Source organism: Urocitellus parryii, chromosome 7 (genome assembly GCF_045843805.1).
Source record: "Urocitellus parryii isolate mUroPar1 chromosome 7, mUroPar1.hap1, whole genome shotgun sequence".
NCBI lineage: Eukaryota > Metazoa > Chordata > Mammalia > Rodentia > Sciuridae > Urocitellus > Urocitellus parryii.
Genome location: NC_135537.1, coordinates 117,733,540 through 117,874,535, shown reverse-complemented (window position 1 = coordinate 117,874,535; position 140,996 = coordinate 117,733,540). Strand labels below are relative to the sequence as shown.

Sequence of the window (140,996 nt, the reverse complement as noted above, 5' to 3'; positions counted from 1 at the left end):
ATTCTGTAAATTCTCTCTTCATATTCCTAATTGCTTCCTTTGCTGTGCTGAAGCTTTTAATTTGATGCCTTCCCATTTATTAACTCTTAGCATTCTTTCCTGAGCTTTTGGGGTCCTGTTGAGAAAGTTGTTGCCCATGCCTGCATGTTGGAGTATTGACCGTATGTTTTCTTCTCGGAGTTGCATAGTTTGTGTTCTAATTCCTAAGTCTTTGATACAGGAATGGGCTCATAGTCTCAAAAAGCTCTTTGTCAGGGAGGAGTATTTTTCTTTTAATCAGTCAGGGACCCTCTTGAAAAGTGGCACCCCTTAAGAATAAGGGAATATTCTTGAAGGGTATGAGAAACATGCTTACCTGCCCAAACCCCAAAAATGAGTGTGGAGACATGAGGTACTGTAGGAGCAAGGCTTTTAATGATGGTCTTGCGAGATGGGCTGTCTGAGTGAGCAGGCCTCTCAGAGCTGTTGCAATCAGCATTTTATCCCCTAGTGTAAAAGACTCCTCAGTGGTTCCTCAATGGCTGAGTGCCGAGGGGTGCACAGTCTTCCTGAATGTTGCCTAGGTTTTACAGTCCCCTACGGAGTTATTTAAAGACATGTACCTTTAGTTGTCTCCACCTCCCTTTGTTCTTGTGTGGCAGGAAGGCCTTTTTGGAGTAGGTGCATCTTGGCATGTACTGCAGTTTATCTCTGTTGGTTAAGCTGACCTATCAACTCCTGCCTGTGAAGGGGCTGTGAATTTATCACACTAAGGTGTTGACTGCTGGTAATCACTCTGTTCTATTTCCCCTTTGGCTGGTCCCCTCCCCCCATCCCCAGTAGTACTACATGTAAAGCTACATTTTGTATTTTGAAAATGAACCACCAGACTTTTTCTCACAAAGAAGAGGAGATAGATAGGGACCACTATAGGGTCAAAGGGCAAATGCACCTCTGGGCCTTAACTCAGCTTGTTAGCTATTAAAAGCATGGCATGTGCTTTTCCCTGCTGGCCCACCTTAATTTGTGGCTTGTTAAATATTAAGAACATGTGTAGCCGATGTGTCACACGCCTGTAATCCAAGCAGTTTGGGAGGCTAAGACAGAGGATCATGAGTTCAAAGCCATGTCCCTGAGTTCAATTCCCATACCCAGAAAACTAAAACAAAGAAAAACTTATGTGCTTTTCCCATCCTCCTCACTGAATAAGAATAGTCATTGTTCAGGTAGTCAGGGTAATGTACCTCAATTAAGTATTTTTCAAATGTAAAGCTCCTTGAGCTTAACTAACTCCTTTGTCCTGGAGTGGAGGGAAAATGGAAGTGTGGGTAGACCAGAATGGACCTTACAGGAAAGTTCAAACTCTAAGGCCAAAGGATGCAGCAATCAGAGGATCAGGGACCAAGCCAAGAGACTTAATACTTTTCCAGTGCCTGTTTAGCATGAATTTTGATCAGTGCCTCTACCTGGAAGCTATGTAAGCCCTTACTCTAGTTCATTTAAGTGAAAAAACTTGCTACAAGTTCCTCTCTCACCTTGTTCTGCCTCTTCTCACGTAAATAAATCCTACTCTGTTCCTTCTTGCCTTCTCTTATTTTCTGTGGATTTCATTCTTCAAATTTGTGAGACAAGAACCCAGAAAAATATTGGTAAATGAGAGAATCTGGTTTCATTTGGAACTCTGGTTTCATCACTGACTCACTCTGTTTTATCTGCCTCAGAAAGCCAGGTGCATCAATAAAACTAGGATACCCTTCCATGACTCTCCCAGGACAAACAACCTAAAGGATAAAAGTGTTGAGGAGTCACCAAAACAGCAAATTCCTGGGGCTCTTCCACTTCCCACCTATGTGATCTCTAAGCAGCTACAGTAACTCTTCCTCTTCCCAAGGCAGAGATGTTTATAGAGGATGTGTCAGCAGTATGAGAATGTAACATTTGACCTCGGGATGACCTGCAAACTCTCCCTCCTTGAAGGTTAAAGTGCTGGCCCAGGAAGAGAAAAACACCTGTGAAAGTGCACCTAAAGCCTGTAACCTTCCTGAATCCAGCCCACCCTCCCACTCTTTTGCATCAATAAACTAGCTTTCTCCTTTGTCCTGGCACCTGCTTGGAACTCCCTATTATTGTGATGTCTCCTTTCTCAAGGAGAAGCCCTGTTTGAAGCCTTGCTTATATATTCATGTCCCTGACTTGTTTTCCTTTCTACTACCACCAAGTCAAAGTTTGTGTGTGGTGTCATTCTGAGGCAAGTATGAAAGCAGCAGTGAGGTGAGCCAAGACAAGGTGTAGAATATTCCCTGTATGTGAGGTAAAAATTAAAGTACAGTCTCCTGTCAACCCAGAAAATGTTCTTTACAAATGTGGAAAAGACAGAAAATAGTTCTGTTATTGGATAAGCACTAGACAGACTGGATTTACAAAGACAAATGAAATCCCACCATCGGTAGCCGAGCAGATATAGCCCATTATGTACATAGTCTCAAGATTAATGAGATTTATCCTCTTATAAGAACCCTTTAGAGCACCATTTGCTATATGTGCTTTCATAATTCATCCTAAATTCACCTGCTAATTGATTGAGTTAGTCATCTGTGCTATTTAAATGCCTTTATATGAAAGAAAAAGAAAACTTCTTGTGTTTCTGTGATAGGCAGGTAGTTAAGGCATCCAGACTAAATTGCCAGGGTGATTGTCTTCTTTGATGTTTACATTTGAAAAGGTGAGGTTCCAGTCATTCAGAAAAACAGCCCTGGGTTTTACTGCTGGCCAGAGCTAGCTTATTTAGCTTTCAAAGGTTTGCATATATTTAAAAGGAATGAAGGATGGATTTAAAATACTAGGTTTCACTGGGCCATGGGGCCTTACACCATGTAATCCCAGCAACTCTGGAGGTGGCAGCCAGCTTGAGTAATTTAGTGAAACCCTGTCTCAAACAAACAAACAAACAAAAAACTGGAAAAACGGGGTGGGGCACATGAGGGTATAAGATCTCTTTCCCTTTTGGCAACAGGGAAAATCAAATTTTAAAAAATTTACTGAGACTTACAGTGCAGTAAAATGTTAGACTGAAGGAATGTCTAAAATGTTGTACCATACAGGGGTTATCCTAGAAATAAATGGTTTGTGAGTACCATATAGTTGTTTGTGGTGTTAGAAATAACTGGGTACTGCAGGAAATCAAACACCGCTTGAAAGTGTGTGGGCAAGGCAAACTTGACTCCTGACAGAGGGCTTGTTGTCCAACCTGGCTAGCCAATACACCTGGGCTGATAGTGCAGATCATCCGCCCCTTTTTATCCCTGATGCAACCCTGCCCTTTGCCCTGAAAGGAGGAGCTCCAGGTGACAGTCTGCACAATTAGCTAATTTAAAAATTAGGGCAGGTGAAGGGAAGAGCTGGAATTAAAATGGCAACAAAACTGGATCTAATTAAGGCTAAATATTATATTCTGAAAATGAACCACTGAACTTTATTTCTCACAGTGGTTAAGATGCCCTCAAATGGTTAATTCTAGTCCACAATTTCTTGTACATTGACTTTTTTTTTTTTAAATAAAGAGAAATATTACCAGTAGTTTTACTTAAGTTTGACGATTTTCAACCAAAATTCTATGCCTGGTTATTAACCTGTCCAGGGCCTGACTTGTCATTAATGTCATCCATGTTAATAATGTCATTTCTAATTCCCACTTACTTATACCCATTTGAGACTTGTCTTTGTTAGGTAATATTGCCTTTTGTGGGGAGGGGTACTGGGGATTTAATCCAGGGGTACTTTACTACTGAGCCATATCCCCAGCTCTTTTTTATTTTTTATTTCTGAGACAGAGTTTCAGTAAGTTGCTGTGGGCCTTGCTAAGTTGCTCAGGCCGGCCTCAAACTTAATATCCTTCTGTCTCAGCCTCCCGAGTCTCTGGGATTATAGGTGTGTATCACTACAGATCACACTATTACCATTTTAAAATTTTTAAAAATTTTTAAATTTGTTTTAGTTATACATGACAGTAGAATGCATTTATATACTTTGATAGATCATACATAGACAGGATATAATTTCTTACTTTTCTGAGTTTACATGTTGTAGAATCAATCACATTGGTCATACAGTCATATATATACATACAAATGTCTGGTTCATTCTACTATGCTTCCTGTCACCTCATCCCCTCCCCTCCCCTCCTTTCACATCCCTCTACTTAATCTAAGGTAAATCTGTTTTTTCCCTAGTGCTCCCTGTTACTGTGAATTAGCATCTGCATATTAGAGAAAACATTTAGCTTTTTATTGTTTTGGGATTGGCTTATTTTGCTTAGCATGATATTTTCCAGCTCCATCCTTTTACCAGCAAATGCCATAATTTCATTTTTCTTTAAAGCTGAGTGATATTCCATTGAATATGTAGACCACATTTTCTTTATCCATTCATTCATTAAAGGACACCTAGGTTGGTTTCATAATTTAGCTATTATGAATTGAGCTGCTATAAATATTGATGGTGCTGCATTACTGTAGTATACTGATTTTAAGTCCTTTGGGTATAAGCTGAGGAATGGGATAGCTGGGTCAAATGGTGGTTCCATTCCAAGTTTTCTGAGGAATTTCCATACTGCTTTCCATAGTGGTTGTACCAATTTGCAGTCCCACCAGCAATGTACGAGTGTACCTTTTTCCCCACATCCTCACTAATATTTGTTGTTGCCTGTATTCTTGATGATTGCCATTCTGATTGGCGTGAGATGAAATCTTAGTCTAGTTTTTGACTTGCACTTTTCTAATTGTTAGAGATGTTGAACACTTTTTCATATATTTGTTGATCAATTGTATTTCTTCTTCTGAAAAGTGTCTGTTCAGTTCCTTAGCTCTTTGTTGATTGGATTTTTTATTTTTTTGGTGTTAAGTTTTTTGAGTTCTTTATATATCCTAAAGATTAATGCTTTATCAGAGGTGCACATGGTAAAGATTTTCTCCTAATCTGTAGGCTGTCTCCTCATATTATTGTTTCCTTTGCTGAGAAGAAGCTTTTTAATTTGAATCCATCCTATTGATCCTGATTTTACTTCATGCACTTTAGGGGTCTTGTTAAGGAAGTCAGATCCTAGGCTGACATGGAGATGATTTGGGCCTACTTTTTCTTCTATTAGGTGCAGGGTCTCTGATTTAATGCCTAAGTCTTTGATTCACTTTGAGTTAATTTTTGTGCAAGGTGAGAGATAGGGATTTAATTTCGTTTTGCTATATATGGATTTTCAGTTTTGCCAGCACTATTAGGCTATTTTTTCTCCAGTGAATGTTTTTGTCACCTTTGTCTAGTATGAGATAATTGTATCTGTGTGGGTTTGCCTCTGTGTCTTCTATTCTGTGCCATTGGTTTACAGGTCTATTTTGATGCCAGTACCATGACATTTTTGTTACTGTGTAGCTCTGTAGTATAGTTTTAAGTTTTGGTATTGTGATGCGTTCTGCTTCACTTTTCTTGCTAAGGATTTCTTTGGCTATTTTGGGTCTCTTATTTTTCCAAATAAATTTTATGTTTGCTTTTTCTGTTTCTATGAAGAATGTCATTGGGATTTTAATACGAATTGCATTAAATCTGTTTTAATGCAGATTAATGTTTAATGTTTAATGTTTTTGGTTGTATGGCCATTTTGACAATATTAATTCTGCCTATCCAGGAGCATGGGAGATCTTTCTATCTTCTGAGGTTTCCTTTAATTTCTTTCTTTAGTGTTCTGTAGTTTTCATTGTAGAGGTCTTTACCTCTTTTGTTAAATAGATTTCCAGATATATATATATATATATTGAGGCTATTGTGAATGGGGTAGTTTCCCTAATTTCTCTTTCTTTGGCTTCATCACTGATATATAGGAATGTGTTTGATTTTATATCCTGCTGCTTTGCTGAATTCATTTATTAGTTCTAGAAGTTTTCTGGTGGAAATTATTGGATCTTCTAGGTATAGAATCATGTCATTAGCAAATAGTGATAGTTTGAGTTCTTCTTTACCTATTTGTATCCCTTTATTTTCTTTCTTCTATCTTATTGCTCTGGCTAGAGTTGGAAGAATGATGTTGAATAGAAGTGGTGAAGGAGGACATCCTTGTCTTCTTCCAGTTTTTAGAGTAAATGCCTTCAGTTTTTCTCCATTTAGAATGATGCTGGCCTTGGGTTTAGCTATATGTTGGTTTTATGATGTTGAGGTATATTCCTACTATTCCTAGTTTTTCTGGTGTTTTGAACATGAAGGGATGCTGTATTTTGTCAAATGCTTTTTCTGCATCTATTGAGATAATCATATGATTCTTGTTTTTAAGTCTATTAATATGATGAATTGCATTTATTGATTTTTCTATGTTGAACCAACCTTGTATCCCTGGGATGAACCCCACTTGATTGTGGTGCACTATCTTTTAAAATATGTTTTTGTATGTGATCTGCAAGAATTTTATTGAGAATTTTTGCACTATGTTCATCAGGGATTGCCAATGTCTTGGCTTGGCACTGAATCACGAGCCACTCACAGCTTTGTAGATTCAAACAGCAATTCTTTATTCCCAAACTCATACCGGCCTCTACACAAAACACGTTCTGGGGAAATCCAAAATCTGCCCACCCCATTCACCTCCTCCACGAGGCTTTTATCCAATCCCATTTTAATCTCATGAGAACTCAACGGGAACAAGCAGCAGGAACACCCTAATCCCAGCAGCAATAATCTTCAACCTCCAACTTCCCTAAAACCCACATTGTCTTAAACCGGGAACACCCTAAACCCAAGGACCGGGATACTTCCTCAAACCTGCAGGATACACCTTAAACCTGGATCCACCCTCGATCACCTTGAGCAGGGTCATCTTTCTCAAACACACATGCAAGGTCACAGCGAAATTTAAAAGCAAGTCCATTTAACATGGGGTACGCTGGCAAGGAATTTTCGATGCGTCATTCCTGCTTGGCAATGGCCCTCAGCAAGGGATATTGGTCTGAAGTTTTCTTTCTATGATATGTCTTTGTCTAGTTTTGGTAACAGAGTGATAATAGCCTCATAGAATGAGTTTGGAAGGGTTCCTACCTTTTCTATTTCATGGAATACTTTGAGGAGTATTGGTGTTAATTCATCTTTAAAACATCTTATAGAATTCTGCTGAGAATCCATGTGGTCCTGGGCTTTTCTTGGTTGGTTGGCTTTTGATGGCATTTTCTATTTCATTACTTGAAATTGATCTGTATAAATCATGTATTATGACCTCCTCATTCAGTTTGGATAGGTCATATGTGTCTAGAAATTTGTCAATGTCTTCAATATTTTCTATTTTATTGGAGTATAAATTTTCAAAATAGTTTTCTAATTATCTTCTGAGTTTCTGTGATATTTCCTTTTTCATCTCATATTTAGTAATTTGCGTTTTCTCTCTTTTTCTCTTCATTGCATGGCTAGGCTTTTATCCTTTTTTTTTAACTTTTTCAAAGAATCAACTTTTTGTTTTGTCAATTTTTTTCAATTGTTTCTTTTGTTTCAATTCAATTGATTTCAGCTCTGATTTTAATTACTTTCTATCTTTCTACTGCTTTTGGTGTTGATTTGTTCTTTTTCTAGGGGCTTGAGATATAGTATTAGGTCATTTATTTGTTGATTTCATATTCTTTTAATGAATGCGCTCAATGCAATACACTTTCCTCTTAATATTGCCTTGCCTTCATAGTGTCCCAGAAATTTTGATATGTTGTATCAGCATTCTCATTTATCTCTTAAGAATTTTTTGATTTCTTCTACTATCCATTCATCATTCAGTAGTGTATTATTTAATCTCCATTTGTTGGAGTAGCTTGTATATTTTATTGTTGATTTCTAATCTCATTCCATTGTGATCTGATAGAATGCAGGGTATTATCTTTTTTTTTTTGTATTTACTAAGAGTTGCTTTGTGGCATAAGATATGGTCTGTTTTAGAGAAGGAGCCATGTGCTGCTGAGAAGAGAGTATATTTGCTCACTGATGGATGAAATATTCTTTCTATATATCTGTTAAATCTAAATTATTGATTGTATTATTTAGTTCTATAGTTTATTTAGTTTTTGTTTGGAAGATTTGCCCAATAGTGAGAGAGGTGTGTTAAAATCACCCAATATTATTGTGTTGTGGTCTATTTAATTCTTAAAATTGAGAAGGGTTTGTTTGATGTACATAGATGCTCCATTGTTTGGGGCATAAATATTTGCAGTTTTGTCTTGATGATATATATTTCCCTTAAGACGCATGAAATGTCTTTATTTGTCTCTTCTGATTAACTTTGGTTTGAATTCTACTTTATTTGAAATGAGGATGGAAACCCTTGCTTGTTTATGTAATCCACCTTCAGCCTGTGATGTCTTTGCCCATGAGATGAGTCTCTTGAAGACAGCATATTGTTGGGTCTTGCTTTTTAATCCAATCTGCCAGTCTATGTCTTTTGATTGATGAGTTTAGGCCATTAACATTCAAGGTTATTATTGAGATGTGATTTGTATTCTCTGTCATTTTGATTTATTTCTGGTTTTTAATTTAACTTAGTTTCTCCTTTGTTTGAATATTCCTTTAGAGTAGTTCCTCCCTTTGCTGGTTTATACTTTTTTCCCCCACTTCATCCTCATGGAATATTTTATTGAGAATGCTCTGTACTGAAGGCTTTCTAGTTGTGAATTCTTTTAATTTTTGTTTATCATGGAATGTTTTAATTTCATCTTCAAGTCTGAAACTTTATTTTGATGGATATAAAATTTTTGGTTGGCATCCATTTTCTTTCAGAGCTTGAAATATATTATTCCAGGACCTCTTAGCTTTGAGAGTCTGGGCTGAGAAATTAGTTGAGGTCTGAATTGGTTTCTCCCTGAACGTAATTTGATTTTTTTCTTTCATGGACTTTAAGATTTTTTTCTTTATTCTCTGTGTTAGTCATTCTTATTATGATGTGTCTTGGTGTGGGTCTGCTGTATTTTTGTACATTTGGGGTCAAATAAGCCTCTTATATTTGATTTTCCATTCCTTTCTTTAGGTTTGAGGAATTTTCTGATATTATATCATTGAAAAGATTGTGCATTCCTTTGATTTCTATCTCTGTTCCTTTATCTATTCTGATAACTCTTAAATTTGGTCTTTTTATGTTATCCCATAATTCTTGGATGTTGTGTTCATGGTTTCTTACCATCTTCTCTGCATGATTAACTGTATTTTCAAGATTATATATTTTGTCTTCGTTGCCTGAGGTTCTGTATTCCAAGTGGTCTAGTCTGTTGGTGATGCTTTCTATTGAATTTATTTGCATTTTGAGGATTTCTACTTGTGTTTTTCCACAATCTCTCTTTATTGAAATGATCTTTCACTTCCTGTATTTTTTTTTTATTTTACTCCTTATACTCTCTTTTTACTTCACAGATCAATTTAATTAAGTACAATTCTTAGACATTTCTTCAGCTGTGTTATCAGTGGATTCTGTTGTTGAACCATCTTGGTTTGTTTGGGGTGCTTTATTCCCTTGGTGTTTCATGTTGTTCCTGTGTTTTCCCTTCTAACACTATGGATCTAAAGCAACACAAATTCTACCCTGCAGACCTATAGTGTTCCTGAAGGTTTCCAGCACTTTGCCTTTAATGGTAAGACCAATATCAACAGCCCACTGTACACAATATATAGCCTCAAACCTAATAACTCCCACTAAGGTGTCTACTGCTTTTTTGCATTAGACCAAAATGATGAATTCAGTAACAATCCACAGTATAAACAGAAAATTTGCTAAAACAGTTTCAAATGGTGGACAAGAGAACAGAAGTAGTATAGTTGATGTTCGCTAGGGAGGAAGAGAGAAGCTAAAAGCAAAAATTCACAGGAACACTGGAAGAGGAGCTGACAAAGATTGGCTGTTGGTTGGAGAAAAGGTGGAAAGAAAATCCAAGAATTTAGGTGAGGGCTGGGGATGTGGCTCAAGCGGTAACGTACTCACCTGGCATGCGTGGGGCGCTGGGTTCGATCCTCAGCACCACCTAAATTAAAAAATAAAGATGTTGTGTCCACCGAAAACTGAAAAATAAATATTAAAAAAAAATTCTCTCTCTCTCTCTTTTAAAAAAAAAAAGAATATAGGTGAGAGGAAGAATATAAACAAAGAGAAAAAATTAAAGCTATAAGAATACAACAAAAATGCAAAACACCATTCATATATCATCGTTCTCCAGATACTAATGCATAAAAAACAGATGGTGCTGGGAAAACTGAAAATCCATATGCAACAAAATGAAATTAAACCCCTATCTCCATGCACACTCAACTCAAAGTGTATCAAGGATCTAGGAATTAAACCAGAGACACTGAGCCTATTAGGGGAAAAAGTAGACCTAAATTTTCATCATGTCAGATTAGGCCCCAATATCCTTTATAAGACTCCTATAGCGCAAGAGTTAAAATCAAAAATTAATAAATGTCATGGATTCAAACTAAAAAGTTTCTTCTCAGCAAAAGAATCAATCAGTGAGGTGAATAGAGAGCCTACATTTTGGGAGCAAATTTTTACCACATGCACATAAAGAACTCTTAACACCAACCAAACCAAAACAAAACAAAAAACCAAAAACAACCCAATCAATAAAAGGGCCAAGGAACTGAACATCTCAGAAGGTGATATATAATCAATCAATCAAATATATGAAAAAATATTCATCATCTCTAGCAATCAGAGAAATGAAAATCAAACTAAGATTTCATCTTACTCCAGTCAGAATGGCAGCTATTAGCATGTGTGAGGCATTAGGTTCGATCCTCAGCACCACATAAAAATAAACAAATAAAATAAAGGTATGCTGTCCATTTGCAACTACAAAAATTTTTTTTAAAAAGAATACAAATCTGTATACGGGGTAAAAATGGGAGTTCATAACCCACTTGAATCAAAGTGTGAAATATGATATATCAAGAACTATGTAATGTTTTGAACAACCAACAATAAAAAAAAAGAAAAAGAAAAAAAAAGAATATAAACAACAATAAATGTTGGTGAAGATGTGGGGGAAAAGTACACTCATACACTGCTGGTGAGAATGCAAATTGGTGCAGCCAATACGGAAAGCAGTATGGAAAATCCTTGGAAAACTGGGAATGGAACCACCATTTAACCAAGCTATTCCATTCCTTGGTCTATAACCAAAGGGCAGCATACTACAGGGACACAACCACATCAATATAGCAGCACGATTCACAATGGCTAAACTGTGGAACCAACCTAGATGCCCTTCAGTTAATGAATGGATAAAGAAAATGTGGCATATATACACACAGTGAAATACTATTCAGCATGAAAAGAGAATAAAATCATGGCATTTTCAGGTAAATGGATGGAGTTGGAGAAGATAATATTAAGTGAAGTTAGCCAATTCCCAAAAAAACAAAAGTCGAACGTTTTCTCTGATATAAGGAGGCTGATTTATAATGGAATTGGGGAGGGGAGCATGGGAAGATGAGACAAACTCTAGATAGAGCAAAGGGGAGGGAGGGAAAGGGAGGAAGCATGGGGAATGAGATGGACATCATCACCCAAAGTATACAAATGGTGTGATTCTACTTTGTCTACAACCAGAGATATGAAAAATTGTGCTCTATATGTGTAATATGAATTGCAATGCATTCTACTGTCATGTAACAAGTTAGAATAAAAAACAAAACCCTGTTCCAAATATGGTAGAGATGTTAGTGAAAAGAAAAATAAATCTCAATGGTTAGTCGAACTGTCTCTGTCAGCATTCAAAAGTTTCTCAGCCCATCTCACAGTATCACCAGGCCCAGATCAGCCCTCCCAGACTCAGTCACTATCCCACTGATCTAGGCTTCAGATACCTCAGGCTCAGCCACACTGCAGTTCCAGGATCTTAACACTGCTCCTACTTGCAGAGAGACCACCAGGGATATGCTCATGCAAACGAGTGACCTGAGAAGCAGCAGCAAGACAGGGCCACCAGCACTCCCAGCAGAAGACCCAGGCACTGCCAAAACCACAGGCACCCTCACACTGGACCTGCAGGTCCCGGCCAGACACAGGTGGTTGTGGTGGTAAACCTGCAGGCATCTTGGCTCCCAGGCTCTGGTCAGTGCCCCAAGATGGCTACAGCCACATGCAACCAAGCCTGGATTCTCCCCTGCAGCAGATCTCTAGGTGGTGGTAGCAGTGGCTAGGGGTGGTGGCAGCAGGCTACAGGTCAGCAGTAGCTATAGTGAAACAGTGTCAGTGGTGGCTGCAACTGACACTGTGAGGGCAGTGTCACCCAGGTGGGGGTGGGGGAGACAGCAGCGGTGCTGGCGACAGCTGAATCAGGCAGCAGTGACTGCTGTTACTGTGGTGGCAGCAGCACCCAAAAAAGAAGACCTCCAGGTGACCTCTGGGTAGTAGCAGTGGTATCAGAGACAGCAGTGTCTGCGGCAGGGTGTGTGCACACTATTACCATTTTATTGCAGAAATGAATTTAATATATTCTGGAATGCTATAAATCTGGGGGTGAAAAGTGAGATTGAGCTGAGCACGGTAGCACACACCTGTAACCCCAGCAGCTCAGGAGGCTGATACAGGAGGGTCGAGTTCAAAGCCAGCCTTAGCAACTCAGTGAGATTCTGTCTCTAAATAAAATGCAAAAATAGGACTGGGGATGTGGCTCAGTGGTTGAGTTCCCTGAGTTTAATCCCCGATATAAAAAAAAAGAGAGAGAGAGAGAGATTGAATGGCACAAAAATTGATTAGAAGCATCTTGCTACCAGCCAAGGTGGGTAGTACACAAATTTCTCTGGATTTCCTCCAATGCCCTGAAGTTCACGGTAAACCTGAGTCTTGGCCACTAAGTGGAATGATAGGTCTGCTGATGGCAGCTAGATTTATTGAACAGCTTGTCAGTGGTTGGAACTTGCTTCTGTACTTAACTCTGTTTTATTAAGTAAGGTTGTGTTTGTACTGGGAACACTGAGTTTTACAGGGTAATATAAATTTTCCCCACTTATGTGAGCAGTACTCAGCAGTTGTTAAATTGGATACTATATAAGGAAACTACTTTTGCTTAAAAATTCTCTGTTAATATGACATCATATCCAGATTGTTTTAAAATGTTAGCTAAACTGAATCAAGGAAATTATTGAGTTCCTGTTGAACAACTAGCTTGTTTATTTATTTATTTATTTATTTATTTATTTATTTATTTTGTTTTAGTTGTAGATGGACACAATACCTTTATTTGTTTATTTTTTTTATATGATGCTGAGGATCGAACCCAGTGCCTCACTCATGTTAGGTAAGCGCTTTACCACTGAGCCACAACCCCAGCCCCAACTAGCTTGTTTATAGTCATTCATTGCATAGAAGCATTTTTTTGTGTATGTGTGATTAGAACTGACTTTAGGGATTTGTTAATTGCCTAGACAGTATTAGAATCCATCCTGTTCAAGGAGCCTGCTAAGGAATTATTGTTTTTACATGATCCCATATTTGATGCACTTAAGAGTTAAGAATGTGGACTTGTGTTCACATCTTATTCTGCCATTTGCTAGCTCTGGGAATTTAGGTACTTTTCTTGATATCTGTTATACTTCATAGAATTGCTTTGTGGCTGAAATGAGATCATGGGTATGAAATACAACATGGCCCAGTGTCTGGCATATTGCAGACACTAAAACATGTTAGTAATTAATTGTTATTAAGGTTTTTTTCTTCCCACAATAGTCAGGTATGATAACAAGCCAAAAATTGTTTTTAGAATGACTTAGATATCTGTGTAATATCTCACACAGTTAAAGTTGTCAGTATATTAGAAAAAGCCACACAATAGGCAAAAAGAGTATTTTTTGGATGTTGTACTGGGGATTAAACCCAGGGGCACTCTTTTGCTGAGTTACATCCCCAGCTCCTACCCGCCTCCCCCCTCAAAAAAAGCCCCTTGTTTTGGAGACAGGCTCTTGCTAAGTTGCCCTTGCTGGCCTTGAATTTGTAATCCTCCTGCCCACATTGCCAGCATTATAGGTATACTTTATGTGTTTCTGTTTTGAGGAATTGTCATATGTTTGAAGGAAATCATGGACTGTGAGAATGGATCTTGTAGCATTCTATAATATATAAAAGCATTGAGAGGAGTACAGTCTCTCTTCCTGTTGGGGACTTTTCTTGCTAGGTCTTTAGAGGGGATGAGTTTTTTTCTGAAATCTTAACCCAGAGATTTATAAACTATGACATTTGAGTAGTAATTCTCATATACCTATGTGTATACCTCCACTGTGTCCAATTGTGCTGGCTGCTGACTCTGAGATAGTAATGAGGTCCTCAAATACCAGTTGCTGAGAACTAGGAGATGAGAGGCAATGAGGGAGTCTCAGGTGGTAAAGGTGTTCATTTTGATCCCTTCACATGTGTATTTCACCTATTCATCATTCATTCAACAAACACTTATTCAGCATTCACCTTGTACCTAGCACAGGTAACAGATAAATCAAACAACTTTTCTTAAGCCTCTAGAGACAGACCACATGTGAATAAAGAGTTTGAGGAGCTCTGGCAGGCAGCACCAAACAATTATGAGTTTTCTCTTGATCTCAATTTATATCTTCAGTTGAGAAGCACTCATATGAAGCTGACATGTAGCAGCAGAGGATGCTTCTAGCAGCTGTAGGATAAGTAACTCATTGGACCCTACTCAGTACATAATGTGTTCCTGGTGTATCAGGACTGCTGTCGGTCTCTCCTTTGATAACTGCCTTGTGACGGAGAGCATGAGGATTATTGCACTATTTTTCTTTTTTTTTTTTTAAAGAGAGAGTGAGAGAGGAGAGACAGAGAGAGAGAAATTTTAATATTTATTTTTTAGTTCTCGGCGGACACAACATCTTTGTTGGTATGTGGTGCTGAGGATCGAACCCGGGCCGCACGCATGCCAGGCGAGCGCGCTACCGCTGAGCCACATCTCCAGCCCCTATTGCACTATTTTATAGGTGAGGAAACTGGGATCCAAAGTGAATGATTTCCATTGTCATGCAGAGGAAGTAAATGGTGACAGTATTTTGACTTAATATCCATTGCTCTTTCATGTAGGAACTATCCTGATTTACATTTCATTTGTAGTACTGAACTGCCTTGGTTTAAAGAATCCAGATTTATGAAAAACCAGGTTTGCTAATTCACCCAGGTTTAAATGGTGAATATTTGCATTGCAGAAGGATTTTCCTGTGAAGAGTTTATCTTGAGGATCACAGATGGGCCTCATGGGTAGTTGGATCTCCTAAAATATTTCTGTAATTTTGTATTTTATACTAGCATTTTAGCAGAGACCTAGCAATAACCAGATTTTCAAAGGAACTTACACTGAGAAGAGGTGAAGAACCCGACTATCCTAGTAGAATTTTAAAAAGTTAGTATATAAATGTATTTAATTTTTTTTAAAAAATGTTTTATTTTAAAAGTTTTTTTTAATAGTCGTAGATGGACTGTATGCCTTTATTTTTTATTTATTTATTTTTTAAAATATTGTGCTATGGATGGAACCCAGTGCCTCACACATGCTAGGCAAGCGCTCTGCCACTGAGCCATAGCCTCTGCCCTATTCATTTATTTTTGCAGTGGCAGGAATTGAACCGAGGGCTTTGTGCATGTGAGACAACTTACTCTACCATTGAGTTATACCCCCAGCCCTGAATTTCTCACATGATAACTCCTAAAGATTTGTTAAAAAACAAAACCTTTATGTCCTACATTTTTTGCTTTGTTATATGTGGTAGAATGTTATGCTATATAGAAGCATTTCAGTAACAAGAAGGGGAATGAAAAAGGTAACTTCATTATCCATTTGGTGGATATGAGAGGTAAAGAAATTTAAACTAGTTAATTTGGGTATCCATTAGTGCTGGGCACAGTAAGGATGATTAGTTTATCAAAACTTTTTGTTCCTTCTCTTCATCATTTCTCATATTACCTATCACCCCTCTAAATAGCTAACCCATAAATTGAAGTGATAATCGCTATCATTTATCTACAACATATAGAAGGTGTCTTGACATACATGTACTCATTTTATCTTCTCTGAAATCCTCTACAAAGACAAATCTTAGACATATTTTGCAAATGAACAAACTGGCTAAACCTTATGTTAACTTGTCCAAAGCCACTCACCTAGTGCCTTTTTTTGACTGATTATTGATGTTTGAACCAAAGACAGTTTACTATACCAACCATTTGATATTATCATTCTCTCCCCTAATGTATTTATAGAAAATGGCAGGTAGCATCTTGATTTTAGGCAGAAAGCAAGCGAGACTCAAAGAAATATTTAGTGGAAAAAACACTGAATTGTAAGAAACAAAATTGGTGCCTTGTTTAAAAAAATAATTGATACATCCCAGTTACACAGAATGATGGGTTTCATTGTGACATATTTGCACATTTGTAAAAACAAATTGAGCTGGACACATTGGCTCGTATGTACTCCCAGCTACTTAGGAGTTGGAGGGAGGAGGATCGCAAGTTCAAGACCTGCTTGGGAACTTAGCAAGACCCTGTCTCAAAATAAAAAGGGCTGTGATGTAGCTCAGTGGTAGAGAGCTCCTGGGTTCAATCTCCAGTACCATAATAAGCAAAGCCACAGTATAATCAGTCTCTCTGCCCAGTCCTGTCCCCACTTCCCTTATTCCTTCCCCGCAGTCCCTTTCCCCTTCCTGCAATCCCTTTCCTCGTCCCCACTGGTCACCCTTCTACTTTCATGGTATCCCTTTTTTGCCCTGTTAGATGCCACATAGGAGGAACAATATACAGTACTTTTCTGAGTTTGGCTTATTTTGCTGAATGTTTTGATCTCTAATTTAATCTGTTTTCCCCAAAATGACATAAATTCTATATATCTGGATGTTGTGTATATGTACCATATATTTTTTTATTCATCCATCTGTTGATGGCCACTTAATCTGATTCTATAACTTGGCTGTTGTAAAATGCTGCAGTAAACATGGATATGCATGTATCTCTTAAGTATGCTGACTTTAATTCTTTTGGATAAATACCAAGGAGTGCTATGGCTGGATCATATGGTAGTTCTATTTTTAGCTTTCTGAGGCTCCTCTATACTGATTTCCATTGTGGTTTTACTAGTTTACATTCCCACCAAGAATGCCTAAGAGATCCTTTCCCTTCCATACTCTTGCCAGCATTTATTGTTAATTGTATGATTTTTTAAAAAAAAAGTTTCACATATTTATTACCGAATCAACCAAAATCAGTTACTACATCATCTTAGCTAAAGACAAATCACATTCCCAGTCAAGTATTTTCAGTTGTCCAGATAGTGACATTTTCAGCTTGATGAGACCAGATGATCATAATCTTGATATAACATAAATAGGTGTTCCATTTCATGTGTAACTTCAAGACTCAGCTTGGTTTTCTTCCAATGGCTCCACTAGGAGTTGTGTCCGGTTTCATTATCAGCTTTTATTCAAATCCATCAGGGAATGGGATGATTTTGCTTTTGTTTCTTGGTCAGGAATCACTTGATCCTGAAAGTCTTGTGAGGAGGCATGAGGAAGGCCTGAATCAAGTGCACGCATTGCAATGGCCAAGAAAAAGCAAAGAGCTTTTATTTATATTCTTGATGGTTGTCATTCTAGCTGGAGTAAGATGGGATCTCAGTGTAGAGATCTGCATCTGCCTGATGGCTGAAGATGTTGACCATTTTTCCTTATACTTTTTATCCATTTGTACTTCTTTTTAGACTTGTCTGTTTAGTTCATTTGCCCTTTTATTATTTTTTATAATGTTGAATTTTTTAGCTGTTTATATATATTCTGGGTGTCAGTGCTCTGTTAGGAGATGTTTTTGCCAGCTTTTATGCTGCTATGACCAAAAGACCTGACAAAAACAATTTAGTGGAAGAAAATTTTATTTGACGCTCACAGTTTCGAAGATCACAGTCCATAGATGGCCAACTCTCTTTGCAGTGGGGCCAACAGTGAGGCAGAACATCCTGGGAGAAGGCACGAAGGAGAAGAGCAGTTTAGGACATGACCACCAAGAAGCAGAGAGAGACCAAGCTCAACTCACAAAATATATGCCCCAAAGGCATCACTCTTTTTGATGTTATTTTGATGGGATTATTTTCCTGAATCTTTTTCTCAGCAGATTCATTATTGATGTATAGAAAAGCATTATTATTTTTTTTTAAATGTTGCTCTTGTATCTTGCTATTTTGCTGAGTTTGTTATCAGCTCTAGAAGGCTTTGGGTAGAAGCTTTAGGGTCTTCTAAGTATAGGATCATATCATCTGTATGTAAGGATAATTTGACTTATTTCTTTCCTACTTGTATCCCTTTTATTTCTTTTGCCAAATTGCCCTGGCTACAGTTTCAGGAACTGTATTGGATAGGAGTGGTGAGAATGTAGATCACGGTCTTGTTTCTGATTTTAGAGGAAATGTTGTCAGTTTTTTTCCACTCAGTATTATGTTGGCTCTGAGTTTGTCATATATAGATAAGTGCCTTCTATCTCTGGCTTCATCATCATTTCTCTTTTCTTTTTTAAATCATGAAAGGGTGTTGAAATTTTGTCAAAGTATTTTTCTAATTCTGTGGAGCTAGGCTTGCAATTTTTATCCTTGATTCTATTTATGTGGCATATTATATTTATTGATTTGAACCAGCCTTGAATCCCTAGGATGAAACCAACTTATCATAGTGCCTCATCTTTTTAATGTGTTGCTGAATTTAGTTTGCCAATATTTCATTGAAGATATTTGCATCTATGTGCATCAATGATATTGGTTTATAGTTTTGTTTTCTTGGTGTGTCCTTATCTGTTTTTGATAAAATATGAAGTAGGCTTTATAGAATGAGTTTGGAATTGTTTTTCATGAAGTAATTGAACAGTTTAGTTTTTTAAAGATTTGGCAGAATTCAGTTGTGATTCCATCTGGTCCTGGGCTTTTCTTAGTCCTGGGAGGCTTCAGTCTCATTGCTTTTAGGTTTTCTATATTATCTTGATTCAGTTTTGATAGATCATATGTTTGGAGAAATTTATCTATTTCTTCTAAATTTTCTAATTTATTGGAGTATAAATTTTCAAAACAGTTCCTAATCCTCTGGATTTCAACTGTGTCTGTTATAATATCTCCATTTTTGTTTCCAATTTTATGAATTTGGGATTCCTCTCTTTCTTTTGGCTATTTTGACTAGGAGTTTACCAATCTTATTTATTTTTTCAATGAACCATCTCTTTCATTGATCCTTTGTATTTTTTCAGTTTTAATTTTATTTATTATTTTCTTCCACTAGTTTTAGGATTGGTCTGTTCTTATTTTTCTAATGACTTAAGATGCAACATCAGTTTATTTGAAGTTTCTATCTGTAATACAGGCACTCAGAGCTGTAAACTTCCCTCTTAGGGTTTCTTCTCGTATCCTAGAGATTCTGTATATTGGGTGTCCATCTCCATTTGATTCTAAGAATTTTTCAGCTTTACCCTAATTTCTTCAGTAACCCACTCATCATTTAGAAGGGCATTTAGTTCAGTCTTCGTGTGTTTGTATAGGTTCTGTTTTCTCTTGTTGACTTCTAATTTTATTCCATTATAGTTTGAAAAGGTGCAAGAGATTATTTTTCTTTTGTATTTGCTTAAGACTTGGTTTATGAACTAATATATGATCAGTTTGGGAGAAAGTTCCATGAGCAGCTGAAAAAATGAGTGTATTTAGTTGTTGTTGGATAAAATATTTTGAAGATGTCTGTTAAGTCCAGTTGATTTATAGTAAAGTTTAAATCTGATGTGTCTTTTTGATTTTCTGTCTGGTGAGAGTGAAAGTGGTATGAAGTCCTCTACTATTATTGATTTGTGGTCAGTCAGTCTCTGTATATTGAGTAATGTTTGCTTTAAGATTTGGGATATGAATACTTACAATCATTATATCTTCTTGTTGAATTGTTCGCTTTACCAATATGTAATCTTGACTTGTTGTGTATAGTGAAGGCTCATAATATATCTTGAGCATACTTGACATCATTTAAAATGTAGGTTCAATGTAAATGTGAAGTTAAATTTGAAAGAGATGGCTTTGAACTACTGTTAGGACAATGGGAGGATGTTTGGTCCTTGAGTTTGGTCAAATCTGTGATTTTGGCTTCCTGAGTCTATGTGCTGGATACTCTGCTGTATTTCAGGGAAGTAAGTCACTTTAAAAAACACAGCTGAAACTAAAATTGGTTTTTGTTGTGCTTCTATTTCTGCTACAAATGTCCCTGAGTCTTCTTGCTGTGAAGTTTCATAGTGAGGTGCCTTCTTTCTCCCACTCTGATGTCCTCTATGAACATAAAGAGGAAATTTTAGTAGAGGGGAAAGCAATACAAATGACCAGATTAGCTAAATGCTTAAAATAGCACTGGTTCATCTCTTTGTTGCGCTTGCTACACAGTAATCAAGTATTTCTCTACTGCTTGTTCTCTTCCTTGCCATAGTTCATAAACACTGTACATCAGAGTCTGGGTCTCTATTCCACTACGTTGGGCCCTAGCTCCACATCCTTAGTTGGTACTCCATAAAGATTTGTTGGCTGACTGAAAAGAATGAAATACAAAGAACATTTTGTTTCAAATGAATGGAACATAATTTTAAAAGTACTTAATCAGAATTTTATCCATCAACTGTAAACACTTCTTCAGGTTTTTAGGCAAATGTTCATAACTCCCATCACTTCCTCTATCTGATTTACTGTGTCTCAGTGGCTCATCATTTCTCTGAGGACAATCATTTATTCCCTGTTTTGTTCACTGCACTCCAGAGCCTGGAACATTCAGCACACCATAGATGCTTAGTAAGTGTTTGCCAGATGAATCTATATTACAGCAGCTATTTTGCATAATTGTGTTCAATCTTGAGCGCAAATACCACAAGTTGTATTTTATTCCAGTTTCTGAAACTGATGCCTATACATAGTTCCTATTAGATATTTTGGTTTAGGTTCTAGCAGCTTCTTTTACACTACTGGATGCCTGATCTCATATTTACACTGGCACCTTGTCTTGTTGATGGGTTAGTTTTTTTTTTGTTGTTGTTGTTGTTGTTTTTTAAAAATATTTTTAGTTGTAAATGGACACAATCTTAATTTTTTTATGTGGTGCTGCGAATTAATCCCAGTGCTTTACACATGGTAGGCAAGCACTCTACCACTGAGCCACACCCCCAGCTCATGTTGTTGTTTGTGTTTTGTTTTGTGGTACAGAGGATTGAACCCAGGACATCACACAGACTAGTCAAACTCTGCACCACTGAGCTATGCCCCCAGATTTCTTTTAAAAATTCTGTTTTGGGATAGGGTTTTGCTAAATTTCCTGAGCTGACCTTGAATTTTTCATCTGCCTGTTTCATCCTCTCAAAGTAGCTGGGATTACAGGCATACACCTCCATGGCTGGCTATTATACAGTATGTAATTTTTAAAGGTAACAATCTAAGATCTAGGATTCACAAACTGGCAGTGGTCCTGGGCCAGGAGCAACAGTGCTGTTTGTTCAGCACAGTGGTCTGAATTGTTTTGACTCTGAGTGAAATCCCTGGGCAAGTCTTTCACCTTAGATAGCTCACCACTCTTCATTTGCTTCACAATGATGCTTTCTTTCAGTATCACAATTATAATCATTTAATTTTTGTGTTTCTTTGTTTATTGTCAGTCTGCCTTTTGAGACTGTGAATTCCATGAGGTCAGACAGCTTATCTACTGTGTTCATTGCCTTACAGCCGAGTCTTAGCCCAGGGCCTGGTACCCAGTGGCACTTGAGTGGACACATGAATGACAACCAGGACCTGAGATGATCCTAGGTGTGGATACAAAGTAATAAAGTTGGTCTTTTTCTAGCCATGTTTACATGTGAACTGCCCATAAAGCTGCCAAAGTGACTGCCATTGCTTAGAACACTCATGAAATCCTCTGTGGAAATTGCCTTCTTTCAGTCAGTTTATGGGTCAGCACGTTGTTCAGAATGTTCACATCTACCAAGTATGCTTTCCTATGTGTTTTGTCATAGAAACAATCCATTTTGACATGAGAACTCTTAATCATGGTTAGAGAATATATTTATGTGTGTCCCATAATAAATAGGTGTAGGGTGGCCTTGAACTTAGTTCTGGTGCCAATTTGGTGCTTTTTCTACTTTTCCACGAACAGAAAGTGCTTTGTTCAGTCTTTATCCAGAGGGGCCTGTTCCTCTTGTGTGTTTTCGAGGAAAGAGGGTGAGATCATTCAGCATCTTCCAAAAACACTAAATTCACTTGTATGTCAATGTGTGTAAGTAGACATAGTCAGTGCCGGGTTAAAAAACTGAAAACTGAGCTGGGCTTGGTGGCACATTCCTATAATCCCAGTGGCTCAGGAGGCTATGGCAGGAGGATCGTGAGTTCAAAGCCAGGCTCAGCAATTTAGCAAGGTCCTAAGCAATTCATCAAGACCCTGTCTGTAAATAAAATCTAAAAACAAGCTGGGGTTGTGACTCAGTGGTTTAGTGCTCTTGGGTTCAATCCCTGGAACCAAACAAACAAACAAACAAAACCCCAGAGAACTAAGACTTTGGACTATAATAAATGGTCAATCTCTGCATGGTGCTCTGCCTCAGTGTGGTCACTGTGTTTCCCTGCAGAGGCTGAAGCTGAGCTTTGGCACCTTTCTTCCTGCCCTTCCTGGCTGGGATTACTGGGAAGTGTGTGCCCAGTGCATTAGTGGAGAGCAGAGGTCACTTGAACAGGGTTTCACTTCCCAGAATTGATAACTCTGTTTCTGCTGATGCCAGCCTACTCTCCTTTAAACCAGAGGCCCTCAGTCTGCTATTCCAAATACTACCCACAGGCCACTCATCTCTGGCTTGTTCCAGCATTCCAAGGAGGTGCTGTGGACTTCAAGGTATCTTCTGGTTCCCAGTCCCACGGTCAAAAGACCAGAGAAGACACTGGTGCTGGGGCCCACCACTGACAAAGTAGCTGCCATCTGAGGTATGATATTGTTCTTTCTTTCTAGTTGAAGCCAACTTTGGCTGCTGCTTCTCAGAAAAGAGCAGCTTACTCTGCTTTTACTTTGTGAAAACAGATAAAATTTGCAGATATATTTTCAGATACTGGTCATAAACATGTCACTTTAAGTAGTCCAGCTGATTAGAATTGGTCATCAGTTATGAAACATAAGGGTAGGTGTAGGTTTGTATGGACAGGATCCTAAATGTTTTGCTGATACTGAACCACCTTTGCCATGTGACTTCAGTGTCCTGCTTTCCAGTTGGAACACTCTCTGCCCTTTAGCCTAATTTTCTTGTAACATGACAAATTGTCTTATGACTTATCCTTCTTGCAGACCTGAAATGATGCTTTTTAAAACTTTCAAGTATTTTTAGATTCTCAGGTGTAGTTATTTAATTTTTATGTTGTGGCTTCTGAGTTGATTTCAATTGCCTGTTTGTATTTTGTTTTATATGTGTTTTTTAATTGTATGAGAGACAAAAGGAGTTTTAGGAACAGATTCCATCTGTGAATTACGATGGAGAATTTTAGTTAAAGTATGCTAATCCATAAAGGATGACATTTCTGCTCAGAGTTGATCTTAGGGTGATGGTCTCATTTCTGATTTGAGGTTCTGAAAGCACTTGACCTTTTGATGGGAAATAAGGGAGCAACTGAATCCAAAGTCACAGAGAACCCAGGAACTCTGCTTGGGTCTGAGAAATACTTACCCTTGAAGGGATTTTCATTCTTTTGAACTCTTTTAACCTATTTCCAGAGCTCACTAATCTTGTCATGTATGAAACTACCAGCAGACATCCTTAGCATGTGATCTCTGAGTTGCTCTACCTCACATCAGTTTATGTGGCTCATTATTGCAAATTCATGCCTCGAGTCCTTTCTCTGGCAGTGAAGAGTGTGGATATGACTGTGGTGCACACACTGCATCCATAGACAGTTTGTCTTTTAGATGATGCGTGCTCTTTGTTTTCTATGGAGGTATCTCCTTCTTTTCCTGACCTTTCTCTCTGTACATGTCCTTGCCCTGCTTCCTGCTATGGCTCACGATGGTGCTGGAAAGACTGTCTCTTCTTTCCATCTCCAATGCTGAAAATGATGAGCAAGATAATTTTTCCCACTCCCTTTTTTTCTTTTTTTTTCTTTTCTGCCACCACACGTGTCTTGTACTTTATTATTGTGATAATATACAAAATATAAAGTTGACATTAAGGAACTGGACACTCTAACTTGACACTAAAATGCTCAGGGTTTTCAATGTATGTTTTAGTCTTCTTTGGAACATAAGATGTATTTTTTTTCTTTTTTTATTAATTTTTAAATTTATCTTAATTAGTTATATATGACAGTAGAATGCAGTTATGCACTTTGATATATCATATATAGATGGGATATAATTTCTCATTTTTCAGAGTGTACATGTTGCAGAATCACATTATACATAAAGTAATAATGTCTGTTTCATTCTACTATGTTTCTTATCCCCACACTCCCTCTCTTCTCCTCCTCTCCCATCACTTCCCTCTATCTAATCTAAGGTAACGCTATAGTCTTGCCCTCCTAGTCCATGCTCTGGCTATATATTTGAAACTAGCAGTTAATAAGCATTCTGATATGAAATACATAATTTATAAGCACATTAAAGTTCCTCTTATGCAATTTTCAAAGAAAACAGGCTTGTTTTCCTTTAACTTTGCTATAAATTATATAGAAAATTTAGTTTTAATCTGAAATGTGGCCAGTTAGGACACAGTTCCTGTCTCCTACTTTATAGTAGTCCCTTTGATGGGAGAAGGCTCCTGGAACTTCACAGCAAGGCAGTGTGGGTGATCATTGTCTAATTCTTGGCCATCATGGTAAAGCTGTTTCTGAGAGGTTGGGAAGCCCTAGCAGCCTGGGCGCCCATCACTGCAGAGCAAAATAAAACTTGGGAGGTCTTTAAGAATTTGATCTTCTGGAAAGTGTTAGGAGTGCTCATTTGAACAGTTTTGTCTGGTCAGGGAAATTATGCTAAGACTGAACCTGATTCTCAAATAAATGGCTTGCTTCGATATATTTTTTTCCACCATCATCATTCTTCTTTTCCTGGGGAAGGTTGGCACTGATTTTTAATTTACTGTGCATTCTGTCACTACAGACAAGGCAGCTGTGCACTCTCCCCACAGACGGTGGCCGTGGACTGAGGATGGATCCTGTTAACCCTGTGCCATGTTTGCCCAAGGCAAATTGATCCCCAAGGCCAGGGGACCAAGACTTGGCATGTGATGTTGTGTCAGGTGTTCAGAGAACCCCAGAAACATCTAGGACAGTGTGTAGCTTTCTCTCTCTTGTTCATGTTGTAGGTTGCTGGCTTGAGTTTTGTTTTGTTTTGTTTTGTTTTAATTAGTTATACATGACAGTACAATGATCTTGACATATCATACATTTGAATCAGATGGGTATAATTTCTCATTTTTCTGAGTATACAGGTTGCAGAATCACATTGGTGAGTACTGGTATGCCACCCTGTCCTATAGCACTCACCAGGTCACTGAATCCTAAGCCGAATGACAGTCTCAGCTTGTTCTTGGGGGCATCTTGAGGCCTGTGGTATTGCTGTCTGTTCATGTCAATGCAGAGTGATAGAAAACAAGTGCCACCATGCTGAATAGTTGTTGTGCCCTGCAGGGTCTAGAGAGACACTTGCTTGGGCTCAGAGCTGAGGTCTGCAGAAGGGAGATCTGGAATTTGTATGTTATAGGAGAAGCCTCAGCAAATCCTCTGGGTTCTCTTCTCTTCTCACTAGTTGATTTGGTTTTGGTTCTTCCAGGAAGAGTCCGCTGAAGGAGAAGGTCATGGACTTGATGTCCTCTACTTCCATCCTGCCCCTGCTGTTAGGCTGCCTGGGCATCTTTGGCATCTATCAGCTGCTGCAGCGGATGCGCATAAAGGCCTACGTTCAGAATACTGTGGTGGTGATAACAGGCGCCACCTCTGGGCTGGGCAGAGGTAGGTCGTGGGGATGGTTGGGGTGGGGAATCAGCCAGTTGAGAGAGGGCTGTTTACACAGGGGCCACAGGAATGCAAGTGCAGTGTTACTGTCTTTGGTCCAGTTGGAAAAAGTGGGGCCTTATATACAGTGAGAAATAGCCCCTGCCTCAGTGGGGAAGCAAAAGCAAATGACTGCAGGACCTATTGAAGGGGCAACCTTCCTAAGCTCCAGCTGCTTATTAAAAGAAGATTTTTTTTTTTTTTTTTTTTTTTAAGTATCGAGGATTGATCTCAGGAGCACTTGGCCTCTGAGCCACATGCCCAGCCTTGTTTTGTATTTTATTTGGAGACGGGGTCTCACTGAGTTGCTTGGCACCTCAGTTTTGCTAAGGCTGACTTTGAACTCAGGATCCTCCTGCCTCAGCTTCCCAAGCTGCTGGGATTATAGGTGTGTGCCACCGCGCCTGGATGAAAGAAGGATTTTGATGTGAAATTGCCCAATTTTCAGATATGAACAACTCATTTAACAAGTATTTTTGCCTCTGCGAGGGACAAGTAAAATATGCATTTTTTCCTAGATTCAGCCAAAACCATGGACCTTGGTACATGGCCTTGGTGCATACTCCCTCTCTCCCTTCCCAAGTGTGGCAGAGTTGGAGACAGGATCAGTGAGACTTCAACTTTTCCTCAATGAGGTCTACCGTTCACTGCCATTCCCCTTCAATGAGTATTCTGAGCTTCTGAGACCTGGAGTCTGGGACATAGGCCTGGTGGCAGTTAAAGCCTTGGCCTGGTTCCTTTCCTGGAATCCCACACAGATGTGTTGCAGAGCTCAGTCATTGATTCTGGCAACTTAGACAAAGAGTGTGCTTCATGAAGCTCCCTCCGTCTTCCTTAGCCTTTTTTATGTGCCATGCATATTCAAGCACATGTCCAGGGAGGAAAGCCGAGATGTTCCCAGAACTGTAGTAAGCTTTCCTGCCACTGTGATGGCAAAGCCAGTGCCCACCAAGTATCTTCTAATCCTGAGACTCTGGGCCAAGTGCTGGACAAATAGATGAAAGACAGAGTCTTTGGTTCTGGGGATAGCTCAGTGGTAGAAGGCTTGCCTAGCCCGCACAAAATCCAGGCCTTCATCCCCAGCACTGGGAAAAAAAATTAAAGACAGGAAGGTTCCTCCTTCTTGAGGAGGTCACAGTGTGCCGGAGAAAGGCCAGGGTTTATCTTGGCATACTGCCACTTCAGTAGTGGGCGTTCCCCGTCAGGCCTGCTGCCAGGAGGCACATCTATCTGTACATGCCAGCTTGTGCCACACATTTTCAGGTGCAGGGTGTCACTAAGTTATCACAGCTGAGATGCAAATCACAGTACGACTTGCCTTATGACTTCCTGCCAGAAAGCACAAAGCCAAAAGTCAGACCCACATCTCTGACTCTAGAACTCTGTCCTAAATCCTTAATTGGGGGAGTGAGGTGATGACTATAATAGGAAGATGTGGGCCAGTAGGGTGGGCATTCTTGACTGGTCCAGGGGTGGGAGTGACATGGTCATGCAGGGAGTTGTGCATAACTAGAGGCTGCAGAACACAAAAGAAGAGACAGGCCTTGTCCGTAGGGCAGGAGGCTTGCGGGGAAGTACAGGAAGTACAGGAAGGCTTTAGGGAATGTGAGTTTCTTTGTGCACCACCTATCAGGGGTGGTAGGTGAGGTCTCTGGGGGTGAAACCGCATCTGTCATTGAAGTTATTGAATTGCCAGACCTTCGAAAGGACAGCTGCCGCCAAGCCCTTTGCCATGGTCAGTCCTCTGACCTTACTCAGTCACTATAAATAGGAGTCAGCAGTCTCTTCTCTTGATCTCAGAGAGAAGCAAGTTTTAAAAGTCTTTGAAGAGGATTTGCAAGCTGGCTGGGGTGGAATGGTGAGTTGCAGGTGCCCCCATAGATGGAGGTTCAGAAGGACACTGTCCTCTTTATTCTGCATCTCCTCACATGACACCAAGACTGTGAAGGGAATAGAAAATGTAATTGAGAAAAATAACCTGCAGATATAGTATATGATGTCAGGTCTTTTCTGAGTTCTAGTCACTAATTTATATTCTACCCTATTTAACATCTTGGGGACAGGAGTCCCTCCATCCAGATAAAGTGGGAGCAGATTTTCAATGGGCTGTCTCAGTACAAACACTCACAGGTGATTATACCAACAGCTGTTGTGGCCTAGCTTCTGTGAGGAGGGAGATCTGTACTGCCCTCAGTAGCTCTGCCTGTCCTGACCTTGAAGGTTGGGGGTTATATGATGAATCTTCAGAGAGCTTTATGTATTTTCCTAATTTCCTGTCTTGTGCACTTAAGCTACATGATCTTATCCTTACAGAACAGTAGCACCAGTGACTAAAGGAACAGAATGTTCTGGATGCCTGCTTCAGCTAGCCTAAAGCACATGGCTCTGCACAGCTATCTTGATTTGTTCAAGGCAACTCTGGGGACTCATCTGCTGCCCTAGATAACTGGCACCTTGGAACTGTTAGCCTTGTTCCTTGACTTTCCTGTCTCCCTGCATCAGGTTTTTCAAGGAAGGAAAATGAAATCCTTCCAATGTGTCATTTTCATTTCCATCTCTCTCTACACAAAACTATAATTTCCTCTTTTTGACTTTTCTAGGAAGCAAAGTAGAATTTAAATGATCCTTTTCCAGAAGGGTACCTCCCTACCTTTGGTTAAGTCTACATCCTTTGGTGGCACCTCAGTGTGTTGATCAGGACACTACAGAATGGGGTGAGGAAGCTAACGGGACCAAGGATCCTAATATTTGGGAAGGACTCAGTAAACTGGCTGAGCAGTTCTAGCCTCAGGAATGCTGGCGTCTGGTTTTGGGGTGTCCCCGTCCCCACCTTCAGTCCTGTGAGGACTTTGCTGTTCTGCTGGGAAGGAGCACAAGGGCAGGTGGGGCTGCTGCTGTGACCTGACCAGACTACCAGGGACAGGCAGAAGCAATGGCAGTGGCTCTTATGGGCCCTCTACATTTCTTCAAGTAAGCCAGTGAACAAACCAAGCAAGTCTCCAAAAGCTGTGCAGCATCTCTGACCTGGAAGTGCACTTCTATAGTCTGCCTGGCAACTCTCAGAGAAGTGAGGTGCAAGAGACGGGCAGCCCGGGCATGGCGAGTGAACAGGGCCAAAGGGGACCTGTGGGGTGCAGAAAGGGCTTGCACCGGGAGACAGGGGCAGAGCACCTTCTCCTTGACATCTCAGGCCCCTGAGTTCTAAAGGACACTGGGATTTTTTTCTCCCTTCCTGTTTTGAACCTTCTAGCTTTAAGGAAGCTTGACATACACTGCCCGAATTTTCTGACCTTGTCCCTTCTCAGCCTAGAAAGTGACAGCCCTCATTCCTCCTCCACTCCTTGCTGCATGGCTTCCAGAGATGGAATTGCCCTGTAGGGCAGGCCTGTCCCTTTCATGAATCACAGGGAGGCTCTTGGGCCTCTTAAGATTTGGTTGGGAGCCACGTGGGTGACACACTGGCTTCGGTATGATCAGTGAGAAACAAGGTGTCTTGTGGAGATCTGCTCCTGAGCATTTTTGGGGAACTAGACCTCAGGTGAGGACAGGCAATGCCCTGCCTTACACCTACTCACTTCAGTTTTCAGAACATTTTTAAATGGCAGCTTAGAAATATTAAAGTATTAAAAACAAGAAGTATTAGAACAGTACTTCCTAGTGCTTTTTGTTTACCCAGCACTGTAGGAAGTGATTGCCTACTTAAACTCGTTCAATCTCACAGTTCTCCCTGAAGTAGGCACTATTTTTATCTGCATCTTAAAGAGAGGAAAGCAAGACGCAAAGAGGTTATAACTTACCTGACATCATGGAACCAGTAAATGTGGGAAGTGAGAATTGAACACAGGAAGTCTGGCTCAAATCTGTTCCCGCGACCGCTGGGCTGCCTGCTTTTACAAAGCCATGAGTTTTCAGGGTACTGAACAATTAACGAGAACACGTTTGGTGGGCGGGGGAGCAATAAACATACCTTCCTCTCCTCCCTCATATCACCCTTTGCTTCCGTTCCCCCCACCACCATTTTGCTGCCTGAATCCCTCCCCTAGCCTAACAAGGCCTTTGAACCTTCCTCTTTCTTGCTTTTTTTTTTTTTTTTTTGGTGATGCTGGGAATTGAACCCAGGGCCTGTGCACGCGAGGCAGGCACACTCTACCCACTGAGCTATATCCCCAGCCTAACCTTCCTCTTTCTGCACTAGCATCATCTATTCATGACTCCTCCTGTGCTTTGCGCACCTTGCTCCCTCTGCCTTGAGCAGGTGCAAGCAGCCCCTCAGGCTCCAGGGTTCCTGGGTGGGCCTCCTCATTCCTTACAGAGTCCTTTGCCCTCATTTTTTACAGAACTGTGCAGGTCTCCTGTACAACTGTGTGACTGCAGATGAGCAGTTCCAGAAACAGGTTAGGTGGTGCTGGAACACAGCCTGTTGGACAGTGTTATAGCAGCTGGTCTTGCCTATCCTATCCCATTGGTACAGGTTCTCTGCATGATCATGAGGAACATCACTCAGCCTGGCTGAGCTTCCTCAGCCATGGAAATGGAGATGGCAATCCCAGGGTTATTCGTGGAAAGTTCTGAGCATAGTACTGATCATAAATCTGTCCACCCTTTGCCTTCCTCATTGCTTTGTGGATGTCTGCTGCATCTCTAGATGGGAGCCCTACATTGGACCCCAACAACTAGCCTCATGCTGGTCCATAGCACCTGCCAATACGTACACGTGAGGAAACAAACATACCCTCCGCACTGGATGAATTTGAATTGAATTGCATGGGGGAGGAATGGCTTTGGATATCCTCAGCTGTCAAGGTTCTTTTCTCTTCCCTTAGAATGTGCCAGAGTCTTCCATGCTGCAGGTGCTAAGCTGGTGCTCTGTGGCCGGAATGTAGAGGCCCTCGAAGAACTCACCAGAGAGCTCACTGCTTCTCATACCTCCCAGGTGAGCCCAGGGCATGTTTTCCAAGGGGAAGGGCTCTGGTAGCCCCCTTAGGAGACAGCAGGCCACTCTTGGGCTGCTGGACTGAAGAACATTTGTGTGGTCAAGCTGTACAGGGGAAGCAGTAGGACTCCAAGCAAAGGGGCCACAGCCTGAGGAGGGACTGTCTTCACGTCCCACATTGCCACCACTGACCAGGCTTGTGGATTGAGGAAGTTCCTTCTGTGGGAATGCTTTCCCAGCCTTTTACCTGGCTTGTCTCCACTCACCTGGTGGGGATTGATGATGATTTAAGATTTTCTAAATTGTTTTAAAATAACACACACACACCCTACATTTTGTTTATCCATCCATCTGTTGGTGAACTTGGGTTGTTTGTGCTTTTTTACTATTGTGAACAGTGCTGCTATGGATGTTGGTGTTAGAGTCCCTGCTTTCCATTTTTTTTTTTTTTTTTTGATGTATACCTAAGAGTGAAATTACTCAATGATATGGGTAGTTTTGTTTACTTTTGAAGGGCTGCCAAACTGGTCTCCAGAATAGCTGCACCATTTTACATTCCTGCCAGTAATGCACAGGGTCTGGTTTTCCACACTTGACATTTTTGGTGATATTGTTGGTGATGGTGGTTTTTAACTATACCCATCCTAGGAAGGGTGGGTTTTATAGTTTAAACTCTTACATTTAGGTCTTTACTCTATTTGAGTTATTTTTATATGTGATATTAGGTAAGGGTCTAATTTCATCCTTTCATGTGCATATCCAATTCTCCTAAAACCCATTTTTTGAAGTCTATTCTTTCTTCATTGAATGGTCTAGCACTGTTGTCAAAAATCATTTGGTCATGGTGGTACACACCTGCAATCCCAGCAACTTGGAAGGCTGAGGCAAATGAATTGTAAGTTCAAGGCCAGCCTCAGCAACTTTTTAGCAAGACCCTATTTCAAAATAAAAAATAAAAAGAGTTGAGGATGTAGCTCAGTCGAAAATGCTCCTGGGTTCAATCTCCAGTACTGGAAAAAAAAAATTGATCATATATTTAAAAGTGTATTTCTGAGTTCTTTATTCCATCCCATTGGCTGATATGCTTGTCCCTTGTCAATAATATGCTGTCTTAATTACTGTAGCTTTGTAATAAGTTTCAAAATCAGGAAGCGTGAGTGCTTTAACTATGTTCTTTTTCGGGATTCATTTGCTATTGAGGGACCATTGCAATCCCATGTGAATTCTAGGATTTTTTTTTTTTTTTTTCTGCAAAAGATGCCATTGGGGGCTGGGGTTGTGACCCAGGAGTAGGGCACTTGCCTAGCATGTGCAAGACCCTGGGTTCAATCCTCAGCACCACAAGAAAATAAATAAATAAGATAAAGGTATTGTGTCCAACTACAACTAAAAAATAAATATTAAAAAAAAAGCCACTGGGATTTTGATAAGAATTGCATTGAACTTATAGATCACTTTGGTAGTATTGTGAAATTAACAATATTGACTTCCAATCTATGAACATAGGATGTCTTTCCTTGTATTTGTGTCATTTTTAATTTTAGTCAGCAAATGTCTTCAGTGTGAAAATCTTACATTTCCTCGGTTAGATTCATTCCTCAGTATTTCCTAACATCTTTTGCTTTCCTAACATCCTTTTCACAATTTATTGTTCCTGTACGGAAACAGCTGATTTTTTTTGTTGTTGTTGTTGTTTTGATCTTGTACCCTGCAGCTTTGCTGAATTTTTTAGTTAGCTCTTAATAGCTTTCATGGGATTTGCTGCCATTTTCTATATATAGAATCATGTCATCTGCAAACAGAGATAGTTTTATCTCTTCTTTTCCAATATGGGGGACGTTTTCTTGTCTCGTTGCTCCAGTGAGGACTTTCCAGTGCAGTGTTGCACTTTACATCTGTTGGGATGCCCTCCACGTTGTGTTGCTTAGCTACTCATTTCTCTAGCACAGGACTTTATAGCATTCTTCACAGTTACAGAATTAATCTGTGCCTCAGAGGGACAGGTTGTTGGCTTCTGCTATGTCCTCATTACATGGTACATGTAAATATTATTTCATGAAGAAATGAGTCAAAGTGACTTAACCTGAGAAGAACAGGACCCCTCTGTGAGCCACTGAACGTATTAAAGTTGGATAGCACAAAGCAGCCAGGATAGCTAGGGTTAATAGCTTCTGTGGTTACCTGCTACAGCAGTCCACACATATGTGACCTGTCCTGGGGAGCTTACAACTGGGCTTCTGAAAGTAGGAGAAGCCCAGGTCATATCTCTTTGAGGTGCAGGCAACTTTAGTTCAAGATTAGAGTTGTCCAGGTCAGGGGTGACCACTGTAGGCAGGGTCACCCTGTAGGCCTCATCTCTTCGGAAAAGGACTGCTGCTGTAGCCCATGTTGTTTCGTGTCCATTATGTCACTCCCTGGACTCTGAAAAGCAGGGACACATAGCTATGGGGCCTGTCACTTATCAGGTATATTTGGTGTCTTGTGTTTGGCCAGAAGCAGACGCACAAGCCTTACACAGTGACCTTCGACCTCGCAGACACGGGGGCTACTGTTGCTGCAGCAGCTGAGATCCTGCAGTGCTTTGGCTATGTGGATGTACTCATCAATAATGCTGGGATCAGCTACCGAGGGACCATCACAGACACCACAGTGGATGTGGACAAGAGGGTCATGGAGACAAACTACTTTGGCCCTATTGCTCTAACAAAAGGTAACAGTCTTGGGTTTAAAGAGGAAAGAGTGTGATATGTTGGCATCTTTTTTGTTCTACTCAGTTCCTCTTGGGCTGCATGCCGCCTACCCCCATTTGCTGTTTTACCCTGCTGTGGGTGTGGTCACTGTAGTTTGAATGTTTGCTTTTTGCAGGTTTCTATTAGCATTCTCTCTGTGTTAGCCCTTTATCAGGGTCTTCTTCTAGCCACAGCCTCCTTGGCTAGCACTGCCTTGCTGTGGTGTCTGCAGATTCCTTTGTGGTGGGGATATTTTGATATCTAGCTAGACTTCAGTCCAGGGAACAGACTCCCCATAGGACAGGGAACTGTGCTGCCCATTGTGGGTGGTTACTCTGTCTGTGGACTTCCTCCTGCCTCTTTCCTCTGCTGCATGGCTCTGCATCCTGAGGAGCTGTCACCAGATGCCTTTGGAAGTGTCAGGCACAGTGACTGGAAGATGGTGTCTAAATTCCTGCCCTCTCCCCTCAGCACTCCTGCCCTCCATGATCAAGAGGAAGCAAGGCCACATCGTCACCATCAGCAGCATCCAGGGCAAAATCAGTATTCCTTTTCGATCAGCATGTGAGTTCCCCCCCAAAAAAAACCATTCTTGTTTTCTTATAAAAATAACACGTTTACCGTCCTGAAATCAGACATTGAAGAAATACCCTACATGGAACGTGAAGGAAGTTCATCAGAATGTGTTCTCTGGAGCCACATACCTGGGGTCAAATCCCAGCACTGCTTCTTACCCACTGTGTAACCTTGGGCAGGTGTCCCCACCTCTCTGGATTCATCTGTATTTGCACATAGGTACAAGTCCCAGCCCCAGTCTAAAGGAGCTGCTGTGAGTACAGTGTCTGGAGAGCTCTACCCTGGGCACTGCACACACTGCCTCTCTTACTGTGTTGTTTACTAGCGTCAGCCCACTGATAAGGTTATTTTATCACTTTGGAGCATTAGCCTCTAATTTTTTTCTACATGTAATTAAACAAAATTGGGATCATGCCAGTTGCAGTGGCACATGCCTGTAATCCCAGCAACTCTGGAGGCTGAGGCAGGAGGATTGCAAGTTCAAGGCCATCCTGGGCTTAAAATGAAAAGGGCTGGGGATGTAGCTCAGTGGTAGAGCACCCCTGGGTTCAATCCCCAGGACAAAAAAAGGGGGGAGGGGGAGGGGACCCCATCATGCATGCTCTTTTGGAGCTAGCTTGTCCCACCTGGATGTCTGACTTTCCATACCAGCACATGTGGATTTACCTTATCCTTTTAAGTGGGTTTATAGTAATATGTTGAGTGGATGGTTGAGGAGCTTTTCCCCTTTTCAGTCCTTTGAGTGATTTGCCACAGAGAACATCCTTGAATGTTCATATCTCTGGGCACTTAGAGGAGGGTTTTGATACGATGAATTCCAGGAAGCATAAATATTAGATAGGACCAAATAATTAAAACTGCCAAGTTGACTTCCAGTTCACAGGTTTCCCTCCATGCAGGAGAGGGTCTATACCACAGTCTAAGGTGTCATTTCTTCTGTCGCTCTGCCCTCACGTTGTACCAGCAAACACACAGAATGTAGTTGTTGGTGTTTGGGGTTTTTAAAAGACTTTAAAGGCCACTTCACAAACTGTCTCAGTAGCTCCTTTCTTTGCTTCATCTTCCGAAAGAAAAATATATGACTTGGGACAGCCTCACCCGTTCTTAGTCACTTCCCAAAGCCAGCCAGGGCCCAGCACAGCGAGGCCAGTGAAGGAGGCCTGGGCTGTGTCGGCAATTTGAAAACACAGTAATACTCTGCTTGATGATAAGATGGAGCAACCATTTGCACTAAAGATGGAACAGAATCATGTTCTTCCCCCCGAGGTCTTAATTCCAGCTACATCTTTTGGTTTTAGTTGTATGTGCTTGAATCAGTCACTTAACTTTTCTGACCCTCAGTTTCTTACCTATCAGTGTGACTTATAGTCATCATACATTTCACAGAGCTGGTACCAAGATGAAATGAGGCAACTAGAGATGTCCTGTGTAAACTGGAACAGTATTTGTTTCTATAGTTGTTATTTCTCTTTTTGCTAATATTCCATGTCAACCCTTAGAGCATACACAGGCAGTCACTTAAGGCTGCCAAAATGACCCCCCACCCCCAAACCACCATGTATAATCACAGATAATCATGCAAGTAAGGTAGAATGTCAATAGATAAATCAGGGTAAAAGATATACAGAGTTCTTTGTACTAAATTATTTCCACATTTTACTTTGATTACACCCCACTGATTTCTATTCTCTAATTGGCTTGCTGACTATAGTAGGTGTGCAAGAAGGGTTTGGATGCAGTTAGGTGACCAGACTGAATCTGGCTGTGCCTCCTGGGCAAGTGTGTCAGCTCAGCCTCCTCTCCCTTCTGCTGCTACCAGGAGAACCACATCAGGAGAAGCCATGAACTGTAACACTGCAGTGCAGAGGAGGGACAAAGTGATGGTGACAGTGTGACAGGAATGGGCTGCACAACAGGCTGAGAACCCATAGCCTAAGAGCGTGAGACCCAGTCACTGGTGTGGCTTCTGTCGTGGATGACCCACTCTTCCTGCCCTTGGGCCTTGGCTGCCCCCTGGAATTATTCACTCCCCTAATATCTACTCATCTAGCCCTGGAATCACTGCCCAAATACAGTCTAGCTGATTCCTGTGACACTTCCTTGCTTTTCTCCTTCTTGTTTACTTGGCCGAGAGAAGCCCTTTTTTATTAAGACTAAAAATGTTTAGGACCCAACTACAGGAAATTGATTTTCTGTGTTTCCCAAGAATATCACTGTAGGGTTACCCCCTCAGAGCACCTTCCATTAGATTGGGGAGCTGCTGCTGGGGAGCACAGGTGGCTCTGTCTCTTGCAGATGGTGCACTTTCTAGCTTCCAGTTGAAAGTTCCTGCCTAGTTTGCAAAGGGAAGTACATCAGAAGCAAGCTTGGACATCATACACGTGTGTGCAGGCAGGGATGCTCAGGGGTAGCGTGCTTAGCAGTGATGAAAACTGTAAGAGACCCATAAAGGTCCACTGATGGGGCCAGATCTGTCACCTGATGATCCCTTGGGGAGGATCAGGCAGCCAGAGCCATGTGATGGGTGGGTCTGCAGGGCCATCACAGAAAGTTACTTGCAGGAATAAAAGGAAGAGTATGAGCTCATTTCTGTAAAAGAAATGTAAGATCCCATCTTATATCTGTACCTGTACATAACAGATCCAAAAATAAATCCTAAGAAATGGCATTGGTCACCTCTGGGAACAAAATTAAAAAGCAGGACTTTTGCTTTTTTACTTTATGAGCATTAAGCTTTTGTTTAACTTGGAAAATTTTCAGACTTAAAGAAGAATTGTAAGAACAGCAGAAACATGTACCCTTCACCAAGATTCCCCAGTTAACATTTTCCCTTATTCTCTTATAAGTGAATTTACAATTATTTTTTCTCAGCCACGTGAGAATCTGGTGACAGATTCCCCTTTATGCCTAACCACTTAAGATTTCCTAACAACAAGGACATAGAGCACTTCTCAAATCAGGAAATGAATATTGCTATAAGGCTTAAATCTTACATTATAAAACCATGTTTTAAACAGAGAGTAAATGGAGTGAGTAGGTGGGCCTTTGGCCCTACCCACCTTGGCACACTCACTGCCTCTCTGCCCATGTTTGCAGATGCAGCCTCCAAGCATGCAACCCAGGCCTTCTTTGACTGTCTGCGTGCTGAGATGGAACAGGATGGGATCCAGGTGACTGTCATCAGTCCCGCCTACATCTATACCAACCTCTCTGTAAATGCCATTACCGCGGATGGGTCCAGATATGGAGGTAAGGCCTTGTTGCTCTTGTATGAAAAGCTATCGATCAGCCCTAGTGAAATGTGTAGCTCTTACCTACCCCAGTGATTGTTGTCATTTTTCATTTAGAATATGATTTTTAAAGCTGAAAAACTTGGCATGGTGTTGGCTGTAGGTACCGATTGTTATTTAATCTTCACTTACCACCAAGAACTGACCTCAGCCTGAGCATCACCACTAGAGCTTTCAGAACAGGAGGCCTAGAGGTAGAGGACTTAGTGGAATAGAAAGGAAGTCCCTAACCTGAATTGCCCCTAAACAGCCAGCTAACGTATTTCTAGATCCCAAGGCCCAAATAGTATTTTTTTTTTTTTTTTTTTTTTAGTGCAGGGGTGGGTACCCAGGATTGAACCCAGGGCGCTCGACCACTGAGCCACATTCCTAGCCCTATTTGGTATTTTATTTAGCGACAGGGTCTTAGTTGCTTAGCTCCTTGATGTTGCTGAGGCTGGCTTTGAACTCGCAATCCTCCTGCCTCAGCCTCCTGAACTGAGCAGAAAAGGATTACAGGCCAGTACCACTGCACCAGGCCCAAGAAGTATTTTCACTATCAAGACTAAGGGAATTAACTTTGGGGCAAGTGTGGGCGGCTTGACCTGAATGGTCCCTCCTCAGTATATTGGAGAAATGACTGGCTTCAGGAACAGTCTTCAGGGTAAGGCTGGGTACGGTGCAGTAATCTCCATCTTGCTTCAGTAGCACCGCGGCTGACCTGCAGTCACCATTTGTGGGCTGGGCAGCCCCCCACCAGCATGCAAGCCAGGCAGACAGCAGTCAGCTACTGCTTCTCAAGTTAGGCAGCCCATGAGTTCTAGAGCTGCTGAAGCCTGCCTGCCTGCCTGCCTGCCTGCCTGCACTCAGAACAGAACTGCCCATCTCTACAGTATGTTCCACTGTGTCTTGCCTCCCTGGCTGTGGTCTCTTGCAGGTCTGTGCTGCAGCATCTGCCAAGGACCTGCTGGGCTTGCACCCACCCCAGCCAAGTTTGAACCAAGACTACCCTGTCCTGGGTGGCAGCTGCTCTCTTCCTAAAGCAAATGTCTCTGTAGCACTTTACAATTAAGCAGTAATTAAAAACTTCCCATTCTTTCATTAACCACCGTGAGAACAGATACTGGTGAGGAAGCTCGGCAAACTGGATAGCTTCAGGAAGGTATCAGACTGGGTGTGCTAGTGGCCTGTGCCTGCTGACTGAGCCTACTCTGCTGGCAAAATGTCAGATCACTAGTAAAGAAGGGTTAGTAACCTTTACACTCCCAAACTACCCACAGCTGTCTTCTCCAACAGCTTAAAGTGAATGACAGGTTTCTTCCTGTCCCTCATCCAGCTAACGCGAAATTGGGAGTTGGGACACCTGTCTACTCTCTACTCAGCTGGTGGTACACGTATGGGTCAGAAGGCCCTCCCCACTTCAAGAGATGGTACCACAGTCTCCACTCATTTGTTGTTTCAAGAGCAAAAATGTCCAAGATCAGGAAGCTGCTGCTCAGGTGGGAGGGGCTTGCTCTATGAGACCCTTCCTTGGCCGGCCTTCTGCTTTTGTCATCAGACCACCAGGCAGATGGACTCACATTGGTTCCAATCACTGACGGGGGTCCCCAGTCTGTCTTGTCCCCATATTCCACCCATATCTCCCTTACCCTCACTTACTTACTTAGACACACAGAATGGTTCCTGTTTCCTCTGGATAGAACACCTTCAGGGACAGGGGCATGCCACCTGCTTCCTGGCAGACTCTGGGAACAGCTTCACAGTGGGGAGTGCAACAAGCTGACCTAATGGCTCCTGACAGCTCCAGTCCTCCAGAGAAGGTCCTCTGCTTTCTAGTTCATGTGTTGCTTTTCTTCTTTTAGCTGTTGACAAGAACACAGCCCAGGGCCGAAGCCCTGCAGAGGTGGCCCAAGATGTTCTTGCTGCTGTGGGGAAGAGGAAGAAAGATGTGATCGTGGCTGACTGGCTGCCTTCCTTGGCCGTTTATCTTCGAACTCTGGCTCCTGGGCTCTTCTTCAGCATCATGGCCTTCAGGGCCAGAAAGGAAAGAAAATCTAAGAATTCCTAATCCTGTCCAGAGCTAGCAGCTCCAACCAGTTTGAGCTAGGATGAGGAGCAACACTTCCCCAGGCTTGCCTGCTCTTCAAGGGACAGCTGTGCTTGAGACTTTAATGGCAATTTGCCCTCCAGGTGGAAAAGACTGAAGAAACTTTTCTCCTGCAGGTCTATGATACAGCCCCAGGCCATGAGCTTCTTCTTAGAGGTGAGGGATAAGCACTTAAGGAATGAATATGGAGATGGGTTTCAACTCTAAAAACATGAAATAAATGATAGGAATAGTAAGAGTCATAAACCTCAGTGACTAGAAGAACTGAAGCATGTCCTTTGAACTCCAGCCTTGATGACTCCTAGAAAACTGTCTTGGAGTCAGATGTTATAACATCACCTGACCCAGTTGTTCGAGTTTGACATATCCAAGACCACTTGACCCATTTGCTTTGGAGGGGACAACCACCAGCACTTGGGAGAGAAGGTGGTATTTTTAGGAAATCATTATTCATATCCCTTTCCAGGATCCTGTGATAGCCCATTTGATATAGAAAATGGTGGGCTACTTTGTGATGGGTTCTATGGCACATCCCAAGTGGCTTTAGCACCAAAAGGTATTCCCTATGTTCCTTCTCACTCTAACCACAGCCTTAGAGGATGCCAGGCATCATTCAAGCAGATGAATTTCCTAAAGAGGCAGCAACCAGAAGGGAGACCTCTACATGGCCCTAGACATCCTCTAGGTAAAGAAACCTTTGGAGACTGGCCTGGTGAGCAGAGCTGAAGCTGGAAGGAGTTCATTTGCTGATTATAGCCAGAGAGAAGGCCTGGGTCCACCTTTGATTTATTAAAAGTACATAGTTGAAGTTCTTGAGTGAGTCACTTCATTTAGGGAGAAGTTTTCCTATTAATGAGAATGAAGTTGAAATAGTAGGTCCACTGTAGACTTCCCCAAATTGGGATAAAAATCTCCTAGCATGTGATGTTGATGTCTGCACTGACCTAACTCTGGCTCTGTTCACCTTTTGTTGTAAACAGCTGCCTCTGATGGGAGCCTGGGGTTAGGGCTCTGGAGGATTTTAAGTTTCTTGGGAGTAGACGAACAAGTGGATGATTAGCTGGGGCCCTGGCTCACAGCACATCCTGGACATTCCAGAGCCTTGGGTAGAATGTGAATATACACAAGATGGGTGGTTCTTCGTCTTGCACAGGAATCACCACCCCATTCCTGACATCAGAGAGAGGGTTTCTTAGTGTCTGGGGATGCTGGGGCTGAGACAGCAGCAACTGTTCCAGAACTAGCCCAGTCTCAAGTGAAGTGAAACTGCCAAGCATGTAGCAGGTTCAGGGATAGGGGCTCCCTCTCTAAATGGAGCAAGAGAACACCTCTTCTTAGACATTTATTGACTGGCACTTTTAGAATGGCTGATGTCCAGGTGCTGTTCCTTTCTTGTCTATTAAATAAAACCATCAGCATTGGATATACTGCCCTCAAAATGAGAGTTCAGCCGTGGTGTCCTCCATCTTTAGAAGATAGGGAACTGCAAAGCCATTGGTGAGGGTGTTGCTCTGGGAGCCACCGTGGGTAGGTAGTTATGAGCCACCAAGCCTTATCAGCTTGCAGCTGTAGTGCAGGGAGCTTGGAGCACCTCAAGTTCACGTCTGGTGGACATGTGGTGGTTTCTTTGCCTAACATTATTTAAAACTCACTTTCTAAGATTTACTTTAGAAACGCTCTACATATTTTGACATATAAAGTATAATGTAAAATATGATTATTAACTGGGCTCTTCTTCAGCATCATGGCATCCAGGGCCAGAAAGAAGAGAAAATCTAAGAATTCCTAATCCTGGCCAGAGCTAGCATAGATACGGCTACTTGCCAGAGGCCGAACATGGGACACCCTGCTCTTGAGGTTGGCAAATTCCAGGGAAGCTTTAATGTCAGAGGGACGCTCTTGGCCTCAGAGACCACAGCCCAAAGGGCCGGTCCAGTGTGCTTCAAGTTCCCTGTTGCTCCTACAGTGTTATTTCAGGTACCTCTGGAACTAAGCAAGCCTTTCTGGATAGAGTGCTGGTTTGGACAAATGGGAGACCTCCCGAGGCCGCCTGTCCTCATGGGGAGGGCAGCTGGTACATCCTCCTGGGGCCAAACCTCCACCTGCCCAGCCTGCCTGGCGAACTTATTCCAAGAGGGCAGCTCGCTACAGCCTGGCTTTGGCTTGTGGACTCTGAATAACCTTCATTTTAATCTTGGATTTTTCAAACCAGTGTTTGAATGTAAGCACTTGCCACCAGGGGTAGCATTGTTGCTGCAGTTCCAGTTTAGCTTTTCTGTCATTGGGGGTTTTTCTGGGGTTTTTTTGTCGTTGTTGTTGTTGTTTTGCTTTGTTTTTGGCTCACTTTCAATCTTGAATTCTGTAGGAAGGTCTGAAAACCACGACATTTAATTGGTTCTGCCTTCAGATATCGGATAAAGTTCAAAGACACTTTCCACTTTCCTTTCCAAAGCTTTTGGTGTTCCATTGGTGCTTGGGCAAGAGCAGGCCATCTTGTGCTTCCTGCCCAAAACTGAGCCTGAAAACTAAAACTAGCTTTTCCTTCCCAGCCAGCACGGCTCTACACAGTGTAGAGGGGGAAATGGTGAGGACATGGCCCCTTGGGCATACAGCTTGGCTCACAGCAAGTCTCCCAGCCTCCTGAGACAGGTGGGCGTCCCAGTGCTAGCAGACGTGAAACTTGGAGGAGCCGAGAGGCTGTGGAGGAGACACAGGTGGAAAGAGCCAGCCAGGGTCTGCCCTTCACATTGCCTGGTTAGTTGTCTCTGCTTCTCTGAAACTGGATGGGATGGGTAGTTAAGGTTAAAGTGGTTTGCTAGATTAGTTACACGACCCATTCCCTTAAATGACCCACGTGGGACTTGGGCAGATTTTCCACAGCAGGACGTCTGGGTCATGTGGCCTTTGCTTCCTCTCAATTCTCAGTTACTGAAAGCTGTGTGACACAGGTGAGCATGAGCCACTTGTCGAGGACCCTGCTGTGTGTGACAGCCTCTCTGGGCAGGAGGGAGGTATACGTTGGCTGCTCCCAAGGCCTTGCCTGGGTCACACCAATCCCTGCCTGCTGTCTGCAGAGGCACTGCAGCTTCACTTGTATGACCAGGGACCACATAACTACGATGGCATTTCACAACCTGGGTTGGTACACCCAACAAGAGACACTTTGTTAAGTGTGGCCTGGGAAGTGGGAAAGGAGCGTCCATTTGTACCTGGTTCCTATTTTGGTTGAGGGCATCTCCTTGGCTGACCTGAGGTCCCACAGCCTGTCCAGTTCTAGCCACCTCCCCCATGAAATCTGATGTGCAGAAAGAGCACAGCTAGGCCAGTCATGGGGCTCCCTTTCCAACTCTGAACCTGTTACAAAAACACATACCATGCTGTCCTGCCCAGCAGGCTTGGAAGCCAGTGCTCAGAGCCCGAGTTGTGGACAGCGCATTTCAGCTTGTCCTGCACAATTGGGATGAGGCCTGTTTGTCCAGGATCTCTTGTAGACTATGTAGTTACCACTTTATTGTTCCCACTGGCCAAAGGCCAGCATGTAAACAATACTGTACACCTGACATTTTATCACTCAACAATTCAAGGACACTGTCAAAGTTTAAAATGTTTTGTGGGCCATGGTACTCTTAGATTTGGATCTCCCCTACCAAAACGGCGTAACCGCCCCAGAGCCTTGCTGTGTACCGTGGGTGAAGCGCCCTCATGGCTCTGTGGCACAGCTGGGTGAAAGGTCAGCCTGTCTGTCTCCTGAAGACTGTCCTTCGTAAGTGCTGTGTGGCTGTGAGGGGAGAACTGGGCCACTGAGGCCTCGGCCTTTGTAAAGGGGTCTATTGTCCATTTATCCAGAACCTCAGCAGGAGTGTGGCAGACAGTGCATAAGATGACTTTTGGCTGAGGAAGGAGCCCAGCAAGGGGCTGGGCTGCTGTGGATTAGCCCCCAAGGCTATCCAGGGTGCTTTCCTGATGGTTTCCAGGGCTCTTCCCTTGGCCTAGGACATGCGTTGCATTCGGTCCACATCAGGAACAGCTGTGGGTGCTTTAAAAAAACCAAAGATGTTAGCACCTGTGTCCTCCTAAATCAGAATTTCTGGACAAAGGCTCCTGGGCCCCAGAATTTCCCAAAATGGAACCCAAAGAGAGACTCATGGTATCTCTAGGCACCATCACTTTACCATGTCCCCGAACACCAGTGTGTCAGCAGTGCTGACCCCAACCACAGCAAGGCCAAGGTGAGCCAGGCTATCTGGGCAGGGGCTGCTGGCCCCAGGACCTCAGATCCAGACCTGTTCTTGCTAAGTGGTGACACTAGGCTGCAATGAGGAGCAGAAGGTGTCCGTAGTGCCTGCATAACTCAGGTGCAGCGGGAGCGGCAAGCACCATTATGGACAGAGAGAACAGCAGAAGTTGAAATTCTCATAATTTTAATAATGGTCAATAGCTTCTGGTTGGCTCTGAATGGTACAGTTAAACAATATACTTCAAGACCCCCCCCCCCAAAGCGCGTTCACACCCCCCTCAGTAGCGTTGGCTTCCATCCACATTCCACTGCCCAATCAGACTTCCACAGCCTCAGAACCGCTCCTGGGTTATGGAAATCCACATCTTAGTGTAATGAGCTGAAAAACCCCTTGGTATACCCATGATCTGTGTTCTTTTTTAAAAATAACAAGTATTAAACCAAACACCTTCCCAGGCTGCCTTGCAGAGCAAGAAGTGTTACTGTGGCAATCTGAATCCTCTCCTCTCTCACGGGCTGTGTGGCTCTGCTCCTCTCCCTGCTCTACTGAAGTCATACAGCGTAGAGTTCGTAAATCTTCTTTACACAGTACACCAGGGCGGCCAGTGCTATCGTGTTGTGCAGTCTCTTTCTGTGCAGGTCGTCCTTCCGGACCAGCACCACCGGGGTGGAGGAGGTGAGTGTGTGCAGAGGCAGGCGGGACAGTTTATAGGCATCGTACTCCACTTGGTACTTGCAGCAAGGGTCAAACTGCCAGGAGATCCCGTAGAGGGTGCAGCAGGCCAGGCTCAGCGCACCAGCGGGCAGGGAGATGTAGTGGGAATAATCTAAGGGCAGTGCCAATGGGGTGAAGAGGCAGGCAGTACCCGCCAGCACGGTCGTCTTGTGCAGGCAATTGCCCACGGTGATCCAGCGCGCAGTCTCATCGCCGATGCGGGTGGGCTCGATCACAATGTACTTGTACTGGGCTTCCAGGGCCTGCTCCAGCTCATATTCAAACTGGTCTTGGGCGTTCTCCCCATTGTAGATCTCGTGCACAATGTAGCAGTCCGTGGCCGACAAGCTCACCCTTTGATGGGGGAGAAAGACAAGGCAGTTAGGCTGAAGCACTGGACTGGGTTTCACTAAGATGCTGGAAGAATCACTTATGTGTTTATCTGCTCTAGAACCCAACAGACAAGATAATCAGTAAACATTTTTCTTTCTGAGAAAATGAAAGATGCAGATTCAGCTTGTCCTGCACTGGTGCATCTGACAAGCCACCACACTGTATGCCAGCTTGCTGGGGAGCGTAGTGTGGCACTCTAGCAGACTGCCAAGTTGGCACACAGCCCAAAGGGAAAAAAGTGATTGCAGCACAGAATGCCACAGACCTGAACACAGCAGACGCACAAGGTCAACAGCTCGGAAGCTGCTCTTGGGTTGTCAGACAACTGCAGGAGGGTTTTTCTATGGAAACCAACATACCCCCCAGGACATGATACTGAACAACCCTGCCCTTTGCTCAGTTCAAAAGTGGCCATCCATCGTTTGCACAACTGAAAACAAAAAGGGACAGCTTCACCTCAGGGGCCCCCTGGGAGGACAGGCACAGCAGGCCCAGGGATAGCAGCTACTCCGGGGAAATGCACCCCTCTCTGAGCTGAGAAAAGAGTAGCAGCTCATAGGCAGAAGCATCTGTGGGGTTTCTCAATCAGGCAGCCTAGATGATGGCCCAATCTGGACCCTGCAGGCCTAGGACTCACCACTGAGGGCTGCTCTCATGCCCCAAAAGACATTGTTCACAGGGATCTGCCTCAAACCTTTGCTTCCCCCGGCACTGCGGATGGATGACATGACCCTAACCGGGTAAAGAGGAATCTAGAAGTGTAAGGAAGGGCTCAGCTCTGTGTCAAAGCCACGTGGCAGCTGGGCCTCAGTCCCAGCAGCAAACATGGGCTGAAGTGGCTTGTTAGGCAATATGAAGTCTTTGATGCACATTTCCTATCCAAAGCAGGATCTTCTCACACCCAGGACAGGCAAACCTAAGTACAGGGCTGCAGAGCCCTTTCCACGTCTCCTGGGGCTTATTCAACCTGTCCACACATATCTAAGCCTACACGGTGCCATCCAGCATGGACTGCTTCTCCTAGTTCTACGCCCTCTGCTCGCTTCACAAGATGCCTTCTTCAGCTGGATGTGGTGCACACACCTGTAATCCCAGCGACGCTGAAGCAGGAAGATCGCAAATTTGTGGCCAGTAAACAACTCAGTGAGACTCTGTCTCAAAAGAAAAAGGAAAGGGGCTGGAATGTAGCTCAGTAGTAAAGCACCCCTGGGTTCGATCTCCAGTTCAAAAAATGAAGTCTTCATCCAAGCCTCACAGAGACATTCAAAACAGCTGTGTCACATATGCCTCAATGAAAAATAGTCCCTAGTCCCTAAACCTGGTCGTCACCACTTCCCCACCCAAACCTATGCCCCTCCAACCAAGGTCTCTGGCCAGGGGCTGATTCTCCCTGACAGGAACGGGGCTCCTTCAGTGGCCAACAAGAAGCACAGCGTAAAGCCTTCACAGAAGGCCCAGCCTACAAGGCTGGTCTCTGCAGCCACACTGCCCACACAGCGGTGGCTGAGGCCTAGCCTCCGCAGCTGGTCCCAGCAGCCATACCAGCACACACAGTGGTGGCTGAGCTGAGTACCCCAGGGTGGCCACAGACACTGGAGACCAGAGAAGAACCCTCTCAGCCCACCACAGGAGGATCCCAACCCTCCCTCAAAGAAACAGCATGCCAGGGCACAGTGGAAACTGGACTGCTGGGGGCAGTCACCAAGAAGCAGGTGACCAGAGAGCCAGACAGACTAGACTCCTTCCAGTTGTCATTCTTGGACAGGATCTGGCACTTTATTTCATTTATCTGGGGGGATAGGGCAGCACACATGCTAAGCTCCAGCCAAGATTCAGCACTTTAAAAATTCACTTTTAGGGCTAGCAAGCGAGCTTTCAATCCTCAATCTCGGTTCAATCCTGAGTACCACATAAAAATAAATAAATAAAGGTATTGTGTCCAACCACAACTAAAAAATAAATATTTTTTAAAAAATTCACTTTTAGTAAACAGACAAGGAAACCTCAGAGGCAGGGTTTCACTCTGGCTGGATAACAACTGATGAATGTTCTCATGTGGTCACATAAAAAATGAAAGTCAGCTGGGCACAGTGGTGCACATCTATAATCCCAGTGGCTAGGGAGGCTGAGTCAGGAGAATCGTGAGTTCAAAGCCAGCCTCAGCAATGGCAAGGTTCTTAGCAACTCAGGGAGACCTGTCTCTAAATAAAATACAAAATAGGGCTGGCGGGGCTGGGGTAGTGGTTCAGTAGTGGAGTGCTCGCCTAGCAAGTGTGAGGCACTGGGCTTGACCCTCAGCATTGTGTCCATCTATAACTAAAGAAAAAAGTATATTAAAAAAAAAAAGAAAGAAAGGGATGGGGATGTGGCTCAGTGGTCAAGTGCCCCTGAGTTCAATCCCCAGCACCAAAAAAAAAAAAAAAAAAAAAAAAAGATCATAGGTAAAGGGCTGACTGTGCACCCATATGCCAAGGGAGGGGATCCCACTCAAGATGGGAGCTGGGAGCCCCTTTAATAAAAGGCTCTGGCTTGGACCCAGAAAAAGAACTCTTTATTCTGGAAAGGTATCTGTAATTAAACTGAGCTAAGGCAACGCCTGCTAATTAAATCACAGGCCCTGATTAAACTGTGCACTGGAGAGAAATGACTCCCTGGGGTCAGACAAGAAACCTCAACATGGAATGTGGCCAAAGCAGCCTGTGACACGGTATGCCAGTCACTGGGCTGCCAAAGACGCATAGGAAGCCAATGAAATGGGAAAGCAGGGTTTCCCTTTAAGTTTCTTTGTAAAGTTTCTCCTTCTGGAGAAAATTCAGGTGACTGCAGCTGTTTCTCAAGCAGAATTCAGCATCTTAAAAGCCACCTTAAGCAGACGAATAAGGCGGCCCGAATCAGGGTTTCACTCTGGCTGGGCGAGAAGAGGGGCTGAGTAGTCTCTGATGCTCACACAGAAATCAAAGTCAGTGCTAAGGGGTGACTGTGCTCCCTGGTGTGTGGGAGTGACAGGGTCTCTACTCCCAGGTAGGAGCATTTCTGGCTAAGAGATTTCCTTTAGGGTCATGTATATTAGCCAAGAGAGGCAGAGGGCCCCGAGAACAAGAGGCCTAAGGGATTAAACCATGCATCCATCTGCGAAACCAAAAAGGAGTTGCTTTCAAGCTAATTTGTGTCCTGCAGACTCTTGAAAGTGAGGGGACAAGACACCTCACCATGGGGTGTCAGAGGTGAGTGCTCATCCCCATGGAACACTCAAAACAAAAGTTGCCACAAGCTGCTATTACAGAGTCTTCTCACCCAGACCCGGTTCCACCGTGCTATCTTGCCCTTGTCTGCTGGCAGGCCTGCAGCCACCCTGAATGTATTTTTCACGTGGTGTTTTTTTCTCAGCGAGGAGTAGCCAGTCAAACCAGCACCTGGAGTGCTCCATCTTACAAACACATCAGTGGGCAGATGTCATCTCCCCAGCTCCCTCTCCAAGCCCAGACAGCACCCATATGCACCCAGGCCCACCCTGCCCCAACCCTCTGCATGGCAGGATCCTTCAGGTTCCTTGGGCAGGCATAGTAGACACCTCCCACCACTTGCCAAGACAGATTAGTGGGTGTATGAGTCCCAACATGTCTAGGAGTGATTCCAAAGACCTAAACTCCTGCCTTGCTGCTGTTGTCCTGCATCCCAGCTCCACAGCATGGGAACAGCAGCAAGTAGACACTGGGTCAGTAAAGTGCTCCCAAGGCAGAGGCCTTCTGTCCTGACTGGGTCTAGGCATCTGCTGCCCTCACTGTAGGTGGCCTCATGAATGCCACAGCCTGTAGCGAGCCAGTGTAGACATGGTGCGTCCACCTGATACTCACTTCTGAGAGCTGGTTTCATAGATGGCTCCCCACTGCCTGCCAAGATCATTTTGGCTTCCTGGAGCCCCGTGTCTTACTGTGAGCTGCTCAGTCTGCTCCTATCCCATGGGCAAAACTTTATACATAGTATGAAAATAAGTACACGGCCAGCTGAAGGCGCCAGGTGCTTCAAACAAGAGCAGGCTCTAAAGAAAGCCCAGGCAGTGTCCTGTTTTACTGCCCCCAAAACCAACCACCAATTCTGCTGTAAAAGTCAGTTAAGGAAAGGGATTCTCATTTTCTGTCAGGTGGGATAAAATCTGAAGTTTAGAGAAGTAAATTTCCAGGATACCGTATAATTTACAAGGAAGGAGATGGCAAGATTCAGACCACAACCAATCCAGACACACAGGAAGCAGGAGCAACTCTGTCAGAGTCCGCCAGGCCAAGTACCCCATTTCCCAGGTGCTGGTGGAGGCAGGGTGCTGTCTGCTACTGTACAAGTACATTTTAAAGGGCTCAGGTCTGCACTGGTGATATGGACTCTGGACTGTTCTACTTCAGAAACCGGGTGCTGAGTTCCCTAAGAGCCAAGTCCAGTCACTGCTCAACCATGCCAGCACTCACTCCAAAAGCTTAATTTTGCTTCTGGGTCAAATGTAACCCAGCTAAGAACCCAGTTGGAAGGCTGCCTTGAACCATTCAGAACATTATCAACTGATCTCCAGCTTACAAGGCCATGGGCCTTCGAACCTGAGTGGCCTGACCCCTGGTATGTGGAAGCAGACTTTTTAAAAAAGCAATACAGTCTCTCTTATAAGTATCCCTTATCAATATGAATATCCCCTTCCAAATGCTTAAGAACAAAAGTGTTCAGCATTTGGAGATTAATGAGATGTCTTGGGGGTGGGACCAAGTCTAAACATAAAATCCTTTTTTGTTTCACCTATACCTTGTAGCCTGAAGGGTAAATTTACACAATATTTTTAGCGCACCTGCATTTTGACAATTACCTATCACACGAGGTTTTGTGTGGAATATTCCACTTATGGCACAATATGGGCACTGAAAATGTATCAGATTTTGGAGTATTTTGGTATGCTCAACCTGTAGCTAGTCGGGATCTTTTGAACTCCAGGCTTCCTAAGAGGCCATATTTTTACTTTTCTCTGCATGTATGAAATGACCGCTGAGAGTCTACATTAAAAAGCAAACAAAAAGCAGCAGCAGTGATGGTACAGAAGAGTGTTTATAATATGCCATCTGTAGCGTAATTTTTTTAAGTATCTATTTGCTTTTATATGCACAGAACATTTCTGGAAGGAGACAAAAAGACCTGAGAATCTGTCACTAAGGAGGGAACTGAGTAGCTCAGAAAAGGAAGGGGGTCTCTTTTTCACTAAATGACCTTTGACTCTTTTAAACTTGGCATAATATCTGGCACTTTAAAAATCACTAAGTGTGAGCTGGGGATGTGGCTCAAGCGGTAGCGCGCTCGCCTGGCATGCGTGCGGCCCAGGTTCGATCCTCAGCACATACCAACAAAGATGTTGTGTCCGCCGAGAACTAAAAAATAAATATTAAAAATTAAAAAAAAAAAAAAACAAAAAACACTAAGTGTAAGGCTGGGGCCGGGGCTGTGCTCAGTGGTAGAGCACCTGCCTCGCATGTGTGAGGCACTGGGTTCGATCCTCAGCATCACATAAAAATAAATAATTGTGTCCAACTACAACTAAAAGAATATTTTTTAAAAAATCACTAAATGCAGCTGGAGGCAGACAACAGTTCAAGCAACTCCAAGGGCTGCCACAGACACTGTGGTGCCTCAGTTCACAGCTCTTGTGAGTAGGCGTTACGGGCCTGAGTCCCTCCTTCCGTCTGCAACCCCATTTGGCCTTTGGGCCCTCAGTTTGCCACCAAGGGGAATCAGCTGGCGAAGAAACCCCTGAGGAATGCTGTGTTACAGTCAAAGTGCACCACAGTGAAAACCCAACAGGACACAAAATATCCCCTCTGGGACCTGGGCACCCTAAGAGTATGCCAGGCACCCTACTCAGAGACCAGCCCTCTGTCCAGCCCATACCGTGAGGCCAGACTTGAATCTCAAATGCAGGGACCCCCACAGGCTGATGACACCCCCAAAAAAGTCAAGAGCTATGCAAGTTTGTGCAAGCAGCACTGTTTGGTGAGTGTAAGTGACTAATGAACTAAACTAACGCCACCAGAATGAGGGTGAACGGGTGCCACCTTGTATGTGGGGGGCACATGCAGATTCCTCTTGTGCATGACTCCAGTGCAAAGTTAAAGGTATAGCAGACTATGAGGAAGCACAAGGAGGGGGTTCACAAGCCAGGTGGCCTGTGCTGGGGAGGCTGGTGTGGGCCAAGGCAAGGCTAGTCTTCTACTTGCTAAGCTCTACTTGTGGTGAGCACAGGTTATTGTTACTTCCTAAATGTGGCAAATGCAATTTTAACACTTTAGTCTTTTGAAATGTACAGTTCAGTAGTGTTAAGTATGTCCACACTATTGTACAGCTGATTTCTAGAACTTTTTCCTCTTGCAAAAGCAAAACTCTGTTATTTAATATCTTCCCATCCCCTGGCAATTATCCTACCGTCTATCTCTATGAATCTGACTGTCCTACAGAACTCCTAGGAGTGGAATCACACAGTACTTGTCCTTCTGTGACTGGCTATTTCACTTAGCATAATACCCTGAAGGTTCAGCCACATCGAGCCATGTTCCAGACTCTCCTTCCTTTTTAAGGCTGAATAGGGTTCCATTGTATAGTTACATCACACTGTGTTTATCCATTCATTTACCAATGGACACTTGGGTTGTTTCCGCCTCTTGACTATTATGAATAATGCTATTATGAACGAAGGTGTACAAGTATCTATTCAAGTCCCTGTTTTTCAATCCTTTTGTTTATATGCCCAGAAGTGGAATTGTGGATCATACAGCAATTCTATGTTCAATTTTTATGGACCTGTGGTAGTTTTCCACAGTGACTGCACCTTTTTACCTTACCACCCTCATTTTACCTTACCACAAATTTTTCCACATCTTCCCCAATACTTGTCCTTCCTCCCTCCCTCTCCTTCCCTTTGGATTAAACCCAGGGGTGCTCTACCACTGAGCTATACTCTCAGCCCTTTTTGAGAGAGGGTCTCGCTATATTGCTCCAGATGGCCTTGAATTGGCGGTTTTCCTGCTTCAGCCTCCCAAGTCACTGAGGTTCTACTTTCTTCTAATAGTAGCCATTCTATGAGTGTGATAATGGTAACTCACTGTAGTTCTTTTTTAAAAAAATATTTTAAATTATAAATGGACACAATACCTTTTATTTATTTTTATGTGGTGCTGATGAAGATGGAACCCAGTACCTCATATGTGAGGCAAGCGCTCTGCCACTGAGCCACAATCCCAGCCCCTCGCTGTAGTTCTTATTTTTTTCTTTGCTTGCTACAGATAGAACTCAGATCCTTGCACTTGCCAAGCATGTTATGAGCTATACTCCCAGCCCTTGATTTGTATTTTTATTGAGGTAGAATACACAAGCCATACAATTCTCCCACTTAAGGCAGATAATTCAGCAGCTCAGCATTTTCAGAGTTGTGTAATCAAACCTCACAATTTTGGAGCACTTTCATCACCTCAAAAAGAAATCCTGGCTGGGTGTGGTGGTGTACAGCAATTCAGGAGGCTAAGGCAGGAGGATAACAAGTTCAAGTTCAGCTTGGGCAACTTAGTGAGACCCTGTCTTAAAAAAAAAAAGCTAGGGTTGTACAGCACCCCTTGGGTTCAATCCCCAGCACCACAAAACCCAAACACCTGTACCTGTACCCACTAAGGACGTTTCCCATTTCCCCTAGCCCTTGGCAACCAACATTCCACTTCATGACTTAGGATTTGCCACTTCTGGGTCTTCCATATAAACAGAATCATATGTGTTGTTTATGACTGGCTTCTTTCATTTATCATAACTTTTTAAAAAAACTATTTTTAGTTGTAGATGGACACAATACCTTTATTTTATTTATTTCTATGTGGTGTTGAGGCACCCAGTGCCTCACACGTGCTAGGTAAGTGTTCTACCATTGAGCCACAACCCCAGCCCTATCATCATGTTTTCAAGTCATCACGTTGTAGCTAGGTGCCATGACACACGCCTGTAATCCCAGTGAGGCAGGAGGAACACAAGTTTGAGGCCAACCTCAGCAACTTAGCAAGACCTATCTCAAAATAAAAATGGGCTGGGGATGTAGCTCAATGATGAAGAGCCCCTGCGTTCAATCCCCAGTACTAAAAAAATTAAAAATAAAATCATCATGTTGTAGCATATACACTTTTGATATAGTTGACACATATACTTTAAAACACAAGACAGATAAATATATGAGGGAAGTCTATTGCTACACATAAATATATATATATCATTTTTCTTTGGGTGGTGGCCTAACAGTTGATCTCTAGATTTATTTTTTTCCATGCCTTTGTTTTTTATTAAAAACAAATATGCTTCTTTTATAATGTGAAAATAATCATAAACGTTTTCATAAAAACAAAAACAAAAAAAACTCACTCAAAAACCCGTATCCCTTGTAGTGAAGAGACAAGGCAACCAGTGAGTCTCCACTAACCAGGATAACAGGAGGCAGCTCACTTCCAGCTCTGGAACCTTCTCAATGCCCATGGAGAAGCAACAAGGAACAAGCCCACCAATCCAGAGGTGTCCAGGAGCAGGGAGCTTCACATGGTTGAGGTACCGTGTTGGTATCACACTCCTGCAGTCCTGCCAGAAAAGGGGTGAACGGTCCCATTCCCCTTGCACTCAAGCAAGCAATGGCTCCACTGCTCTGCAAGTCTCCATCATTTCCTGGTCTTGCTGACCCAGGAGAACTCAATCTAACTGTAGTGCAAGCACTGGCTTTAGCCCACTTCCTGGAGTGGGGGCCCAGGCTCTCTCAAGTAGGGCTCAAGGGTGAGCTCACCTATAAAATAAAAAGGGAGACCTGGGCACAGCGACGCATGCCTGTAATCCCAGCTGACGCTGGAGGATCGCAAGTTTAAGACCAGCTTTATGGGCTGGAGATGTGGCTCAGCAGTAGCGCGCTCGCCTGGCATGCGTGCGGCCCGGGTTCGATCCTCAGCACCACATACCAACAAAGATGTTGTGTCCGCCGAGAACTAAAAAATAAATATTAAAAATTCTCTCTCTCTCTCTCTCTCCTCTCTCACTCTCTCTTTAAAAAAAAAAAAAAAAAGACCAGCTTTAACAACTTGGGGAGACTCTGTCTCAAAATAAAAAAGGCTGGGGGTATAACTCAGTGGTAGAATGCTTCTGGGTTTCACCCCCAGCATCACAAAAGAAAAACAAAGGGACTTTGGCATAAGTTCCTTGAAGGCTGAGACTTTACACCATGACACGCCCCCAGCACTGGGCCTGAATGTAACAGGTTCCCCCCCAAAAATAGATGGACATTTGTAATGAGTGACAGGAAGAGAAAATGATGATACAATGATATAATTAAATGATGCCTGAAAATTTAAATTAGGTCCATTGTCAGCCTGCTTTTCACTCTATACGTGTCATTCAATCACCATGTGTGACATGACGTGCTGAATTCTTGTGGACAAGAATTCAGGTCACAGTTCAGAGCCTGATGTTCTTCATTATTAAAACTGTTGATTCCCTAAATTTAATGGAGTGGAAACCTGTTTTTCACTAACCAAGCATTGCTTCCTCAGGACCCTAAAGAAAACAGAAAGACTAGCAGGAAAATCCTATGTTACCAATTAAAGATCACTGAGGACAGAAAGGCACAGGCACATATGCCCAAAACAGTTCCAGAAGTCCAAGGAACTTTCACAGGGCACCTGACAACTTCATCCATCTCAGAGAAAACAACATGTTAGAAGAGGTCACTCTCCTACTGTTCAGTCTGCTAATCGAGTAGCAATTTTGCCTCAGGAACAAGAACACAATACATCAAGTGTGGAAGACAAGGGGCCTGGCTTCAAGTTCTCTCTCACTTAAGTGTCCAAGAGCAAAACACCTTGCTAACTTGTGCCAGTTTCCTGTGTCAAATGGTGCCAAAGGCCCTGGCTCTCCCAAAGCACTGCAATGCCCTCAGAACCTGGGCCAGGTGTGCAAATCTCATTTGAAAAGCACCACCCAGTGTGAGGCACCTGTGACTATATAAGTTAATTACAATTAGATAAAATGAAATAAATTCAGCCCCTCAGACACCCTAGTCACATTTCAAGCATTCAATAGTCACATGTGGCTCACGGCTGCCCTGATGCACAACAAAGATACAGAACATTTCTGCCATGGCGGCAAGGATTTCTGCACAGCCCTTACCTCAACTGTTAAGGCTGCTGAGTGGTTTCTGGCTTTTTATAAGACACGAGTGCGGGGGCTGGGGATGTGGCTCAAGCGGTAGCGCGCTCGCCTGGCATGCGTGCGGCCCGGGTTCGATCCTCCAGCACCACATACAAACAAAGATGTTGTGTCCGCCAATAACTAAAAAATAAAATATTTAAAAAAAAAAAAAAAAATAAGACACGAGTGCGAATCCTGTGCCTGTTCATCTCATCCAGACCAGGAAGAAAAACTTCTACCACACAAGAGGGCCAGAATGGGAATCACCCAAGAGACATTAACTGGCACAGGTTAGCAAGGTGTTTTGCCCTTGGACACCAAACCAAGCAGGGGCTGGGACTCAGTGGCAGAGTGCGAGGCACTGGGTTCAATCCTTAGCACCACCTAAAAATAAACAAAATAAAGGCATTCTGTCCATTTACAACTAAAAAATATATTAAAAAAAAAAAAAAAGACCCAAATCCCAACAGTCCTTAGCACTAAAAGGGAAGGATCAGAATAGAAAGGGGTGTGTCACCCCAGGAAGGTGAACCAACCTGCCCACGTGGCCATCCTTTGAGCTGGAGTGGGCACTAAACCCTACACTGACCACCTGGATCTTATCATCTGGGTTTACAGATAAAACATAGCCCTCTAGAGGAGGACATGGTGTTGATTCTCGTAATTCCATGAAACTAGCTGTCTAACAAATGCCAGGGGAAACAGCTGCACAGGCCAGAGGAGGGAAGGCCACAAAAAATGATCAAACCCTAAAAGCTGAAGACCTCAGGCTGCCCTGCATCACAATCAGATGCAGATTGGTACGTGTTCACATGATTATAAGAACAGGAACTCGGAGCACATGGCTAGACTCATATTCCAACAATCACAGAAAAGTCAGGGATGCTCAGGAACCCTGAGAGAGCAGCACCAAGCAGTCCACGTAAGACAGGTGGGCTGTGAGCTAGTCCCGGCTGGCACAAAGGTGGGAGAAGACAGATACCTGCTCTGTGCATTCCTAGATGGGCAAGAGTACCTCAAAGATGCCGGCAGGACAAGTGGCAATCTGTTTGATGTGCTTGCTGCTAGTATGCTGAATTGTGGACAAGAATTCAGGTTACAGCTCAGAGCCTGATGTTCTTCATTATAAAAACTGTTGATTCCCTAAATTTAATGGAGTGGAGAGAAAAATCACGTAAGTGCTATCAGTTTGGTGTTTCTACCCCTCCAAAGCCAGCACTGTCCATAGACACAGAACTTTATGCAGTGGCGGAATGTTCTGTTCTGTCTGATATGGTAGCCACTAACCAAAACTGGCTACTAAGCACTTGAAATGTGGCTGGTGGGACTGAGGTGCTAAATTTTTCATTTAATTAATTTAAATGTAATAGCATATGGTTAGTGGCTATGGAATTTCTGATAGTTCAGTAATTCAGTTCTAATCTAGAACTGAGTCTAGAAACACTCAAGAGCCAGGTAGAGCAAAACTCCATCCACTGCATGCAGTAGAGTGCGGCAAATCCAGCAAATTTGTCCAAAGTATTGCTCTACTCCAGTCCCTGTCCCAGACCACACGATGTATATCCTTCAGTTTCAGCATAAAGCAGATGCCAACCAGGTGTAAGCAGTGACTTGGGAAAGTGGAGGTGAAATTTGAGTCAGTCTAAATGTGACATGGAATAAAATAATTTAGGAGCCATAAACAGCCTATTTTAGTCATGAGGGCCAATAATACACTCAGGCCTCATAATCTATGGTGCTAGGGCAACCAATTAATCCAGCCAGTTCCACCCAAGTTCTTGCCACTAACTGAGGAGGAATGGAGGTGTGCCCAGAAGTCAGCTCCATAGCTTGGGGGTGGGTTAAATTTCCAAGCCCTGCTCAACGTGGGAGGATCTTAGGAAAGATGTGCTCTGGCAAATGACTCCTCTGAAGGAACCTAGCTAAGGCCTTATAACAAAAACAAAGAAGGGGGAACATCAAGCCATACCAAGTTATCTGGAAAGAGGGCAGATGGTGACTCTGAAACAAACAAAAAAAAAAATTGATGCCCATTCCTGGATGACAGGCAACATCTGCATGTGCAAGTACAGTTCCTGACCAAAGGTCACAACCTGAACATCTATAGAGACCAGGCAGGTAATTGCAGTGAGTCTAGCTGTCAGGTGAGGAACGATGAACTAAAAAGCACTTGCCCTGACCAAAGAGAAAGCTACTACTATGCTTTGCAGAGAGCTTTATGCAAAATCTGTCAGCCAACTCATTTAAATTCTCTGAAAATCTGTTGAGAGGCAGGCGCAGTGGCACATGCCCACAATCCCAGTGACCCAGGGGCCAAGGCAGGAGGATTACAAGTTTGAAGTCAGCCTCTGCAACTCTGTGAGATCCCGTCTCAAAATAAAAAGGACTGGGGGTGTAGCTCAGTGGTAGAGTACCCCTGGGCTCCAATTCCAGTACTTCCAAAAAAAAAAAAAAAGTGTCAAGATGCAACCATCGAAGACAGGATTATTTAGTCTATGGGCTGTGGTTGGCAAAACGGTTCTGAAATTCACTAACACTTATCAAAAACAATTCCCAATATCTTTCTCTTTGATCTATGAAAACTTAACCTTTGCTGGCAAGCTCCAGTACCATGTTTGAGGCATCTCTATTTGGCTCTTTGAGTTGTTCTTATTTAGGGAGGAAGAATGCCTTTTTCTCTAATACTGAACTTTCTATGCCAGATCATTTGCTATTACTAAAAGATCTTTGTTGCGTTAATGGTCTTGAAAGTGTTAGGTTTTAAAGGCCTATGGAAATCATAAAGATAACTTCTTCTGATAATCCAATCCGTTCGAGAGATACCAGGTGGGAGTTGAAAAGACAGATTGATTGTCACTGCTTTTTCAAGGAAGAGGCAATGAAGAAAGAGAATACTGGATACCTGTGAGCTCAAGAATAAAAAGTAGCCAGGCACGGTGGTGCACACCTGTAATCCCAGTGGCGGGGGAGGCTGAGGCAGGAGGATGGCAATTTCAAAGCCAGCCTCAGCAATTTAGTGCGGTCCTAAGCAACTCAGCAAGACCCTATCTCTAAATAAAATACAAAAAAAGGACTGGGATGTGGCTCAGTGGTTAAGTGCCCCTGGGTTCAATCCCTAATCATCTGCAGGTAATGTCAATGAACATGGGTTGGAATCACTTAAAGAAAAGGAACAATACAGACAGAACTTTTGACGATCCTCCTTCAAAAGATAAAAAAAAAAAAAAAAAAAGGAAAACCAAAACTTTACTTTCTTCTAATCTCCTCTATACCCATCAAACCTTAGCAAAATGGACAGGGCAGTTTAATCCTGGTGGCTCCACTGATATACACCACTCTCCCAAACTTCTAGGGGTTGAACAGTTTTTTAGGAGCTTCTACAAGCTGAAAGCGCTTTTCAGAAGCAAAATCCTCAAGTTCGACACGGAAACTCCTCCAGTACCATCTTCTGGAAATGGGTCATCAAAATCGAGGTCCACCTTGGAAAAAACAAGCTCGTGGCGTCCTAGCCGCACACCATTCATTGGGAAAGGTCACTTTAAAGGACTTGAAGGGTAGGAGCACTTGCTGAGAGCCCTCCAGGAGCCAAGCCCCTCCAGGCAGCGGCGGCGCGGGCCCGGAATGCACCTCGGCGGGCTCGGCTCCGCGGCGGACGTGCGCACCGCGCCTGCCCCGGGCCCGTCCGCTCGGCGCGGCCTTCCCCTCCCCTCCCTCCCTCCCGGGACCGCTCCTCGCCACGTCCGGGGCCCAGACCGCCACGTGCGCCGCCCGGCAGGGGCCCGGTGCTCCCGAGCGGCCTGCGCTCGCCTCCGCCCGCACGGTGGGGCGCCGGGCCCGCGGCCACCCTCCTGGGGTCCTCGGCACCGCCTGGAGGCCGATCCTGCTCCCTCCGGCTCCCGGCTCCTCCCGGGCTGGAACCCGTGTGCCCGGCGAGGGACGGGGAGCCGGGGCTCGGCCGGGAGACGCGCCGCCCCGGGAGGCCTCGCCGCGCTCCCCGGCTGCCGGGTCGCCCGTCCCGGCAGGAGCACGCCGCTGGACCTCACCTCTCTCGGGAGCTGCCGCCGCTGCTGCCCGGGCCCAGACGCCTCCTTCCCCAAGCGGCCATCTTGGAGACTCTCGGCTCGCCCGTGTCTGGCGCCGAGGCGGGCGGGCGGGCCGAGGGGAAATGTAGTCCGGCCGGCAGCCGCGCGGCGCGGGCCGCGGCGCGCCGAACTACGACGCCCACAATGCCGCGCGCCGGAAGCCGCCGCGGGGCCGCCTGCGCCTGGAGGAGCAGAAGCCGGCGCAGCCCGCGCCTGTGGGCCCCGGCGCCCGGCTCCGGGACGTCCTTGGGGTTCGAGAGGGAGTGCTGAAGGAGAGGAGAAGACGGCGCCTACAACTCCCAGGGCGCCGCGCGGGGGCGGCCGGCCTCCTGCCCTTCGGGGCCGCGGCCGCCGCTGAGGTCACCCAGGGGCGGGAGGCGCCGCCCGGCCTCCGCGGAAGCCGTGGCCGCCGCGCCAGGCCCCCATTTCTACGGACGCGGGGTGCACTTGGGAGCCCGGGACGGACGCGCACGGCTGCGGAGCGCCTTCCTGCAGGTCGGGGCCGTGGGGGGGGGGGGTCTGACGGCAGACAGCTGGCCACGGCACGTGACCGGCGCTGCGAGGGGAATCGAGGTTCCGCGTTCGGGAAGAGCCTGTGGAGCTCGGGTTGCGTGACCCGTTTCGGGTGTGTGCACTGGTGCCCGAGACCAGCCTAGTTTCGGTACCTTTAAAGGCATCAGTTGGGCTGCCCCGGTCCTGCCTTTGCCTGTCTGTAAAGCGATCCCAGGTGCCGCTGACAGTTTTGGGGACTACTGAGTGTCCCTGCTGCTCCCACAGACAGTTGTTAGACATGCTGATTGGCTCCTGGAATTACTTAAACAAAACCAATGCAGGAATAAGCTCTAGATTCTGAGGGGTGAAGAGGCACAATCCTGACTGGTGGGACTCTGCAGGTCAGCAAGAGGGTTGGCAGATATAGTGGTGACTTCAGCCACCTGGGATTCCTCTGCCTTTCCCTCCGGCTCACGTTCTACTGTAGTTTTAGCTGTTTAAAACCCTCTGACAGTTCCTCCTCGCCTACAGGGTGTGATTCAACCTAGAAGCCCCTCCTTGAGGGGAGGTTGCCTGCTTCTGTGACTTCAACAGCCCCTTCAAGTTACCAGGCTAGTAAATTCAGAAGGTTGTGAGCCCAGCGATATGTCATGCTGCCCCTAAAATGCCTTTCCCTGCCTGGTCTCGGCTTTTATGCTTCCAAGACCTTGGACATGTCTGATCTATGGGATGTTCCTGGTTTTCAAATGGGGTCATCCAACCCGGCCTCCAAGAGCCAATGTGTAGCACATGCTAGAGACTCATGAACTATGGCCATATTATGTCACTGTGGGTATGTGACATATCTTAATTTTTTATTATTTATTTATCTGTGGTACTGTTGAAATCAGGGACTATGCCTTTACCCCTGAGCTACATCTCTAGCCCTTTTTATTTTGAGATGAGTTCTCTCTTAGTTGCCCAGGCTGGCCTCGATCTTGGGATCCTCCTGTAGCTCAGCCTCCTGAGTCACTGGGATTGCAGGTATGCACCACTGCACCCTGCTGCCTCTTCTCTTGACCAGTGTAGTGATTAAGAAGGTGTATTAGGGGTTCTAGAACACTGGATTTGAAGTGTGGCTCCACACTTCTGGATTGGGTTGCTTATGTAGCTTCTTTGTGTCTCAGCTTCCCTGTTTGTAATGTGGGGATGATATTAGTACCTCCCCTCAGAGGTTTGCTCTATTTCATGAGATGATACCCCTGCATGGAACTTAAAGCACAGGGCAGTAATAACTTACAGTTATGGAATGCCCCATGCCATCCTATATTTTAAGTGATTTACCTCTTTAGATCTTCACAGGAACAGTAGAAAAGTGATACTGTTGTTATTAAGGCCTGCATTTTATAAATGAAGAGACTACAGGAGACCTGAGTGACTTGCCAAGGTCACCTGCCAATAAGGAATGCTGCCAGGATTTGAACCCAGACATCCAGGTGCAGAGATTACCCCTTGCTATCATGTCTCTTAGGAAATGCTCTGGAAATGCTGCTGTCGTGAATGAGGCAGGTCAATGCCTGGTGCACAGAGTAAATGAAAATACTCTAAAAGCTGTGGACCTACAATGATCGTCCCATCTCTCCAGCTCTTCCACTCTCACCTTGCTTCCAATCTGCTGATTTGAGCTAAGCTGCACAGAGTGTTGTCTCTTGAACACCAGAAGTGCATAGACATTGTCTGGAAGGTACATACGCAGATAGATTCACTCAGCACAGATTTCTCTAGTACCTACTGAGGGCTCAACCTGAGCAGTGGATATTGAAATTCCTGACAGCACCCATGCAGTGGAGACTCCATATTTGTCCCCTGAACTGCTGGCAGCCATTGGGAAGGGTGCTCAAAAATAATCTGCCACTTCTCTTATTACACTTTTCATCTGTTCATTCTTCTAACAAATAATGTTTAAGGTACTCTATTCCATGTAGTGTGTGCTAGGCAACACAGCATCTAGTAAGACGCATGACTTCTGGTTACTAGTCTTGATATATATTCCAGTTGAATAAACAACTAAGTGGATAAATAGTTTTGGAGAGTGACAAGTACCAAGAGAAAGAGAGGACTGGGGATGTGGCTCAAGTGGTAGGGCGCTTGTCTAGTATGTGTGAGGCACAGGGTTTGATTCTCAGCATCACATAAAAATAAAGATATTGTGTCCACCTAAAACTAAAAAATAAATACTAAAAAAAAAAAGAGGAAGAGAAACAGGATGATATACCACAGTGACTTGGAGATTACTGGTGATAAGAGAAGAACGGGAGAGGAGACAGTGTGCATTTTCAGGTTTGGAGACAGAATGTTCTATGCAAAGAGAATAAATGCAGAGGCACTGGAGTGTGAGTGGGCTTGGTGTTTTCCAGGAACAGGATCGGGGCAGCTGGAACACTAAGAGGCAGGAGTGGTGTTTAGTTTGCCTTTGACTAAGTCACTGACTCTTTTTAAATTCCCATTTTCTCAACTGTAAATTGGAGGCAATTTTATCTGTTTTAGTAAATGTCTAGTTAGAGAAGAACCATCATATGTATTTCAAACAGAGGGAATTCAATACAGGTATTGTTTACAAAGGTGTTGGAAGGGCAGGAAAAGCAAGAGGACAATAAGAGCATGCAGACAGTAGCAACTGGAGTTAGCTGCTGCACCCCATCAGTTGAAGGAACAAAAGGAAAAATCATATTTCCAGAAACTGTTCTTGAGCTGCTGAGTAGGAGCTGGGAGCTGCACTTACTTAAGGGCACTACTGGAATGCAGCGGATGCCATAACTGTGACCTGAGGTGTTGCCAGAAGCTAGAGACTGCAATGACTTTTCCTTTTCTTTCATTTTCCAAACTCCCACCAATGCCTCTCATTGACAGAATCAGTTGACAAAGGAGTCTGGGAAATGTAGTTTAACCCTTGGCCACAGAATGGTGAGTATAAGAAGGAAATGTGGAAATGAAGACAGCAGAAACCATTCACACAACCCGTCTTTCAAGGCTGTTTAGAGGAGAAGTGTGTATATATTCATAAATGATGACTATTCTTTTTTCTTTTTCTTTTTTCCTTTCTGTTATACCGGGGATTGAACTCAGGGAGGTTCTACCGCTGAGCTACATCCCCAGCCTCCCACCTACCCCTTTTTGAAACAGGGTCTTGCTAAATTGCTGAGACCAGCCTTGAATTTGGTATCCTCCTGCCTCAGCCTCCCAAGGTGCTGGGATTGCAGGTGTGCCTCACCGTGCCTGGCAAATTATGCTTATTATACTTCATAGCACATTGTAGCCATTCAGGGAAAGGAAATCTTCCAAAAACATCTTTGGTATGGTATTTCCACAGAAAGCTTTGAATTTGCAATTAAAAGCATCAAAAAATAGCATCTTAAAAATAGGATTTTAGGGTTGGAGATGTAGGTCAGTGGTACAGCATTTGCTAACATGTGCAAGGCCCTGGGTTCAATCCACATCATCGCACACATAAAAATAATAATTCTTTTTATGTTAAATAGAATTTTAATTTGGAATGCTTAACATGTTCATGCAGTACAAAATTCACATTATAGGGCTGGGGTTGTGGCTCAGTGGTAGAGCACTTTCCTGGCATGTGTAAGGCACTGGGTTTAATTCTCAGCACCACACACACAAATAAATAAATAAATAAATAAATAAATAAATAAATAAATATCCATCAACAACTAATAAAAATATATTTTTTTTAAAATTCACATTAGGGTCTGGGGTTGTGGCTCAGTGGTGGAGTGCTCGCCTAGCATGCATGAGGCACTGGGTTTGATCCTCAGCACCACATAAATGTAAAATAAAGATATTGTGTCCACCTAAAACTTAAAGATAAATTTTAAAAAAATTCACTTATAAGGGGCTGGGGTTGTGGCTCAGCAGTAGAGCGCTCATCTAGCATGTGTGAGGCCCTGGGTTTGATCCTCAGCACCACATAAAAATAAACAAAATAAAGGTATAGTGTTCAACTACTTCTAAAAAAATGTTTAAAAAAATTAACATTATAAAACAATATACAGTGAAAGTAAGTTTTCCTTTTTCATCTTTCCATCATGTAATCTTCTCCATCCCCCATATATAAAGTGTTTGCATACATTAAAAGCAAAAAAAAAATGGAGCTGGGGATGTGGCTCAAGTGGTATGCGTGCGAGCCGGGTTCGATCCTCAGCACCACATACAAAGATGCTGTGTCCGCTGAAAACTAAAAGTAAATAAATAAATAAATAAAAATTTTCTCTCTCTCTCTCAAAAAAAAAATAAAATAAGAACAAAAAAAATTTTATTTTAAATAAAGGATGTATTCTATACAGACTACCCTGTGTCTTTTTCTTCTTTTTTCCACGTGACTGTGTCTTGGAGATCCTACTCCATCAGTACATATATCTGACTTAATAGTGTGTGGCATTCTGCTGTTTAGATAGGCCATAATTTTATTAGCCAGCCTTTCAACAGTCTTTTCCTATTTAAAAGAATGCTGCAGTAAATATGCTTGCACAACCTCCTGGTGCCCACATGCTAATGTGACTGTGGGATCATTTCCTCAAGAGAACTTGTGGGTCAGAAGTTGCCGGTGTCAGATATCACAAAACACCGCTATCCACTCCCCGGCAGTGTTTCACAGAGCCTGTTTTCCCACAGCTTCACCAGCACCGTCTGTTAGCAAATATTTTCTCTTTGCTAATCTGACAGGTCAAAACTGGTGTCTTGCTCAATGCAATGTGGCAGCCTGGACTGGAGAATGAACATAGTGGGAAACAGGTGGAATGTGCAGCTGCAGTTACTAGCAGTGTGCCCATGTAGATTTAATAAAAATGAGGTCCACATGCATCGTATAGGTAATGTATATTATATATGTATATATATGCTTGTGTGTGTGTGTATATGTTTTATTTTCAAGGTTTATTTTTAAAATTTTTTTTGTGGTGAAAAAGATAATTTTTTGCAGATTTCACCTGTTTCCCACTATGTTCTTTATAGACCTAAGCAAGTTTCTTTCTTTTCTTTTTTTCAGTGTCTTTTAAAGACGCTATCTAGTGGGCTGGATGGGTAGCTTGGTATTAAAGCACTTACCTAGCATGACATGGCCCTGGGTTTGATTCCCAGCATGGGGTGGGGGGGGGGCGCGGGGAGTGTATCTTGTTATATGTAAGTTTTGCATTTTTCTTACTATGAAATAGAGCATCATGAGGATCCTTTTTTCTCTCTTGAGAGGAGGTCTCCCTGTCATGCCTAAACTGGGCTTGAACTCCTGAGCTCAAGCAGTCTTCCCAGCTCAGCTTCAAGCATGTGCCACTGTGCCTGGAGTGAGGCTGTTTTGTTTTTTTAATATTTATTTAAGTTGTAGATGGACACATACCTTTATTTATTTTTATGTGGTGCTGAGGATCGAACCCAGGACCTCACACATGCGAGGCAAGCGCTCAACCGCTGAGCCACAACCCCAGCCCGAGTGAGGCTGTTTTTAAAAAGAAGGCCTTAGCATGCTTATTTACTAAAAGGTTACAACTTCTTCACATTTTAAGAATGTTAACAGTGCTTTTCCAATTCCTTCCATCTGATACTATGTTTCTTATTTCCTTAAGTTAAAAGGCAACTTCAATATTTTCCCCTTTTGGTTGCAGATTCCCTGTTCAGAGTGTTGGGTTTCTTTTGTTTGTTTTTTGCAAAAGTCACAAATATATTGTGACTAATAAACAATACAGTGATGTATAGAAAAGAGTGGATGATTTCCTGCCCAGCCTTTCGATGCTGTGATCTAACATTAACATTTGATATCTATCCTTCCTTATTTCCTTACTCTAAACACAGGGGGCTGGGAATGTGGCTCAGGGGTGGGGTGTCTGCCTGGCATGCGTGAGCCTCTGTGTTCAATGCCCAGCACCACAAAAAAAATTAAAAAATAAACACACATAAATAAATAAATATATATATAACATGAAATGCATATGGACCTCATTTTTATTAAATATATATTTAGTATATAAATACACTTACATGTAAAATATATATTATTCGTTTATATATTTATATATATTTAGATATAGTTGATAAAAATAAGATCCTTATGCATTTCTTTTCAGCCTCTTGTTTTTTACTTAACGTATCATGACTATTCTTCCAAGATCAATATAAAAAGGTCTACTATATTAACAATAACTTCATGCCTTTATAACATTCAGGAACTCAGATGATAATATATTCAAACTTATTTCTAAAGTTTAATTTTTAGATTTTTCAATTGACACATAGTAATTGTACATATTTGTGACATTGTAATAATTGTACATATTTGTACATAGTGTGACATTTCAATTCATGTATGAAAGTGTAATTAAAATTTCTTTTTCATGTGGACTGTAACCACTGCCAACAATGCTACAGAAAGGTCCTGAATTCTTATTAGCTGCTGCTTTTGTTTTCACAGTCCTAAAGCAGGAATGCTGATGACAGTATGCACACTTTAATTAAGAGATGGTGCTACCATAACGTGTGTATAGAAAACCCTAAGGAATCCACTAGAAAATCTATTAGAATCAATAAACAAGGGGCTGGGGTTGTGGCTCAGCGGTGGAGCACTCGCCTAGCACGTGCGAAGAAGCCCTGGGTTCGATCCTCAGCACCACATATAAATAAATAAAATAAAGATATTGTGCTCTATCTACAACTAAAAAATAAATATTAAAAAAAGAATCAATAAACAAGTTTAGCAGAGTTGAAGAGTACAAGATTAATATACAAAAGTTAATTCTATGTACTGTCGTGAACAATCAAAAATGGAAATTTAAAAACAATTCCAGCGCTGGAGTTGTGGCTCAGTGGCAGAGCACTTGCCTAGCATGTGTGAGGCCCTGGGTTCGATCCTAAGCACCACATTAAAAAAAAATAATAAAATAAAAGCTTCTATCCACACACAACTACCAAAAAAAAAATTTAAATAATTCCATTTATAATATAAAAATTAAGATATGTAGGATTAGCAGAGGAGGTACAAAATCAACTCTGAAAACCATTAAACATAGTTGAAAACAAAGATCTAATAAGCATAAAAGTGTCCTAGGCACGAGTTGTAAGACTTACTATTGTCAGGTTGCCATTCCCTGTGTTGGATTGCTGTGACTGACATGACAGAGTCCCACAGAAAGCTATGGGCTTACAGTTCTGGAGCCTGGAGGTCCTGGGTCCTGGCAGGGCTGGTTGATGTTTCTCCTCCCTCTCCTCCTGCTCCTCCCCCTTTCCTCCCTTCCTCCTCCTCTACTCCTCTGTACTGGTGATTTAACCCAGGGTACTTTACAATGGAGCGATGTCCCCAGTCCTTTATTTTATTTATTTTTATGGGGTGCTGGGGATTGAACCCAGGGCCTCGCACGTGTTAGGTGACCACTCCACTGCTGAGCCACAACCCCAGCTGTCCCCAGTCCTTTTTATGTTTTACTTAGAGGCAGAGTTTCCCTGAGTTGCCCAGGAGATCCTCCTGCCTCAGCCTACTGAGTTGCTGGGATCACAGGCTTGCACCACTGTGCACAACAGGGCTGCTTTCTGGTTCCTTCTAAGCCTCTTTGGCTGGTGGTGGTCATCTTCCCCTGTATCCTCACATGGCCAGTGGGGTCTATGTCCAGATTTTCTCTTTTCACGGAACACCAGTTACCCTGGAGGACAGCCCACCCCCATGACCTCATTTCAATTTAATTTCTTCTTAAAAACTCCTATCTTCAAACACAGTCACATTCTAAGGCAGCAGGTGAATCTGAGGTGGACACTACAGCCTATGCTCTAGATAGTGTCCCCTAAAGACCCACGTGTTAAAGGCTGGGTCCCCAGAGTGGAGCTATGGAGAGACGGTGGAACCCTGGGAAGTGGCGTCTCCTGGGAGGTCCTTAGGTAGTTGGGGGTGCTCCCCTGAAAGGGACGGTGGTCTCTCTCGTTCCTTCTGGCTGAGGTGCGATTGTCACTTTGATAAAACCTTCCCACCAGGTGGTTCTGCACTCACTGACACCCAAACCCACGGGGCCATCTGGTCTTGGACTTGGGGCTCGGCAGCCATGAACAGAATCTCCTGACTTCATCAGCTTCCTGGGCCAGGCGTCTGGTTGTGTGGAGTGGAGTCTGACTGATACGGCCCACAGACGGCAGGGTGGGTACGGTGCCAGGCCTCAGGATGGAGGAGGATGGTGACGTGCACAGGGAGCGTCTCCAGCATCTCAGGCCCTTTGACAGTGCTGCAGCCCTCACTCGGCCTCTCTTCCTCCTGCTATCAATCCTCCTCCCGCGGCCTCCACTGCCCCTCTCTTTCCAGACACGGGACCCTTTTCTTCCCTGGCACTGCTGTGGTGATGTAAAAGTGTGCCTGCCACACTCCCCACTCCCTCCACCAACATGGGGCCTGTGGGGCTGGTCGTGGTGGCACACCTACAATTCCAGTGACTGAGGAGGCTGAGGCAGGAGGATGGCAAGTTTGAGGCCAACCTCAGTAACTTAGTGAGACCCTGTCTCAAAAAATAAAAAGCCTGGGGGAGGTAGCTCAGAGGTCAAGCACTCCTGGGTTCAATCCCCAGTACCAAAAGCACACAAGAAGCCAAAAAGTGCCCGTGTCCCCTCCCATTGAATTTGTAGAATAAGAGGAAGTGGCATTGTGTTACTCTGGCTTTGAACCCATGCCTTGAATCACCTCCAAAGTAACCATCCAAAGTGCTTATTAGGGGAAGTTACTTACACAGTGGGCTGTGGCGTGTCCTCACGAAGGTCAGAGAGAGAGAGGTGTCCTTCTACTTAGGTATATCAGTCAGATCAGGGCAAGGGATGCGGGTGTACGTGAGTGTGTTTTGTTTTTTGAGACAGTATCTTGCTAAATTGCCCAGGCTGGTCCCAAACTTGTGATCCTCCCACCTCCTGCCTCCCAAGTAGCTGGACTTATAGGGGTGTGCCAACTGAGGGTTTAAGGAATCTGGACTCGGGGCTGGGGGAGTTTCTTTCTGTGTTCTGGGCCACCACCTCAACCATTCTGTTGGTGCCTGGGAACATTTAAAGCTCTGGCTAGGGTTCAACCCTTCTGGGAAAACCTGCAGCTGGTGGGTCACAGAGTAGTCAAAGAAGTCTGTCAATGGGACTGAGGGACCTTACAAAAGGTCCTCTAGGTTCTGTCCTCCACACCGGAGCGCTCTATGCTACCATAGAAGAAGCATGGCTATCCTGAGGCTGCCATGCTGTGAGGAAGCCCAAGCCCCATGGAGAGGCCACGTGTAGTTGGCTGTCGCCACTGAGCCTCAGATACTGAGGGGCAGAGAAAGGCCTGCCCTGCTGTGCCGTTACTGGATTCCTGACCCACAGACTCCACAAGCAGAATAAAGTCACTGTTTGATGCCCCTGTGTTTGGAGGTGGCTTGTCACATAGCAACAGATAGCTGAATGACCCTGTTTGAGGTATTTGGGATGCAGACTTTGTGCTGTCGGTGAGATGGAGGTCTGCTTCACAGAGCTCAGCTGCACAGGGGCCCAGGATGCCTGGAGCCTGGGACCGTCCCACTCCATCACCATCCCCACCTTGAACAGGGGAAAGGCCCTGACGTGTGTGCCCCAGCAACATTCTCGGGAATGTTCAGCACACCCTGTGACTAAAAGGACGTGAACGGGACCTCAGAGATGGGGTGATCGTCACAGCGCCTTGCTGTTTACAGCTCACTGTATCACCCTCACGGACCCCCGCCCCCAGTTTTACAGCTTGGGTGTGGGAAAAGCAGAGATGGCCTGGTTTTCACCTGAGTGTGCTCCTGGGTTAGGTTGACACCCGTTCACCTGCCAGGTGGGCTTGGAGGTTCATGTGCACGAAAGCTTTGCAGAGCCCCTGAAAAAGCCCTGGAGATAGATAGACAAATCCAGGGACAGTGCCCTGCCTGAGGCTCATACGACTTGGCTAGTCCCTTATCCAAGAGGGGGCAGACAGAAAAAGGAGCCCAGCTGTCCTGGTTTGCTTAGGATCAGGTGGGAGGGGTTCCTAGGAAATAGGACGCTCAGCTTTAATATCGGGAGAGTTGGGCAAACGGCCAGATCAGTCGTGCGAGGGTGTGGTAAGGCAAGGATGGCTTGATTGCCACAGTGCTTCGCTGTTTATAGCTCACTCTACAGATGTTTGACCCTCACGGCATCCTGTCAGGTGGGGAAGACATTGAGCAGTATTTTGATTTCATGAACTAGGAAACCCCAACTGTTTAAAGCAGCTGCCTCTACTTGTGCAGAGCTCCCTGGTGGCTGTGCGGTGACCGCCACGTCTCCTGTTGTCCCTACAGAGACACGCACCCCACTCTCGTCCAGCCTTTCCACAGGCAGACATCTCCAGGGAGCCCCTGGCCAGATGGCAGCAGTGGCTTTGGTAGCTCACGTTGTTCAGAACCAATGGGGGAAAGCTCTACGCATCCCACCCAGCCTCTGGCTCACTCCTGGTTAAAGGGGAGTGTGCACCAGGCTGGATCCACAGCAGCCCCCATGAGCCGGTCAGTGCATCATGAGGAGCCACGTCTGAGTAAAAGGGCAGCTGTGGGTCAGGTGTTGACCGGCGAGCGCGAAGCAGATGAGGTGGTACAACTGGGCGTCTTTAGGGTGGGATGGGGCAGGGGCTGCCGTAGGGAAGGCTGCTCTGGAGCTGTCCGCACAGGATGGCATCGACAGGAGGCTTAAGCAACACGCGTATCTCCAACAGCTCCCACCACTCTGGCCTCACCGACTACCTCCTGAAGCCCAGACTACAGCCACGTCCCGAGATACTGGAGGATAAGGCTCATCATGGTCTGGATGTGATATAAGTGTGTCCCCAAAGGTCCTGTTGTTGGAAACTGGGTCCTCAGTGCGAAGACGTGGCAGGTGACGGAGCCTTTAAGAGCAGGGAGTGGTCAGGTCATGGGTCTCTCATGGACCCCAGTGAGGCCCTGAGAGAGGGGTCTTATAGAGTAAGGCTTGCTGGGCACGGTGGGGCCCCTGTAATCCCAGCCACTCGGGGCTGAGGTAGGAAGATGACAAGTTCAAGGCCAGGCCCCCTGTGTCCCCACATTCCCAGCACCACTGACCACGTCGCCAAGAGGTGGACCGTCCCAAGGTCCGTCGACGGGTGAACACGTACACACACGCAGGCTCATCCAGGCAGGGACCGCGAGGATGCTACGGCGAGGACGAACCCGGAGAGAACACTATTCAAGCAAGTTTAAACTCACTGAGATTTCGTCTTGCTCCAGTCAGAACAGAAACCATCAAGAATGCAAATAACAGTGGAGGGTGTGGGGAAAGGGCACACTCATGCATGGCTGGTGGGACTGGAATTAGTGCAGCCCCTCTGGAAAGCAGGATCCAGTTTCCTCAAAAAACCAGGAATGAACCACCCTCGATTTATACCAAAGGATTTAAAATCAGTATACTATAGGGACACAGCCACATCAATGTTTATAGCAGCTCGATTCACAATAGCTAAGCCATGGAGCCAACCTAGGTGCCCTTCAACAGATGAATGGTTAAAGAAAACGAGATATATATATATATATATATACACATACACACACAATGGAATATTACTCAGCCATAAAGAAGAATGACTTTATGGCATTTGCCAATAAACCTGGAGACTATCATGCGAATGAAATCAGCCAGTCTCACAAAGCCCAAGGTCAAATGTTTTCTCTGATTTGCAGAAGCTAATCCACAGTAGGCCAGGCTGGGGGTGGGAAAACTAGAAGATCAGTGGATTAGACAAAAGGAATAAGGGGAAGGGAAGGGGGATGGGAGAGAGGAAGACAGTGGAATGAATCTGACCTAACATAGATGAATAGACCACAGTGAATCTCACCACCATGGACATCCACAACACACTAATTAAAAAAAAAAAAATAGGTGAATAGTGGAAATATCAGTTATGCAGAGGGGTAGGAACTGCGGACGGGAGGAAGAGAGGGCACGGGCAAATCCCGGGGACTGAATTAGAACCAATTATAGTCCATGCTTCATAACTATGTCTCGTGTATTCTACTGCCGTGTATGTGTAAAAGAACCAACAAAATTGCTAACTTTATGTTACGTGAATCTCACCTTGAATTTTAAAAAAGTCACTGAGTGCATTGAAGTGTCACACTGCATCTGCAGCTCCAAGAGGCCTTGGGATCACAAATGCGTCAGTCACTATGTGGTTAGTTAAAAGTAGACATTTAAATACATATGTAAGCAATGAGTCAAAAGTGACCGTGGAAGCAAAATCCAGCCGTCGACTTCTGCCTTGGCCGAGGGAACCATCCTGGGCTCCCCTGGGTGTCACTGAATGGAACTCTCCAGCAGCTTGCTGCAGTCCCAGCCCCACCACCCCAACATCAGGTTGTGGGGGATCGAGAGCCGCTTCCTCAGCCGGGCGCAGTGGCTCACGCCTGTCATCCCAGCGGCTTGGGAGGCTGAGGCAGGAGGATCACGAGTTCAAAGCCAGCCTCAGCCACAACGAGGCACTAAGCATCTCAACTAAATAAAATACAAAAATAGGGCTGGGGGTGTGGTTCAGTGGTCGAGTGCCCCTGAGTTCAATCCCAGTGCTCTCCCTACCCCTCAAAGAAGAACTGGTTCCTCATCCTCTCGTTCATTTCAACAAATCACACACCGGTGTCTGGCTGAGGAGGGAGGCACAGAGAGAAAGATGGGCCCATCTCGGGGAGTCCCATGTCTAGACCATCCTGAGGGGTAAAGATGCCGTGAGACCCACGTGTCTTTTCAGATTTTCCTGTAGCTACATTTAAAACACCAAAAGGAGCCAGCTGAGGGTAACCTAAGGACCCCATCCCCTCTTACGATCCAAGAGGCTCCAGGATCCCCTGCAGATACCAAAATCTGAGAATGCTCAGGGCGCTTTTCCCAAAAATCTTAAATTCTACTTATTTATCATGGCCCTGGGGATGGAACCCAGGAGTGTTTAACCGCTGAGCCACATCCTCGCCTTGTTTATATTTTGAGACAGGGTCACCAGGTCGCCTCAGGCCTTGCTGAGTTGTTGAGGCTGGCCTCAAACCTGTGATCCTCCTGCCTCAGCCTACAGAGTGGCTGGGATCACAGGGTGCACCGTCCCATATAAATGGTGGAGTCCTACAGACAATCCACACGCCTGCTCCCGTGGACTCTCAGCACCTCTGGGTCACCTGCGACAGACCTCACATGATGCAGATGCTACCTAAATAGTCGACACGCTGTTTTGTTTGGGGAGTAATGATAAGAGAAGAAAAAGCACGTGTTCAGAAATGGCACCGATTTAAAAAAATAGTTTTGATCCGTTGTTGGTGGGATCCGTGATGCGGACCTTGCAGACGTGGAGGCCAACTGTATCCGTGACCCACGTCCTCACGGAATCATCGTTTTGACACTCTCGCTGCTCCCGTCCTCGCCTCCCAGCGTGGCTCCCCGTTCCCCAGTGTGGCCTGGCTCCTAGGGGAAGCTCAGGTGGCCCTGTCTTCTGGGCGTGTGCACAAGTGCTGCTGCTGCTGGGCCCCTGCGAGCGGACCACAGGCTGCCCCAGTCGGGCAGCAGAGTGAAGGCCCTAGGTTTGGATGCTGGGAACCTGCAGAGCGTTTGGCTGCCGCTCTCGACTGCCTGGGATGCTCACTGAGAGGCCCCAGGGAAATGCCCAGGAGGGGGGCCTGGGACTGAATCCTGGCTGTGGCTCCAGGCCAGCTAGGGGACTTCATTGTTCATACATTCCAAAAATATTTACTGGGACTGGGGTTGTAGCTTAGTAGTAGGACACTTACCTAGCATGGGTGAAGACCTGGGTTCATTTCCGGCACCCACAGGGGGAAAAAATACAAAGCACTTCCTGTGTGCCCACATTCTGTGCCAAGGTTGGGATTTTTAGCAATGAACAGGTTGGCTGTAGCTCTGCCCGAGTGGGGCTTTCAGAGCAGTGACGGGGAAATAGTCAACAAGCCACAAAATTCCAAGAAATGATATGGAGTTCAGGTCTGGGAAGGCACAGACTATGAAATATGGATGTGATGCCTGGAAGTGCAGCAGCCATTTTGTGACCATGAGGCAACAATCATAAGGACAAAAGATGGTCAGGATGATGGAAAAGACCCTGTGCCTTTGGTGACGTCATTGCATCATGGCATTCTTCGGGTCGGTGACATCATTGGTATCTTGATGATTCTTGGTGATAAGCCCTGGGCCACGATTCTCCAGACTTTGGGATCTAAACAATACATGAACTGCCACTGGAAGTTGGAGTTTTGTAGTAGACTAACTCGGACCTGAATGACAAAGAAGATCGGATGCCGAGGACATCTATTAGAGGCACGTTTTGACACCCTAAGGAACAAGCTTGAGTGCTAGGTAGGACAGAAACCAAGGGCAGGGTGAGCCGAGCGGCACTTCGGCCCTGGGCCCCGGGGAGTCTTGAAAGAGGCACCTCCCGGTTGGGGGTTTAGAGAGCTCCCTCTGGCAGCTGTGTGGAGCGCGGCCAGCAGAGTCACGGTGGCCCAGAGTCGGGAGAGGGAGGGAGGTGGCTGTGGCCTGGGTGGGCAGGAGCCGAGCGGGGAGCCAGGTGTAGACAGGCCCCGCACCTCCGCACGCCCTTCTGCACAGACAGACCTGTGTGCGAATCCCACCTGCCACCCGTCGCTATGTGACCCCGAGACGGCTTCCACATCCCACCCTGACCCGTCTCTCTCTGTCCCCACCTGGGACGACACCTTCTCTCACTCGGCGTCTGCCACGGCCTCCCACCCCTGACGTCTCCCCCGAGGTGGCCTCTGTGTGGTCAGGATGTCGGCCACAGGCTGTAAACCCTCCACAGGGCACACGGGCTGTGGTCAGCACTCCCTCCCTCCCCGCAGTGGCTCAGGGCCCAGGCTCCACAGCCCCAGGCCTCCATTGCCCCCCTGTGAACCCAGCCAGGGAGGCGGGGAGGCTGCAGGGAGGCAGGGAGGCTGCAGGGAGGCGGGGAGGCTGCAGGGAGGCAGGGAGGCTGCAGGAGGCCTCAGTTCCCAGGCGATCCCAGTTGACTGCAGAGGAACCCGGGAAACAGTGTTCAGGAAGGACGGGGTGAGTGTGTGTGTGTGTGTGTGTGTGTGTGTGTGTGTGTGTATTTTCACTTTTACACTTTTGTCACGATGTTTTATGGCACTGGAGATTGAACCTAGGGCTGCTCCATCAGGGACCCACGTTCCTGGCCCCTCCCTTTTCCCTTTTTATTTTGAGACAGGATCTCCCTAAGTTGTCCAGGCTGGCCTCCAACATGTGATCCTCCTGCCTCAGCCTCCCAAGTGGTGGGATTACCGGCCCCTGGAGGAACCAGGTTCTTGGTGCTACCCGGGGGTCTCGGCAGAAGCCTGTCCCGACAACAGAGCACCCGGGGGGCAGCCCCCAGCCCTGCCCCTATCCTGCCTGAGGTGGGCTGGTATCTCTTGGAGATGCCCGTGACTTTCACCAGTATCCTCCTGTGATCTCTAAATAAAACCAATTTATTGCTTTTCTAAACACAAAGGGCAGAGCAGGGGCAGGATGCACCCAAACAGAGCAACAGGGAACGGGGACACACAGCAGTCCCAGGCCCCAACAGTGACGCCGTCCCGGGAGCAGGCATGGCGCAGACCTCTGTCCACACTGTGGGGGTTTCTTGGCTTGGACCCCAGCTTTGCTCTTTGGGGGGTCTCCCCCACTTCAGTCTTCCTTATGGCCCAACCTGGGGAGGGGGCTCAAGTTTCTGCACCTCTTTCCCTGCCCAGAGAGGCTTGGGGTCCAAGGCTCACGACGTTGGCAGTACAACCCCCTCCAGAGGGTAGGGGATTTACCTTCTGGAAAGTTCCATGCGGCCCCCCCCAGGGGTTCTCTGACCTTTGGTTCTCGGTCCCTCTCTGACCCTCTCAGCTGCTATCTATCTCATCCGTCGCCATCTTCATTTGACCCTCGCTTTCTGGGCAGAGGCTCTGTCTGAAGAACCCCCAGATTTGACCTATCCGAGGTCTGCTTCAGCGTTCCTCAGAGGCCCACGGGTTGAACTGTCGGCCCCTGGGCGGGGGGTGCTATTGGACGTGGGGGAAACGGAGACCGAATCCGGATCCTTGGATCAGAGCAGCAGGAGAGAACCCTGCACCCAGAGGGAATCGAAGCGCGTGCAAAGATGTTCCAGGGGCCTCTGCCTGACCCAGAAGGGCCAGGAGGCTGAGGCAGGAGGACTGCAAGTTGGAGGCCAGCCTGGATAACTGAGTGTCACTCTGTCTCAAAAAATAAAGTGTCAGGGGCAGCTCAGTGGGAGAGCCCCTCTGGGGTTCAATCCCTCATACCACAAACCCAAACCCACAAAACCCCCTGAGAGCTAGCTGGGATGTCCTATGTCCCCTTAGCCTTCAGAGGGCTCATCCAGTTCCTCAAAGACGCCGAGCCCAGCCCGCACCTGAGCCTGCTCTCAGGATGCTCGGCTTCCCATCCACCCTCCCCAACGCTCTTCTGTCTATTTGTCCCCCACCCACCTCTGAATCCATCTGTCTGTCCGTCCACCCGTCTCCCCATCCAGCAGAGGTCTTTGAGCGCTGAGTACGGGACAGGCGCTGATCTACGGGCTGGGATATTCCCGGGAGCAGACACAGAACAAACTCCCACCATTGTGGAGCCTGTGGTCAACGAAGAATGAGCAAGACAAACAAGTCATGCATTGTATGAGGAATAAATAGGGGAAAATAGAGCTAGGGTGAGGATTCGGGAGTGGAGGGCGTAGACGTCTCAAGAGGGGAGGGCGGGCATGGAGATGCACACCTGGGACCCCAGCAACTGGGGAGGCTGAGGCAGGAGGATAGCAAGTTGGAGCCCAGCCTTAGCAATGGAGTGAGACCATCTCAAACTAAAAAGGCCTGGAGATGCAGTCCAGCGGTCAAGCACCTGGGTTCATTCAATCCTGGTACCAAAAAGAGTGGGGGGAAGATTGGGAAGGAGTCCTCACCAAGGAGCTGATAACTGGGCCTAGACTTGAAGGAGGTGTGGAGGGAGCCATGAACATACGTGGGGAGAGCACTCCCAGCAGAGGGAACAGCACATGCAAAGGCCCTGTGGTGGGAGTGGCTCTGCAGGCATGGGGAATAGCAGGGAGGCCTGGATGACAGAGGTGGGTGAGATGGGGAAGAGCGGCCGATAAGGTCGCAGATCACGGGGGCCCATCATTCAGGGCCTGCAGCTCCTCCCACCAAGAAGCCCACAAGTTCCTTCTTCAAGAAAGCCTTCCAGGTCCTCTATGCTGGGGCTGTTGGCCTCACCTGGGGTGCACCGGCAGTCTCAACAGAGCTCCTTACGGTGTGTGATTTCTCACCACCCCACGGGGCTGTGAAGACGGAGCCCTGTCTGGGCATCCTCACTTGGTGACCCTTGGGTGTTTGGCCCTGGACCTCTGAAGGGCAGCTCTGCTGGTAAGGAGCCCAGGTTCTCTCCTCCCAGGCTTCCCGGGAAGTTCTGACAGGACAACCTGCTCCCCTAGTCCCCGGCCCTCAGTTATCTTAGATAGAACACCCACACATCGCTCCTGCCCGGCTCTCCTTGTGCTACTTTCCCTTGCTGTGACAAAATCCCTGAAATAATCGAGTTACGAAGAGGAAAGGTTTTTTTTTTTTTTTGATTTACAAATTCAGAGGTTTCAGGCTGCACAGTCACTTGGTCCTGTCACTTTGGTGGCACAGAACGTCACGGCAGGAGTGTGTCGTGGATCAGAGTTGCCCACCCGAGAGTGCCCGGTCTCAGGGTCATTCCACATCCAGTGGCTCCCTCCCCCAGCTTCTCCTAACAGGACAAGCTGGGGATGGGGTGCGAGGCCCTTGCCCGAGGTGGGCCCCTCACCCTCGCGCTCTCTCTGTTCTCGAAGTTCAGTCCCGGGAATTCCTGGGAATTCCGTTGCGACAGCCCAGAACACACTGACAAGCGGCGGAACCCACACTTCCAATGCCACCTACTTCAAGTGTCGGGGTGACGCGTTCTTTTAAGGCAAAGCCTGGGAGACCAAAGAGCCGCTGCCCTTGACCATGGTCATGGGGCGGGGGTGGAGCACACGAGGCCCGGAGGCTTCTCACCTGTACGGTTTGGACATTAATTCTCCCCCATAAATTCTCATGTTGGGCAAAGGAGCAATATTCAGTGGTGAAAGGATCAGACGGTGAGGACGATGACCCAGACAGAGGATTAATCCATCTGCTGGACTGCTAATTTGAAAGGGCTGCCTGGCTGGGTGGTAACTGAGGGCAGTGGGTCATTAGGGTCTGTAATTGGGCTGGGCGCGGTGGCCCACAGCTGTCATCTCAGCTACCGGGGGAGGCTGAGGCAGGAGGATCTCAGGTTCCTCAGCGGAGGCCACGTCTATAAGTAAAACATCCAGAGGGCTGCGGGGATGTGGCTCAGCGGGAAAGCACCCCCGGGTTAAGTCGTCGGCGGCATGAGAAACAAAACTCTGGACACTGAGAGAAACACCAGAGAGCACCCCCCACAACCAGAAAAGCGTCTTTAATCACTTTGTCTCCTTGGGCAGACAGAACTGAGGACACGACCCTAAACTCCATCCTGCAGGTGGCCGAGCAGCAGGCTGGACGCACCGCCTGGCCGGACCTCGTGGGAGGTTTAGGGCACTGATCTGGAAGAAGTGGGACCCTGAGAATCGTAAGAGGGATGTTTGGGTGGACCCAGGGATGCCGAACCACCGAGCGAGAACAGTGTGGGGACGGGCACCCTCCTGCTGTGACCCACCACCGTGACACCCAGCCCTCTCTAGGGCGGCCAGGCACTCCTGAGGTCTCACACCTGGAAGCCCCAGTAGGGCCCTCCTCGTCCCCCACCCCAAATGAGCAGGGAAATGGAAAATGTTATCTGTTTATTGCTTTCTGAGGCCATCTGTCATCTGAAGTAGAAACAAAACCACAAGCTTGGCACCAAAGCTTAGGGAGGATGGGTTTGGCTTAGTCCCTCTGTGTGGGCTGCAGGCTACTGACTCCCTATGACCCTCAGTTTCTTCATCTGTTGAATAGGCCCGACTACTGGCATCTCCTGGGATGGTTGAAAATTGAGACTGTGAAAGGCTCAGCCACCGCTGTGCCTCTCCTCCTTTTTGGGGGAGGGTTTAGATATTTCTCTCTCCGACTGGGAACTACCAGGAAAATTCCCATTCGGGAGCCGGCGACCTCTCTGGGCAACAGGATGGCATGGGACGTGGCCTTCATTATGATCCCTAGGCTGTTGGCGTTTGGATGGACCCCCCCACCACCACCTTCCTGCTCTGAAAAAAAAAAATTCCCAAGTTTTTAGGAGTGAGCGCAGCTCCTGTAATAGGGGCTGATGTCACCTCACCCGTAGCTGTTCCCAGGCAGGTGACAGGCTGGGGTCAGGTCAGACTGTGACCTCAGGGAAAGTGGAACTGTGTGTGTGGAGTAGGTCGGGCCTGCTGGACGGGAGAGGCACTGCCCATACCAGGGTGGGGATCCTAATGCCAAAGCCACTGTCCTGCAAGGGAATCTCAGCCACCTCCGGTGCCTCAGTCTCTGGCAGGTGCTGATGGTTAGGTTGGTCCCTAGTGACAAAGAACACCCGCGTAGCCTGCCTTTCCCATCCCTCCAACGTCCTCACTGCACACACTAGACTGCACGGGGGACAGCACACGCAGCAGCTCCCGAGAGCCGAGTGCGAGGCCCCCCTTCTGTTGAAACGCTCATCATCATGTTCAGAAGTCTGAGAAGGACGGGGAGTGGATCTAGCTGGCCGGACACCCCTGGGGCGGGTGGGTCCTGGGTAGGAAAGGCACCTGTGTGGACTGGACAAAGAAAGGGAGCCCCCCCCTCCCCCAGGGCAGACCCAGCAGGAGGAGAGCGCGAGGCTTCAGATGGACATCTCCCAGTGGAGAGCGGGCACATGTCCCTTTGCTCCTGGAGCGAAGTGGGTCCAGAGGGGGGTGTGGTGGGGAGGCCGGGCAGGAGGGTAGCACCAGAGGCTGAACTGGGCTGCGGGCCAAGCGGGGGGCTCCAGGTCAGGGTGGGGATGTCGCTACTACCGCTGCTCCAAGGCTCAGCTGGCGACCAGGGCCAGGCCCAGCGCAGCTCCGTCACCACCCCTGCTGTGGAGTCTGGGGCTTTAAGGCCACCCGAGGAGGTGAGCGTGCTCAGGTGCCCCCCTGCAGGAACTTGGGACGAGCCCACTGGGACGACCCAGCCAGTCCTCCTGGGCCCAGGGCCTCCATATTCAAGTACTGAGTGAGTGTCTCATGGGCAAGTGGCCATTGTGGCCGGTCATCTGCTGTCAGAACGTGGTGGGTAAGGACCCTAGGTTCAGGCAGGGATGGGGCGGGGTGGGCTGCTTCCTCCCGGAGCCACCCGGCTCCCCTGCTCCTTGAGACTGTGCTGGTCCTGGGGGGCCTCCCTCAAGTTGCTGCTGCAGGGCCACCTCTGTGGGTAGGCTGCAGCGTGCAGGGCCACCCCATCCTGTCGTCCACGGCCCCAGTACTGGCTCACCGAGCTCGGGGGGGGGGGGGAACATGGGGAGGACATGTGGGAGGGGTTGGGGTCCTGGGGGAGGGACTGGAAGCCCTGGTCCAGACGCCCCCAGACAGGAGGGGCGACAGCACGGCTTGTCTACTCGGAGGCCTGGGACTTGCTCATTTAGCATCTTGACCCAGGAGTGGGGTGTCACCGCTGTGTGGGACACGGCTCAGCTGAGCCCCTCCTGCCAGCCATTTCTTTTGTGAGGCCCAGGGCATTTTTCTGGCCCTTCCAGGGAGCCCTCTGGGAACGGAGCCGAGGAGCGCGTGGAGGAACGGGCCACCTGGGCTCTCCTGGAGGCCAGAGCGAGAACTTCTGCACCTGGCCCAAGGTGAAGGCCTGCGAGGCAGGGGATGCTTAGGACAGCGGCCACCGAAGGCCCACGCCTGTGACTCGCTGTGGTGGGGGCTGAGCGGTGCTAAACGGAGGGGCCCCCCCCAGGAAGGCTGCCAGCCGGGGAGGAAAGCTGGGGGTGTTGGTGCCCAGGCTGGGAGACGTGAGGCAGTGATGGGAGAAGGGGCCACCAGCCAGGCCAGCACCACGGGGAGGAGTCACGGGAGGAGTGGGGACACACCGGAGCCCCAGACACCCCCCCAGAGGAAGGGCACGTCACATCCGAGGATTCACTGATGACTGTCCCCTCAACTCAAGAGGAACTGGATTCCTGGGTCACCCTCAGCTCCACAGAGGAGCAGGAAGGGACTTGACCCTTGTGGGGCACAGGGCACAAGAGACCAGGACCCCGCACCCTAACCAGCCCTCAAAGGGAAGACACAGGGTCCCCTGAAGGGGGGGTGGGTACCACAGACCCAAGTCACGCTTGGCGCGCCTCCCGGGCTGTCACCAGGAAGGCTGGTGTGGGTAGGGGCCCTGGGACTGACAATGGCCAACAGAATGGACCTGGCCACAGCTGCCGCCCCCCAAAGAGAACTAACGCTCTGGTGTTTGGCATCAGCAAAAGAAACCTCCCGGCGGAGGTGCTCCTTTCTCTCGGTGACGAGGACGTTGGGGTGGGCGCTGGGGGTCATATGCCCTCCTCCAGCTCCAGCTCCTAGGCGGGCTTTCTGAGAGCGCCTGGACAGGGAAGAGGCCAGCAGAAGACGAGGCACCGAGGAGAGCCAGGTAAGCACCCACGGCTTCGCCCTGAGCCTGCCCACCCACCCAGCTGTGCACATGCGCAGAGCCGCCCCTGGGCCAGCGCTCCGTCCACACCCTTCTCGCTCACACGGGGGGGGGGGGGTGCCCCTTGCCCTGTCCCCCACCCCCCTGCACCAGGGCACCAAAGTTCTGCGGAAGAGGCGTGGGGTGGGGGCTGGGGAGTGCTGGTGGCAGACGAGGCTTGGTGCCACCGCTCTGCGAGGTTGGCACTCGAGGTTCTTTCTGGCTCCTCTCGGCTCTGGGACATGCCCTCCTCGTTCGTAGAAAGGACACAGCACCAGGTGTGGGAGGGGGTCCCACGCCAGCCTCCTGCTGAATCACAGAGCAAGGACTCCCCCGGCTGGCCCCGGGTCCTGTCGCGCTGCCCACTGAAGGCGGTGGGGACCCTCTTCGGCCCTGGTCACGGGGTCACCGCCCCTCCTCCTCGGCCAGCCATCTTCAGGAGCCTGGACCCAGGGCCCCAGAGGGGCGTCCTTACAAAAATAACTCTGAGCCTGTCCCCAGCGGGAGCAGGTTCCTGAGAGCACGCGGGGCGGGGCCGAGTCCGCGCGGAGGGGCCGGCAGGGGGCGCTCCTGCCCAGGGCCGGGGCTACGGCTGCAGCCGCTCCAGGTACTGCGGCAGGGGGTTCTCCTTGACGTACTTCTGGATGTACCAGCACGTGAGATGGGCCTTCAGGTCCTCCTCCACCACAAAGTCCAGGGCAGCCTGGGGACCGCGACAGAGGAGAGAGCGGGTGGTCAGAGTCCCCAGCCTGAGAAGGTGGCGGTCGCCCACCTCCTCGGCATCCCCCATGTCCTACAGCAACCCTCCCCCTTGGCCCACGTCAGGGGGTCTCTTCCCAGGTGACTCAGGATAACCCCCTTCCCAAGCCTGAGCCAGGAAGCAGAGGCTGTGGTGGGTGAGGGGGAGCCCCGACAGAGGGTCCAGCTGAGCCTGGGAGCAGGCCTTGGGGGAAACTGAAGGCCCTTCTCTGCTCCAGGAGCAATCGCCCTTATGAAGCTCAGACCTACAGTCCAGGCAGCCTGAGGTTTCAGGGGCTTTGAGGACGAACAAAGTCGGGGGGTGGGTTGGGAAAGGGCCATGAGCCCAATGACCTGGCTGTTCATCCATCTGTCCCCCCCACCCCCCAGAACTTACTGAGCAGCTACTATGTGCCAGGTCTGGGGCCCTGGGACAGAATTAGGCTGTGGTAACCTTGGAGAGGTGTCTGCAGCAGGGCTCTGCCCATCAGGACCCTGGGCCCCAAGTGACTGCCACTTCCCTCAGGAGGGCCAGGGAGCGTAGAGTGCTGCCCAACACCCCTACTGCCCACCATGACCCGCTGGCCATGAAGACCTGTGGGTCTATACTCTGGCGAAGAAGCATGCAGCAGTCAGTCGCCAGGAACAGCCTGACTGAATGGGAGGGTAGCTGTCCCCAGGGACTCCCACCTGCCCATGACCCTACCTTGGCGAGGTGTTTGGCAATGCCACGCCCGCGGTAGGCGTCCGGTACCTCGGTGTGTTGCAGGTCCACGATCCGTTTGCCCACATACTCATAGAGCAGGACGGCCCGGTCATGACACCCTGAGGATGAGAGAGACAAACAGGTTGAGGCCCGGTCAGCCCCGGCCAAGAGTCCTACAGGGCCCAGGAGAGGACACTGGGCCTTACTTTTTGAGACAGGGTCTTGATTAAGTTTTTTAGCCCTTGCTACGTTGCTGAGGCTGGCTTTGAACTTGGGATCCTCCTGCCTCAGCCTCCTGAGCTGCTGGGATGACAGGCGCGTGCCACAGTGCCTGGCTCAGTCCCAGTTTTTAGTTACACGTCCTCCGTCTGTCCACCTAACCATCCTTCCATCCGCTCACCCATCTATCCTTCCATCCATCCACCCACTCACGCAGATAGCCACCCTTCCGTCCTCCCATCGTGGGGTCTATGGAGCCCGGGGAATGGTTTCATCCATTGGTTGGTCCCTTCATTTGTAATGGGAGTTGAACCCAGGGTGCTTGACCACCGAGTTCCATCCCCAGCCCTCTTTATTTTTTAATCTTCAGTTTCCCAGGTTGGCCTTGAACTCCAAGTTCTTGTGCCAGAGCCTCCCACGTGGCTGGCATGTGACAGGCATGTGCTCTCAAGGCTGTCCCAAGCCCTCCAATGTCAGGGAGTTCCTGTGCATGAAGGAGAGAAATCCACTGGGTGCGGGAGGGTCAGGGCCATTACGCTGGGGGCAGTCGGGAGGAGCCCTCCCGGGAAAGCTCCCTGAGCTGAGATGTGTGAACACGAGCAGGAAATGGCTGAGGGAAGAGAGGAGGAAGGACAGGTAGAGGGCGCGGCCAGTGTGAGGTTGGAAGACACCATTCTTTGGCTCCCCCCAAAAAATATCAACATCAAGTTGTCTTTCTCCGCGTTTTAAGAGCCAATCGTATTTCACGTATTTTTCACTTGAAAGGAAAAAAAAATTGCATTTTACATGGCTTAACGTTAAAGCACCAGAGAATTTGCTCCTAAATTCTGCTTGGGTGGCCAGTCTTGCTGTGCAGCCAGCTGTCACAAAGGGAAGAAGAGATCCAATGAGCCACCCAGGGTCCTAAAAGCAAATCAGACCCCAGAACAGGATCCCACCCCCATTTGTCAGGCTTTCTGGCCCCTGAAACCCCTTGAGTCTCCCCAACTCCAGGAGGGAGGCTCCCCAGCCAGCTCCCAGGTTCCTCGGGCAGCTGAGGAAAGTGCGTCGTAGAGTCAGGGGGTCACACAGCAGGTTCAAGGTGATACAGGGACCAGGCCTGATTCCCAAGCCAAGTTCATTCCCCTGCCCCACCAAGGCAGGCCCCTGGCTTCCTGCCACTAAGCCTTTGCTTGGGCAGTTCCTGGTCCAGAATGCTCTCCCCCAGCCCATCCTCTGCCCCAGGTGCCCGGCACTGGCGCCCCCTCCTGGCCTGACCGTTGTTCTGTGGGCTATGCCTACCGCCCTGGCCAATGCCCAGCGGCAACTTCCATGGCCACCTCTGCCCCAGCTGTACCCCACAGGACTTGGTCCTCAGGGCTGCATCTGCTGGGCTTAACTCCGCCCCCTTGGGACAGGCAAGCAGCCATGAGAAGCTATTTGGGACTGACCTGATCCCTGGGGCAGCTGCCCACTACCCTATTTAATTACTCCAAATTCACTGAGGGCCTACTCTGTTCAGGCAGAGTATGGGGTGCTGAGCCGTGAACAAAACTAACAAAATCCTCCCGCGTGGAGGCTCTGTTTCAGTAGAGCAGACAGGTAACAAACAATAATTATTACAAATGACTCAGGATTCTCAAGTGATGGGTATCTGTGTGCTATTCTAGGACATTATAGCAGAGAAGGGGCAGGGATTTGGGGGTGGGGGGGCGCCGCTGTAAAGAGAGTGTACAGGGGAAGTTTTTTTCTTGTGCAAAGACTAGAAGGAATGAGGGGAGATCTAAAGTATGAACAGGTTAAGTAGCGAGAACAGCAGGTGCAGAGGTCCTGGGGTAGGATATTCGAGGAACAGCAAGGAGGCCAGAGTGGCTGAACCTGAATGAAGCAGGGACAAATCAATCCCACCCTCCTCCTTCCTAGGAAGACGGAGATTCAAATCGAGATCATAGCTGGTTCTCAAAAGTTAAAGGTCAGGGCTTGGGCGTGGCTCAGAGATAGAGTGCTGGCCGGGCCTGTGGGAGCTACCAACTGACCAACCAGCCAAATAAAAGCAGTTAAAGTCCCCCTGCTAATGGGGACCTTCCCGTGGCTCTTTACCCCAGTGCCCTGTGCAGCATCAAAGGGCCCAGCAAGTCCTCAGGGAAGGCAGTCACAGGGAGTCACAAAGGCACAGAGGACCAGGGGTGCTGGGGGGAGGGGGTCTTGGTGATTGGGGCTGGAAACGGTCCCCCATGAGGCCAGGCGCTGTATTCTCCACCCTGCAGGGTGCTGGGGGAGGCCAGAGGCCTTATAGACTCTTGGGGGGCCTCGGGCTTCCTATCTGCAAATCAGGATTGTGGGACCCTGGGTGATCCTGCTCCTTGCAGAAAGATGGACACTCAGCCCTGGCGGAGGGAGGGAAAGACGGACACTCACGGGGCCCCTGGAGTATCCACCTGCTTGAGAGTCAAAGCCAAATTCATATAAATTCACACTCCCAAGGCCCTGCGCCGTCTGCTCACCATGATCTCAGCCCCTCTTCCTACCCTCTTCCTACGCGCACCAGGCAGCACAGGGCCTTTGGACGTGATGTTCCCTTGTCTTGGAACATTCTTTGCTGCGGCCGCTCAGTTTCTTGCTACTTTCTTTCTCCGTTTCTTGGGAGGAGACCTTCCTGGACACCTGATTTGAAACAGCAGCCTCGCTCCTCCACACCCGCCAATCTTCCCTGCGCCCCTGCTCCCCAGAGCGCTACTTGTCTAGGAGACTTCACAATTCACCTATCATCCACGCTCCCCCTCGACGCTATCAGCTCCAAGAGTCCCTAGCACCTTGAAGAGCGCTGGCACGCAATAGGTGCTCAATAAAGAGTTGTGGAACAAATCCCAGCTCCTCCACATCTTGGAGGCAAGACTTTGGCCAGCATCATTTATCATCTGTAAATGATACTCAGAACCAGAGCTCGCAGGAAGATAAACAGCCCAGCTCTGCCACAGGGAGACCCTGAGGAATAAGCCTTCTCTGGAGGCCAGGGAAATGACAGTCCCAAATGGTCCTGCACTGCCAGCCCCCGACCGCTTGACAGCTCAGACTCAGTGCCCACATCTGTTAATGGGCACAGGGGCACCAGCCTCCGCCTTCCTTATAGGCACCAGGAGACCCTCTGAGTCTGTGCCCCTCCAGCTTGGGCAGGCCAAGCTGGTCACACACATCAGCCCTCAAATATACCCAGCCCCAGGCCACCTGTACACCCTGAGGCCAGCCCTGGGCTGGGCTGTGCCTGTATTGGTGACTTCAAAAGGAGCTGCCAGCTTCCCTCTGGGAGGATCCCTGGCCACACCTATAGTTAGCCACAGGGCAGTAAGTTCCAGAAGGAGACAAGTAGAAGAGTATGGTTGGATGACAGCCAGCCCCCAGTAGGGTTGTACCTTTGCCTGTAGCCATTTGGGGGAAAAAAAAAATCTCAAACATCCCTTTTTCTTTCTCTCTGCAAGTCTACTGGGCCTCCTGAGCCAACCAGAGGAACCAGAACCCCCTGGAAGTCAGAAAAACCTCAAAAGAGAGGATCTGAAAAGCCACAAGGCTCTCCCCACAAAAGTGGCCGGAACACTGAATGTCATTGCCAATTGGGCCACAGCCAGAACCACAGCAGAAAGACTCGCTCCTATGAGGGAAGACTGTGTGACAGGGTCAGCAGGGCCCAGATCTGAGCTTTCGCCTCTGGCCCCAGGTGACGCCAAGCAAGACACTTCCTGCAGCTCTAAACTCAATTTGCTTATCTGTAATGTGGGGTAGTGTGTCATCACACACTTCAGGGACATGGTGACAGTTGCATCAGAAGGCCATGGAGGTGGCAGGGCCTAGCTCCATGCTGCAAGATGTCCAAACAGAAGTCCCAGGCCCCTCCTGTGACGGCCACAAGTGCCCAGTGGCTGGAGCCAAGCAGAATGCTGTTCTGCTGCGACCTCAGCTCAGAGGCTGACCACCTCTGGGCCTCCATCTTTCCCTCTTGGAAATGGGCACAGTGGCCTCTCAGAGCCTTGGGCAGTATCAGAGAGAGCTGAGCTGGGGGTGGGATGTGGAGAGTTCACGGTCCTCAACTTCATAACCTTTCTTTCCAACTTCTAGGGAGAAGGGGATGTGGGCTGGTAAAAAAAAAAATCTCTCTACAGGAATCAAGGACTTGACCTTGTTTTCTGGTTCATAATAATAATAATAATAATAATAATAATAATAATGCTCAGGGGGCTGGGATTGTGGCTCAAGCGGTAGAGTGCTCGCCCTGGCACCTGCTAGACCCGGGCTCGATCCTCAGCACCACGTTAAAATAAATAAATAAAGGCATGGTGTTGTGCCCATCTACACCTAAAAAATAAATATCAAAAAATAATAAAAACTAGGGGCTGGGGATGTGGCTCAAGCGGTAGCGCGCTCGCCTGGCATGCATGGGGCCCCGGTTCCATCCTCAGCACCACATACCAACAAAGATGTTGTGTCCGCCGAGAACTAAAAAATAAATATTAAAACAATAATAAATAAATAAATAAATAAAATAAAGATATTGTGTCCACCTAAAACTAAAAAGTATGTATATTTTTTAAAAAATAATGCTCCGTCCACATTTTTAGGAGCCTTGCTCTGAACCCCGTGCGCGGCTCCGTCCTTCCCGTCCAGTGAAGTGTGCGCTACTCCCTGAAGCACTCAGGAGACACAGGCCGAGTGGCCGTGTCCCAGAGTCACCTCATGGTCACCCTCCCCACACAAACCCATGTCTCACTCCCGGCGCGGGCAGAGCGCCCTCCCCGTCAGCCCCCGGTGGCAGGAGCGCTCCGGGGGCAGATTCTAGTGCAGGATAAGAAGCTCCCGTTCCCGGGCAGCCACCAGCCCCGGAGCCACCGGGGGAAGGGGGCAGGTCCCCGACGCCGGAAGGCAGGCAGCCGGGCGGCGCAGGTGGAGTCCCCTGGTGGCTCGGACGACGCGCTCCCGGGCTCCGCACCGCGTCCCCCCCCCGCCCCGGGCAGCCCGGCCCCGCGCCCCCTCGGCCCCGCGCCCGCCCCGCGCGCCGTCCCTCCCCGCCCGCCCGGCCCCGGGGCCCCGCTCCCCCGCTCCCGGCCGCTCGGCAGACAAAGGGCGGGGGCGCCGTTACCGTTGAGGCGCACGGTGAACTGGCGGCGCCGGCGGTCGTGCTCCACGCGGATGGGGCAGCCCTGCTCCAGCGCGCCGAGCGGCACCGCGGCCGCCGAGTGCGCCATGGGCCCGGGCCGGGCCGCGCGGGTCGGGGGCTCCGGGCACGGGAGCAGGGCGGCTGCGGGAGCGGGGCGGCCGCGGGGGAAACCCAGCCGAGAGAGACCGCAGGCGGCGGCGCTGAAACTGACACTCGGCGGCGGCCGCGGCGGCAGCAACAAAAAAAAAAAAAAAGGAGGAGCGGGGGGGGGGGGGGGCGGGGGAGGGCCCCGGAGGCGGCCAGGAAATCAGCTGTGAGGTCACGTGCGGCGCGCAGCCAATGGGCGCGCGGCCTTTTTGTTTTGATACATTCCATTCGACTCTTAAAGGGGCCGCGCGCCCCCACGGGCGGCGTTCCACTTTCGCAGCCCCAAACAAAACACCGCGCTCTCCTCGGCGGCCGCCCGAGCTGCTCTTCCCTCGGGTGGGGTTCTACCGGCTTCTCTAGGATTCCACCCCTCCCCCCCCGCCCATGGACCCTTCTCAAAGATGTTTATAACAACCTGTAGGAATATTCTAATCAGTCACCACGACCAGCATCATTTATTAAGCGCTTGTTGTGTGCACGGCTTGTGCCTAGCCCTGTTCACGCAGGAAGCACGCTGTAAGGAGTCCCCTGGGCTCAGGTAGAATTCTCACCACTAGCTCGAGAAATAGGTATGCCTGGCTCCATTGCACAGGTGCGCAAGTCGAGGCCCGGAGCCGAGAAATGCATCCCGAATTCACAGGGTGGATGCTGGAGGGGGCTCAGGTGGTGCCCATCCATCTGTGAGCAGCTGTGGGATGCTGGGGTGGGATGAGTCCCAAAGGGTAGGGGCGAAATGCCACCTCTGTGAAAGAAGGGCAGAAATTCCTGGGAATCCCTGGTTCCACTGCACAGATGGGGTGGGGTCTGGCGGGAGTGGCGGAGGGGGGGGGCACAGAGTTCTAGAAAGAGGCGGGAACTTTTCTTGAAGACCCAGGACCCTTGGGGCCCCCCAGACTGCTTATTGGAAAGGGGACTTAACCCGTCGTCCCCTCTCCCCTCGGACCCCAGACTTTTCCTCGTGGGTGTCTGAAGTTTGGCTGTGTCTGCCCACTTGAAAGCACACAACTGCTGGTTACTTTTATTGTTTTGTTAATTAACGCATCAACTTGACATTCACACCCAGGTGCCCACCATCCAAAGGGTTCACTAGGGTCGCCTTTCCAATCAGTGCCCAACCTGGGCAGTAACCACGGTCCCTGAGTTTTAGCATTAAGGACGGAAGAGCTTTTTTCCTAGAACACCCTTTAAACAGAATCAGACAAGATGTCCAGTTTTTTTTTGCCCAACCTCTATCTGAGATGTGTCCATGCTGTGGCTTGTATCTTTGTTATAACTAAGTCCTCCATTGTGCGCACGTGACGCTTTATTTATCTGTTCACATGTTGGAGGGCATTTGAGTTGTGTTTGGGGACTATCATAAACAAACATGGTGTGAACATTCTTGGGGCATCTTTTAGGATCTGCAAACGGAGCATTCCCCTTGGGTAGTAGCCACCTGCAATGGATTTTTTGGATGTTATAGTGGCTGTCGGTGTCCTTTTGTGAGTAGCTGCCAGACTTTTTTTTTTTTTTTTTTTTCCCAAAAGTGGTGGAACCATTTTAGCTTCTTACCAACAATTTTGAGAGTTTTGTTGGGTCTTTTTAAATTGAGTCATTCTGGTGAGCATGAAGTGCATTCTTGCTGGGGCTTTAATTGCCTGGTGACTGATTGTGCCCCGCCCCTTTCTTTCTTTTCTTTATTAGTGATTGAACCCAAGGTCTCCCCGAGTGCCAGGCAGGAGCCCTACCACAAGGTACACTCAAGGTACACTCAAGCCTCTTTTCATATACACCTTGGCTATTTGGATAGCAATTTTTGTGAACACTTCTGCCCATAAAGTTTTTACCTTTGGAATTATTGTCATTCTTTTTATTGTTAGATACTTTTAAAAAAATTTTTTGGAGGGGATACCAGGGATCGAACTCACGTGCACTCGACCACTGAGCCCCATCCCCATCCCTATTTTGTATTTTATTTAGAGACAGGGTCTCCCTGAGCTGCTTAGTGCCTCGCTTTTGCTGAGGCTGGCTTTGAACTTGAGATCCTCCTGCCTCTCCCCGCAGAGGGTGCACTTGGGGTGGATCCCAGGTGTGTGCCACTGAGCCAGGCCAGACACTTTGTTTTTTGTTTTACAAGTGTGTTATGGAGTTTCAGGGAGTTTGGAAACAAAACAAGATGAGTCATTACTTACAAGGAGATGCAAAAGGATTCTGGGGTCAGAGAGGGCCTTGACCTCAACTGAGTCAGGGCTGGCTTCCGTCCTGAGCAAGGGAGATAAGACCTTGTGTGTCTCAGGTGACTTCCCTGCCTCCAAAGAACTGAAATGGCTGGAGAGGCCAGAACATGCTCCTAGAAATTTCGTGAGCGGGCGGCTTCCCTGTCTCTAAGCCTTTGCATGTGCTGTTGCCCACACAGCACCTCCTCCCAGAAGCCCTCATCTTTGCCATCACATTTATTTACACAGTGTCTGCGTCTGTCCTCCCCACCCTCAGCCTGGACTTGGGAGATTTCTGTCTGATAAATCCCTGCCAAGGCCCTGGATGCGCATGCTCCTGGGGAGGTCATGGTTCAGACAGTGTGGCCAGGACAGAGCTCAGCTCAGATGGGCTCTTTTGATGAAAGACTTGAGGAAGGTAAAGGAGTGAGTCTGGTGGAATTGAGGGAAGAGCAGTCCGGATACTGAGTGCAGCCAGTGCAAAGACCCTGGGGTATGTTTAAAGAACACAAGGAATGTAGAATGGCCGGGGGCAGTGGGTGGGGATGAGCCTAAGAGGTGGAGGGGGGCAGAATGAGGAGCCTTGGGCTTTGACTCTGAGATGGGAGGGAGCCATTGGAGGGTTTGGTGGGGGGGAATCTTAGTTTAAAAGAGCAGTCAGGTGTAGTGTCACATGCCTGTAATCCCAGGAACTTGGGAGGCTGAGGCAGGAGGATGGCAAGTTTGCAAGTTCAAGGCCAGCCTCAGCAACTTAACAAGATGCTGCCTAAAAAAATCCAAAGGAGTGAGTTTGGAGCTCAGTGGTAGAGCACTCCTGGGTTCGATCCAGGAACAAAACAAACAAAAACCCCATAAATCAAAGGAGTGTTTACATATATTAAAAATGCCTCCCTTTTAGCCTGTTGTTCTGCAAATTTTTGTCAAACACATCTGGCCACTGAGCCTCGCTCACCACCCAGTTACACAACCGCTCATCTCCCCGGGGCCTGGTGCTCCTTTCAACCCCTCCCCCACCCCACCCGACCTGTTTTTCTGTCTTTATTGTTTTGCTCTTTTGCAAGGATGTGCATGCGACCTGGGTCCCCAGGACTGGCTTCCTTCACCCTGCACCGAGCAAGCCTTGTGACTTGGGTGTCCTGCAGAGCAGCACTGTCCTTTTCCAGGCCTGTATAGGATTCCAGGAGCATGTATGACAGCCTCCATTTTGAGGACCCCACATGGGCATGGACCTGGAGGGGAGGAGGAGGAGGCAGAGGACCCCAGCCCTGGGCCCCACACTGTGGCCAATGCCTACAGCCATGTCTTTTCTGATCTCATAGTGACACTGTGTGTGTGTGTGGGGGGGGTGGTGGTGATAGTCTTGGGTCACAGAGTCAGATTAGCCTCCGGGAGTGGGAGGTCTCTGGACTTCCTGAGGGCACTTGACCTTAGGATCTTGAGGCCAGCTTCCCTGGCCTCCAAAGCCTCTAGCTCTCTCTCCCCTGGGGCCCCAAGTTTCCTATCTGTGAGCAGAGCCGGGAACATAAGTGACTTTTTCTGGTGTCCAGGTATCCTGGGGTTGGAGGCTGAGCCCTGCCCTGGCTCATCTGTCCTGGGCCTGCTGTGTGATCTCAGGCTAGCCACAGGCCCTCTCTGGGCCTCCTCTTCCTCCCACAAGGTTCCTGCAGCCCTAGCTGCTTCCTGAGCTGCCCACCAGGAAGATGGATTGGCTCAGCCAGACCTGGGCTGAGCATGGGTGGGCTGGTGGGTGGGTGGCCTGCCCTGGTCACCAGCAGGGCATTCTTCTCAGTGAGCTCCTCCCCCTGCCCCTCCCAAACTGCCACACCCACGCTCTGTTCCTTTTAATGCCTTTACTGTCTTTTCTTTCCATTAGAAGCATGAGAGATGCTCATTTAAAATGTTCAGGAAAATAGGAATGTATTAAGAAAATGAAAGTCCCTTCTAACATTGTTTTTTTTTAATGGTACTAGGGATTGAACCCAAGGCTCTAAGCATGTTAGGCAAGTGCTCTGTCACTGAGCCACATCCCTTTTTATTGTATTTTGAAATAAGTGGTCCGGTCTGGCTTTAAACTTGGGATCCTCCTCCTCAGCCTCCCAGGTAGCTGGGATTACAGGCATGCACATCCCCCACCGTGCCCGGCCCTCCTAAACCCACTGCACTGTTGATGTTTTCCCCCTGTGTGCAGACAGCCACCGAGTCTTGTAGTTATTCATTAATTCAGTCACTCATTCAATGCTTATTGAGCAACTATTGTGTGTTCTGGATTCTGGGAATGCAGGGCTGATAATAAGACACAGCCCCTGCTCATATGGAGATCTTTACACCCAAACAGGATGTTTTTATATTCCAACAAAAGTGTTAGGAAGTCATAATAGAATTATTCTCGGGGCTGAAGGTGTAGCTCAGTGGTAGAGCGCTGGCCTAGCACGTGCAAGGCCCTGGGTTCGATCCTCAGCACCACATAAAAATAAATAAAATAAGGGCATTGTGTCCACCTACAACTATATATATATATATATATATATATATATATATATATATATATATGAATTATTCTTAAGAACATTTTTAAGTTTCATTTGGATGAGGTAATTGCTACAGTTTGTATGTTCAATGCTCCCCTAAGGCCGCTGAGCTAAAGACTTGGTCCCCAGTTTGGAATCACTAGAAGGTGGTGGAACTTTAAGAGGTGGAGCTTAGAGAAGGTCGTAGGTCACTGGGGGCACACCCTGGAAGGGGATTATGGGACCCTAACCCCTGCCCTGCTCTCTTTGTTTTTTGGCTTCTTGACCAGGATGTGACTGGTTTTGCTGTCACACAGTACCTGCCCTGAGCTTCTGTCTCCCTACAGCCCCCAAATTAAGGGACCAACCAATGGTGGATTGGAACCCCCCAAAACTGTGAGCCAAAAATAAACCTTTATGTTTATAAGTGGATGGTCTCAGGTATTTGTTTATAGTGACAGAAAGCTGACTAACATAGCAGTTTATTTGTATTTCAGAAACTAAAACAGAATCTGGTCCCTTTGTATCTGCGGGGGATGTGTTCCAGGATCTTCTGAAGACACCATAATGCATGAAGGCTCAAGTCTTTCATATAAAATGTCGTAGTATTTGCATACAGCCTATACACACCCTTGGATGTACTTTAAATTGTTTCTAGATATTGTACCTAATGCAATAGCAAATGTCAATAGTTATGCTGTATTATTTAGGGAGTCATGACAAGAAAAATGTCTGTGTATGCTCAGTATAGGCGCAGTGTTTTTCAAATTATTATTATTATCATTATTGCTGGGGATCGAACCCAGGACCTTATGAATGCTGAGCAGGAAGCAGGGGGCTCTACCTCTGAGCTATACTCCTGGCCCCTGAACGTTTTTGATTCATAATTGAATACACAGACATGGAACCTGTGGAGATGGAGGGCCGACTGTCAATACAGGGACCAAGGAACAGTCTCCCTCCTTTCCCTGTCTGCCATCTGCCCAGGTCTCCCCAACCACACACAGGCAAGCATTGGGACCTGTTTCTTTTTAATTCTTTCAGAACTTTCCAACACATAACTACAAGTAAATACAAATATATACATGTTCTTTCCCCATTTAACCCCAAATTCTGCGTATAACCTGAAAGTTGTGCCTGTCACTCATCGGAGTTTCTTGGAGATCTGATATGCCGGTGCTTTGAGGGTGGCCTGTTCTTTTCTACACCAGTTCCCTGCTCTTGGGTCTTTAGGTCACTGAGGTCATTTAGCTTTCCAAAGGTCTCTCTGTAGCTGATAGAGTTGGGATTGCAGCCCCAGCGAGGCTGAGTCCAGAACCTGACATCCAGACCTGAGGACAAACAGCTTCAAATTGGTGGAGTATCCCCTAGCCTCCCGCCTGGGCCTGATCCCCAGGTGCCTCCCCCAGGGTACAGGTGGCCTCCTCCTGAGGAGACCTGGGAGGCATCTAAAGGTCATTTGGAATAGATTAGGGCTCTCAAATTCCATGGGTGCAGGGCCCAGGCAGACTGATTGACAGGCTGGGTGTCGGACAAGAGGACCGGTGTGGAGCGTGCCTAAGAGGCGTCCAAGGGAGACTGCTCCCTGCAGCCACTGGTCCATGAGGGAGACCTGTTCCAGGTCTTCTCTGTTGACAACAGGATCCGGAAATCAAATGAAATCGAAATATAGTGTGAGACGCCTGATGTTTAAATGTCAACTGATGGAAAAACACAATCCTGTGTATCTGCTGGTGAAGTAAATGGTTGGGAGAGAGAGAAAGGAAGAAAGATAAGATTCAGAGATAGAGAATGGGGGAGAGAGAGTGGAAGGATCTGGCAGACTGTGAATCAGTGGGTCTAAGTGAAGGCTGGGCACAGAGTCATTGCAAGATTCTGGCTTTTTGTCTAGAGATGTAGATTTTTTTTTTCCCCCAAATTAAAAACTGTCCTCCACTGAAAGAGAGAAAACCAAATGTAACATGTGAATCTTGGTGACCTCCTGGCTTGAAACCAAACCAAACCAAACCAAACCAAATCCAGCTGTAAAAGATGCTTTGAGGGGCTGGGATTGTGGCTCAGCTATAGAGCACTCCCCTAGCGCGGGCGAGACCCGGGTTCGATTCTCACCACCACATAAAAATAAAGGCATTGTGTTGTGTCCATCTACAAAAAAGTTTTTTTCTCTCTCTCTCTCCCTCTCTCTCTCTCCCTCCATCCCTCCCTCCCTCTCTCTCCTTTAAAAAAAGGTGTATCTTAAATTAAAAAAAAAAAGATGCTTTGAGGACAATAAGGGTAGCTGCCATGTGGCCCCTGTGTTAGATGTTTGTGGGATTACAGTTTTTTTTTTTTCTGGTTTGTTTATTTTTTGGGTGAGATAATCACATGCTGGTTTGTATAGGAGAATGTCCTTGTTCTGGGAGGAATGAAAGGTCATGATGCCGGACATTCTCAAAGGATCAGAAAACAGTACCTAGCTGCAGGGGGTGGGGATGGGGAGCCGGCATGTACTACCACACTACCAGGTGACACCTAGTGACAGCAATAGCTGACACCGGTTGCAGGTGAACAGTGGTTGGAGATGATGCCTTTGACTTCCTGTGCGTTTGAGATTTTTCATAATAAAAATTGGGGGGATAAGGGAGAAGGAAAAAAATAAAAGATCATGGAACTGAAAAATATATATATATACATACACTCACACATACCCCCCCCCACACACACACACAAGGGTACTAGACATTAGAAATGGCTCCTGTCTGACCCGGAGGTGGGTCTGTCTGCCCCCTTGACTGGGAAAGCCTGGCTCTTGTGGATCACCATCCATCACAGAATGGGAAACTCAGGCAACCTGCAGGCGTACAGCAAACGAGGGCTCTCCTGTCACCTCCCTGAGCCTCAGTTTCCTTATCTGTAACGTGAAAATAAATACCCTTTCTGCTCAGGGATTTTTTTCCTTCATTGAACTCCTCCTCCAGCTTCAGAGAGTTACAATTGTATCCAATGAAATCCACCCGCTGAAGCGCACAGTGGGATGCCTTTCCACAAATGTATACAGTTGTATAATCACCCTGACTGTCACGTAGAACATGACTCCTGATTCCCCTGGTGATCCTTAACAGTTGATCACCAGCCCCACCCCAGCCCCTTATCACCCCAGCCCTGATGGCCAGTCATTTTAATTTTTTTTGCCATTCTAAACAGGTGCCCAGTGGAATCTCCTGATGGTTCTGTTTGCATTGCTCCGACTCCCAGGTCACCACCGTTGTGCCTTTTCTGGAATGTGCTGGAAAGGGAATCCGATGGAATAGAACCTTTTATCTGGTCTCTTTTAATCAGGCAGTTCTCATTTGAGCCTCATCTGTAGGGTCACATGTGTGTTCCTCGTCCATTCCTTTTGTGTCACTTAGTGATGTCCCACAGAGATCGGGATAGATGACAGTTTGCTCATCCATGGCCAAGTTCATGGACATTTAGATTCTTTCCAGGTTTTTTTTTTTTCCTTTGAAGTTTCTGTTAACATTTTCATGCAGGCACATGCGTGTGTGTGTGTGATTATGAACATGGTTATTTCTCTTGGCAGTGGAACAGCTCGGTTGTAAAGTCAGAGTCCACCGAACTTCATGACCACCCCCACCACAACAATGGGTGAGAATCACAGTTTCTGCACCCTCTCACCAATCCCTGCGATCGCCAGTCATTTTTTTAAATATATATATATATATATATATATATATATATTTTAGTTAGACATGGACACCATATCTTTATTTTTGTTTATTTATTTTTAATGTGGTTCTGAGGCTCAAACCCAGGGTCCCTTACGTGCCAGGCGAGCGCTCTACCGCTGAGCCACCACCCCAGCCCTGATGGCCAGTCATTTTAATTTTTTTGCCATTCTAAACAGGTGCGCGGTGGAATCTCCTGATGGTTCTGTTTGCATTGCTCCGACTCCCAGGGCTTTCAAGCATCTTATTTGCAATCCAGAGCTTCTCTGGGAGGTGTCTGTTCAGATACTCTGTGCATTTTTTTTTTTTTTTTAATTCGGTTGTTGGTTTTCTTACTGTTGAGTTGCAGTACGTTCTTCCCATATCCTCGGCGCTAGGCTTTTATCTGAGAGGTGTTTTGCCAGAGTTTTCTCTCCGGGTTATTTTAAGCATTAAATCCCATCGTGCACACCCAGACAAGTGGTGGCTCCTATCATCATCATTATTACGATTTTATTACTCCACAGTGTCCTGTGGCAAGGAGGATGTGCCTCCCACCCAAACTGCCAGGGCCACCTGCCAATGGAGCCTCCTCAGTTGCCCTGAAATCCACCGAGGTCCCCCTCCCCTCCTCAGGGATCCCGCAGCCTCCAGCAGGGCTCCCAGGTCATGCTTTCTGGGGTTGTTTGTTGTTTATAATATTCATTTATCAAAACCTGCCAGATGGCCTGGGCTGTCTGGCAGGAGGCTACGCGTGGGAGGGGGAGGAAAGGCCTCAGAGATTGGCCTTGCCCTTCCTGCCCTCCCTGAGGGACAAACCCACTGCCTTCCCATCTCCTGGCCCCCGTCCGCAGCCCCAGCACCCTGGAGGCAGGCAGAGATGCCCCCACCTTGGTGCCATAACCGCGAACCCCGATCTAGGGTTCTGACTCTCATTTGCTACGTGAGCAATACAGATGCCCCAGATCCCACATCCCAGAAGGGGGGCCTTGGGAATCTGGACACACGTTCTTCACACTGAATGTCGTCACTCTCATTCAGCACACGGCCATCCGGCCACATCACACAGTGGCTCCTGAGCGCCGGCAGGTCCCAAGCGCCGGGTTCCCCATGAGTGATCTTGCAGGGAGGAGTGCTTGTCACTGAGTCCCTCTCCTATTTTACAGAAGGTAAAATCAAGGCTGAAAGAGACGAACGGACTCACTCGGTAAGTCAGCAGAGAGCAGGTCGGGAATGCAGGCACTGTCCCCCAGCCCGAGGGGACATTGACTGCGGGGGGCCGGATGGAATCTACTGCTTCTGTCTCTTCATGGTACCTGCCCCCATCTGTAAGGCCACAGTTCTGGGGGGGGGCAGGATGGCATCTGGGCATCCTTGGTCAACATCACAGCCCTCGGGACCCCCCACCCTCACCCATGATGCTCCTTTCCCCTCCCACCCCTGGAAGCTCATTTCGGCTCCCATCATCCCTGGCAGGGCCGATGGCACCTCACCCTGTCTACGCAAGCGTCACCTTTATTCATTCAAAATTTCTCAGCCCCTGCTGGGGGCCTGGTGGATAAAGGGAGATCTGGCTATGTTAGGAGTCTGTCTAGGTTAAGGCTCCCTGCATGCAAACCAGACCCTTCCAGAACTGTCTCCCTCAGAGGTGCATCCCGTGTGGGAAATGCCGTTTGCACAAGGACATTTGGTGCTCATGGAAAAATACTAGAGAGACCCAAATGCCGGCCAGCTGGGGCCTGGCTCACTCCACCCAGGGAGAGTCAAGCAGGGGTGTATTATGCAGTTGCAAAACAGGACAAGAGAGCTGTTCTTGTGCTGAAATGGAAGGATATAGAGGAGAAAAGGGAATTGTGTGTGCATGTGTGTGTCACTCTGGGGTGCTCTACCACTGAGCTACATCCTTAGCCCTTTTTATTATTTATTTATTTTTATTTTGAGACAGGGTCTTGCTAAGTTGTCCAGTCTGGCCTCCATCTGGTGATCCTCCTACCTCAGCCTCCCAAGTCATCGCCATGACAGGCGTGTGCCACCATGTGCCCAGGAAGGACATACAAGAGAATGTTAAGTGAACAAAGGTGTATAGGGCAGTGAAAAAAAGGAAAAAGAAAAAAAAAAGGATCTTTACTTTTTTCTGCAAGGATGCCCAAGGAGCTGACGACACTGGCTGAGTTCTGGGCAGGTGCCAAGGGGTTGAGGATGGGGGTGGGAGACACTCTTCACCCTCTACCTTGTCACCTTTTGAATTTCCCCCCACCTCCAGGAAACCTCTGATGTTGTTGCCCAAAAGCGTCGTGAGTGATTTCAGTGATTCAGAGGTGAGGCTCAGAGGTGGGGCTCGGTGCCCCCTCCTGGTCCACATCTAGGTGTGCTCAGGAGGTGTCTCCCGCCAACTCCCACCTGGCCCCGCTTTGGGTCGGGCGGGACACCCCTAAAGGAAGGGCCCCTTTAGGGGAATCCGTGTGTTCAGCCAGACCCTAGTCCACGGAGTCCACTCGGATCCAGTGAGGACGCTCTTCATGGCCCTGCCTGGGCCTCACTCAGGAAGGGTTGGATCTAGCAGCCAGACCTCCCTGAGCTCTGACTTTGTGCCAGGAACCTGCTAACCCTGACCCCAGCCCTTTAAAGCAAGTCTGATTAAACACCCATTTTACAGTTGAGGAAACTGAGCCCAGTTAAATCCATCACAGGCCAGCTTGAGACACCCGTAAACCCGAGGGGAACTCAGTCCCACAGGCTCTTGGCAGCCTCCTGAGGCCCACTGGCCTGGGTCCCTGTCCTTGAACCCATTGGAAGGCCTCGGCTGGGGGGGAGGGTCCTTTCTCTTGCTTGGGCTGGGCACCCCAAGATGCATCCGGCCTGGGTCTGTGGGTTCCCATACGGTGTGATGAGGGTTTATGGGAAGCTCAGAGGAGGGACAGGGTACTCTACTGGGGACACCAGAGGCTTCCCAGGCTGCACCAGAAAGAGGAGGAGAGGTTATCAAGTCCCTGGCTCCTTGCAAGCTCACTATCTTCTCTTCCCACACCTACTGCTCGGCCTGCTTTTATCTTTTGATTTGCAGGCTTCCCCGGCCTCCATCTGGGGGAGGCTCCAAGCTGCCTTATCGCCCGGCCTCCTCCCTCAGCCTCCATCCCTTTCCTGCCTGCCCAGCCACTGTGGCTTCTGGCTCTCAGGTCCTGTCTGCACAGTCCACGTCCACGTCCAACAGTGTCCCGTGCTGACCTACTCCAGGTATTCCCAGCTGGAGGGGGAAGCCCCCTGCCAGGGCCCTTGCACTAAGGCGACACGCAGACAAACTGAGAAGTGCAGTGGGTGGCCCTGTGAATGGTCACTGTCTAGGATACAATTCCAGAAGGAGTAATGGAGGTTTGAAAAAAAAAAAATGGCTGTAAATTCTGACATTCCTTCAGTGAGAGGCAGAGGTCTGTGTCTCTACCCTTTAAAATCTGAGTGGGCTGCTTTGACCCACGGGGACAGTCAGAAATGATATTGGGTGACCATTTCATACTGCATCAGAAAAGGCTGTGTCAAGTGTCACTGGGTGACCTTAGGACAGTCACACTCATGAAGGTGTTCCAGTGCACAGCCCTGGTGGGGCCCGGCTCGGTGTCTTTCCTGCCCAGGTGCTGGACACGCAGGTGATGGACCTTCCAGGTGGTATCCAGCTGGGGGGGGGGGTCGCATGGGACAGAGCCAGGACCACCTTATGCCAGTTGTTTTTGGTCACAGAGTTTAGGTCGGTTGGTGTGGCAGCAGGACGTGGGGAGGGTGGGGACTCTGAATTTCTTCATTCCTGATCACCGTTCCTTCATCGACAGCTACCTGCTGGAACCTTTGAGGGACTGGGGATGTGGCGGCAGCACCAGCTTGGAACTTGGCTGGAGGTCAAACCCTAGACCAGCTGTTTACCCTGCCCCAGCAAAACCATGGGGCAGGATTAGATCCAGGAACATTTCCTGGGACCCTTGCTACTTTCTCCAAAAACCATTAAACCATACTCAGTTCCTGACACCATTATAGTTTGGAGTCTTTTTTTTTTTTTTTTTTTGTACTGGGGATTGAACCCAGGATGGCTCTACCATAGAGCGACATCCAGCCCTTTTTATTTTGAGACAGAGTTTTGCTAAATTGTCCAGGCTGGCCTTGGACTTGTGATCTTCCTGCCCCACTCAGACTCTTGAGTTGCTGGGATTACAGACCTAGCTAGTCTGGGGTCTTAAAAATCTCTAGATGGTGTTGAGACCCCCTTCTGGATCTGAAATCCTGAGACGATCTGTTTGGGTAATCCAGAAAGGCTGCTCATAAGGAGCAGGATTTGAGCTGCAAAGAATAGGCAGAATTAAAATAATTATGGTCTTTTATCTCTTTATATGAAAATATTATATCAACAGGATGTCACTCCGTTGTATTAGCCTATTAAAATCTTATATATTTAATGCACACTGAAAAGAATACAGACTTGTTGCAGAAATGTTTGACAGAAGAAACATGAAGAAGAGAAACAGCTGGGTGCACCGTTGCAATCCCGCTATCTGGAAGGCAGGAGGATCACAAGCTGGAAGCCGGTGTATTTAGCAATACACTGTCTCAGAGAATAAAAAAGAACTGGGGATGAGCTTTGGTGGCAGAGTGCCCCTGGATTCAATCGTCAGTACTGCAAATAAAGGAAAAAAAAAAAAAAGAAAAAAGTGGTGGTGGGGTGGTGGGGGAGAGAAAGAGAGAGAGGAAGAAAAAGATGAGCCCCACCTCTAAGCCCACCTCTGCAACACAGGCTCTGCCCTGTTGCGTAGGGACAACTTTGAAGATTTCTGCATCCTTCCTGCCACACAGATCCGTCCTTGGCTCACAAATCCTCCAGCACCAAAAAATAACCTGCAGACTCAGGACAGTGTAAATCTATCCTCAAGAGGGCCAAAGAAGCCACAGCTCTAATCATGCCCGGGGCATCCTGGCTGCTGGCCCAACAGATGTCTGAATCCATCTGAGTCCTGGGCACCGGGGATAGGAAATGAATTCCCTTCATCAGCGGCTCCCAGGCTCCCAGCAGCCCTCCTCCACCAGGGACAAATTCTTCTCTCCACCCAAGAATTTTTGCAACACTCTATAAAGCAGTTTCCCAAGGTCAACCATCTGAATGCCCTTTCTTCGTTTATACAAGAGAAATTCCAGGTTGGAAAGATGGGGTGGGTGAGCCTGCGACCCCTGGAGGAGCCTGGGGGTGGTCATGGTGGCAGGCAAGGGCCTTTAACTGAGGGCCGCAGTCCTGAGCAAAGGGCTGGAACCATGAGCTGCTGCAACCCTAGGATGGGAAGTCTCACTGCCTCCGGGGACACGCAGGCTCCTCTCTTCAAGGCTCAGGGGGGAAAGAAAACCCCAGCATCTGATAGCACTTCTCCTTTAAGTGTTTCCTGAGCCACATCTTGAGTCCAGGACATTCATGGGGCTTGACTTGGGGTCTGGCTGGCTGCCTGGTCTGATCTCTCCTGGGACTGCCATGACCTCTTGGAGCCAGCAAGGCAGCCACTTCAGACCTTGGACCAAGGTCATACTCCCAGCTAAGGCCCTAGGTCTACCCAAGAGCCCTAGTGTGGGGGGGTTCTGTGTCCCCCCGGAGCAGACCCTGGCCCACCCAGAGCAGACTCTGACCCGGGGTCCTCCTGCTGGGTTCCCAGGCAAAGGTGCTAATCTTGGAGAAGCTCACGGTCAAAGCAGCCACGTAATTGGGGAACAGCCAATCAAATGCTTGACAGGGCTGGGGGCGTGGCCTAGGTCGGGCCCTGCAGAGGCTGGCTGTGGCCTCGCCCCTGGAGGCTGCAGCAACCAAAGCTGCTTTCACTCCTGTGGCTCTGTCGGGTGGCTGTGGCTCTTTTCCTGAGCCTGTAGTTGGCAGGCAGGAGTGTCCCAGAATAACTCCAGAGTCTAAAAATATTCCAATTTTGCCCTCTCACCACCTGGGCCGTTAACCTCCTAACCTCATCTCTTTCCACCCCTTCCCTCCCCTTACGTCCTCGACCCTGGACACAATGGCCTTTCTATTTTTCCTTAAAGCTTACTTAAAAAAAATTTTTTTTTATTAAGGCAATAGTACACACTTGGCTACTTAGTCCTGCAAGATGCATAACAACCACCCTAGAAAAAAAACCAGTAGCCACCTGCTCCCCAGGACTGCTCACACTCCAGGAATGAACCGAGTCAAGCATCAATTATGTGCTGAACTCCTAGAACTAGTGATAAAACTGTGGCCCAAGTTTCCACCCTCCCATAGGGGGTTTAGAGTATGATGATTATGTCAATATTGTTTCAGGCTGAGCTCAGCTGTGGGGTACATTAGGACTACTTTTCTATTTTGTGTTATTTGTTTTTCCAGGAGTTCATAATTGCCTTGGTTTCTTCTTGCCTCCAACTGGGCACTCAGTGGATCCTTTCAGTCTAGAGAATTGACCTTTTATGGGAAACTGGAAGACAGAACGTAATTCCTGACTCAGTTTGTTTCCATCCCTACCTGCCCCTCCACCTCCAGAGTATGTGTTTCTGGGGGGGGGCTGTCATGTCAGTGGTCTGGCCTTGGGTTGGCTCTATGCTCAGGAAAAACATGTTGACTGCATGCATGGGCGTGAGCGTAGGATCTCAGCTCCGCGAGGATCTCCAGTCTTACTTAGAAAGGAGCTGGTATGGTCAGAGCTTCCTGGGAATCTAAGATGCTGCCAGGGAGAGGATGAGACTCCATCAGGGGAGGATGTTAGCCCAGTCTGGAGATGGCTGAAAGGGGACAGAACAATGACGAGAATGGACAGGATGGTCTCTGGCAAAGGTGAGTGATTGACTCGAGGCCACTCAGCTGCTTTCTGGTTAGATCAGAAGACAGCCCTCTGCAGGCAGATACTGCACCCAGGCTGAGGCCTTAGCTCAGTGCAAGTGTTCTTCTGCCTCTCTTCTCCCTGCTGGTGTGACCATGGGCACATGGTCACACCAGCAGGGAGACTTCTCACCTGTGACATCGTGATAAGACCTCCGCTGTGGTCCTGCATTCCAGATAACAAGAGCAAGCCCTCTAGTAAAAAGCCTGATGCAGTTTTGTAGGTGGTCTTCATGATCATCTGGGCTCAAAATCTGGTTTCATCCTGCTGTTGATGCGACCTGGGCAAAATGCCCGAAGCCTTGGTCTTTGACAGTTTTCTCATCTGTCAAATAAGAGTCTAACCTCACCAGCTTCATGAGGCTGAATGTGAAGTCATGAGACCTGGTGTGCCTGTCCTCCACCTCCCAGGAGGATGCACCATGTCTCAGGACCCTGGGGGGCAAAGAGGCACCATGCTGAGGCTCCCAGGATTCCTTTGACAGGTGTCTGTGTGACCCACAGGGTTTTTGTGCAACCTTAGACTTGAACCTGGACTTGCCAGACCTGAGGGATCCATCAGAAGGAAAGGGCTGGTGTCTTTTCAGAAAGCAGCAGACGAAGTTCAGAAGCAGGGCGATGCAAGCCATTTTAATGGAAGCATGCCTTTAATTTAAAGGCAGGGGGGACAGTCGCCATCGGGTAGACTGGAGTTTGGACAGTAGTTCTGCCTTCACCAGTGGCCTTTTGAATATGCCACGACCTCTCTGATTCTCTGTTTTCTCTTCTGCTAAATGAGAACAGTGATAACCATATGAATCTTGCTGGAGTGTTGCTTTCCTCCATTCTTCCAAGTATTTGCTGAGTGCCTACTGTATGCTGGGGATGCTGCGGTGACCAAAACAGCTTGCATGATGGTGACTCCACAAGAGTACGACGTGCTTTGAGGGATCAGCATATGGTAGGTGTTCTTGGTTCTTGCTATTTTGCTGGTGGAGCTATGTCACTAAGAATGAATTCATTCTTTGATATTCAAGGCTGTGGCCATTTAAATAAAGTAGGTGAAGGAAAATAAAAAAATAGATAGCCAAAGCAGGTGAGCCCCGCTTCTGGTTTCTCCTGTCAATCATGGCTTCAGAACCTGACCCTGAGCAACAGGCTTCTACTTGCCTCCAAGCGTCTCCAAGCACTTTTCCAAAGCCCTATTCCCGGAGTGGTCTGATGTGGGGCTGCAAGGAACCAGTCGAATTTCTGTTTTGGGTCTGATGGGAGAAACAATGACCCATGATAAGGCCCCGGGCAGGGGTGCTGGGCAGGGTAGGACAAGGAAGAGACAGAATGTATCAGGTGGAGAATGCAGGGAAGGGCATTCTTGGCCAGGAGCACAGCTTTTGCAAAAGAACGGCTCAAGGAAGAAGGCTTGGGTTGGGTGTGCCTGGACCGGGAAATTCCCCACCTGAGAAGCCATGGCAAGGTTTGGAGCCTGGCCAGCTCTGTTTTTGGAAGGCTGTCCCTCTCAATGCAGTGTGTAAGGCACGGGGGTAGGATGGGGAGGGCTTCGAAGATGAAGGCATGGAGAGGAGGAGGCTAGATGGGTGATCAAGGCAAGATTCTGCCACGGGGCACTTCGGAGCACGGCTGTGCTGGAAACGACCACCAGAGGGCGCCGCGAGCCAGCAAGTCATGGAGGGCGCTGCTGGTGGCAGTTCATTCCACAACACAGCTGTGCGCGCTGGTTGTGTCTGTTAACGTGCCCATAATTGTGTATAGGCTTGTGCACCCCATTCATGTTCCTGAGTGTGTGCTTGTGTGTGGTCATTACACAAGAATGAGACTGTGCAAGGGTGACCATGGGGCCACTTGCCTCCCACCACCCTGACCGCACTGGGCACCTGCTTTTCCCCCATAAGCCATTTGCCTCAGGACCTTTGCATATGCTATTCCCTTTGCTTGTAATGCTCTTCCCTTCCAGAAAGGCTTTTCCTGGCCTTCCTCTTTAAAATGACAGCCCCAATTTCAGACACACCATTTGTCCTCTCCTTTATTTTTCCACCTAGAATTTTGTCCCTCTCTGACATCCTAATACTTAGGCATTCTTGCCTGTCTGTTCTGCCCCACCAGGTCATCTCCTTGAGGGCAAAGAGTTCCAGCCGACTTGTTCAATGGTCTGCCCTCAGTGTTAGGCACACAGTAAGTGCTCAGTAAACATTGATTCAATGAATGAATAAACGCATGAGCTTCTCCCATCTCGGTCTGGGCTCTCGCTCCATTGCTTTCTTACCCCAGGTCCTGTCCACCTCAGCTCACACCTGTGTCCTAACTTGGGCCACACCCCTTCCCATCCAATGTCCTAGTTTCCCTGCATTTTCAGAGAGGGGTGTTTGCAACTTTTTTTTTTCCTAGGAGTCAGGTAGGACACAGCCTACTGGGGTCCACATCCAAGGCCCCTGTCCAATTTCTGAATGATGGTGGAGTTCCCTCCCCACTTAGAGACAGAAAGAGGTGAAGAACGGATATTGCTGCCACAAGCCAGCAACAAGAAGACTGGGCGGCTCTCCGGTGCTACTCCTCATTGCAGCAGCTCTGCATCCTAGCCTGATCCTCACCTGTTTCTTGCCTCTTCTGCCTGGAAAGCTCCTAGTACTGGTCCTTCAGAGGTCCCGTGTCAAGGTCACCACGTCGGAGAAGCCATCCCTGACCTCACTCAGGCACTCAGGCCCCTTCCTGGGACTCCTGCTTATGGCATCTATTTATAGCACCCCAGTAGAGTTCTGTGATTCCTGGGCCCTTCGTCAGCCTCCCTGACTAATTCGTAAACTCCTCCTATGTGGAGACCTTGTCTGAGTCATTCTAGCGCCTGGGAGTCGGGCACGGGACTAGAGTCGCTTCAGCCATGTCTGTGGCATGCTTTCCTCCTTCCTCTGTCCATTCCTCAAATAGTTCTTAGGCACCTACTGTGTGCCTTGCTTTGGGCTATGCTTCAGGAATGCAACAGGGAAGGAGACCGGGCAGAATTCCTGCTCAGGAGAGGTGGATGGGCTGGTGGGCGAGATGCATTGGAAACCGAGGAAATCAGCAAAGCATGGGCATCAAGGATGCTGGGCAGAGAATTAAGACTGATTTGGGTCTGAAGACTAGGAGAGCCTATTAGGGATATTCATGTAGGAGGAATTTGAGAGACGAAAGGGTCCCAGCTCCAGGAAATATCAATGGGGTGGCAAGAAAGAAATTCCAGACCGAAGAAGAAGCAGCATTGGTAAAGGCCCCGAGACAGACCCGTGTTGGCATGTTCAAGGGACAGCACTGAGACCTCTCAATATACCAAGAAGCAGGGTGGGAAAGGAGGAGGCTGGGAGGAGTAGAAGCTGGAGCAGTTGGCAGGGCCTAAACCCAGAAAACCTGCCAGACCGGGCTTGCAGTTCTGGTAGGGGAGATATTTGCTACCGGGGGCCCATTTTTCAGGTAGGTAAGTGGAGGTCCCAAGGTGTTCCGGACTTACTGTAGGAGGTGGTCTTCAGGGGGTTTATGAACTCATTTCCTGCACAGGTGAATGCTAAGTTCTAGGCCAGGTACTTCCAAGATTGAGCTCGTGAAACGCTGCCTTCAGAGCATTTCACTATTCCACAGCTAAGTAAACCGAGGCTCAGGGCTGCTGAGTGACTTTGTCAAGGTCATCCGACTAGGAAGTGGGAGAGCTGGCATTGGAATCCATATCTCTTTTTAGTACAACTCATGGTTTTCCATCCTACTGCCTGGAAAGAATGAGCAAGAGACACAGGAAGAGAATAATGATAATTATAATGTCTTTCCCTCTTATCTCATCTGGCATTCCCCACCGCTGTGTGGGTGAGGCCCTGCAGGGTCCCCGTTTTACACACAGGCAGCCGAAGTCAGTCCCCTGATCTCCACGGGTGGAATCTGCTTCCCTCAGTTGAGGTCCCGGACAGGACCCAGACCTGTGTCAGCCTGGGCTGCCAGGGCTGACCCCTTGACTTTCACCGGGGCTTGCTGACTTCACTGAGCCCTGACTTTCCGTCCAGAGTCACCTGATTCCCAGCTCCAGACTGGTCAGTGGTCCCTAAAGGTCCTCCAAGTGGGAGCAGAGGGTGTGCTGACCTAGGTAGGCATCATACAGATGAGCTGGAGGGCAGGAGGGAGACAAGTTCCAGGAGGAAGCCAAGCTGGGACCTGGGTGGAGGTTTGCCAAAGGTTGCAAAACGATACCTTATTTCTTTGGAGACTCAGTTCCTTCCACTCGTGTTAAACACGGCGGGCGGGGGGGGGCGCTAACCACGACACCACAAAGAAGGCTACTTGCACTGACTTGTCATGAGCCACCATCAGGTTCACCAACTGCTCCTCCACCCTGGCACGGTCCCTCTCACGCGTCGGGGCTCGTGCCTGTTTGCTGATGCAGGACATAAGTGCGTGCACGTGGGGGGTAAGGTGCTAAGCCCTTTACAAACAGTCAGTCAACAAACATTTACGGGGAGCTCCGAGGATGCCCGGCTCCTGTGCTCCTCGGCTGCGCCCCGGAGGCAGGGCGGTTGTCGCCGCTCTTCAGAGGCGGAAACGGGAGGCCCAGGGTGTCAGCGACTTGCCCAAGGTCACCCCCCGCTACAATGTTGCTGAGTTAGATCTGAACCTGGGTCTCACTCGGGAGCGCACTTTTAACCCCGGTAGCACCAGCGCCGTGGGACTACCCTGGGGGAATCTCCGGGTTTTTCTAGATTACGCACCGGGGACGCGCCCACGCTGCGCACCCGCTGGGGGTACCGGGCGGGGGCGGGGGTGGGGTGGGGGTGTAAAGGGGCGGAGCTCGAGTCGAACAGGCAGAGGGCGGGCGGGTTGGTCCCCGGGGTGGGCGGGGCTTATGTCTTGATTGGCAGCGAGAAGGTGCAGGCTCCCGCCGGGGAGGGGCGGAGCTGGACCGAGCTGGGGTTGGCCGAGGGGCAGGCGGGCTTGACAGACCCCGGTGGGCAGGGTCGGATCCTGGGCTCCCGGTGGGCGTGGTCTGTGCTTGACGGGCAGGACCAGGACGGCGTTTGATAGGCAGGGGCCGGGCCCTGGAGACGGCTGGGCCAATCGGCGAGAGGGGGCGGGACCTGAGTCGGCGCCGTCCGGCCGAGGCCCCAGCGGCGCTGCCCAGTCTGACTGTGGCACCGCCCGTCGCCAGACGTTTACTTGCAGCCGCTGCTACCGCCTCTGCTCCTCGGTCGCGCCCGGGGGCCGCCCGCCCGCAGCCATGAGTGCGCTTGGCCCCGGTGAAGCCCGCCGCTGTCCTCTCGATTAGTCGCCGTTGCCCGGGACCCGTCTGCCAGCATGGAGTCGCCTGCCCCGAGCCAGCCCGCCAGCATGCCTCAGTCCAAAGGTAGGCGCGCCCGCCGGGACAGCGACCTGGACCCCGCGCCCCAGCCCAGTCGTGGGAACCCCCGACCTCTGTGGGAGCCTGTCCCATCCCCGTGCCGGGTCCTGGCAGCCACATTCCTGCTTAGGAACCCTCCCTGCTCGGGCTGAGGTCTCTGTGCCAGCCTGGAACCTCACCTGGATCCCCAGGTTAGGCCTTGGGACTGCACCCAGGCCCTGAGATCTCCCCGGCTGTACCGGAGCTAGGAATTTGTTCTTGCACACCCCATTCCAGGTCAGGAACCTCACCCTGACTTCCTCATGGAGGCCTTAGGGGTGCAGCCTGGGTAGAAATTAAACTGTCCCCAGGTGGGATTCACCCTGATCCCCACCTGGGTCCTCTGTCTGCCAGCCTCACTGGACTGTGGCGCTGTGTCCAGGATGGGATGGAACTCTAGTCTCCGTCCGGGCTCCAAAGGTATTCCTGTTTGGGGTGGCGGGGGACACCTCGCTGTGTCTCCAACACAGGTGTCCCGACTACACCCTTGTTCAGAAGGCCCTGTCCTCCCCTCCCCCATCTCTCTCCATCTCTGGAGGCCCGACATTCACCCCATCTCTGGCTGCCCTGCACCCCCCCATCCTGCAGCCCTGGTCTCCCCAGAACATCTCTTGGCCTCCCTTCCCTCCCTACCCTAGCACAGCCCCTTCTCTGTGGGGCTCGTCCTCGACTTGAGTTGCAGCTTCTCTGTGCACTTGGGGAGCTCACCAGCTCCTGTATCTTGGTGTCTTCAGCCTGTCCCTGCTGCCTGGGACCTGGGCTGGCTGCCAGGCCAGTGTGCTGGCCGTGCGAGGGGGCTTGCTCTTTTCTTCTCCAAGGAACTGGCCTTCCTGGAAATTTTTGTGAGGTGGCTGTGGTGGCTGTGGCAGTAGCAGCAGCAGCAGCAGCAGCAGCAGCAGCAGCAGGATTTATCACGTGGTGGGGGAAGGACGAGACTTGGAGAGAGCAAAAGGGGGATTTTTTTTCAGGAAGAGGAAAGGATGTTTTTGGCATGTCTGAGTCTCAGTAGGCTGGGCTGTGTGAGAGGGTTCCAAACCGGACATGTCTGTCGTGAATGGGCTGACTCTCAGCTCGCTGAACCTGCTGCTGCCTCCCCTTGGCAAGCCCCTCAATGTCTCTCTGAGCCTCAGTGTCCTTACCTGTAAATTGGACCTCAAGAGTCAATGATGTGAGATTGGGAATGCACCAGAGCAGCCGTGGTGGTGAGCTGGTGAAGAGCTCCGCATGGTGCAATGTGTGGCACATAATAGGTGCTCAGGAAGGGCTAGCTGCTGCACATCTTGTTATGACCGTGTCTCCTCCTGCAGAGCCTCAGCCACGTGGGGTCCGGGCCTTGCCTCTGTTTTGCAGCTGCAGAGGCAGCAGGAGGAAGGTCACAGAAGCACTCGGAGGCCCTCAGGGGTTGTCTCCTTTCCTCCTTCTCTCTGGAGGGGCCCAGACCTCTGGAGCCAGTGGGGTCCTGGGGAGGGTGTGGGCCCTTCCTGGCCCCTGCAGCTGGCGGCTGGCTGCGGTGGCTGTGGGCTGGAGCTGGGTGGGCAGGGTAATTACGTCTTACATAAGTGGGAGGCCGGATCCCTGACCATTGCCCAACTGCTGTGAGTAACTCCGGAGGCACTCGCCGGGGGAGGTGGCTGGGGAGAAGCTCGCCCCGTGCAGATCTCGTGGATCTTGGGAACCGGGAAATCAGACGCTTCTCCGCTGCTTGGGAGAGCATGGGAAGGAGTCGGAAGCATTCTTTGTTTTGGGAGGCATTTCAGCTCTCCCAGGCAGTTGCGGGATTGTGAATGGAGTCATGGGTGGACAACGCTGTAGGGGGACATTGTTGGACCCCCATGTGCTGTGTGACTTGAGGATTGACCTTGCTCTCACTGGACCTCTGCAGAGAGCCGGGGTGAATCTCCAGCAGGATGATTTGTGGATTGCATGGCTGTCAGAGACCAAACCCAGGAGTCTTGAGAAGGATGCGGTGGGGGAACTGTGATCTCCCTTCACCCCCAAATGCCAAGAGCTGCTACTTAACAAGCTTTTTCCAGTGCCATGTGTGGGTGTCATTGATTCGTCACAACCCTGCTTACAGATAAGGAAACTGAGGCTCAGAGGCACTAAGTACCTCGGTAGGGTGCATCACGGTGACACATGGAGTTGGGGCTCCACAGGACTATGTGTCTTGACAGGGGTCTCTCCAGCACTTCCCTAGGTCCCATTCCTATGCCTCCAGCTTGACTAAGCTGTGGGACACCCCCATGTCCACTGAGCATCTCCTGGAGGCCAGGCCAGACCTGGAGGATGGACTGAGGCAGACCTGGAGGCTGCCTGTCCTGTGTGCTGCTTGTCCAAGCTGACACACTGCAGCCTGACCCGTTTGACAGATGTCAAACCAAGACCTCACAGGGGACTGACTCCACTGAATGCACAGAGCAGGGGTCCTCACCCCTGCCCTCCCCATCCCGGGCACTGGGCCCAGCACAGAGCTCTTCTCCACCTCCTCAGAGGAATTCAAACCAGGAGGGCGTGGCTGGGGCCGGACCTTCTGGGTGCCCTGCCTTTGGGCTTCCTGCCTGGCAGCAGGCACCTGCCCTGTCTCTGTGCCAGGAGCCTGGAGAGTTCTCTGTAGGTCCTGTAGCCCTGCTGGCTCCCCCATGCCATCTCTGGCTGGCGTCAGAGGCCAAGGGCAGCCGGGGGCTGGGGCTGGCGTGCAGGACACGTGTGGTCAGCATGACCCAAGTCTGTAGCCACCTTGGTCCTGGGGGGGACCCCACGTGTGTGGTGTTGCTGTTCCCAGCAGGGCCTCCCTCTGCCTCCTGCCACCCTGGGAGTGCCGCCCCCTGGACATGGTGTGGTGTGGCTGGGTGGGTGCACAGTTCCTGGCTGCCCGGCCAGGCTGTAGGGAGCCTTGTGCTGGCCTGGCCTGGCCTGGCCCTGACTTCTGTGGTTTCGGTCCCCCCTCCTTCCCCGGCTGTCGGAAAGACTGGAGGGTGGCACCTCTGGGACTTCCCCCACCCCTGGTGTGACGCACAGGAAACTCTCTATCAGCCAGCCCGTGGCTCAGGGCCCGAAGGGAGCAAAGTTCTCCGTGGGCCTGTGGGGAGAGGGCTGGGGCAGCTGGGCTTCCGGTGGGTGAGTCAGCAGCGCCCGGTGGTGCTGACTCACCCTGGGCATGCCAGCCAGTGGCTGCCTGCAGCACACAGGGTGGTGATGCTGGGCCTGGCCGGGGAGGAGAGGCCTGTGTGCCCGGCCCATGGGCAGCACCTGGCCCTGGGCTGAGGTGCAGGAGGTGGCCTGGCCTGGACTTTGGGCGCTGGGCCAGGACCCCTTGGTTTGGCCCTCTGTCCCATCCAGAAACTTCCTCTGGTAGGCAAACGGGGCTCTGCTTCCTCTTGCTCACTGAGCGGGAACAGGTGACAGTGGATGTTTACTGCCCTTGGCCCGAGAGACTCCCTGGGCTCAGATGTGCAGCCCGGAGCTCAGGGACAGCAGAGGCGGTACAGGGTCAGCCGGGCTGGCCGGGTGGGTCTGCCTGAGCTGGCCCGGGACAGCTGTGGGGAGGTCGGGAACTCGGATCTGGAGCCCGCCTGCCTGGGCTCAGGTCCCGAGCTGGGTCCCTTTTGCGAGGTGACATTAGACAAGTCACGTCTGGTGTATTTTCTGCACTCAAGTCAGTGATTTCAGTTTCTTGGACGTGCGTGGGCCCTCTTTCAGAGGACAAGCCTCAGTTTCCTCCCCTGCAGAATGGGCCCGGGGACCCCCTGCCTGTGTAGATGCAGCAGCCTCTCTCCACCGTGGCCAAGTGTCAGGTCGTGGTCACGGCAGGACGGCCTTCCTCAGAGAGGCAGGAAGGGGTGGTGGGGGTGGAGCCTCCGTCTGCTGGAGTGGGACCGGGTTCTAATCCTGACTGGCCAGCTTCCTGTCCTGCCTCCTCGGCCAGGGACATGCCCTCTGTGACCCTCAGTGTCTAAACTGGGTAAACACCCGTCCCTGGCAGGGTGGTGGTTGAAGATCAGAGATACTGTCTGTCTGGCAAAATGGCATCTGTTTGATAAGTGTGATGGTTGTGACTACTGTTCATTGTCGAGTGAATCAACAGGACGCGGCGGGGGTGGGGTGGGGTGGGGTGGGGGGCTTCTGCTTCTGCACTTAGGGGCTCAGGGACACGAGGCGTCCCTGCAGGATGGACTTTACTGCTGGCCATGACGTATCAGGCTTCAGGACTTCTTGAAAAATAAGAGCCGGATGAATTCTGTGTGCCTCATACCCTCTGGTCCCCAAGCTGGAGTTGGGACGAGCAGGTGGGGACCAGAGAAGTGGGTGACTGAGTCTTTTTGCAGGTTTGCCCCTGCAAAGGAGATTTCAGCCAGCTGCTGGGCCCCTCTGAGATTCAGACACCAGATCTAGGTCCCCTCGAGTCCAGGGAGGGTCCTTAGGTCCCCGCCCTCAGTCCCAGGTACGGACAGGTCCCCAGTCCCCAGTCCCCATCACACTCCCCCTTCCCCGTGGATTCCTCTCTGGGATGTCACAGCTAAGCTGGTGTCCCACGTCCGGCCCTGGCTTCTCTGTGAAGGCTGCGTCCAGCTGCCCCTCTGTCCACCAGTCCCCTGCCCTGGGTGGCTTGGCCAGACCCTCCTGCCATGAATGGGCCCGTGGTCAGGCCTGTCCCCTGCTCTGTGACCCTCCTTATGATGTTTGGTCCCAGCAGCTTTTTTTTTTTTTTTTTTAAATTGTAAATGTATCCACAGATACCAAAAGGACACAAAGAATGCACCTCTGTATTTAAAAAAAAAAAAAGAGAGTCGGATGAATTCTGTGTACATCATACCCAGCTAAAGAAATCCAGCTCGACCCGGATCCCCACCCCTGTGCCTTCTGTTTCCCTTCCCTCTCCCTCCATAGCTGTCTAGCTTTTATGTTAATCATTGTTTACTTTTCTTTGTTATTTTTAAAAGTTGAAATTTTTTTTTTTTAATACTGGGGATCGAATCCAGTGGAACTTTACCACTGAGCCACGTCCCCAGTCCAGGTGTGAAGCGACAGGCACGCTCCATGGGGCAGGGCTGAGAAGGGCCTTGGGGGTCAGGGCAAGAGTTGGGGGGCAGAAGCTGGTGGGGAGCAAGGAGCGTGGCTGGCACCCTGTTGATGGTGTGACGGAGGCCTGTCAGGACAGCCCTGGCACAGAACCCGGGATGCCCACCCGCTCCTCGTCCTTGTCTGCGACTGGGCCTTCTGGTGGCCCTCAGAGCAAGTAGGCTTCTGCAGGCATGGCCTCCCCAGCCCCACTCACCTGCAGCAACACAGCAGGGCTGGTCCTTGGCCTGGCCCTGCCCCGACCTCCCCGTGACCTCCCCAGCCTGTTTCCTCTTCTGAGTGAAAGGGATGAGGAGCAGCCACCCCGCAGCAGGACTGCTGCCGACGGTGAGAAGCCATGCGACCTGTCCTATCCAGGGACACCGTGGTGGCTGGTCAGTGCTGGATTTGCATTTGAGCCACGTTGAGTGTTTTTTTTCCAACCAAGAACACCTTTCCCCCATGCACTGATTTTGCTCTGTAGCGATGGTGACAATAAAAGCCAAGAGGACACCGGTCAAGACGAGGTGCCTTTGCTTAGTCATTCTGCAGAAGGGGCAGCGTGGGGCTGCCCTGGGGCTGGCCTGGCTGATCTCATCCCCCCCCAGGTGAGCTGGAGCTAGAGGGAGGGCCCCTCTCACGTGGAAGCCCCCATTTCCAGTCACGGCCTCTTGAGGCCTGGTGCACGGGGCCCATTGTGCACAGGGCTCCAGGTCAGAGTGACCACTGATCGGAGCTGTTTGTGCAGGCTTTTTACGTGCACGGTCTCACTTAGCCCTCGTGGTTCCTCAGTAATGTGTCCTGTTGTTGTCACCCCCATTTTATGAAGGAGTCAGTTGAGGCCTGGGGTTGGGGACTGACTTGCCCAGAGTCACAGAGGTCCGCCTTGGGAGCAGGGACTTATCCTAACAACCTTTTACCCTGGCTGGCCCTCTCTTGGAGGTCACGGTCATGGCGCACCCACACCCAGGGGCGGGAAACAGGCTCAGAGAGGGAGTTTGACTTGTTCTTGGTGTCCCCGTAGCCAGGTTTCCTGGTACCACTCCTGGTCACTGGGCCTCTGCCAGAGTGGTTTGGGGCAGATGACGTGGCTGCTCAGTCGTGGTCCGGGGAAGGCAGGGGCTCAGGCCTGGCTGGGTTGCTGCCCTGGTTGGTGTGTCACATCAGCTGAGTCTCGGAGACACTGACTGCAGTTCTGAGCAGCCTGCTGCTCGGTGCCCCGGTCATGCCAGGTGAGCCCAGCTGTCCCCTTCAGATGGCCAGGACTCGGAGCCCAGACTCCATCAGCACCAGGACCCAGACTTGACCAGGCCCCTTTCTTTCTTATTGATTTTATTGAAATTCCTTACGCTTAGTAGCTGAAGCTGTGCACAGAAATCTCAAAGGAATGAGAAGAACGTTTCTTGCATTTCTTTCCTGTCTTCCACAAACTGCTCTTTGGCTGTCGGTGCTTACCGTGTCGGGGAGACGGGCTGCCAGGCTTTTGATTTCATAAACCCCTGGCCTCAGTTTCTTCATCTGCCAGATGGAGGTCATATTAGTTCCTGCCTCACAGGGTGGCTGAGAGGGGCTCAGGTGAGAAGCAGTGCAGATGGTGCAGTGCTCAGCCTGAGCGGCTGTATCAACGGCTCTTCGCCTGCATGGCTGGGCTCATGTTAGTAGCTTTAGATGCTTGTCCTGAGGAGTGTGTGATCAGCAGGTGTGGACTGACAGACCAGGCTCTCTGGAACAGGGCTGTGAAGGGCCTTGGATGTCCATGCAGGAGTTTGGGCATGATCAGGAGGTACGTGAGGAACATTGCTGGCACTCCGTGAATGACAGTGTGTGGTTGGTGCTTACTAAAATGTCAGTGGAAGTTAGAGTGAGGGATTTTTTTTTTTTTTAAACAGGAGATTAAACTCAGGTGGTGCTTTACCATTGAGCTATACCTCCAGTTCTTTTTTTTTTTTTTTTTTTTTGAGACGAGGTCTTGCTGAATTGCTGAGGCTGGCCTCAGACTTGCAGTCCTCCTGCATCAGCCTCCCGAATTACTAGGATTACAGGTGTGCACCACCTTGCCTGGCAGAATAGATGTTTTGGTATCCTTGGGGATGCAGGGTCCAGCCCAGTGAGGTCTGGTGGGGGAAGGAGATGACCATTTCTCATGTTGATCTCTGTGAGGTCAGCTGTCTGGTCCCCCTGCTGGGTGAGAGGACCTGCCTGTGGCCCGCCAGCCTCTCCTCTTTGCCTGCCGACAACCCTTTGTGCTCCCTGTTCCTGGGCCCGGCTTCTTTGGGCTCCTGGTCATCCCCTGCCACCCCCTCCGCTTCCTCTAAGCCTCGGTGGTTCTTGTTTTCGTGGTTTTCCCCCCTCAACACTGTGCACATCTTCGACTAGAGAATCCCTTGGCCGCGGTAGGGCTTGTGTGTGTGATGTGGGCTGTTGAGCAGCATCCCTGTCCTCTGCCTTGCTGGACGCCAGTCTTACCTTCCCCCTGCCGGGGTGGCCGAGAGTGTCCTCAGACACTGCCGCACGTGCCCAGGTTGGAGCAGGATTCCGGGGGGTGGGGGTGGACCTGGGTGTGGAGGAGGGTGGATGCTGTAAGATGGGCCATGGGAACCCCCAGCCTGCGCTCTGCAGAGTGGAAAGTGAGGTGAAGGGTGGGGAGGTACCCAGGGCCCTGGGGGGCTGGAGCCTGGCCAGGTGTCCACATGTGGCTGGGCAGTGGGAGGTCGGAGCACGCCCTGAAGCGGCTCCCTGACAGCCCTCCTTGTTTCTCACTGTGAAGCAGGAGCACAGACAGAGCTGGTGGCGTGGAGTGGCTGTGAGGCTGGGTGGGGCGGGCCTGGGAGTGGCATGTAGTAGGTGCTCAGTCAAAGAAGCACTCTTCCTTCAGGCCCCAGATTTCTCTGCAAAGCCCCAGGACAGGGTCTCTGGGACCTTGGGGACAAAGGAGCACCTATCAGGTCTGTCCTTGCTCCCTGTGGATGCTTGGCAGTTTTGGCTCCCAAAAGCTCTTGGGGGGCTTCTCTGAGAGCATCGGGGGCACTAGGGAGAGCGTCAGGTGCTCAGCTCAGGCTTTGGTTCATGGCAGCTAATGAACATCAGCTCTTGAGGTGAGGCTCTTCCCTCTGTGCAGCTGTGGGTCAGTCTGTCGAGGTCTCTCTACAACCCTGTGGGATGGGGGTAGCCAGCTGAGTTGGGTGGGGATGGGGCCTCTGGCCACCTACGTCTCAGCAGCCACATCGGTTCCTGACCCCATAGGAAGGAGCTCTGCTGGGGCGGTCAGGGGGGCCTCTGAATAGGTGACTGGCAGGGCCGGGTCCCAGCTTGGATCGCGTTGCAGGGAAAGGCATTCTAGACAGGGGGAATGGCGTAGGCAAAGGCCCTGAGGTGGGAAAGGAGGTGTCTTCCTCGAGGCATGGTGTGCTCGCAGCGAGTGAGGGGTGGATGGAGGGGACAGGGCAGGAGTTTTGTCGGTACCTTTGTGGCAGCGGGGTGGTGACTTCAGACCGTTCTCGGACTTCCACCCAGCCTGACTTCCTGCCTAGGGGCTGCCGTGGGTCCAGAGTGACCTGAGGACACGCGGCCGGCCGCCTGGCACTGGGCTCGCCTGCACCAGGGCCCTGCGAGCTGGATGCCGGCGGGCTTGTTGTGGATGGCCCTGGCAGCCCCGGAGCCTCTGTTTGTTGTGGTGACGGTCGCTACCTTGAGCCACACCTGGGTAGCCCCGGGCTGCCTGGCCATCTGGCCCGGCCCTGACGTCGGTAGCAGAGAGTGGCATCCACGGGTGGCCTGAGGCCTGTTTCTGGGCTGTCTCCGTGGTGGCCTCGCCCACTCCGACAGCTGGTGCGGTGCCCTGTGGAGCCCAGGTCACTCCTGACGCAGGCCTTGATGCCTTCGGGGCAGGTGGCAAGGCCAGGCTGTGTGCTGCCAGCCCCGGGGGCGGGGGGGGGGGACCGTGGCCTCACCACGCAGCCCAGCCACTGGTGCGGACGTGCCCTTGACGGATGGGGAAACTGAGGCCTGGCCATCCTGTGACCCCTCGCACCCACAGGGTCCCCCAACTTCCGCGCAGGGTGGGCGGGTGGCATTTCTGCCATATTCTGTTTTGCGGATAAGGTTCCTGAGGTTCCGAGTCCGTGTCTCGGGGTCACCACTAGCTGCAAAGATTTGCTCTGTCGGCCACCTTCCAGCTGCTGCAGTGTGACCCTCAGCCCCTGCCCGGATCATCCCCCGGAGCCCAGACGGTGACTTTGATCCAGAGGCAGGGGAGAGGGTCTCTCTCTCAGGAGCTGGTGGTCCCACACGCCTTGGTTTTTTTTCTCTGTTTTTTCCTTGTCATGTAGACTGTGCCAGACCTGGGGAGACCCTGGGTTGTTTCCTGCAGAGCATGAGAGCCTAGGCCTGCCTCTCCACGGAGGTGCGTCAGGGCCACTGGGCAGTTGGGCCTGGCCTCTGGGAGTCGGCCAATCAGCCAGCTCCTGTGTCGCTCCCAGCTGGGCTCCACCCACCTGTCTCTGTGGCATGGTTGAGACTGGATCCGAACATGGCTCAGAGGTGGCTTAAGGGACAAGGGTCTCCTTGGCAGGTGGTGGCAGGGCCTTGGGCATTTCCCAGGCCTCAGTGGCCATGGCTTATGGGGTGGTACGTGAGGACACAAAGGGCCAGTGGGTGGGCAGAGAAGTGGGCAGAAGCTCTTCCGAGGGGCAGGCCTGTGGCTGGCACGTCTCTGCTCCGCGGCCGAGCTCTGCCACCCAGGAGATCCTTGGTGCTCTGGGCAAGTTACTTCTCTGCTCAGGAAACTGCAGCCTGACCTCAGGGCTCCTGGGAACAGCTGGCAGCTCCCCAGCTTCCCGGGTCCTTGCTGTCGCTGCTGATCAGATGACGGCTGTGCCGTGTTCAAAGGGCAGACTCGGGAGTGCCCCCGTGTGCGCCGGCCCAGTCGTGCCCTGCCCCTCCATAAATGTAGATCCTTCTTGAGTGCCAGCCCCGTGCCGGGCAGGTGTGGACACAGGGCCCTCTTGCCTGTCCCCGGGATTGGCCTGCCTGGGGAGGAGGGGTGAGGGCCTGTCAGGTGGCCTTGGGAAGGGCAGCGAAGGCAGGAGCTTCACGGTGGTGGGAGGGCTCCGGAGGACCCCCAGCCCCACTGCCCAGAGCTCACCCTGTCTAGTGCCCTCACCTCCTGGGTGGGAAGCCGAGGCACGTGGACAGCACCATGTTCCAGGAAACACCAGGCCGGGGAGCCAGCAGCCCTGGCCACACGTGCCGGGCCTCAGTCTCCCAATCGGAGCAGTGGGGTCCTGGGAGGCGGAAGGAAGTCCCTGCCCATCTGGGCTGCAGGTCGGGGTCTTTGTCTCTCCCTGTCAGAGGCCTTTCTGGGGTCAGTGCCCCTGCTGCAGAGGGGACAGGCTGAGGTTCCGAGAGGCAGGGGGGTCCAGGCCAGCAGGTGGGAGTTGAGCCCAGGTGTGGCCCTTTGGACCTGGGGGGAGAGCCCTGGGCGGGGATGCCTGTGCTGCCCACCAGGCCTCAGCCCGGGGCCTGCTGTCCCCACCCAGGACTCCCCAGCCTGCACCTGCCCCAGCTCTCTGAGGTGGCTGTCTGCACAGAGTGACCCCCTGGGGGGACATCGGGGATGGGAGAGGAGACGGGAGTGGAGCCGGCCCCGGCCCCGATGGAGCTGGGCTGGCCTCCTGCCTCCCACGCCTGCGCCAAGGTTGGAGGGGGAGCCGTGCGGGAGACGGCAGGGAAGCACCCTGGACTGGGCGGCTGTGCCTTCTCTCTCACCATCCGGGCTGCAGGGAGGTGGAGGCTGGGCTGGCTCCTCCTCAGGCTGCAGGGGAGAGATCCACCAGGCCTCTCCTCGGCTCGTTGGTGGCCGTCTCCCCTCTGTGTCTCCCCTCCACCTCCCCTTCCCTGCTGCCTTTCCCCGATGTCCCAGTTTCCCCCTTTTATAAGGACACCCGTCAGAAGGGATCGGGGCCCACCCTGGTGACCTCCTTTTCCTTTAATTACCTCTGTAAAGGACTCATCTCCAAATAAGGCCACATTCCAAGGTCCCGGGGTTAAGATTTCAACATGTGAATTTCTTTCTTTTTAAGAGACCCAGTTCAAAGCCCATGACAGAGGCTCAAGGCCTGGGTCCTGTGCAGGGTCAGGAGGGCTGGAGCCTGGCAAAACCTCAGCCGGTCAGCCCTGGCCCGGATCACCCAGGCTCTGTCCCCGGCTGGGCTGCCCAAGCCTCCTCTCCATCCCCATCCCCCAGCCGAATAAGGGACCATGTGTGGCCTCCCAGGTGGACAGTGGGGTCAGGCGGCTCTGATGGTGAGGGTCATGGCGGCGGCATAGCTTCTAGGAGGGTAGGGTGGGGCTCGGGCTCTATCAGGGAGCCCCATTCCGGTGCTGGGTGCTGCTCCCTTCCTTCTCGGCCGGGGCCATAGACGGAGCCTTGTCCCCCTGATGGCACCGACTACAGTGGGCAACTCCGTCTGAGACGGGCAGCACCTGAGTTATCTCTGTCCCCCGTTTCGTCCAGCGCAGGGGGAGAACATCGATGGATGGAGTGACCAGGCATCTCACCTTTTCTTCCTTTTAGGAAAATCCAAGAGAAGGAAGGACTTGCGGATATCCTGTATGACGAAGCCCGCTGTGCCCAACCCCACGTGAGTTGACCACCCTGGCTCACCCTGCTCCGGGTCTGAGGGGGGGGGCAGTGGGCGGAGCCAGCAGGGAGCCGGGCTGGGTAGCACCTGGCCAGGTGGGCAGCTGTGGGCTCATCAGCATTGCTATCGATGTCCCCCGCCCCATGACCTATGCCCAGCCCCTAGTGGATATCTAGCAACTGATGAAAGGAAGTCACTAGCGTCATCTCCAAAGGCCAGGCCACCTGCCTTTTCCTCCTCTTGGAGAACTCTCTGGTTCTCCCCATGCTCACAGAGTCGGCTCTCTCCACAGACCCCCCCGGAACCTGGACTCCCGGACCTTCATTACCATTGGAGACAGAGTAGGTGCTGGCGGGACCCCGACTTCATCTGATAAGGGGCCGCACGGGCTGTGCGGGGCCTCTGGTGGCAGACACCTGGGCACCTGGCTCCCTGTGGATCTGGGCCACCTGCTTCCTGACCTTCCTTCTAGAATAGGGATCATTGCATCCTTGGGAGGTGGCGGGGAGCTCAGAGCAACATTGCTCTTTGACCTCAGACGGAGGGCGGGGAGCCCTCCACCCCGGCATCACCTGCGAACAGCCTGTCGACACAGATGGCTGGGCCTCCCAGGTCTCCGGGCCAGACCCTGGAGTCTGTACCCTGTGCACTTCCGGTCCCAGAGGAGGACACCAGCCACTGAGAAGCCTGGCTCTGACCGGGCGGTGCTGACAGCACGTGCCAGGCGGCCCCGGCACACAGCCCTCTCCGCTGGGCTGGTCTTGCCTCCCAGTGTCTCGCCCTCCAGTGTCCTGCTCATCTGCTGGCTCATTCCTGTGTGTGTGGGGGGGTGTCTCCCAGCAGAGGGGACCCTTGGGAGGGTCAGGTCTTTGGTTTGTTCTGAGTCCCTGGATCTAAAATCGGGGCCTGGTACGTAGTAAGTGCTGGTGAATAGAAGTTGGGAGAATGACCCGTCTACCAGGGTGGAGTGTGGGACACATGGACCTCAGTGCTTCATCTGTTCAGTAGAGGCCAGTAGGAGGCTCGGACTGGTCAAGTGACCTGCCCCAGGCCACCCATCAGGGAGATCTGAGTAACTTGTCATGTTCTCTTTTCGCTGAGTGAGGGATAAGGACCAACCCCACCAATCCCATGTCTTTTGTGTTCCCCCAAGAACTTCGAAGTGGAGGCTGATGACCTAGTGACCATCTCAGAGCTGGGCCGTGGAGCCTACGGGGTGGTGGAGAAGGTGCGGCATGCCCAGAGTGGTACCATCATGGCAGTGAAGGTGAGCAGGGCCCCGTTCTGCCCCAGCCTGCCCTGCCGGGGGGGGGTACCTGGCCTGAAGGTGGCTGGGGACCACCTCGGGGGGACTGAGCCTTCAGGGTGGCTTCCTGCTCTATGGCTTGCCCCTCACCGTGACCAGCGATGAGGTAGAGCTCTGTAGGGTGGACCAGGCTGTGGGCCCCCGGAACTCCTGGCCGCGTGGAAAGGGTAAGGGGTGCCTCTGCCCCCGTGGCCCCTGAACCATGGCTCTCCCCCTGCAGCGGATCCGGGCCACCGTGAACTCACAGGAGCAGAAGCGGCTGCTCATGGACCTGGACATCAACATGCGGACAGTCGACTGCTTCTACACCGTCACCTTCTATGGGGCCCTCTTCAGAGAGGTGGGCGAGGGGACGTTCCCTGCCACCAGCTCATCTCTTGGCCAGGGACCCACCATCACTCAGTCCCCTCCTGTGTGCAGGTGCTGGGGACTCGGGGAGACCTGGGGGAGCCAAACCCAGTCCCTCCCTGTCCACCTGAGGTCTCCGGCCCTAGAGCCAGACCGCCCATCTCCCTTGCTCTCGAGCTGTGACCTCACTGCCCTGTGCCTTGGTTTCCTTGAGGCTAGCGACCGTGTGGTCATGAAGGTCCAGCAGTGTGGCTAGGGCGTAGGCTGGCACTCGGTGAGCACTGCGGTTTGTCTGGGTTGCCATCTGCCTTCCTGGCGACGGTGCCTGGGGAGCTGCGGGCCCGAGGCAGGTAGAGTCCATCCAGGGGCCGGTGGGCTTGTGGGTTGGACTCCGGGTTATGAGCCGGGAGGAGGGGAGATGAGGGGGAGGCCGGGATGCAGGACCCATGGAGCTGGATGGTTGGAGCCGTCGGCCTGAGCCAGGAGTGAGGTGCTGACGTAATTGAGGAGGGAGAACGGGAGCTGCTTTGGACGGGAGGGCGTCGTAGTGGTGTCTTGCCATCTTTGTGACACTGTCCAGTGGCTCTGTCCCCACTCCTGCATCCCAGCGGGGAGCCGAGCTTTCCCCACTACTCATCCTTCTTGGAACCAGGCCTCAGCAGACAGGGAGGCCCTGGGGTTGGAAGGGGATGCAGGGTGTGCCGGGAGGGGGGACGAGGTCATGGCAGGCAGGGGCAGAGTTGGCACAAGGGAGCTCCACGTCCTACCATCAGCCTCGTGAGGTCATTCCTCTTCCCTGGACATGCCATGGAGTCAGGGGTCAGGTGCAGGAGGCCCAGGCAACAGAGCCCGTAGATGGAGGTGGGCGTGTGGACTGGCAGGGCCGGGGGGCCGAGGGAAGAGGAGAGGGAGAGGCGAGAGAAATCAATCGGCAGGATGGGAGGGGCCAGGAGCTGCTGCAGGAACAGCCGAGGGCTGGTGGGTGGGCCCGTGTCCCTTCTGTCCCCGCCGTCCCGTCTCAGGTGGAGACCGGGGCTGGCACTCAGTAGGCTGTCTGTGTGAGAGGGGCCCGGGAAGGTGAGAGGGGCCTGCGGTCGGCCAGGCACGGGCTTTCTCAATGGCTCTGCTCATGTCTGGTGTCTCTCCTGCAGGGAGACGTGTGGATCTGCATGGAGCTGATGGACACGTCCCTAGACAAGTTCTACCGGAAGGTGCTAGAGAAAAACATGACCATTCCAGAGGACATTCTGGGGGAGATCGCCGTGTCTGTAAGTGTCCCGGGCCTGGTGGGCCGGATCCAGAGCAGAGGCCCAGACCCTGCCTGTCAGGCACACAGTGATGACTCTCTTGAGTAGAGGGATTGCCCCTTGGAGGCCCATCGCCTTCACCTGGACTAGTTCTGCCTTACTGAGGAGGCACCCGGGCCTTGAGGCAGCTCACAGGGTTATAAGCTAAGCTGGAAGAAAGCGTTTGCTTTTTGAGTCTCCGCATTCCTATAAGAAGGCAGCGACTCTGGGCTTGGGCATCCCAGCAGCCAAGGGAAAAAGGGAAATGGGATCAGGAATACCTGTGGCTCTCGATCCTGGCAGCATCTGGAAATATTTAAAATGTGCCCAGGCCTCAGGCTCCCCCCACCCACCCCCCACCACCATCCCCCAGGGAGATGGCTCTGCCAGGGGAGGGAGAGGGGCCGGGGAGCCTGGTAGGCCATGGTGGTGGCTCCTTGGGAGATGCAGCTTGGATCTGCAGGGGTCTTTGGCGGTTCGTGTCGGCGTTGGTGAGTGGGAGGAGGGCAGGAGCCTCATGCCTGCCCCGAGATAGCTGGGGCCCATGTTGGGCTGTGGGCAGGCGCCTGCGTGAACAGGGCTGTGTCCCCTGTGGCGGTGGGTGTGTCATGGTGGAGGCAGCCTGGAATCACAGCCGTCCCGTCTGTCCCCCTCTTATCCCCATGCAGATCGTGCGGGCCCTGGAGCACCTGCACAGCAAGCTGTCTGTGATCCACAGAGGTCAGTGTCCCCACCCTGCAGCCCGAGGCCGAGCAGACCGAGGGGGGGAGTAGATCATGATGGGGTCCCGTGGGGTCCAGCCTGCCTTTACCACTTCCTCTCGTGTCTGCTGGTGTTTGGAGCAAGAACTGGACCCACTCTTGTCCTAGCCAGGCTGGCTGGTTCTGGTTTTGACGTACAGTTTACACACGTGAAATGCCCAGGCCTTGCGTCTGAATCCAGTCCACACCTGAGGGTTCCTCCCTCAGCGGTGGCTGGGACCTGGGATGGCACCTCTGGCCGCCTCAGTTCCCTTGCCTGATCCTTGGGGCCCTGGTACACGCGGCTGCCCACTGGGTCACACCATGGGAGCCAGGAGAGGCCGTGGGCAGACGAGGGCTGAGAACGGTGTGTCCCCCACTGGGCAGATGTGAAGCCGTCCAACGTCCTCATCAACAAGGAGGGCCACGTGAAGATGTGTGACTTTGGCATCAGCGGCTACTTGGTGGACTCGGTGGCTAAGACGATGGACGCTGGCTGCAAGCCCTACATGGCCGTGAGTGAGGCCGGCCCGCCCCAGGCTGGGGGAGGACAGGGCTGGCGGAGGGGAGCTGCCTCATCCATCAGGACAGGGTCTCCCCTGCCACAGAGCGCACCCTCTTTACCCACGTCGCTCCCTGCACCCCAGGTCGCTCTACCTGGGTGAGTTGTGTGGTCTCGGCTGTCCTGCCCCGTCCTCGTGGACAGTCAGTAAGATGGCTCCCCTCTGGCCCTCGCTGCAGCGGGGGTTGGCTGTGAGGCAGGGGTTAGACCCTGACTCTTTGTGGCCTCAGTTTCCTCCTCTGTCAGAGGGACAGGCGGGACACAATGCCCACTCAGTTTTGGGGTCGGGGAGGCGAGACCTAACTGAAGGGCGTGTTGGGTGGTCCCCGTGGCCTGGGCAGCCATATCTCTCTGATCCCCTTCACAGCCTGAGAGAATCAACCCCGAGCTCAACCAGAAGGGCTACAACGTCAAGTCCGACGTTTGGAGTCTCGGCATCACCATGGTAGGGCCTGGGGCTGGGTCCAGCTCTTGCCGGTCAGGTGCGGGCGGCTGGGTTGGGGCTGGGCCTGGGGCCATGAATTATTGGGGGGGGGGGCGCGGGTCTGTCACATCGTTTAGGTCGTAGAAAAGAGTGTTGGCTTCAGAATCGAGGAAGAAAATGTGCCACGCAAAACTCCTGTCTAGGAAGGACACTGTCCACTCCCTGATGTCTGGGTTCACCCATCACGAATGCCCTCCGTGTTCTGTGATGTGATGTCAGCCCCCCTGGACTGGCCCGCAGAACTCCTGGTGCACGGTGGGAAATCCCGCCTGATCCCCAAGAGAGCTCTTGCTGGGCAAATCATCTCCAAAGCAAGATGGCAAAAGTCGTTGCAGATATTTGTGTCTCCTGTGGGGTCCCGGTGCTGCTCACTGGGCTCGCGAGTGTGGGGCTGGTGAGGCATCTGGATCCTGAGCCTGGGAAGACCGAAAGGACCCTGGGCTCTGGTGACGGGGGGCAGCTGTCCCACCCTTCAGGACTAAGCTTGGGGTGGGGTGCCTCTGAGCTCTAGATGTAGGGACGAGCCTCTTGTTCCTTCTAGAATGCCAGCCCTTCACCAGGGAGCGGGAAGGTCAAGCTTATTCATTTATAGTTTGCAGTCAGGCTGCATTAGAGGGCTCACCGTGGCTGGGTGTGGCGCTGTGTTCCTGCAAATCCCAGCAACTTGGGAGGATTGCAAGTTGGCGAGACCCTTCTCAAAAGTAAAAAGAGGAGTGGGGAAGTAGCTCAGGGGTGGAGGGCCCTCGTGGGTTCCACCTCCATCACTGGGGGCCGGGGAGGGGAAGGCTCACCGTGATGCCCACATGGAGAACGTATTGGAGGGATAGGAAGATGACTAGGCTGCACCCCCGCTGTTCTGGGTGGATGTGCAGGAGACCAGGACCTGGGGAAGAGTGTCGCCGTCACAGTGGCTCTGGTGTGTTTGGGTTGGTCCAGCTGGTGTGGCCAGCTAGAGTGGCCTTTGGTCCCTTCTCGCCATCCTAGCCATCGGGACTGATGCAGCATAGCCTGGGGTCAACACCCTCCCTTTCTGAGAGAACGTGGCCCAAGTAAGTTTCTGGCGGCCCTCGCCTCTTTGGCTAGTTGTTTGCTGGGGGCAGGGGACAGTAAGAATCAGTCAGCTCCATCTTGGGTGTGGAGATGGGTTGGCGTGTGCCCTCCAGGATTCTCTAGACCCCCGACAGGTCACCTGTAGTTCGATTCTCTGACAGTATCTACCTGACGTTCATGCAGACCCCACGAGCTCAGAGCTCCGTCCCACCAGACTGGCAGTTAGACTACCGCTGACCCACCTGCTGTTACCCGGGGATTCCCATACCCCTCTTCTTCTTTTAATATTTATTTTTTAGTTCAATTGACACAATACTTGTATTTTATTTATTTATTTTTATGTGGTGCCGAGGATCGAACCCAGGGCCTCGCACGTGCTAGGTGAGCGCTCTACCTCTGAGCTACAACCCCAGCCCCCCCCATACCCCTCTTCTGAGCTGTGATCATTTGCCAGATCAGTTCACGGAACTCAGGGAAAGGCTTTGCTGTTGGCCAGGTGTGGTGGTGCCCACCTGTAATCCCAGCAACTCAGGAAGCTGAGGCAGGAGGATCGCACGTTCAAGACCAGCCTTGGCAGTTTAACAAGGCCCTCAGCCACTTAGCCAAGACCCTGTCTCTACATAAAAAAATAAAAAAGGGGCTGGGTATGATGGCGCATGCCCGTAATCCCAGAAGCTTAGGAGGCTGAGGCAGGAGGATTGTGAGTTCAAAGCCAGCCTCAGCAACTTAGCAAGGCACTGGGCAACTCGGTGAGACCCTGTCTCTAAATAAAATATTTTAAAAAAGGGCTGAGAGTGTGGCTCCGTGGTGAAGCTCCCCTGGGTTCAATCCTCAGCACCAAAGTAAATAAATAAATAGATAGGACAAGAGACGTAGCTCAGTGTTAAGAGCCTCTGAGTTCAATTCCCAGTGCCAAGGGAAAAAGACCTTACTGTGTTTGCTGGTTCATCATAAAGGACACAACTCACCAAGGAAAAGCCAGGTGGGAGAGGTCCCCTCAGGGCCAGCGTGTGAAGTGGCAGGCCACCTCCGAGCACCTCCACCCACGTGCTCACCAACCCCAGATTCACGGAGCGTTTTTCATACAGCCTCACCTCCAGCCTCCACCCACCCCTTCCAGGTGGGGCTGGTTCGGTCACTTGGTCTTTCGGGTGACCGGGCCAGCCTCTGTCAGGCAGCTCTGCTACACCGGCGCTGGCTGGCTGGGCTGGAAGGTCCATGCGGGCTCCTCGCTGTGGCTGCTCTCCGTGGCTTCCGCCCAGCCTGGCTGCCTGTAGTTGGGATTCTTTCATGGTAGCTGGCTCCTGAGGGGCCAGTGCTGGGCCTTTCTCTGCCTCCTCACATTGGTCAGAGGAGCTGTGAGGCCAGCCTAGGCTTCAGGTGAGGGAACAAGCTCTCTGCCCGATGGGAGGGTGCCAGTCCCCAGGGAGAAGTGGGGCGGCCACTCTGGAGACGAGCTGCCCCGGGACGGGGTAGGTTCATCTTCCACAAGTTTCCAAAGTAATAGAAACCCAGAATGAAAAACCGGAAAAGGGGGTAAGGATGACAGTACTCTTTCCCCACCGCCAACTGCTAGTGTTGTACATTTCCTTCTAGAATTTTCTGTGCCTTCTTTTTTTTTAAAAAAAAAAATGAGGACTGGGGATGTAACTCAGTGGTAGAGTGTTGGCCCCTCGTGCATGAGGCCCTGGGTTCTGTCCCCAGCAACACACACACACCCCTCTCCCGAGACTTTTAATTCGGTCGTCTTCAGTTGACTTTACCTCTGGTTTACATTCCTCTGAATTGTTATAAACCCTTGTAGGCATTTCTTCCAAAGACCCCCACAACCATTTACTGGTCCTAAGGCAGGATATCTCCCTGGTTTCCACTGGAAATCCTCAGTCTCCCCGGGGAGCCACTGTGTGGCAGGGAGAAACGTCCCTCTAGGTGGACTGTGGCATCAGGAGCTCTCTGGGACATCCACTTGTGCCCACCTCCTGCACACCCCATGTCACATAAAGGGGAATCACGCTGGACAGACATGGGCACACTCAGGAAGTATTGGCCAGGTGCTTGACCAGGTTGGGGTGTCACGGGGGCCTCCCTGCCTGCTGCCTGTAGGGGAATGACCGCTGGTCACAGACACAGGCTTTTTCTACATACTTCAGCAGGTGACACTGTCTCCTGCATCTTTGGGCCAAAGGCAGTTTTTAGTTTTCATTTCTTGAGGTCTTTCGAAGGAGGATTATGAGGTCAAGGCTTTGTATACGTCTTCATTTTTCGGACTGTAGACTGTGGTAGCCACTGGTCTTCCTCTTTCAGCTCACAGAGGGGCCTGGCTTCTGCACACTGGAATCTGTGAATATTTAAGGAAAAAGTGCCCTGAGTCTGTGTGGGGTTTGTGGAGGACAGGCACGTGCACACAGGGTCATCCCCACTGCCACTGCATCCGAGGACATTTGTGACTTGGGTAGAAGGGGCCTGTGGCCTAATGGAGAGGCCCTTTCTCAGCACAGTATTTAGTGCTCTGTTTGGGAGCCAGCTGCCAACACCAGGCATTTGTTGGAGCTGAGGTTTCTTCTGTTCATTATGGTGATTACGGGCCTTGTGCTGGAACCGTGCAGGGTCCCAGGGTGACCTGATTTGTGTTTTTAGCCTAGCAGTCAAAACCAGAACCCCAAATTTGTAGTAGGCTCTCCAGTCTCTTCCACAATGACTTCCCACCTGCTGCAAGCCAGGGCAGGGGGCTAGGAGCCCAAGTGGGGTCAGAGACCAGTTGGTCCCCAGCCACCTACAGAAGTGCAGCCCGGCAGGAAGGGTAACTCTAGGCCAGTTGCTTGTCTAGGGGGTCAGAGCAAGAGTGAAGGGACAGAGAGGGAAGGCAGCGGCCCTGAGTGGGGGACCGGCTCTGTAGAGAAGGAGCTGTAGATTTGCATTCCTGAGGGGCCCACTGGGCTGTGCAAAGCGAGCCCATTGGACACATTTTGCCCCAGTCCCACATTCCTTCCAGCTGCAGGGAGAGAGGTGGGTACGGATTATTTTTATTTTCTGTTGGCCCTCTGTAAAAACAAGAACCCCAATGAATGGCAGCGGACACATGAATCTGTGTTGGGAAGGGCTTGTGAGGCCCAGGGACAGAGGAATGGTCTAATTATGGTGTTTTGCTGGTTGCTGCCTCACTGGAAGGTGAGCGTGGCCTCCAGATCCTCAGAATTTTTACAGATCAGCTAGAACTCGGGTTGCTAAGGAGTCTTCCAAAAATCTGATGGTTTGGAAAAGCCCGTGGTAGTTGAAACCCATCGTGTCCAGGTTGGATTTTCCCCTGTGAGCCGAGTTTGCTGGAGGAGCTAGGCACGGATGCCCTGACACGTATCAGGGAGGATCAGTGACCGAAGTCCCTCGGCCTCTCTTGTGGCTCTGGGCACTGCACCAGGGCGCACAGATCCCTCCCACCTTTTTGCTTCTGGATGAAATGTGTGTGTTCCTCTGGTGGCGGGGGGACCTGCTGACCCTGCTGTCCCCACCGCAGATTGAGATGGCCATCCTACGATTCCCCTACGAGTCCTGGGGGACCCCGTTCCAGCAGCTGAAGCAGGTGGTGGAGGAGCCGTCCCCCCAGCTCCCCGCTGACCGTTTCTCCCCCGAGTTTGTGGACTTCACTGCCCAGTGGTGAGTCTCTGGCCTGCCGAGCCCAATCCGCCTCCCCACCCCCTGGGAACCAAATCAGGGAAGGCTCCTGGGAACATTATAGAAACGAATCCTGTTCAGGTTGACAAAGGAAATCGGAAAAAAAGGCAAAGTCACACAGACCCTGTTTTCTGACCATGGTTAAATAGAACAAGAAATTAATAATTAAAGAGGAAAAAAAGCTATGTGGCGTTTAAGGGTAAATTTGTCTAAGGAATTCTTGGGTTACAAAAGAGATTTAAGCTTGGTGCAGTTGGTGCACACCTGTAATCCCAGGAGGCTGAGACAGGAGGATCACAAACTCAAAGCCAGCCTCAGCAATTTAGCAAGACCCTGTCTCCAAAGAAAAAAAATAAAAAGGGCGGGGGATGTTGCTCAGTGGTTAGGTACCCCTAGGTTTAATCCCTGGTACCAAAAAAAAAAAAAAAATAAACTAAAACAAACAAACAACAACAACAAAAAAAAAAACCCCAAAAAAACCAAATGAAAACAAACCAAAAAAGATCTTAAAAATATTTAGAAGTTTAAAAAATGATGAGAACAACAAATGAACATCTGTGTGTTGTGGGCAAAGATACTCAGAGTAAAATTCATCGTCTTTTTTTTTCTTTAATTGGAAAATAGGAAAAACTGAAAACAGGTGAGCCCAGCAGATAAGAATCATTAGTTGGCTTGACTCCTTTTAAATTGAGGCCTTTCTTTTCCCAGGAGCCTCCTCTTGTGATTAAGATCACCAAGTGTATGATGGATGGTTAGGCAGAGTCTTTTCGGGTTGGGTATCGTGGAAATTCCCTGGATCCCTGCAGGGACCAAAACAAAACAAAACAAAACAAAATCCTAGTTTGCATCCATGGATTCCGCTCTCTATTTTGGCAGACCCCTTAGATGGTCTCGCCCCTTCTTTCCTGAGCCCCAGGAGCATGCACCCCCTGTTGCCCAATATAAGGGCCAGCTGGTCTAGCTAGACTCAGTTCCTCTGTGATGTCTGTCAACCCTCTTCTCTTCTAGCCTGAGGAAGAACCCCGCGGAGCGCATGAGCTACTTGGAGCTGATGGTGAGTGTGGGTCGAAGGCACCTGCTCTGCTCTTCTTTGGGGCTGAGCCGTTGGCTGGTGGGGCTGGGGATGGAGTGGCAGCCTGGGCACACGGAGGGGCAGCTCCTCAGCATGGCTCCTGCCTCACTCAGCCGTTCGGTCCTGCCTGTCTGGCTTCGCCCCTCCAACTCCCTGCCCGCCCCTGGTGCAGGACAGTGCTGTCACAGAGCCAGATTCTTGGGGGAGTCGCCATCTGAGCTGAACCTGGAAGGAAGGATGAGCGTTCGCTGCAGGGGGAAGGAAGGGTGGAGAGGCCACTCCAGGCAGGGGCAGAGGACTGGCCCATATAGGAAAAAGGCAGGCTAGTGTGGGCGGGAGGGCCACCGCGGGAGGCTGAGTTCTGTCCCCAGGGGTAGAGGTTCTAGAAGGGTGAGCAGGCGTTTGCAGCACATGGGCTCAGTGGTTTAGGCTCAGTGGTCGGTGGGTTGGGTCCAAGGAGCGGGCAGTTCCCCAAGGGTGACTGTGTCCTCTGTCACCCATCAGGAGCATCCTTTCTTCACCTTGCACAAAACCAAGAAGACAGACATTGCTGCCTTTGTGAAGGAGATCCTGGGAGAAGACTCCTAGCGGGCTGGACCTGGGGACCCGATTCTGGCCTCCAGCACCCCAAAGCCCCTCTCTGCTGGGACACTGCTGGCCCACAGCCATAAGCTACTGCCATCCTGGCTCTGGGAGCCCTGGGAGGAATCAAGGGGGCTGCTCCAGACTGGTTCCGCAACCAGCCATTTGTCCCAAGTGCCAAAGAACTAGACGTGCGGGGGCTCCCAGCTGGTCCCATGTGGACCCCTACCAGTGCCTCTGCCCCAGCTGCTGTAAGGACCTCAAGTCTCCACCCTGAGCCCCTGGACTTGCAGGGGCCCGGAAATCCCCTGCCAGACGCTGCTCCTCCTCACAAGAGCAGGCAGCCCGTCTGGTCTGTGGACAAGTCTATGGCCTCGGCCCAGCCCCGGATGCCACCCATGTTGTGTATATATCTCTATTTTTTATCTCTCAACTGAATGGACTTTGCACCCTTTGGCCCATTGGTGGCCAGTCCTCCTCCCTCCTGGCCTTAGTGTGGAGGACAGAGTAGGGGGATGAGCCATGTGAATCCTCCAAGACTCCCATGAGGGAGATGCCTTGAGCCGCCCGGGGCCTTCACCCCAGCACTGGAGACAGTCTCGGGGGGCACACTGGTCACCTGGCTCTCGCCTGACACCGCTTGTGGTGTGGGGCCACCTTTCTGTTTTTGTTTTTTTTTTTTAATTTATCCTCTGTGGACGTTTTCTTTTGCTTTGTGGGGTTTGGCTGTTTTTGTTTGTTGTTCTTCTTGCATGGTCTGGAGCCGATCACTTCTTTTCCATACTCTAGGTGCCAGCAAGCTGAGACCCGTGCCTCTGCTCAGGATGGAGGCCAGGGAGTCTCTGCTCAGAGGGTGCCGGGGGGGAGCTGTCCCCTCACTCTCTTCGAGAGTGACTGGCTCCATGGGAGCTATGGATTTGCTTTGGTGTTTAAAAAAAAAAAAAGAAAAAAGAAAGAAAATATCTATTTTTTTGAACAAAGTCCTGCCCATCCTGGGTTTTTTCCCCTGATGGGTCAGGTCAGGTACCTGGTTGCTGTTTTAATTAAAAAAAAAAAAAAAAAAAGAGACAAAAATGTGTGAAACTGTGTGACAGCCGCAGCAAGCCCTACTCTTCCTCCGGGAGGGTCTGGGAAGGGGCCCTTACTCCAGGGCAGGGCCAGGACTCTGCGATTTAGGGGAGGGGAGGCCTGCTGACCCCCTGGGGCCCCACACTTGGCAGGCCCTCGTCCATATGAAGACACACACGCTCCCAGAGTGCTGGGACAAGATACTCCAGTGTGTGACTGTCCAGGTGCTAGACCCCCGCGGGACAGAGCAGTGAACACACAGAGTCAGTCCCCTGTGGAGGCTGCCCGTCTTACTATCATCAAAGTGTAATGACAGCCAGAGAGACTGGACACTGCCCAGGCCTGGACCCGGGTGCCTCATTGGTGATGAAAAAACATGTCCAAAGAGCCACAGTCATTTGCCCAAAGCCACATAACTTGTAAAATGGAGAAACGGAGGCTCAGGGACATGTAGCAGGACTGTGGAGAAGGCTCCAAGTGGTGTTGACACAGCCCAGGGAAGGCCCCCTTGCTGGAGTCCAGTCCAGCTCCGAATCTTGATGCATGGACTGGGGCAGATGGGACTCTCTTCCATCAGGTTTAAGCAGAAGGAAGGTTATTTGCCCAACGTCATCAGGAATGTGTCAGGCTTCAGGTACAGTTAGATCCAGGAGCTCTGTTAAGGTCCTGAAGGACTTGTGTCCACCTGTCTCAGTTTTACACTGCCCTTGTCGGAATCCAGTGGTGCTTCCCAGCTCAGCAAAAGGGCCCAACGCTCCACTGGAAGTCCTAAGGGGTGGCTTTTATCCACTGGGAAAGGGTCACAGGCTTATCCCCAGGCTAATTATAGGCCAAAAGAGTAGAGTACGACTGTTCAGGCACAGATGGGACCTGGAAGAATTAGCCGTCACACTGCCAGATGTGAAGGCTGGGCCTCCATCCACCATTCTTCATCTCTAGCCTTTAGTTCTGGGACAGGACTCTGCCCATTAACCCTTCCCTGGCACTGTACTTAACAGTTTCCAAGAGCTTTAGTCTCTGGATCGTTCTATGGTGAGCGCTGGTTCTCAGGCCTTGAAATTCACTGTGCTGTCTGCCTAGAACATTCCCTCCCCCAGTCTTCTTGTGGCTGGCTTCAAGTCTCCCATGTCAACTCCTTGGGAGGCCTTCTGGGGCCACCCTTTAGTCAGGTCCAGCCAGGTGAACCAATGACTGCTTTATCTGGGCAGATCTTAACCTGCCACTCTATCCCCTGCGCGAGAAAACTGCCATCTCCAGCCTCGGCTCAGCCTTTGTTGAATGAATCACAAAAGGATGAATGAATGGAGGGAGCGAGCGAATCCCACAGCCCTGCGTGTGGGGGCGCGCGCGCGGATTGGGCCGCGTGCGGGTGCGTTTGTGCACGCGCGCGCGCGTGTGCCTGTGTGCGCGTCCTTCCCCGCGTGGTGTGCAGGGCCGCTGGAGCCCAGGGGCGTGGCCCCAGTCACCTCTCCTGCCGCCGCCAGGAGGCGGCAGAGCCCGGACTTTGACCGCGAGCCTGTGGAGCTGCGCTCGGGGCTCCCAGCGCCCCCCAGGTCCGCCTAGAAAGGGCGGGGACTTGGGGACTTGGTGTGGCTGGGCCTGCTGTGCTCAGCTCAGTCTTGGCTTCTGCAGGAGTTAGTGGGTGAGCCCACTGATCTGTCCCCCTGTGCTCCACGAGTGGACATGGCTCAGAGGCTGATGCAGGGTGACAGAAGAGGAAGCCTGGCTCACACAGGTTATCGTGGTGCGAGCCCCGGTCAGCTGATAGATGGCTTCCAGAGCTCTACCATGGAAAAACCTCTCATCAGCTTACCAGACTGGGTTTGCAAAGTAATTTACAGTTTGCAACCCCCGCCCCCATGGGGTTACAAAGCACTGTTGAGTTTACCAAGCAGGTTACAGTTTGCTAAGCCCTGACTGAATTAGACAGCACTTTGAAGTTTGCAGATTCTTGAACACATTCCTGCCAACACCAGTCTTTTTCAGGTTCTGTTCACATGTATGGTGTCCAGGCATCCGACGTGCAGATCATGTTGGCATTTACAGAGCACAGTTGAGTTTACACAACCCAGATCTCTTCCACGGTCTCCTCCACCATGCTCCCTTCCTGAAGTGGTGAGAGTCCTGGGGAGAGGAACCTGCTGGGGACCGTTGGGTGAGGCAGCAGGGTGAGGGCAGACACGGCTCCCAGACCTGGGATTAATGTGTCTCTCTGGATTGACAGACAGATGGCACAGGCATGCGGCTTTCTGTTTCAGTTACAGCTATGAGAGCCTCCTCGTCAGGCAGCATTAAAATGGCAGTAGACGGGCAGGAGCAGAAGCTGCTTTGGAGGGAAGAGTTGGTGAATTCCCTGCTGGAGGGGAAAGCAAGCAGCCTCTTTGTGAGACATTCAGCTCAGTCTCTCCTCCCCTCCAAATGCTGCTGTGGCTCCCACTGTCTCCAGTCGAAGCCTCTAGATGGCCGTCATGCCCCACAGCCGGCCAGTGCTGTGCCTCATACTGCCTGACCGTCATCCGCAAGGGCTCAAACACACCAAGCCTGGATGTGCCCCAGGGTCTCTGAGTTAGCTGTCCTCTGCTTCCAGACACTTTCTTCAGAGATGGTCCCCCAGATGCCAGCTCCTCAGAGAGCCCTCGGATGACTGTCCAGAGGACTGTCCTCTGCCTGCCCTGTTTTCTTCATATTTATTTATTTGCATTCTTAGTCATTCTTTGCTTCTGGGACTACACCGGGGAGGGGGGATTCTGTCTTTTTCGGCTCTGTGTGTGTGTGTGTGTGTGTGGTGGGGTAGGGATTGGTAGGATGATAGAGGAAACATGGCAGGCACCTGGAATATTGCAATCCCCAGGCCAGCAAGAAAGATCCTGTCTCAAAAAAAAAAAAAAATAGGAAGGACTGGGATGTAGCTCAGTGGTAGAGGCCTCTGGGTTCAATCTGCAGCACCAACACATAAATAAATAAACCCATTTGGGTAACTCTGGCCCAGGGAAGGGGCCAGCACGTGGCTCCCTATAAAGGGATTATCTCAGGCTGTTTTCCTGGATCCTTCATAGGAAGCTGTGGCTGGGCTTAAGAGGCTCCTGATTCCCAGCAAGGATCTAAAAGCATCTGCCCAAGCCTCCATCGGATGCCTGCATCCCTCTCCAGCCACACCCCTGCCAAGACGTGCCAGCTTCAGCTTACATACCTCCCCCAATGGGGAGCTCACTCCTACACAGACAGACAAGCTTCCCGGAGGGATCTGAGATCCCTCTTCTTGTCCTATTCTCTTTCGGAGGAGGCCTGTGATGGGAGGGCCCCCGTGTGTACACTCTGGCGCACTCTAAATGTTCATTTCCCTGCCTCTTGTGAAAGCGGTTGCAAATCCTTTTGGAAAACAGGTTGTAGGGTCTATATATACACCCGCTGTACTATGTTTATCTGAGAGTGCTTATCTTTGTGCCCGGGGCATCCCGGTTCTGCTGGAGGTTAGGAAGTCTCCATGAGACTCTGGCCCCTGTTTGGAGGCCATCCAGAAGGTGGGCAGAGTCAGGCAGAGCCTGGAAACCCAGATATCCTGCCCCTGGTCAGAGCTCTGCCCCACCCTGAGTGGGACACCCGCCAAGCCATCTTTAGCAGCAGCCACCCGCTGTGGTATCACAGAAAACCGTGGGTAGCTCTGTTTCCCAGCCTTGCGGGGGACTTGTGTTGGGTGAGGCCTGGGGAGGTAGCAGCAGCTCCTGGTAGCAGCGATCTCTGGTTGGGGATGGGAGACTTGCTCTGTGCATCAAGAAAGTTCTTCCGTTTGCCTAAAGCTTCTAAACCTTCCGTGGCTGCTGACGGCTCAAGGCACCTGGCAAAGAAGAGGCCCAGAATGACTTCTCTACGGCAGAATCGTGTCTGGATTGTTCTCAGCAGGACTTGGCAGATGGTAGGAGTTACCTGAGCGTCTACTATGCACCAGGCTGTATCATAGACCTGGAGCTACAGAGAGGGACGATGGCAGACCTGGGCCTGCCCTCGGCTTGCTGCGTGAGGACATCGGACACGGGTCGAAGCAAACTCACAGATGCTTAAAGCGGCCTTCCCTACCATTTTTTTTTTCCTTTTAAACTTGTGAACTTTTTCTCATGATGGCTCCCTAGGGAGAAACATCAAATTAAATTAAAATCAATTAATTAAACAGATTAAGCTTAGTTACGATTAGGTGGTTCAATTCGATTGCTTAATTAAATGATTTCTATTTGAATTTAAAAGTTCCCAAGGTGGGAGGGACCTTGGTGGCATTGGAGAGGATGCCGGGTTGGAGGGCAGGTGACGTGGGACGTTCCTGGTAGCTTTTAAGCAGGGGACAGACGTGATCTGATTTATATGGAAAAAAAAAATAAAAAGAATGACAAGGTATTCTGCTGCAATGTCTCCATCTCTGCCAGGGGACACATTTTTTTGGCCTTCAGAGGCCTGCTCTGTGTCCCCTTACTCACCTGAAGATTTGTCCCTGCTGTCACCCCCAGCTCAGACATCCCTGAATTGTACTTTCTCGCTGTAACTTGGGTGACATTGAAGATGTCCCCAGCACCTCCTTGAGACCCGGCTTCCTGTCTACTAACTGTGCTCCTGATCCTGGTCCCTCAGGAGTGTGGGTGGCTTCAGTGAAGCCCTGGAAACTGCCAAGTCCCGCCGAGGGCAGTCATGATTTGGTCTGCCCAGTTCAGATCCCCGTCCCTCTAGTCCAGGTCCTCCGTGCCTCTGCCCACCCACTAGGAACTGAACCCACCGCTGAGCTACATCCCCAGCCCTTTTTCTTTTATCTTGAGACAGGCTCTCACTAAGTTGTTGAGGCTGGCCTTGGAACTTGTGAACCTCCTGCCTCAGCCTCCTGCCTTGCTGGGATTACAAGTGTGTGCCCCTGAGCCCTGCTCCTCCTACCTCCTCAAATTCGCTCTCCTTCCCACCGTTGTCATTAAACTAGAACCGTCCCCGAGATTCTTGTCTGGATTGTTCTCAGCGGGACTTGGCAGATGGTAGGAGTTACCTGAGCATCTACTAGGCACCAGGCAGAGATTCCCCCAAGACACACATCGGTGGCCAAGCCAGGCTTGCCACTTGCTTGACCCTCGGTCTCCGTGTCTGGAGACATCTGATTGGGACTAACGGATTTCACGGGCTGCTCTGGAGCCGTAGTTCATCCTGGAGTTCATGGGAGCAAGGGCAGGGTCTGGCCACGTGCCCAGACACTCTGTAGGAGCTTGCCTGGTCACGGAGCCTAGGGGCATTTTTGGGTCCCCACCGAGGTGGGGGGTATCTCCCTGCGGCAGGTGCTATGGTACCTGCTTTGCCCCTTAAGGGTGTGAATTCCCAGTCGCGGGGACCTTGCCCAGGGCTTTCTCTGGGGCCATGGCTGCTTGTGTAGTTGGGAAGCAGGCCAGCTGGGGAGAATCGCGTGTCCATCAGGTAACGAGAGGGGACCTGTGTGTCTGGCAGTGTGGTGGGAGATCCTGGTGAGCCAGCCTGGCTGGTGATTACGGTGGGGCGTGCAGGGGCTGAGAAGCACTCAGGGCCTGGAGGGGTTAAGGGCTCGCCTGCATGCGCCAGGCCCTGGGTTCCATGTCTAGCACAGAAAGAAAGAAAACAAAAGAGCAACTGGGCTTCAAATCTGGGGACAACTAAAAATTATTGTATCGTGGCACATGCCTGTGATCCCAGCTGCTCAGGAAGCTGAGGCAGGAGGATTGCGGGTTTGAGGTCAGCCTCAGTATCTCAGGGAGACCCTGCCTCACTGAGGACTTCCTTAATGAAGTACCTGCTCCCGATTCTTGTCTCAGATTCTGCTTCTGGGAGAAGCTGGCAACCTGCCGGCACTAGGTGTCCTAAGTATGTTTTAAATTTGTTATTTTTAGTTTACATGAAGGTAGAATATATTTTGACATGTCATATATACACGGAGTGAAACTTCCCATTCTCGTAGTTGTACGTGATGTGGAGTTGAACTGGTCTCATATTCATATATGAACCCAGGAAAGTTATGTCCGATTCACTGAACTGTCTTTCCTATTCCCATCCCCCCTCCTGTCCCTTCACCCCCCCACCCCTTGTCTAATCCAATGAACTTCTAATCTTCCCTCTCCCACTTCTGGTGGGTTAGCATCCATATATCAGAGAGAATATTTGGCCTTTTTTTTTTCCAGGAGAGGCTTATTTCACTTAGCATGATAGTCTCCAGTTCCACCCATTTATCGGCAAAATGCCTTAATTTCATTCTTCTTGATGGCAAAGTAATATTCCATGGTGTACATATTTGCCACATTTTCTTTATCCATTCATCTGTTGGAGGGCACCTATGCTGGTTCCATAGCTTAGCTATTGTGAACTGAGTTGCTATAAACATGGATGTGGCTGTGTCACTGAAGTATGCTGACTTTTAAGTCCTTTGGGTAAATACCGAGGAGCAGGATAACTGGGTCAAAGGGTGGTCCCATTCCCAGTTTTCTGAGGCATCTCCATAGTGCTCTCCATTGTAGTTGCACCAATTTGCAGTCCCACCAGCAATGTATGAGTGAATCATAGGTGGGTTTAAGAAAGTGAATTTATTGGTTGGGATCTACGCTTGGCTACTTATTAAAAAATAAAAAACAAAACCCACATTCATAGTGGTTTAAACAAGATAGATTATTCTTCCTTTCTTTTAAAATGTTTATTTTTTTAGTTGTAGTTGGACACAATACCTTTATTTGTTTTTATGTGGTGCTAAGGATTGAACCCAGGGCCTCGTGCTTGCTAGGCGAGCATGCTACCACTGAGCCACAATGCCAGCCCAAGATAGATTATTATTCTCTCCCAACAGTCTGAGGGTTGGTGGTTTGTAGCAACCATGGCACTTTTGCGGTGCCACAGTTGAGGTTCTTCTATATGACTGCTCTGCCCTTCCTACGGGCGTTTGATGCCAGATTGTTCCAAAATGAAACCCACATTCCAGGTGGCAGGATGGGGAGAGACACAGAGGCAGCGCATCCCTTCCCTGGTAGGGTGCACCCCAGAAGTAGCACATACCATGCTGGCAATATCCCATTGGTCAGCTCTCAGTCATTGTGGCTGCAAGGGAGGCTGGGAAATGTAGTCTTTTTGTACACAGACGGGGCACCTGCAAATCCAAGGGTTCTCTGGCTACAGGAGAAAGGAATAGATATGGAGGAAATCTTTCCACTCCCACCACAAGTAGGGACAGAATGTTACTTTAAAGAGGAAATAAGATTCTTTTAGAGAGAAGGGTCTTTTTTCTTTTAAAGGAAATATGCTGAGGATTCAGTGGGTAGATAAAGGAGAGCTCTTGCTAGGGAGAGCCCAGGGGAGGCACAGGACGCTGAGGATTTTTCTGGAGTGTCTAATGGTCCAGGGCACCCTAAGACAAGAAGTTGGGGGAGGAAGGGAGTCCTGCCTGGTATGAGAAGACATTCACTTTGAAACCCAGTCTTCTCTAATTTTCAGGGACAGTCAAACACAGTAGCCTGGGAAGGATGTTGGAGATCAAAGAAAAGAAGTAGAGTGTGGATGGAGATCCACCAGGCACCCAGAGGGAAAAAACTGAAGAGAGTCCACTTGGGGAATGTGGCAGACACGGAACATGGCAGCGAGCAGGGTTAAGGGAGCGTAAGTCTCCTGAGAATGGCCGAGAATGCCAAATTTCCCCCATAAGCGGCTAGGACACGTTGATTTTAAATATTAGCTGGGTGTCCCCTGAGGTAAACTGGATGCCATGCATGCATATTTGCAAGATTGGAATCATGTCAGATGTTACAGATGGGCATCCTCGTTTCACACACACACACACACACACACACACACACACACACACAATGAAACCTGAGGCCTTCTCCTCCCAGGATCCCATTTCTGACGGCTTCTTATCATTGCATCATCTCCCGTTGGACTTGACCCCGGACAGTTCCCCTGCCTGATGTGGGAAATGGCCCTGACTCCCAGGTTTTCGCTCCGGTAAATAACTCCAACGTGGACACCCTGGCCCAGCCAGCTTTGTTGACATTTCAGATGTTGGAATGATTTCCTCGGGCAGGATTCCCAGAAAAGAAGTGGGGTAGAGGGGAAGTACATTTGCCTG

General features: G+C 49.6%; 4 protein-coding genes across 13 annotated transcripts in view; 2 read left to right on the top strand and 2 right to left on the bottom strand.

Moving 5' to 3' along the window:
* Positions 1–40,444, top strand: part of Dhrs7b (dehydrogenase/reductase 7B) — a 50,671-nt gene extending 10,227 nt beyond the window's left edge. For 4 of the 9 annotated variants that reach the window (XM_026408687.2, XM_077800600.1, XM_026408690.2 and 1 more), the window contains exons 3-8: positions 25,807–25,985; positions 30,851–30,960; positions 33,454–33,670; positions 34,161–34,253; positions 37,362–37,514; positions 39,397–40,444. In XM_026408687.2, the coding sequence (XP_026264472.1) occupies positions 25,807–25,985; positions 30,851–30,960; positions 33,454–33,670; positions 34,161–34,253; positions 37,362–37,514; positions 39,397–39,602 (958 nt within the window). In that variant the 3' untranslated portion in view covers positions 39,603–40,444. Of the gene's footprint in view, positions 1–22,836; positions 22,980–25,806; positions 25,986–30,850; positions 30,961–33,453; positions 33,671–34,160; positions 34,254–37,361; positions 37,515–39,396 lie in introns of all 9 variants that reach the window. The other 5 variants (XM_077800601.1, XM_026408694.2, XM_026408693.2 and 2 more) reach the window with 4 other exon arrangements.
* A 3,597-nt stretch (positions 40,445–44,041) lies between these two features.
* Tmem11 (transmembrane protein 11) lies at positions 44,042–59,420 on the bottom strand. Its single transcript, XM_026408718.2, has 2 exons — positions 59,251–59,420; positions 44,042–44,947 (listed from the first exon to the last, which is right to left on the bottom strand). The coding sequence occupies exons 1-2, from the start codon at positions 59,310–59,312 to the stop codon at positions 44,431–44,433; spliced, it is 579 nt and encodes a 192-aa protein (XP_026264503.1). The 5' UTR covers positions 59,313–59,420; the 3' UTR covers positions 44,042–44,430.
* Positions 59,421–78,273: 18,853 nt separating this feature from the next.
* Natd1 (N-acetyltransferase domain containing 1) lies at positions 78,274–88,465 on the bottom strand. The gene is made up of 3 exons (XM_026408695.2): positions 88,238–88,465; positions 82,912–83,030; positions 78,274–82,170 (listed from the first exon to the last, which is right to left on the bottom strand). Exons 1-3 carry the CDS (start codon positions 88,341–88,343, stop codon positions 82,054–82,056), a joined length of 342 nt encoding a protein of 113 aa, XP_026264480.1. The 5' UTR covers positions 88,344–88,465; the 3' UTR covers positions 78,274–82,053.
* Positions 88,466–108,765: 20,300 nt separating this feature from the next.
* On the top strand, positions 108,766–132,753 carry Map2k3 (mitogen-activated protein kinase kinase 3). Of its 2 annotated transcripts, none has more exons than XM_026408671.2 (12): positions 108,766–108,999; positions 120,665–120,731; positions 121,024–121,072; positions 121,885–121,998; positions 122,258–122,377; positions 123,537–123,653; positions 124,340–124,391; positions 124,799–124,926; positions 125,341–125,418; positions 130,019–130,158; positions 131,185–131,230; positions 131,753–132,753. In XM_026408671.2, exons 1-12 carry the CDS (start codon positions 108,951–108,953, stop codon positions 131,834–131,836), a joined length of 1,044 nt encoding a protein of 347 aa, XP_026264456.1. In that variant the 5' UTR covers positions 108,766–108,950; the 3' UTR covers positions 131,837–132,753. The 2 variants fall into 2 exon arrangements, with proteins under 2 accessions (XP_026264456.1, XP_026264457.1); XM_026408672.2 differs by lacking the exon at positions 108,766–108,999 and adding an exon at positions 112,304–112,383.
* Positions 132,754–140,996: the final 8,243 nt, after the last annotated feature.

What these genes read in the sequence shown, in the direction of transcription:
- Tmem11 (XM_026408718.2), bottom strand. Translation starts at nt 59,312, where the DNA reads ATGGCCGCTTGGGGAAGGAGGCGTCTGGGCCCGGGCAGCAGCGGCGGC. An exon ending in GGCGGCAGCTCCCGAGAGAG is followed by an intron (nt 44,948 to 59,250) that starts GTGAGGTCCAGC and finishes CCCCCATCAAAG; the next exon opens with GGTGAGCTTGTCGGCCACGG.
- Natd1 (XM_026408695.2), bottom strand. Translation starts at nt 88,343, where the DNA reads ATGGCGCACTCGGCGGCCGCGGTGCCGCTCGGCGCGCTGGAGCAGGGC. An exon ending in GTTCACCGTGCGCCTCAACG is followed by an intron (nt 83,031 to 88,237) that starts GTAACGGCGCCC and finishes TCTCATCCTCAG; the next exon opens with GGTGTCATGACCGGGCCGTC. An exon ending in TTGCCAAACACCTCGCCAAG is followed by an intron (nt 82,171 to 82,911) that starts GTAGGGTCATGG and finishes CGCGGTCCCCAG; the next exon opens with GCTGCCCTGGACTTTGTGGT.
- Map2k3 (XM_026408671.2), top strand. Translation starts at nt 108,951, where the DNA reads ATGGAGTCGCCTGCCCCGAGCCAGCCCGCCAGCATGCCTCAGTCCAAA. An exon ending in TGGGGGAGATCGCCGTGTCT is followed by an intron (nt 123,654 to 124,339) that starts GTAAGTGTCCCG and finishes ATCCCCATGCAG; the next exon opens with ATCGTGCGGGCCCTGGAGCA. An exon ending in GGAGTCTCGGCATCACCATG is followed by an intron (nt 125,419 to 130,018) that starts GTAGGGCCTGGG and finishes TCCCCACCGCAG; the next exon opens with ATTGAGATGGCCATCCTACG.